General features: G+C 39.8%; 1 protein-coding gene and 1 pseudogene across 12 annotated transcripts; both read right to left on the bottom strand.

The window, feature by feature from the left end:
• Positions 1 to 26507: 26507 nt before the first annotated feature.
• LOC148775646 (prefoldin subunit 4-like) lies at positions 26508 to 34501 on the bottom strand (annotated as a pseudogene).
• A 393-nt stretch (positions 34502 to 34894) lies between these two features.
• Positions 34895 to 128757, bottom strand: EMSY (EMSY transcriptional repressor, BRCA2 interacting). Of its 12 annotated transcripts, none has more exons than XM_055423723.2 (22): positions 128624 to 128757; positions 126832 to 126940; positions 121275 to 121374; positions 119676 to 119750; positions 118300 to 118341; positions 113486 to 113661; positions 111737 to 111886; positions 109531 to 109790; positions 100436 to 100712; positions 95833 to 96087; positions 83639 to 83788; positions 80792 to 80962; positions 75101 to 75237; positions 72437 to 72610; positions 70335 to 70533; positions 62327 to 62491; positions 60463 to 60618; positions 59409 to 59450; positions 56732 to 56883; positions 53993 to 54556; positions 52539 to 53039; positions 34899 to 48525 (listed from the first exon to the last, which is right to left on the bottom strand). In XM_055423723.2, the coding sequence occupies exons 2-22, from the start codon at positions 126899 to 126901 to the stop codon at positions 48331 to 48333; spliced, it is 4011 nt and encodes a 1336-aa protein (XP_055279698.1). In that variant the 5' UTR covers positions 126902 to 126940; positions 128624 to 128757; the 3' UTR covers positions 34899 to 48330. The 12 variants fall into 12 exon arrangements, with proteins under 12 accessions (XP_088699322.1, XP_055279706.1, XP_055279705.1 ...); XM_055423722.2 differs by having other exon boundaries at positions 34900 to 48525; positions 111737 to 111889; positions 128624 to 128756; XM_088843196.1 differs by lacking the exon at positions 52539 to 53039 and having other exon boundaries at positions 34895 to 48525; positions 111737 to 111889.
• Positions 128758 to 144179: the final 15422 nt, after the last annotated feature.

The following is a 144179-nucleotide window of genomic DNA, read 5'->3' as shown; positions in this document are numbered from 1 at the left end:
GGGCCATCTCAGCTCAACTATCCTCTCAAATGATCTTGAATCCACTTCCATTGTCCTCAGACTCCGGGATGCAGTGTAAGAGAAACAGCAGGGGTGTCAGAGCCAGGCAGCCCCATCCTTGAGCAAGTCACTTCACCTCTGTGAGCCTCAATTTCCTCTTCTGAAAATGGGCCAGAAGGGCTGTATATTCGGCTACCTATAGCCCAAAGTCTAAAGGGAACTATAGTCCCACCACCTCCTTCCCAACCCCGGCCCTGTCTCCTCTTTCAGTCTGGTTGAGTGGAGGTTGAGGCCAAAAGCCATTTCCCTAACACTTTCCTGTCCTTAAACAACTACCACTTATGACAACCCAGGCACTGTGCCAGGGCCACACATTGACAATGTCATTTAATCCCAACAACCCCATAGGGCAGGTACAATGATTGTGCCCATTTCATCAACGAGAAAACTTAGATGTAGAGTAGAGGAGATTTGCCCAGACATTCAGCTGTCTCGATTCCCAGCTAGATCTCTCTGAATCCATAGTCTCGAGGATCATGTAGCCAGCCTCTCATCCTCTGAACCCTCCAGAGAGGAGAGAGGATTCCTTGGAGCTGATTCAGGGCCTGAGACAAGGAAGCCACATCTCTAGTGGCTGCAGGGAGGGAGAAAGTGATGCAGGGGAATTTCCCACACAGAGTCAAGGTTCTAAGCAGTCAGATTTTGGAGGAAGGGGCTGTGGGCTTTGTTGCCACACTCAGGTCCTTGGAGGGGTCAGAGCTGCCTGGGTGGCTGTGTGATGTGTGGGGAACTGGGGAGAAGTGAGTGAGGCCACCCTGAGTGGTTTCTGGAACCCAGGCACTGTCTGGGAAGCAAACATTCTTCAGTGGCTGAGGTTGAGTGGAATTCAATGGGAATTCCAAAGGCTGCCTTTCCGGGGAGCCACCAGGAAGATGCCCTGGAAGTGGCCTTTTCAACTTCTAGAGTGGCGTCACCCAATAAAATATAATGCAAGCCACATATGTAATTAAATTTCTTCAGTAGTCACACCGTGAAAGTAAAAAGAAACAAGTGAAGCTAATTTTAATAATACATTTTAGTTAACCTAATATATCCAAACTATTCATCATTTCAGCATGTAATTAATATAATTAAAGTAAAAATCATTCATGATATATTTACATCCTCTTTGCATATTGTCTTTGAAATTCTGTGTAAAATAATAATGATAATAATAAAACACAGCACATCTTGACTCAGACAAACCATTGCCTCAGACACTGAATAGCTGCATGTGGCTAGTGGCTATGAGGTAAAGAGCAGTTATAGAGCCCAGGGGATGGAGCCCACAGTTATAGAGCATCTGAGGATGCTAGTTTTCCAAGTAGGACTGAAGAGGGCCAACCACGGTGCCAGGTGCCATCCAGGTTGGAGACCCAGAGCTAACAATAAGGATTGGGTACTCTTGAGTCCTTTGGACAGCAAGGAGATCAAACCAGTCAATACTGAGGGAAATCAGTCCTGAATATTCATTGGAAGGGCTAGTGCTGAAACTGAAGCTCCAATATTTTGGCCACCTGATGGGAAGAACTGATTCACTGGAAAAGACCCTGATGCTGGGAAAGACTGAAGGCAAGAGGAGAAGGGGGCGGCAGAGGATGAGATGGTTGGATGGTATCACTGACTCAGTGGACATGAATTTGAGCAAACTCAGGGAGATAGTGAAGGACAGGGAAGCCTGGAATGCTGCAGTTTATGGAGTCACAAAGAGTCAGACACAACTTAGCGACTGAACAGCAATAATAGTGGTATATCATTTAATCTTCTCAGCAACCCTGGGAGTTTGCACTATTATCCCTGGGAGCTAGATGAGGAGGCCAGCTCGTAGAAGTCAAGTGACTTGCACAAGTTCACACAGCAGCATGTGGACTTGGTTGCCCTGCAGAACTGAGGGGCTGTTGGAGCCCACCCCACCCCAGGGGCACAGAAGAGTGAAAGAATACACCCCAGAATTGATGAACTCACTGATCTCTTCCCTGACTCACCAAGTAAGGGACAGGCACACAGGGAGAGCCCTTCGGTCACCCTTCCTTCATATGGACTTGGGGGAACCAGGAGGTGGGTGGGCAGCGACAGCTTTTTCTCCATCTTTTCCTGTCAAGCTTGTGATGTCAGACAAACTACCGCACAGTTGCACTCATCTCACATGCTAGAAAACTAATGCTCAAAATTTTCTAAGCAAGCCTTTAACAGCATGTGAACTGAGGACTTCCAGATATTCAAGCTGGATTTAGAAAATGAAGAGGAACCAGAGATCAAATTGCCAACATCTGCTGGATCATTGAAAAAGCAAGAGAGTTCCAGAAAGATGTCTACTTCTGTGTTATTAACTATGCCAAAGCCTTTGACTGTGTGGATCACAACAAACTGTGGAAAATCCTTAAAGAAATGGGAATACCAGACCACCTGACCTGCCTCCCGAGAAATCTGTATGCAGGTCAAGAAGAAACAGTTAGAATTGGCCATGGAACAACAGACTGCTTCCAAATTGGGAAAGGGTATGTCAAGGTTGTATATTGTCACCTTGCTTATTTAACTTATATGAAGAGTGTGTCATACAAAATGTCAGGCTGGATGAAGCATAAGCTGGAATCAAGATCACTGGGAGAAATAATCTCAGATATGCAGATTACACCACCCTTATGGCAGAAGGCAAAGAAGAACTAAAGAACTACAGAGCTTCTTGATGAAAGTGAAAGAGGAGAGTGAAAAAGTTAGCTTAAAACTCAACATTCATAAAACTAAGATCATCGCATTCAGTCCCATCACTTTATGGCAAATAGATGGGGAAACAGTGGAAACAGTGACAGACTTTAGTTTTTGGGCTCCAAAATCACTGCAGATGGTGACTACAACCATGAAATTAAATACTTTGCCAACAAAGGTCCGTCTAGTCAAAGCTATGGTTTTTCCAGTAGTCATGTATAGATGTGAGAGTTGGACTATAAAGAAAGCTGAGCACCAAAGAAATGATGCTTTTTAACTGTGGTGTTGAGGAAGACTCTTGAGAATCCCTTGGACTGCAAGAAGATCCAACCAGTCCATCCTAAAGGAAATCTGTCCTGAATATTCATTGGAAGGACTGATGCTGAAGCTGAAACTCCGATACTTCGGCCACCTGATGTGAAGAACTGACTCATTGGAAAAGACCCTGTTGCTGGGAAAGATTGAAAGCAGGATGAGAAGGAGACGACAGAGGATGAGATGGTTTGATGGCATCACCAGCTTGATGGACATGAGTTTGAGCAAGCTCCGGGAGTTGGTGATGGACAGGGAAGCCAGGCATGCTGCAGTCCATGCGGTCGCAGAGTCAGACATGACTAAACGACTGAACTGAACTGATCAGGAGGACATGGTTTTTCACCTTCTTTTCCCACTCTTCTATATACACATGTGCATGCTTATGCATGAACATAGTAGAGCAGGGGTTTCCATTCAATGTGAATAGAGGACTAGGTGGGCAGCTCCATTCCACAGATGGAGAAACTGAGACACACGGTGAGAAAATCATATAAGATCCCAAGTCCATTCACTGTCCTCCAGCCTCAAATACACAGCTTCTGTCTCCTGAGCATCCAGCCTGCTTTAAGTTTTGTTTGGGACCAGAGTGTGGAATCTGGTAAGTCTGACCTTCTCTCCCAGAGAGAGGTGTCTCTCTGGAGAGGCTGCAGCCTAGGTGGGCGCAATGGTGCCAGGAGTGTCACCTTCCTGGTGAGCCTTCAGCAAATACCTGTTCAAAACTCCAGTCCTCCATACTTCTTACACCCCTCCCCTGCCTCATTTTTCCCCATGGCCCTTAGACCACGCAGCCTACTGTTAACTTATATCTCACTTACCTTACTCACTGTCTGTTCCCCATGGTGGGTGGGGATAGACAGGAAGCTTGTGCTTGTTTGTATATCTGTTTGTTTCTCTGCTAGGCCCCTGTGCTTAGAACATTGCATGTCTCAGAGATGCATGGATGGATGCAATCCTCAGGAGCTGAGGGCTTGAGACTGGGGTGTGTCGGCGGTCAGCATGTAAGAGGTGGCAGAGAAATAACAACCAGTCGACAAGGTCCACCACACCCAGGTAACCTCCACAAAGTCACTTCACAATCTTGGTTTTGCTCATCTATAAAAAGGAGATGGGTTAGTTTTCTGGGGCTGCTGTAACAAAGTGCCAAAAACTGAGGGGCTTACCCAACAGAAATGTATTGTCTCCCAGTTCTGGAGGTTACAAGTCAAAGGTCAAGGTGTCGGCAGGGTTGGGTGCTTCTGAGGGGTGAGAGCAAGGATCTTGTTCTCGCCTCTCCCCTAGCTTCTGCTGCTTTGTTGGCAATTGGCACCATTCTGTGGCTTATAGAAGTATCACCCTAATCTCTGCCATTGTCGTCACATGGTATTTTCTCTGGGCAGGTCTCAGTTCAGTTCAGTTGTTCAGTCATGTCGAACTCTTTGCGACTCCATGGACTGCAGCACGCCAGGCCTCCCTGTCCATCACCAACTCCCAGAACTTACTCAAACTCATGCCCATTAAGTTGGTGATACCTTCCAAGCATCTCATTTTCTGCCGTCCCCTTCTCCTCCTGCCTTCTCCTCAATCTTTCCCAGCATCAGGGTCTTTTCCAATAAGTCAGTTCTTCACATCAGATGGCCAAAGTATTGGAGTTTCAGCTTCAGCATCAGTCCTTCCAATGAATACTCAGGACAAATTTCTTTTGGGATGGACTGGTTGGATCTTCTTGCAGTCCAAGGGATTCTCAAGAGTCTTTTCCAACACCACAGTTCGAAAGCATCATTTCTTTGGTGCTCAGCTTTCTTCATAGTCCAACTCTCACATCCATACATGACCACTGGAAAAACCATAGCTTTGACTAGATGGACCTTTGTTGGCAAAGTAATGTCTCTGCTTTTTAATATGCTATCTAGGTTGGTCATAACTTTTCTCCCAAGGAGCAATCATCTTTTAATTTCATGGCTGCAGTCACCATCTGCAGTGATTTTGGAGCCCAAAAACTAAAGTCTGTCACTGTTTACACAGTTTCCTCATCTATTTCTGATGAAGTGATAGGACTGGATGCCATGATCTGAGTTTTATGAATGTTGAGTTTTAAGCCAACTTTTCACTCTCCTCTTTCACTTTCATCTAGAGGCTCTTTAGTTCTTCACTTTCTGCCATAAGGGTGGTGTCATTTGCGTATCTAAGGTTATTGATATTTCTCTTGGCAATCTTGATTCCAGCTTGTGCTTCATCCAACCCAGTGTTTCTGGCAGGTCTGCTTCCAAATTTTCCCTTTATATAAGTCATGCTGGATTAGGGCCTGCCCTAATGACTTCGTTTTACCTTGAGTACCTCTGCAGTTTGCAGTCCCAGCCGCAGTGGCATCCAAAGGCATCAAAGGAGAACACAGAAGGAAAGAAATCCTGGCATTTTCTAAAATGTTCTCCCCTGGCTGATTCTGTATTTCTTCAATTAGAGTGCCTCCTGAATATACTGTTTATGCAAGCTTTCATTGGGAAAACAAAAGGGCTTGTTAGTGATACAGATTGCTTCTAATATTTTGCAATGGTGTAAGATGGCGGAGTAGAAGGACGTGCGCTCATCTTCTCCTACCAGAACTCCAAAACTACAACTCGCTGCTAAACAACTGTTGATTGAAGAATGTTGGATCCCACCAAAAAACAGATATCTCACATCCAAGGGCAAAGAAGAAGCCCCAGCAAGACAGTAGAAAGGGCAAAATCATGTTTGGAATCAAACCCCTTACCTGCCAGAGACGCTCAGAAGCATGCACACCAGCACCCATAGCCCACAGAGGCTGAGCCGCACTGTGTGTGAGCATCTCCGGCGAAGGGCCAGCTCAGCAGCGGCCTGCCGCAGGCGCAGGGGCTCTGGGCACAGCAGACCTGGGTACAGGATATGCCCTCTTGGAGGAGGTTGCCATTAACCCCACCATAGAGCCACCAAAATTTACACAGGACTGGGGAAACAGACTCTTGGAGGGCACAAACAAAACCTCATGTGCACCAGGACTCGGGAGAAAGGAGCAGTGACCCCACAAGAGACTGATTTGTCTGAGAGTGCCCAGGAGTGTCTGGTGGAGGCATGGGTTGGCGATGGCCTGCTGCAGGGTCGGGGGCATCAAGTGAGGCAGTGTGTGCCTGGGACCTTTGAAGGAGGTCGCCATTATCTTCACTACCTCCAGCATACTTTGGCCTCACGTCAAACAACAGGGAGGGAACACAGCCACGCCCATCAACAGGAATTGGATTAAAGATTTACTGAGCATGGCTCCACCCATCAGAACAAGACCCAGTTTCTCCCTCAGTCAGTCTCCCCCATCAGGAAGCTTCCATAAGCCTCTAATCCTTCTCCATCAGAGGGAAGTCGAATGAAAACCACAGTCACAGAAAACGAACCAAACTGACCACATGGATCACAGCCTTGTCCAACTCAATGAAACTATGAGCCATGCCGTGTAGGGCCACCCAAGGCAGATGGCTCATGGTGGCGAGTCTAACAAAATGTGGCCCACTGGAGAAGGGAATGGCAAACCGCTTTAGTATTCTTGCCTTAAGAACCCCATGAACAGCATGAAAAGGCAAAAAGATAGGACACTGAAAAATGAATTCCTCAGGTTGGTAGATGCCCAATATGCTACAGGAGATCAGTGGAGAAATAACTCCAAAAAGAACGACGAGATGGGGCCTAAGCAAAAACAACACCCAGTTGTGGATATGAATGGTGATGGAAGTAAAGTCCAATGCTATAAAGAGCCAGTATTGCATAGGAACCTGGAAAGCTGGGTCCATGAATCAAGGCAAATTAGAACTGGTCAAACAAAAGATGGCAAGAGTGAACATCGACATTTTAGGAATCAGTGAACTAAAATGGACTGGAATGGGTGAATTTAACTGAGATGACCATTTTATCTACTACTGTGGGCAGGAATCCCTTGAAAGAAATGGAGTAGCCATCATGGTCAACAAGAGAGTCCAAAATGCAGTACTTGGGATGCAATCTCAAAAACAACAGAATGATCTCTGTTCATTTCCAAGGCAAACAATTCAATATCTCAGTAATCCAAGGCTATGCCCTAACTGGTAATGCTGAAGAAGCTGAAGTTGAACAGTTCTATGAAGACCTACAAGGCCTTCTAGAACTAACACCCAAAAAAGATGTCCTTTTCATTATAGGGGACTGGAATACAAAAGTAGGCAGCCAAGAGATACCTGGAACAACAGGCAAATTTGGCCTTGGAGTGCAAAATGAAGCAGGTCAAAGGCTAGTAGAGTTTTCCCAAGAGAAAGCACCGATCATAGCAAACACCCTCTTCCAACAACACAAGAGAAGACTCTACACATGGACATCACCAGATGGTCAATACCGAAATCAGATTGATTATATTCTTTGCCGCCAAAGATGGAGAAGCTCTATCAATAAAAACAAGACCAGGAGCTGCCTGTAGCTCAGATCATGAACTCCTTATTGCCAAATTCAGACTTCAATTGAAGAAAGTAGGGAAAACCACTAGACCATTTCCATTCCATTCCGTCGCTCAGTCGAGGTATGACCTAAATCAAATCCCTTACAATTATACAGTGGAAATGACAAATAGATTCAAGGGATTAGATCTGATAGAGTGCCTGAAGTACTATGGACAGATGTTTGTGACATTGTACAAGAGGCAGTAATCAAGACCATTCCCAAGAAAAAGAGAGGCAAAATGGCAAAATGGTTGTCTGAGGAAGCCTTACAAATAGATGAGAAAAGAAGAGAAGCTAAAGGCAAAAGAGAAAGGGAAAGATATATCCATCTGAATTCAGAGTTCCAAAGAATAGCAAGGAGAGATAAGAAAGCCTTCCTCAGTGATCAATGCAAAGAAATAGAGGAAAATAATAGAATGGGAAAGACTAGAGGTCTCTACAAGCAAATTAGATACCAAGGGGACATTTCATGCAAAGATGGGCACAATGAAGGACAGAAATGGTGTGGACCTAACAGAAGCACAAGATGTTAAGAAGAGGTGGTAAGAATACACAGAAGGACCACACACAAAAAAGATCTTCATGACCCAGATAACCACGATGGTGTAATCACTCACCTAGAGACAAACATCCTGGAATTCAAAGTCAAGTGGGCCTTATGAAACATCTCTATGAACAAAGCTAGTGGAGGTGATGGAATTCCAGTTGAGCTATTTCAAATTCTGAAAAATGATGCTGTGAAAGTGCTGCACTCAATATGCCAGCAAATTTGGAAAACTCAGCAGTGGCCACAGGACTGGAGAAGATGTTTTCATTCCAATCCCAAAGAAAGGAAATGGCCAAGAATGTTCAAACTACCACACAATTACACTCATCTCACACACTACCAAAGTAATGCTAAAAATTCTCCAAGCTGGACTTCAACAGTATGTGAACCATGAACTTCCAGATGTTCAAGCTGGATCTAGAAAATACAGAGGAACCAGAGATCAAATTGCCAACATCCTTTGGATCACAGGAAAAGCAAGAGAGTTCCAGAAAAACATCTACTTCTGCTTTATTGACTATGCCAAAGCCTTTGATTGTGTGGATCACAACAAACTGTGGAAAATTCTTAAAGGGATGGAAATACCAGACCACCTGACCTGCCTCCTGAGAAATCTGTATGCAGGTCAAGGAGCAAAAGTTAGAACTGGACATGGAACAACAGACTGGTTCCAAATTGGGAAAGGAGTACATCAAGGCTATATATTGTCACCCTGCTTACTCTACACATGGACATCACCAGATGGGCAACACCGAAATCAGATTGATTATATTCTTTGCAGCCAAAGATGGAGAAGCTCTATACAGTTAGCAAAAACAAGACCAGGAGATGACTGTGGCTCAGATCATGAACTCCTAATTGCCAAATTCAGACTTAAATTGAAGAAAGTGGGGAAAACCACTAGACCATTCAGATATGACCTAAATCAAATCCCTTATGATTATACAGTGGAAGTGAAGAATAGATTTAAGGGACTAGATCTAATAGATAGAATGCCTGATGAACTCTGGACGGAGGTTCGTGACATTGTACAGGAGACAGGGATCAAGACCATCCCCATGGAAAAGAAATGCAAAAAAGCAAAATGGCTGTCTGAGGAGGCCTTACAAATAGTTGTGAAAAGAAGAGAAGCGAAAAGCAAAGGAGAAAAGGAAAGATACAAGCATCTGAATGCAGAGTTCCAAAGAATAGCAGGGAGAGATAAGAAAGCCTTCCTCAGAAATCAATGCAAAGAAATAGAGGAAAACAACACAACAGGAAAAACAAGACATCTCTTCAAGAAAACTAGCGATACCAAGGGAACATTTAATGCAAAGATGGGTTCGATAAAGGACAGAAATGGTATGGACCTAACAGAAGCAAAGGATATTAAGAAGAGGTGGCAAGAATGCACAGAAGAACTATACAAAAAAGATCTTCATGACCCAGATAATCATGATGGTATGATTGCTCACCTAGAGCCAGACATCCTGGAATGTGAAGTCAAGTGGACCTTAGGAAGCATCACTATGAACAAAGCTAGTGGAGGTGATGGAATTCCAGTTGAGCTATTTCAAATCCTGGAAGATGATGCTGTGAAAGTGCTTCACTCAATATGCCAGAAAATTTGGAAAACTCAGCAGTGGCCGCAGGACTGGAAAAGGTCAGTGTTCATTCCAATCCCAAAGAAAGGCAATGCCAAAGAATGCTCAAACTACCGCACAACTGCACTCATCTCACACGCTAGTAACGTCATGCTCAAAATTCTCCAAGCCAGGCTTCAGCAATATGTGAACCATGAACTCCCAGATGTTCAAGTAGGTTTTAGAAAAGGCAGAGGCACCAGAGATCAAATTGCCAACATCTGCTGGGTCATGGAGAAAGCAATAGAGTTCCAGAAAAACATCTATTTCTGCTTCATTGACTATGCCAAAGCCTTTGACTGTGTGGATCACAATAAACTGTGGAAAATTCTGAAAGAGATGGGAATACCAGACCACCTGACCTGCTTCTTGAGAAACCTGTATACAGGTCAGGAAGCAACAGTTAGAATGGGACATGGAACAACAAACTGGTTCCAAATAGGAAAAGGAGTACGTCACGGTTGTATATTGTCACCCTGCTTATTTAACTTATATGCAGAGTACATCACGAGGAACGCTGGGCTGGAAGAAGCACAAGCTGGAATCAAGATTGCTGGGAGAAATATCAATAACCTCAGATATGCAGATGACACTACCCTTATGGCAGAAAGTGAAGAGGAACTCAAAAGCCTCTTGATGAAAGTGAAAGAGGAGAGTGAAAAGGTTGGCTTGAAACTCAACATTCAGAAAACAAAGATCATGGCATCTGGTCCCATCACTTCATGGCAAATAGATGGGGAAACAGTGGAAACAGTGTCAGACTTTATTTTTTTGGGCTCCAAAATCACTGCGGATGCTGATTGCAGCCATGAAATTAAAAGACGCTTACTCCTTGGAAGGAAAGTTATGACCAACCTAGATAGCATATTAAAAAACAGAGACATTACTTTGCCAACAAAGGTCTGTCTAGTCAAGGCTATGGTTTTTCCCATGGTCATGTGTGGATGTGAGAGTTGGACTGTGAAGAAAGCTGATCGCCGAAGAATTGATGCTTTTGAACTGTGGTGCTGGAGAAGACTCTTGAGAGTCCCTTGGACTGCAAGGAGATCCAACCAGTCCATTCTAGAGGAGATCAATCCTGAGTGTTCACTGGAAGGGCTGATGTTAAAGCTGAAACTCCAATACTTTGGCCACCTCATGCGAAGAGTTGACTCACTTGAAAAGACCCTGATGCTGGGAGGGATTGGGGGCGGGAGGAGAAGGGGACAACAGAGGATGAGATGGCTGGATGGTATCACCAACTCGATGGACATGAGTTTGGGTAAACTCTGGGAGTTGGTGATGGACAGGGAGGCCTGGCGTACTGTGATTCATGGGATCGCAAAGAGTCGGACACAACTGAGTGACTGAACTAAACTGAACTGAGGCCCCACCCAATGATTCTGGTGTAATGGGTCTGGGGTGGGGCCCTGCTTTGCGATTTTTTTATAAGCTTCTAGGTGATACTGACATGCAGGTGGGGATGAGAGCCCAGGTACTGAATCTGTGGATCCGTGGCCCTCGCTGCCTCATCAGCAAACCCACGCTGGGTTGGCACAGCTTCCTGCTCTGGCGGAGCCTTGGGGCAGACAATGGAACAAAGTGGCTTTGTCCATGCCCACACCCTAGGGTGGAGCCTGTGTCCCTGGGCCTTCCCAGAGCTAGGAAGACAGTCCCAGGCCTGGGCTATGGGAGAAGTAGGGATTAAAAAGGTATGGCTTTCTCGCAGATTGCACCCAGGTACTCAGAAGCCTGTAGCAGGAAACGAGATGGAGCCTTCTGGGTGCCGTGGTTTTTAAGGTGAAACCTGGAGGTCAGAGTATGGAATCGTGCAAGAGGCAGAGGGGAGGGCAGGTCCCCAGAAGGATAGAGAGAAAGACCGTGTGAGGCAACAGGGAGTGGCATGGCATTCAAGTCCAGGCCCCACCACCTGCCAACAGCGTGATCCTTGGAGAGGGAGGAACTTTACTAAGCCTCAGCTTTCACATCTGTAAAATGGGGATTGTGGATATAATAACTAAATTGTGTGTGGGGGGGTGGGTGGTGCTATTGAGACTAAACACTAAAACTGGCCCAAATAGTTCTTTACCTCAGCTTCCATCCTATCCTCCGTCCATGAATTGAGTCCATCCGTCCGCTCAGCACTGCCCCACCCCCACTGGAACATGGGCCTGGGGTCCCACCGTCTACCCCGCTCGGGAGCGGGTCGCTTGCAGTGTCACACCTGACTTCTCCCCACAAGATCGAGGACCTGGAGGGCGGGGCCTGGGGCTTGCACTGTTGTGTCGCGGACCCAAATCTCATGCTCAACCAGCAGCAGGTCCCTTCTGAGAACCCTAGCTCAGTGAAGATAAGCATCTCTAAGGGTTCTCAAGAAGTACCTCGCAGAAGTGACAGCCCATACTGTGTGATGTCTGCCATACACTGTTCCAACAGGTGCTGGGAAGGTTTGGCTAAGGGACAGACGGACAGACATAGGAGCAGCATTTCCTGAGTGGGGCCACCCCACCATGGTCTCTGCTCACACGAGACCGTGTTCGCCGAGCAGCTGTGCTCTTTTGTTGCCACGCACAACCCCCTCTTTGGCTCCTCACAACCCCCTTCTGGGGCAGCTGCTTTACAGATAAGGAGATAGAGCTTGTAGGAGACAGGCACTTGCCCCAGCACGTCTGCACCGCAGGCCGCTCCCACCCCACCCTCTGCTGGGCACAGGGCGCCGGGAATACCATGCTGTCCCTGCAGGCCCAGCACTGTGCCACTCTGTCCGGGCCTGGCTCTGACCTCTCACCAGGCCAGGAGCCCGCACAGGCAGCCAGCACAGGGCCTGGCCCAGACAAGAGTTCATACAGTACACAAGTGAATGAACACGTGAATGAACGGATGGCTGAGAGAAAGCCAGCGCCTCTGTCCTCGGGCGGCCTGTGGTCTGGTGGACAAGCACGCAGATGCTCAGGGAGCAGAGAGCCCTTGGGAAGCACCGACTTCCCCTCTGCGTGCACAGGGAAGTGCTCAGCCAGCCTCCTGGCCCAGGCGAGGGGAGGCCTGAGGTTGATGACAGAGAAGACGTGGCTTTCGGTACCACAAGAAAGCGCCCTCTGTGCTCCCCTGTGTGCAAGGAGAAAGAGAAGCCCAGGAGGGGCAGCGATATGGCTGAGGCCACAGGTAGTCCACAGCAAGAGAATGTTTAGGTCTCCCGGCTCGCCATGCCAGCGTCCTCTCTTTCATGCCTCATTGCCGTGATGGTGCCACAATTATCGTACTAGTTACATGCAACCTCGGCCTTTAGGAAGTGCCCTTGAGCAGCCGGCCTGCGCCAACATGGGAAGAATACCAGCCACTCCCGGGTGCACCCCGCTTGACCCAGGAAGCCTGGCCCACACCCAGCTCCTTCGGTCTCACAGGCTGTGAGGCAGCCGTGCTTCCTGGTGTGTAAATGAGCAGCTGAGGCTCCGAGGCAGGGCGCTCGCTCTCCCGGGAGCACACAGCCAAAAACAAGAAAAAGACAGCCAAGAGTGTGGGGTGACGCAAAAGTCCTGGAGCTGGATGGTGGCGATGGTTGCACAACAACGTGTATTGTTGAATACCTCTGAGTTGTGGCTGAAGCGGGTTAAAATGGTAAACCGTATATTATGTGTATTTGACTGCAATTTGGAAACAAATGACCAAAAGCACCTAGGTACATTTGTGTACCTAGGACCATGGGGAACCACAACTGGGGGTCTTTCCCTTCTTCGGGGTGGGGAAATCTCACCTACTCAGAGCATTCTGGTATCCCAGGCTACGCTCTTCCTCTTTCCTCTTCAGCAATCCTTGTCTTGGTTTCCGCGCCGTGCCAGGGTCCTGGCTGGGTGCAAGTGACACACAGATGAGGCCCAACCCCCCTAGAACTCAGCAGGGAGGCCAATCCAAGACACGGAAGGCCCCAGTCAGGAGCAGAATGGAGACCACTGGGCATCTGCTGGCTTCCAGGCTGGGTTGGAAACAAAAGATGAGCCGATCAGGGTGGATAAGAGGTTCAACAATGCAGCGGTAGGTCTACCAATCAGCTGGCTCCAGAGTGGCAACTCTGCGAAAGGAGGTGAGGGCTGGAGTAAGGTCCCCAACCTCAGTGCAAGCAAGCCAAGGGGCCTGACTGAGCACGGGAACCTGCACACCTAGGTTGGAGCCTGTGGTAGGTCACTTCCACTCCAAGCCTCCATTTCCTCAGGGTGATATCCGCTCCACCTGAAGCTCGTGAGCGTTGTACTCATGTGCATACATTGCCCAGATCAAGACTAAATCTTTCTGCCCTCCACTGCCCCTCATCCTAAGACTCATCCCCTGTCTTAGCTTTGAGAGCCCCTGAGCAGAAGATAGCAAGGGGCTTTGAGCAGCTCTGGCCCCTGTCCCCTGTTCCAGGACTGATACAGCACCCCACCTCCCATGGCCCCAGCTTGGCCCCTCACAGGTGCCAGGGCCTGCCTGACATGCTTTCATTTCATCCTCTAGTGAAACAAGGGTTGTTAACATCTATGCTACAGAAAAGGAAACTGGGGCTCAGAGAGCGGCTTCCTCAGTGTGTCGAGGCTGCCTGACTCCTAAATCATGACCTTCTCACTGACTGTCTGTTTGGGTCACCAGCGGTGGATCCCAGCCCCCCAGGGTCATCACCCTCCATCCTTTTGTGACACTATATCCTGGGAGCTGGGCTCAGCCCTTCAGCTTGGCCTGCTATCCAGGTTTTTACCTGCGCAAGCTCCCCATAGCCTTCCTGCCCTGTTACCGTGTGGCTGTACCCACCAAGACCACCTTCGGATGCCCCAGCTCACCTGGATGTACTGGTGACTGGATGCTATGGGGTCCTCAACTCCCCGCTCTGGCGAGTGAGTCTCAGTGGAAGGAAAATTTCATCCATGTGATGTCAGATCCCAAGTAGATGGCACATACTCTGGACTCCAGAAATGTCTGAGTGAATCAGAAACAAAGGGCCCAGTGCAGTGTCCTTGGCACCTAGAATCAACACTGTGCAAGAGCACACCACCCCCAGAGCCCTGCCCCGGAGGAGCGACCAGAGTTTTGTCTGCAGCCGGGTTCCTCATGTGGGAGAAAAGTGGAGCAGGCTTGGAGGAAGGAGCAGGGGGCAATGGTGAAACCACAACGAGGGAGGATGGTTAGAAGAGGTGGCTTAGCAGGCTGTTACCCTGAAGAAGACTCCAGAGGGCCCTGACCATTCATTCACTCCACCGTTCAACACAGTTTCTGGAGTGGTCTCCCTAATGCCACACTGTGCTGGGGCAAAGAGATGACACCAACCCATCCCTGCCCTGAGGACCCCCCCCCAAAATCCCTCTCCACACTGCTGGACATGGAGTCTAGGCTGGGGCCGGGGAGCCCAGATCAAGTCATCTGGCTAACAGGCTACATGGATTGGGCAGGGGGTCCAGGGATGCCCTTCATTTGGATCAAGCAGCCGGTGGATGGTGAGAACCACAGAGATGGGGACTGTGGGGAAGGACATGCATGAGGCAAGAGATCTGTGTGGGACACGTGAAATTTGAGGTGCTGCTCAGACATCGAGGGGTCTTCCAAGAGAACCAGATAGATGGTCAGGAGGCCCATGGAGGGCTCCAGGCCCCGGGACAGAGCCTTGGGGACTGTCGGGGTAGAGCTGGCTCTGATGCCCCCTTGCAGCTGAGGGGTCGAGTGTGTGGGGAGGAGAGTTGACAGCAGTCCAGCCCGGGAGGAAGCCCCTCCCCCAGGAAAGCCCAGGCCACTTCCTCCCTCGCCTGGAGCGAGGTGGATAAGGGCCAGCCTCCAGCCTTGAGGCAGCAGGGCCTTCCTGCTCAGCAGTGCAGCATGTGAAGGAAATAACTTTATTAGCTCGTGGATGAAAAACAGGAAACGTATGCTGTGAGTCGGGCACCAGCAGAGTTTCACTCACATCTAGTTTCTAGGAAACAGTTATGTGGCCTCAGACTAGTGGGGTTTTCTCAGCCAGGTCTTTCTGGAAACGCCATGCTTTTCTCAGGAAAAACCATGTCCTGTAGGCCCCCCAGACAGGGGTAATAGTGAGACAAGACCTCACTTCCCTTCCCAGTCGCCTACCCCTAGAAGGCCTTGAAGACACCCGAGGGTGACAATGGCGGGTTTCCTGAATACCTACTGTGTGCTGTACAGTAGAAATAACTTGAATCACAATAGCAAAATGAAGATGGTTAAAGAAAGTTTAAAATAAAATTAGCTGTAAGAACACAGAAAATTCAAAGGATGAAACAAATACTAACCAAAAAGAAAAAAATCTGGTGTAGCCAAATGAATATCAGACTAAACAGATTTGAAGACAGAAACTTGATGAGAGATGAAGTAGGCCATCACAAAATAATTAATATTTCAATTAACCAGAAAGATATAAAAAACTGTTTAATTCATACACACATAAAAACAGCTTTAAAAAAGACATATACGGGGGAGATCTATCAGAACTTGTTCAGTTCAGTTCAGTTCAGTCGCTCAGTCGTGTCCGACTCTTTGCGACCCCATGAATCACAGCACGCCAGGCCTCCCTGTTCATCACCAACTCCTGGAGTTCACTCAAACTCATGTCCATCGAGTTGGTGATGCCATCCAGCCATCTCATTCTCTGTAGTCCCTGTCTCCTCTTAGATCACATTAAAAAAATCATCAGGAAGACTTTAGCGATCTGATGCTTGCATTTAGAATCCTGTATCCAATAACTGTACAATAAACCCAGTTTTAGAGAACATAGACCACCTTCGCCTACTAATAATATGCTAGGCTATAAAACAAGTATTAACAAACTCCAAAGAATCATACAAACCATGTTCTCTGACTAAAGTGTTCAACATTAGAAAAATCTATAAATGAATTGCTTTTAACAACAGATTAAAGGGAAAAATTAGAATTATTTTTAATAAATAATAGAAAAAATAAAAGTCAACATCCATTTGCAGTTAAATAAAACTCTTCACAATTAGTAATATAAACAAATTTTCTAAACCTGATATCTACCAAAAAAATCTATGGGAAGCATTTTACTAAATTCTAAAACAATAGAAGTTCTTCTTTTAAAAATAGGAATAAGATAAAGAAGAGTACTTACTGCCATTTCTATTAAACATTGCACTAGGAGTTCCAGAAAACAAAATAAGACAAAAGAGAAATAAAATTAAGGATCAAAAAGGAAGAAACAGAACTGTTATGATTTAATATGACTTTCTACCTAGAAAAGCGAAATAGTCTAGAGTCAAATTATTAGACTTAAGAGAGTTTAGCAATTTGTCTGATTAAAGTCAATACACAAAAGTCAATTGCACTTTTATAGACTACCATTTTTTTCCATTTTTTGTTAGAAAATACAGTTTAAAAGGAATATGATTTGTACTAATAAAAATGTGCAATATCTTGGAATAAATCTAACAAAAGATGTACAAGACTATTAATAAAACTTCATTGAAAGATGTTGCTGTTGCTGTTTAGTCACTAAGTCATGTCCTTTTGTAACCCCATGGACTGTAGCTCACCAGGCTCCTCTGCCCATGGAATTCTCCAGGCAACAATACTGGAGTTGGTTGCCATATCCTTCTCCAGGGGATTTTCCCAACCCAGGGATCAAACCCAAGTCTCTTAAATCTCCTGAATTGGTGGACAGGTTCTTTACCAAATAAACAGAGATGTATATCACATTAAACGGAAAGACTTGCTATCTTGAAGATGTCAGTTTTCTTCAAACTGACCTGTAGATTCAGTGCAATCCCAAACAAAATTCCCAGTGATCTTTTTCATTGGGAAAGAATTCAGTTTGCTTGTGATTTCTCCTGTTTAGTCATGATAAGATTCATATGGAAAAACAAACCAAGACAGGCTCCCACTGACCAAATATGGGACCATCTGAACTTCATAACAATAATGACAAATATATTGAAATACTTAAAAGTCACCAAGTTCATAACAATACTTGTTCATATCATAACAGACCTATCATGGTGATCAGTTTGAAATGCTGGATCACTGTGTTGTGTAACAGGACCTAATGTAGTGTTGTAGGTCAATTATATTTCAAAACTAAATAAATTCTTAGAAAAAGAGATCAGATTTGTGGTAACCGGAAATGGGAAATTGGGGGAGAAGGAATTGGATGAAGGTAGTCAAAATGTGCTCACTTCCACTTGTGGGATACGTAAGTACTAGGGATGAAATGTACAATGCAATAAATGAAATTAACACCACTGTATGTTATATATGAAAGTAGTTAGAGTAAATCTTGACTTCTCATGGCAAATTGCCTTCTGTTTCTTTAATTTAATTACATGTCTATATGACATGATGGGACACTCACTAAACTTATTATGATATCACTTTATGCTATATGTAAATCAAAACATGCTGAACACCTTAAACTTTAGAACAGCTATATGTCAATAAAACTGGAAGCAAAATGTCTTATTGATCAACTTTGGAGGGTACTAGAAAATAAACTTATTATTATGAAAGCTGACAAGTAAAGGGAAAGACATTTATCCTGACTTGCTATTGAAACTACCTCAAAGAAATGAACTCGTGTATTTGATGAAAAGGAAATTTTTTTATTTTGTTTGGAATGAAGGAATCCTTGCTAATAAGCAAAGAAAGAATAATAGAATTAGAATCTCACTGTTTTGCATTTCCTTAGAGAATGCCTGATCACAGGATAGAGGCAGGAAGAGTACAAGATGTGCCTGGAAGATCTTGTTGTGCCAGAAATTACGGAAGTATCCAAGAATGATAGGGACTTTTCAAAAGGATACATGACCCAGCTTGAAGGGACTGGTCAAGCTAGGGACAATTTGATCACAAAACTAAATACAGCCCAGTGATTAAAACAAAAACCATAAGTACACACTGATATAAACAAATGAATAAATTGAAATCTTGATGAGAAATGAGACATTTTCACAGTTTCAAAGTATGTATGAAATCACAAAAGAGAAAGGAGTAACTTCACCATGGAGAAGACTAGCAGATATCACCTCTATCTTCATCAGTAAAGCAACCGGTCAAAATCATATGCCATCTGAAGACGCAATGAGAAAACCACAGGGTCACTTCTGGGCTATTCCTGCTAACGATGCATAATCATGAGGAAATGTCAGACAAATTCCTACTGGTCTAGAAAATCACTCCCCAAATGTCAGAATCTTAAAAGTCAAAAGTTGAGGAACTTTTCCAGACTGAAGGAGGCTAAAGAGACATGACATCTAAATACAGCGAGTGTGTCTGAACTGGGTCCTCCGACTATACAAGACACTTCTGGGGCAACTGGCCACTTGAAGGAGGTCTGAGGAGTAATTGGTAGCAATGACTCCCTGTTAGCCTCCTGGTGTTGCTGGCTGTATTACAGAGGAGACAGTCTTCGTAGGAAATAGTACAGACTCAGGGGGTGATGGGAAACCAGGTACACAACTCACGCTCAAAAGGTTCAAGGGAAGGGAAGTTCTTTGTAATGTACTTGCCACTTTTCTGTGTTTGTGCTTGTTTCAAAATTTAAAAGAAAAACTTAAGAGACACAATCAAAAGCAATGTCTGGACCTTACTTTGAATTCTTATTCAAGCAAATATATATACATAAAAAGAAAAAATATATATAAATGAATATACATATTATCTATTATACTTTATATATATGCACATATGTATAATATATGTAAAAAGACAACCAGTAAAATTTGTTACATTGGTATTTGATTATATTAGAAAATCATTCATTTTTAAGGTGTGAAACTGTTTATCTTTTGCAAAGACTTGCTGAAGTATTTACAGGTGAAATTATATGAAGTTTGGTGTCTGTTTCATTAACTTGTGGTTGGGAGTCTAGATGGAGCACAGTTAGCCATGAATTGATAACTGTTGATGGTGGTCAGGGTTCATTCACTCCACTTTTACTTATGTGTGAAATGCCCTTAATTTCTTTTTAATTTCCAAAGAAAATGTAATAAAAAGCTCATGAGGTAAATATGGGGCAAAGCTGGGTGATTGTACACCATTTCTATTATGTTCTTTGCTCTATTTTTAAAGTATCTGTCTAATTCCCTTCTTGAAAACACTGTGTGTTGGTGACTCTAATCCCACAGGCACTGTGATCCAGGGTTAGTGGGAGTGTAAATAGCCACAATTCTTGGAAGGTGGTTTGTTTAGGGAAGTATAATTTTGTTTTAATTATTTATTTATATATTTTTTTACTGCCTTGGGTCTTAGTTGGGGTGCACAGGCTTATTTGTTCACAAGGCATGTGGGATCCTAGTTTCCCAACCAGGGATCGAACCTGCATCCTCTGCATTGGAAGGTGGATTCTTATCCACTGGACCACCAGGGAAGTCCCTAGAATTTTTTTTTTTTTAATGAGCTGTTGAAAGTATCATTGTACCTCAAGAAATTGATTGACTAGATTAGAGTACTTCTCTAAAATGGGATACACTGTGAACATTTTTTAAATGAGGCAGTTCTATTCTTTTTTTTCTTTGCCCAGCATTCTGATGACTATTTGGTTCAGGTCACTGACTGGGCAATCACAGTTGCAACAGCCCCAGCCATGGGGTCTTCCTCTTCCAGAGTCAGTGGGTTGTCAGTTTGATTTTTATGACATGAAAATATATTGAGCATATGTCTAAGCGAAAAAGTCAAATGGCTGAATAGTGTATGAAGAATGATTTCATATAGTGAAGTGCAAGTAGCTCAGTTGTGTCTGACTCTTTGCGACCCCACGCACTACACAGTTCATGGAATTCTCCAGGCCAGAATACTGGAATGGATAGCCTTTCCCTTCTCCAGGGATTTCATCATAATGTAGACATAAATACATTGTATGTATATTGCTATCTACACTTAAACATTTTTATGACTATATCCCAAACTTTGAAACTTTTACCATACAAGTTATACAAATTTTAAAGTAAATCGTTCAGATTAGTAGTGATACTAGTATTATTTTAAGAGAAATTTAATATAAATGGGCAGGGATAAGGATTTTTTAAATGACCTTTAATAAATACCAAAAACTTTAGTGAAGACGTTCCAGAAGAAGAAAGTGCAGATGGGGAAGTTTTGCTCTACCAGATATTAAACAAGAGCATGCTCAGTCGCTCAGTCATGTCTGACTCTTTGCGACCCCATGGACTGGAGCCTACAAGGCTCCTCTGTCCATGGAATTTTCCAGGCAAGAGTACTGGAGTGGGTTGCCGTTTCCTTCTCCAGAGGATCTTCCCAAGCCAGGGATCAAACCTGGGTCTCCTGCATTGCAGGCAGACACTTTACCGTCTAAGCCACCAGGGAAGCCCCTTAACTAGAAACCATGTTTGCAAAATACATAGAAAATTTATCAGTAGGCCTATCCTTTCTATTTTTTATATCTATATCTATATATATATGTTTATGACTTCCCAAAAAAGCAGTAAGAAAGAGACAACCGAATATTCCTATAGAAGGTCCATCTACTCCTCCACATATACACCTTATGATGTGACCCTCACTCCCTTGCAGCAGCCCCCACTGAAGACTCATTCTGACTGGGAGAAGTTTTGCCCTCATGGAGCTGAGACTTGAGCTCTTCTCTCCCACAAGTTCTAGTCTGCCCGCTGCCTAAGGAAGCCAAGGGGGACACCAGGTAGACCTCAGCTATAGGAGTCTGCCAAGGCAGCCATAACAAAGGACCACAAACTAGATGACTTAAAACAACAGAAAGGTATTATCTCTTCAGTTCTGGAGGCTAGAACTATAAAATCTAGGTGCTGGCAGTCATGCTCCCTCCAAAGTCCTCCAGAGGACGATCCTTCCTTGCCTCTTATAGTTTCCAGTAGTCTCAGGCATTCCTTGGTCTAGGGCAGCATAACTCCAATCTCTGCCTTTGTCTTCACATGACAATCTTTCCTCTTCTTATAAGGACACTAACCATAGTGGACTAGGGCCCACCCTACAACCTCTTCTTAACTTGACTACATCTGCCAAGATCTGATTTCCAAATAAGGTCACATTGGCAGGTATGAGGGTTATATCTTCAACAGATCTTTCGGGGGAACACAATTCAATCCATAACATAACACCAACATCATTTCTGTCTTCTTGATAAGGTCTTTGTGTCCCAGGACCTAGGGTTCCCACAGCCAGAGGGAGAAGAGGAGAGCTCTGTACATGAGTGCATCCAGGGTTCATTCAATCCACAGGCCAGTCTCTATGTGGGCCCCACAAGAGCCAGCAGGATGCAAAGGACAGTCTTAAAGCTGTGTAACATATGATTCAATCCTAGATCTATCATTCTCAAGTCATGAAACCTTGAGATTTCATGCCCATACTGAGCCTCAGTTTTTTCATCTGGAAAATGGGAAGTGGTAACACACAGCTCGAAGGCTTGTGAGGGTCAAATAGGATGACTCTGTGGGAGTTTCTGGCACGTATCAGGCGCTTGGTTGACTCTCAGTAAATGTTAGTGTTCTCCCTCCCAGGTTCCAAGAGCTCCTCAAGGAGAGAGGAAGACCTGCCCTGCCACCCAGTAGCCTGTAAGCCCCTCAAGGGCAGAGTCGTGTCTCTGAAGTCTTCCAGTAGTGTCATCATGTCTGGGACGAGCGACCCCTGGGAAAGGGCAGTCTGACACCAAGAGAAAGCCAGTCACCACTGGGAAAGTCGTGGGAGTCGCCACACTCATGTCACAAAGCAAAGTCTTGACCCTGAAGAAAGGAACTAAGAGGGCTGAAACCCGACTCCTCAGTGGGCGGCCAGGCCTGTTCTCGATCCCTTTCCCCCTCTTTGGAGTCTGGCCCCATTGAGATTTGGGAATGTTTATTTTCTTTGGTGGGAAAACAGAGTAGGATAAAATATTTCCTTGCGTCTGGAGAGCTATTTTGAGCCGGGCCAGCCTGGTGATGCTCCTGGTGATGGACGCTGGCTGACCCGGGCTGGGCCCCAGCCTTCCGGTCTCTCTCCCTCCCAGGCCCCAGAGTCCTGGCAGCAACATAGCCTGTGGGAGCCTGGGTTCCAACTCCTGCCCAGTGACTCATCCCAGGGGGGTCTCGGGGAAGCCTTTGGCCGTCCTTGGACCTTGTCTCCCAAAGGGGAGACTGAGGTCTGTGCTGCCCCCTCCTGGGGATTCTGACAGGGAACTTGGGCTGTGGACACGAACGTGCCATAGAGATACTCGGGATGTAGACAAACAACCACTTCACAGCCTGTGCAGTTCAAGATCCCAGGGCGGGAAAGGACCTCCTCGGAGGATCCACGTGTAGCAGTGCCCCCTCCACACATCTCCACTCAGTGGCCACACTGTCCTTCTGGAGACCCAGTCTGATCTGGCCCCACATCTGCCTAATCCTTACCAGCTCCACTGCTCATAGAGAGAAGTTCCACTCCATCTGTGATCAACAGGCCCCACCAGCGCTGGATGCCCCTCCTCTGCCTGTTCCAGCCTCCTCTTTCTTTGTGCTCTGAAACCAGGCTGGCCTCGATCCACTCTTCAAACTGCTGACAAGTCACTCAGGAGTTTCACAGGCTTCATTTTTTTTCCATCCTCACCATGACCTTCAGGCAAGTGCCTTCCAGGGCCAAGGGTTGGGAGGAAGAGATGTTTGTGAATATGCTTGCCACACAATAGGACCTTAATAAATGTTGGGTTTCTTCCTTCCTTCTTAACACACACCCTGTTTTTTAAAAAAAAAAAACGACCCCAATGGCATCACATAAATCTTACTGCAGAAGCTGCTGCTGTTGGGCGGGTGCTGAGGCAGGAAAGCCCAGGTGGCCCCACTCCAGAGACAAGACCAGGCCTCGGGAAGAGGGGCTCCTGGGCGTCTGCTTTCTAAGGGTTCCCAGCCTTCCCCGTGGAGCTGGAAAGCTGTGTAACAAGCTCCTCACGTCCTCAACAGAGACGGGGCTCTGGCTCCTATGAAAGGCTGGAGGAGGGTCTTTATGAGGCAAGTCCCAGCTGGAGGAAGGATCAACTTGAGATTTCTTGCTTCTGAAGGTGAAGCAGGAGTGGATGGAGGGAGGAGCCTCAGAGAAGAGAGGAAGTGCTCCCTGGGCGGAGTGTCAGGAACCTCTGGACAGCCTGGGGGTGGAGGATTGCTGGGGTAAAGGGAAGGAGACATCCCAGAGCCCCAGACACTTACCAAAGGCCAGACTGGAAGCCGTTAGGGCTCCTTCAGGCTCTTGTTCTTAAAAAGTGGTCCAAGGGCTTTTTTTGGAGAAACCTCTGTATCTTGGGAGCAAAATGGAGAAAGAAGTGAATGTGCAGGTTGAAGCGCAAAAGAAGAAAGATGAGGCAGAGGTCCAAGTAAACTTGTACACCATGGAAGCCACAGAAGCAGAGACAATGAAAGCCAGAGGCCAGGGATGCTGGTACAAATTGTTTGGCTGTATGGCTACCATCTAGAACTTGTCTCAATGGAATATCTATCTGGAACATCTACGGCCACTCTGATTGCCTCGACCACCTTTGAGAGACCCACCATGCTTCAAAGCAGTTCCTTTTGGTCCTTTGCCCTGGACTTGTGATATTATAGACTAGTTCTCTTGTAAGTTGTGGCTGAATGTAACGTATACAGTAAATCATCTCTTTTGCTGTCTTAGCTAAAGAAAAAGAAAAGTAGTCTGAGGGCCAGCAGCATCAGCAGACTCTGGAAGTTTGTTAGAAATGACATCTCTGAGGCCCTGCCCCAGACCTGCTGAATCAGAATCTGCCTATTAACAAGATCCCAGCGATTCACCAGCACACGCAAGTCTAAGAAGAGCTCTTGATGGTGATGTCCCCAAGTTATAATAAAGGATGGCCTTGAGAGGAGAAATCCCGTCCCGGTTTCTCACATTAAGTCACTGACAGCCTAAGCCTGGAGCCCGGCCCTCCTGGCCGCGTCCCAGGTCCTCGGACTAGCCCTGCTTCATCCCAGCCCCCCACGCAGGAAGTTATCCTTTCTACCTGAGTGTGTTCAGGACAGAAAGGACTGAGGCTAGGGAGCAGAGCTTTGGCCGGAGAAACAGGGGCCTGGAGGCTGAGCCTGGCTCTGTTAACAGCTCCAGGTGTCACCTGCGCTCTTCGGGCCTCGGTTTCCCCTGTGGTTCTCTGAGACAGGCTGGAGTAGGCAAGAAAATCGGGTGGTACAGTCAATCACATTCATTTCCTTACAGCTGCCTGGTGAGGCAGGCAGGTCAGGAAGTATTCTAGGGCTTCCCTGGTGGCTCCGTGATAACGAATCCGCCTGCTAGTTCAGGAGACCGGAGATTGATCCCCAGTCTGGGAGAACCACACAGGCTGCAAAACAACAGCCCATGCATTGCAACTACTGAGCCTGTGCTCTAGAGCCCTCCTGCCACAACTTGAAGCCCAAGTGCCCTGGATCTTGTGCTCAGCAAAAAGAGAAGCCACGACAATGAGAAGCCTGCTCACCACAGCTAGAGAGGAGCCCCTGCTCACCACAACTAGAGAAAAGCCTCAGCAGCCACGAAGACCCAGCATGGCCAAAAACAAACAAATAAATAAAATGGATTAAAAAAAAAAGGAAATATCATCCCTATTCTACAGATGGGGAAACTGAGGCCTGTTAGGCAGTGGCTTCTCCGAGGCTGCCAGCCCTGGCTGCTTTGTGCTGTTCTGCCCAGCCCAGCAACCCTGAAATGTGCCCCTTGGACCCAGCCTTCCTCTCTAATGGTTCTTTCAGCTCCTGTCAGTTATCAGGGCCCCTGGCTCGGCTGACAGCCAGCGTGTCTGCTGCTGATACTCGGATGCCCACATTCCTGGGCTGTGACGGGGAGCGCACCCAGAGCCCAGGCTGGGGGCACCCGGAGGGGTTCCACTTGGCTGCAAGCTCTAGGGCCTGGCTGTCTGGAGAGTGTCAGGATGCAAAGAGCTTTCTCTCCTTCTCACTGAGGAGGCAGGGGGTGACGTCTCTAGAGGCTGATATGACAGGAGCTGGAGAGGGTACAGGTTCAGCTGGGCCCTGAGGCAAGGCCTGGCCCTGCGGACACCGAGGGGGCGGGGGGAGGGGGGACCGGAAGTGTGAGGGGGCAGGGATGAGCTAGGGTCAGCGGCCGATCAAAGGAGAGCCATCTGAGCAGCAAGACAAAGACATCAGGCTAGAAAGTCGGACCTAGCTGGATTTATGTCCATGCTCTGACATCTCTTAGTTCTGTGACTAGGGGCAAGGCATCCATCACCTCCGACCCTCAGTTTCTTCATCCTTAAAGTCCTTAACACAGCCTGTACGTCCATAGCAAGCAGGCAGTGGAGTCCTGCTGAAGCCAAAGACACTCAGGGTTCAGTGTCAGATTAGCATTGCATTTAAGAAGTAAACCTAGCAGATAAAGCCAGCAGAATAATTCATCCTCCTCTTTTTAAAGAAGTCGTTTGAATTTAAACTTTATTCAAGTTTAATATAGAGAGCAAACTAGTGTTTGCCAGTGGGGAGAGGGAAGCAGAAGGTGTAGGATTAAGAGGTACAACTATTATGTATAAAATAAGCAAATAAACTGGGCTGCCCTGGTGTCTCGGTGGTAAAGAATCCGCCTGCAATGCAGGGGACACAGGAGACCCAAGTTCAATCCCTGGGTCGGGAAGATTCCCTGGAGGAGGGCATGGCAACCCACTCCAATATACTTGCCTGGAGAATCCCCATGGGCAGAGGAGCCTAGTGGGCTATAGTCCTTACGGTCGCAAAGAGTGGGCTTCCCTGGTGACTCAGACGGTAAAGCGTCTGCCTGCAATGTGGGAAACCTGGGTTCGATCCCTGGGTCGGGAAGATCCCCTGGAGAAGGAAACAGCAACCCACTCCAGTACTCTTGCCTGGAAAGTTCCATGGACAGAGGAGCCTTGTAAGCTCCAGTCCACGGGGTCGCAAAGAGTCAGACACGATTGAGCGACTTCACTTCAAGGCTTATGTTGCTGTCAAATCTTGATTATAACTCAACTTTCGAGTCTAACACCCACTGAGTTGATCTCAGTTTGGATTCTAAGGCATCAGTTTCTTCTAGGAAAGTTTTCTTTGCTTCTTCTGAAACTTCTTGCGCTCATTCCTGAGAATGGCTAATGAAAACATCACCGACTTTTAAATCATCTTGATGTCATTATGCAATCATCATCTGCAAGCATGATGCCCTGACAAGCTTCTTCCAAATTTCCAAGTTGTTTCCTTCTTGATTCATGGACCTAACATTCCAGGTTCCTATGCAATATTGCTCTTTACAGCATCGGACTTTGCTTCTACCACCAGTCACATCCACAACTGGGTATTTGTTTCTCTTTGGCTCCATCCCTTCATTCTTTCTGGAGTTATTTCTCCACTGATCTCCAGTAGCATACTGGGCAACTACTAACCTGGGGAATTCCTCATTCAGTATCCTATCATTTTGCCTTTTGATACTGTTCATGGGGTTCTCAAGGCAAGTATACTGAAGTGGTTTGCCATTCCCTTCTCCAGTGGACCACATTCTGTCAGACCTCTCCACCATGACCCGTCCATCTTGGGTGGCCCCACACGGCATGGCTTAGTTTCATTGAGTGAGACAGGGCTGTGGTCCATATGATCAGATCAACTAGTTGTTTGTGATTATGATTTCAGTGTGTCTGTCCTCTAATGCCCCCTCACAATACCTACCGTCTTATTTGGGTTTCTCTTACCTTGGTCGTGGAGTATCTCTTCACAGCTGCTCCAGCAAAGTGCAGCCGCTGTACCTTACCTTGGACGAGGGGTAGCTCCTCAAGGCCACCCCTCCTGACCTTGAACATGGAGTAGCTACTCTCGGCCACTGGCTCTGGCGGCGCAGACACGAGAGACGCTGGCTCCTTTACTCCTAATTCTTCCTTCAGCTCTGGGATTCCAACTGTATTCTGTGCAAATGTGTCTTTTGTTTACCTTCAAAAGTAACACTGACATATTCTACAGCCACCTTCCTCACAGCGGCTGCTGTCTTAGTGGAGTCTTAGAACAATTCATTCTTTGCTTGATTCTGTTGAAAAGAAAAATGAATCTAAATACACTCCATGCAATGCTCTGAGAATCCACTTTCTCCTCCTGTCACTTCTATCCTCTTCTTAGTTTGGCTCCTCTCACCTCAAATGCCCTGAAAAATTTCTCCAACCCCAAGCTATTCAGTTCTTTCTCATTTTCCCTCCCCTCAACCCCAGGACTTTACTATGTGGATCAACTTGGCCTCTTGCCCAGCAACAGGGAAAATAAAGGGGAAAACAGCAGGGTCCCTCATAGGATTCCCTTGGGCACGGGAGATTCTGTGTAGTGATCCCTTTTCCATCCAGATTACTACTATGATTTAAAGCTGTGACAGGACAAAAAAGATTAACATATGAGCATTCAAGAGCTTGTCCTAACAACTCCTACCCACTAACAAGACTACATTTTCCCTTTCAGTTCTGCCCGTCCTTACCCTGTAAGGAGGGTCTTGTGATGCCAGATAGGACCTTTTCCTTTGGGAATGGAGAATAGGGTTGGAGAGTAAGCACAGAGGAACTGGATCACAGGGCAGCAGGGAGGGGAGCAGGACTTAGGCAAAAGAAGTTAAACTTTTTTACTTTCGGAGACTTCCTTGGTAATCCCTGGTTGGGGAACTAAGGTTCAAAGTATCGAGGGGCAACTAAACCCATATGCAAAACTAGAGAAACCAGTATAACACAACTACTGAACCTGTGCACTCTAGAGCCCGCACAATGCAACACTAAGAGCTCTAGAGCCTGTGCTCTAATTCAAATACAGAGGTTTTCTGTTCATCAAAAGGCATCATGAAGTGAAAAGCAAGCCATAAAGTAAGTAAAAACATGTGCAATGCCTTACACCAGAAAAGAAAAATTACACCCATAATATATAAAGAAGTTCTAGGAAATAATGAGAAAAAGATAAAAATCAATTGAAAAAAATGAGCAAAAAAACTTGAACAAACACTTCATAAAGAGAAAAGTCAAATGGCCAATAAACATATGAAATAAACTCAACCTTAAAAATATGATTACACTCAAAATAATTTGTCATTAAAGAAATACAAATGAAAGCAATAATGACATTCTATTACACACTTAATAGTGAGAATAAAGTCCAAGAACCTGACAATACCAAATGCTGATGAGTATGTGAAGGAATAAGAGCTCTCTTTCATGGCTGGTGGGAATGCAAAATGGTGTAGCTACTTTGGCAGTTTCTTTTAAGCTAAATATAGGCTTACCATACAACCCAGCAATCACACTCCTGGGTATTACTTAAGTGAATTGAAAATTTAAGTAAATACAAAATCCTTTACATGAATGTTTATGTATAGTAGCTTTATTCATAAATGCTCCAATCGGAAACAACCAAGACGGCCTTCAATAGATGAATAAATAAACTGAGCGTAACATCAGGGTTCTCTAGGGAAAACAGTATACACATACTGAGCTTGGGAAAACATGAACATATACAAAAATATTTCTAGCATAGCAAAAAACTAGAAGCCACCCCCCTTCGGTTGACTGGAAAATAAACTGCGGTATGTTCAGTCAATGGAGTCCTATACAACAGTAATAATGAACAGCCATATCTTTCATCATAGAAATAGCTTAGAAACATAGTGTTGAGTAAAAGAAGCAAATCATAGAAGATATAGTCAGTATAACTTCATTTATATAAAGTTCAAAAACTGAAAAGTACATTATTTAATCATGCACAAGTAGATGTCAAAATATTTTTAAAAATTTTTTAAAAAGCAAGGGCATAACTATAATAAAAATCAGGAAAGTGGAACTTCCCTGGTGGTCCAGTGGTTAAGAATCCACCTGCCAATGCAGGGGACATGGGTTTGATCCCTGGTCTAGGAGGATCCCATATATCACAAGTCAACTAAGCCCCTGCATCATATCTACTGGGCTCATAACTAAAAAGGCCACATGCTACAGCTACTGAAGTCCACATACCTAAAGCCTATGCTCTGCAACAAGAGAAGCCACTGCAATCAGAGGCCCGTGAACCTCAGCTAGAGAGTAGCCTCCATTTGCTGCAACAAGAGAAAGCCTACACACAGCAACAAAGACCCAACACAGCTAAATAAATAAACAAAATTAAAAAAAAATCAGGACAGTGGTTTTGTCTTGAGAAGAGGAATGTGACAAGAATCACACAGACTTGCAGAGTGACTGGCAAGTTCTCATTTCTTAACTTGGGTGGCAACTACATGAACGTTTGTATTTAGTCGCTCAGTCGTGTCCAACTCTTTGCAACCCCATGAACCAGGCTCCCATGTCCATGGAATTCTCCAGCCAAGAATACTGGAGGGGGTTGCCATTTCCTTCTCCAGCAGATCTTCCCAAACCAAGTACTGAACCTGGATCTCCTGCATTGCAGACAGATTCTTTACCATCTGAGCTACCAGGGAAGCTTTATAATTATTCTTTAAACTGTATAAAAATGCTATATACTCTCCTGTATATATTATATATTTCTAATTTTAAAAATTGTTAAAAGTTTAGAAACATCTATTCCTACTGCCTTAGCTTCTTTCTAGCGCTAGCACTTGAGCCTGCTAACCTACAGAGAGCAGTCAGCCTGCCCCCTTGGTGTCACTTAGGAATGACCTTCATCCACTCCTTCTGCCCTTCATGCCTCGCTCCCTAGTGCCATTATTTCTACCAGCAGTGGGTATTTCTGGTGATTTTCTTTGATCTGGGTAATTCTTACTCAGTTAACAACCATGAGCCAGGCACTGTTCTAAAAACTGTAGATATAGCGGAGAACAAGACAAGAAACCTATTCCTCGAAGAATTCACATTCTAGTGCAGGTAGACACACATGTCATGAAACAAAGAAGGTTGTTTAAGGAACAAAGTTGCATGAAATAGATAAAATAAGGTAACATGGAATCAGAAGTAGGCTTTTGGCAGGACAATGTGGGAAGGCCTTTCAGAGAAGATGATACTTGAGATGAAACATGGTTGATGATAAGGAAGCGGTTCTGTAGAAAAGACTTCAAGATCAAAGTAACAGCAAGTGCAAAGGTCCTGAGACAGGAATGCGTTTGCTATGTCCAGGAACAGAGAGAAGCCCACTGTGGCTGGAGCACAAGAATGAAGAGAAGGAGGAGATGAGCTGGATAGGGTCAGTTGCACCAGGGTTAGGGTTGTGAAGTCATCCTAAGAGCAGTGAGAAGCCATCAAGCATTTGTCTGACACTTAACCCAAGAATTAGTTACAGAATTTAGAACAACTTTTTAAATAACAGCTTAATTGAAATATAATTCACAAGCCACAAAATTAACCCTTTTAAAGTGAAAATTCAATTTTTTAATTCACAGAGTTGGACAATCTTCTCCACAAACAATTTTACAACATTTACATCATACTTTTTAAAAAGACAAAAACTCCCTACCCAAAACCCAAAGCCCTAGGCAACCATGGATCTACATTCTGTATGAATTTGCCTACTCTGTATACTTCATATGCATGGAATTATACAGTATATGGTGGAGAAGGAAATGGCAACCCAGTCCAGTATTCCTGCCTGGAGAATCCCATGGACAGAGGAGCCCAGCAGGCTACAGTCCATGGGGTCGCAAAGAGTCGGATATGACTGACTAAACACCAACAACAATACAGTATATGGTGCTTTGTGATTAGTTTCTTTCACTTAGCATAATGTTTGTGCTTTGGGCACCCCCATTTTTCAGTGTAAACGCTTTCTTTCTTTATCTGTTTTCTATTAATAAGAAAGGGATGTTGAAGTCTCTGAACGTAATTGTGAATCTGTTTATTTTTCCTTGCAATTCTAGCAGCTTTTTTCCTCTAATACACTTTGAAATTCTTTATTACATGCATATGCTTTTAGAATTACGTGCTTTTGATGAGTTTATCTCTTTCTTGGGGCTTTCCTGGTAGCTCAGTGGTAAAGGATCTGCCAGCCAATGCAGGAGACATGAGAGACAGAGGTTTGACCCCTGGGTCAGGAAGATCCCCTGGAGGAGGGCATGGCAACCCACTCCAATATTCTTGCCTGGAGAATCCCATGGACAGAGAAGCCTGGTAGGCTGCAGTCCATAGGGTCGCGAAGAGCCAGACATGACTGAGCATGCATGTGGCACCACCTTCTTATTAGGAAATGGTATTCTTTATTTCTGATGATATTCTTTGCTCTGAAATCTACTTTATCTGACACATAGAGCCATTCCAACTCTTTTTGTACTATTGATAGTATGTATATATATTTTCAATCCATTTACTTTTTAACTAACTTTTAAAAAATTGTATTTATTTATTCATTGGCTGTATCGAGTCGTCATTGCTACGGGCAGACTTTCTCTAGCGTGGCGAGTGGGAACTACTCTCTAGATGTAGAGCATGGACTTCTTATTTTGGTGGCTTCTCTTGCTGTAGAGCACGGGCTCTAGAACATGAGTTCAGTAGTTGTGGTACAAGACTTACTCATCCTGCTGCATGTGGTATCGTCTCAGACTAGGGATCGAACCCATGTCCTGAGCATTGGCAGGCAGCTTCTTAACCACTGGACCAACAGGGAAGTCCCTCCATTTACTTTTTAAAGTTGAAGTATTGTTGAGTTACAATATTATATTAGTTTTGGGTGTACAACATAATGATTGAATATTTTTATAGGTTATACGCCACTTAAAATTATTACAAGATATTGTCTATATTCCATGTTCTATACAATGCATGTGTGTGTTTAGTCGCTCAGTCATGTCTGATTCTTTTTCTCTATAATTTTGCGTTATTTTATACATAGCAGCTTGTACCTCAGTCCACTTACTGAGTCTCAAGACAATGTATTTAACCCCAACCATATAAAAAATCTGGGCTTCTCAGATGTACTAGTGGTAAAGAACCCACCCACCAGTGCAGGAGACATAAGAGATGCAGGTTCGATCCTGAGGTCAGAAGGATCCCCTGGAGAAAGGAATGACAACCCACTCCAGTATTCTTGCCTGGAGAATCCCATGAACAGAGGAGCCTGGTGGGCTACAGTCCATAGGGTCACACAGAGTCAGACACGACTGATGCAACTTAGCACACACTCACATAAATAATCACATTAAATGTAAATTATCTACTCTCAACTAAAAGGCAAAAATACACATAGACTGCTTAAAATTTTCTCAGTCAACTGATGCTCTTGTTCATTTTAAGATGTTTTCTTCTTACTCTCTTTCATTGGGGATAATTTCTATTATTGTCATTAAGCACCATAATCTTTCTTCTGAAATGCCTAATCTGCTGTTAATCCTACTCAACATATATCTCAGATATTACAATTTTCACCTCTAAAAGTTTCATTTGTGTCTTTATATCTTCAATGTCTCCATTTAATATTTCAATACATATATGTAGTGATAATGACATTTTAAAATGTTCTCCTCTGTTAGTTTTTACATCTGGGGTAAGCCTGTGTCATATTTTTTTCACTGTAAGTTGTATTTTCCTGCTTATTTGCATTTCTGATCATCTTTATTCGATGCAAGTAATGGTGACTATTACCTTGTTGAATGCTAGATGTTTATTTCTATAAAGATTCTTGAATTTTGTTCTAGGATGCACTTAAATGGGTTTGAAACAGTTTGATCTTCTTGGGGTATTTCTTTTAAGATGTGTTAGGCAGGACGAAAACGGCAGTTTGTCCAGGACGTGTGATTCCCCACGACTGAGGCAAAACTCTTCTGGGCACTCTGCCTGCAGCCTTGTGAAATAAGTAGCTTTCCAGTCTGACTGGTGGGAAGCAACTCTATTCCTGGCCCTGTGTGAGTGACAGCTACTACTTCCTCTAATCCTTCCAGGTGGATCTTTGATAGTGTTGTCACACACATGAACCAATCAGCACTCAATAAAAGAAGCAGGAGGATATCATCCAGGTCCCTGGGAGATGGTGTGACCTTACTAAGGAACTGGAATGCTCTCTCCATTATGACTAGAGGGAAGGCAGGCATGTGGGCCCATATGTAAGTAGGTCATTAGAAATAGTGGTTGGAAGAAGCCTCTTAATTTGGGTTCCCCCAGCAGAGCACAAGATAAGGAGTCACCACGTGTAAGTCATTCATTCAGGAGGGGGCCCCAGGAAACATTATTACAGGAGTCAGGGAGTAAGGCAGGGAGGGGAAGGCAGCAAATAAAGGCAACATTACCAAGCCAGTTACCACTGTGGGTAACGGGTTTAACATGCAGAAGGTGCTCTTAAGTTATCCCAAATTGAGAGGTGAGAGAGCTGGGTTATTTTTTCATTCCCACTCCCATCAGTCCCTGGTTAACTGGAGGGCCATAAATTTCCCAGCATTTCGGCACCTGCATGGGGCAGAGGCAGGTCCCTGTGCCAGAGAAAGCCCCTGGGTGGGCAGAGAGGCTGATGCCAGCAGGAGGAGTCCGGCCAGCCGGCCCTGAAGTGAAAAGGCTTTAAAGGAGCGATGCGTGGGGTGCCAACAGCATCTCAGTATACGCTGCAGAGGGGCACTGCCACTTCCAAGTTCAGGGTTTAGTCTATACAATACGAGGTGAGGTCATCGTCTGAGGGGGAGATTTGAGGGGAGAGAAAATGTCACTCACAGTCGGGGTGTCCTAAGTGAGATTGCACGGGCCTGTGTGCTCCAGATGGTAAGCCTTTGATTTTAATACAAGCACACACATGCGTGTACACACAACCATCTTCCCCAGTGCATCCCGACTGTGCTGAGTCCACAGGGCTGTGGAAAGCACATGGTGCAGATGTGGTGTGGGCAGCAAGAACCCAGAAGAGCATGAAATGTGGAGCCATGAGCCCTGGTTCTGCCTTTTGTGAGCTGTGAGATGTCAGGAACTGGTTTCCCAGTTGGGAAAATGGGGCTAACTTACCTCCCAGGACTACTGTGAGAATGAAGGGAATCGGCATGAGAGTACTCTGTGAACTTGGAGCACTATGTGCACGCCGCCAGAGGCCATCAGGTACTTGTAAGATGCCCTGGAGAAACTCACTGAAGATAAGCTTCCCAAGAAAACCCACACAAGCAAACCTCCGGTAGGTCAACAAAACTCTTGATACTGAAAGTGTGGTCTGTGGTCCAGCAGCCTTGGCCTCACCCGAGAGCTTGTTTCAAATGCAGAACTCAGATGCCAGCCCAGAACTGAGTCCAAATCTACTGACTCAGAAACTGCATTTTAAAAATCCTCACAGAGTTCAAATCCACAAAGCAGCAGGAGATTCACTGGTCCTGTGCTCAGGTCAGAGCCTGCCTCTGCCCTCCCCTGCCCCCACTGCCACTTACCCCTCTGACTCCTGCGGCAGTTTGGTTGCCTCCAGGTTAGATTTGGGGTTCTAGTCTGGATCTGCTCTGGGGAGAGACTGAGCCTGACTTATGCCTCCTCTCACTCCTTTAGCAAGGCTGTGTACTCTCATTGCGGAGCTGGAAAATCATCATGACTATGTTCATAATGAAGATTGTGAAGAAACAAGAGATGGCAGGATCATGTTCAGGATGGTATGATAATATATTTCTGAAATTTACCTTCTAAAGAGGTTAAAATTAACAAAATAACTACAACAACAACAACAATGTCCTGTTGCTTAATTTATTTGAACTGTGGCAATCCGGAAAAGTCGTCAGTATGAAATGACTCATTCCCTGAGGGTTCTGAATAAGATTCTAAAATCACCACCCATGGTTTTCCTGCACTTTGAAGTGACAGAACAAATGACAGCCGAGGAGGGCAGTGTGCTTAGAGTCCAGAGAGGCTGATACACAAATATCTCACAACAATAACATCCTCATCCAAAAACAGCCTGCAATAAGGATGTTGTTTCTGGGATTTGCTTGTGCATTTTAATGTTAATAAGCATTTGCGCACCTGGGAGCAAACCCCAGGACCAGAATGGTCTGAATTTTTTTTACACAATCAACAAATCTGTTGATGCCTCATCCATGCCAGATCCTATACCAGGGACATGAAGAGGAATTCAATTCTTAGAGCAAAACTTTCACGGAGCAAAAATTGGAAGCCATAATGAAAATTCAGAAGAGTTATAAAGGAGACAGATTCAACAGTAATGGGGGAAGAATTTGGGAAAGTATCTCTGGAAGTGACCTTGGGGATGGTCACTTAAGAGGTGAGAGAGCCTTAAGAAGGCATTTTGGTCAATAATCAGGGGTAAGTAAAGTGTAGTAGGAAGGAATACAAGGCCCAGCAGGCAAAAGCGCTTGTCAGGTTTTTCCAGCTGATTAACAATCTAATGCTATGGAGAAAAACTGAAGATAAACAGCCTTTTAGATTGTTTAAAAAAACATGGATAACTCCATGAGACCCTGACAGAATGCATTGTTGACCTCTGGGTGTGTAATAGCTTCCAGGGGCCTGCTCTGAGCTCACTGCTCCCTAGTCACCCCACACCCCAATTTCCCACCATCTTTGGGTTATCTACCTATTCCATTCTCCTAGTTTCTTGCCCATGGAAGATATCTACCCTCCTTCCAGGATCAGCTCTGGGGTTGCTAATGAATGAAACCATAAATTAGAAGAAAAGGAATCGATCTATTCTGGTTTGGGACAGCCTGAGACTGAAGTACTTTTAGGAAATTCAGTTGGGGACGCATCAAGGCAGTGGGTTTTGGCTCTGGGAAGAGATATTATAGATATGGATTTGAGACTCAGCAGAAAACTGAAGCAAATGTTATCTCCCCACCTACCCTCCTGTTCCTGCAATTACTTCTCCTGTGTTGTAATGGGTGAACCCAACACCTCCACAAATCCCTTCTCCTCCCACTAGTAAAGAACAGTAGATGAGCAATTCTCCTCTCTCCTGCATTATAAACTTTCTTCTGTCCATTGGATCAATCCCATCAGGAATCCCGTTTTCTTAGGTTACCAACAAAAAACAACAAACCTCTTGACCTCACTTGCCTTTCTAGCAATTGCTCCTCTTTATAGCAACTCATTATCTTTATTCTCAGTTTTGTTTCCTCCTCACATTCTTCTCTAGCTTTTGTCCCTAACTCCACCACAATTGCTTGTCCCAAAGTCACCAATGACCTCACATGACTAGCTCTGTGAGCTCTCATTTTGACTTAGCAGCTTTAGCTGTTTCCTAGATACTACCACCTCAGTCTCCAGCTTCACCTCCCATCCTTTTGGTCATTTCTTGTCTCCTTTTCTGGTTCTGCCTCATCTTCCTGACCCCTATGTGCTGGACTGCCCAGGGATCAGCCCTTGTACCTCTTTTTTTCCCCCTACCTATTGACAGGTACCTTGAATTTAATTTATGCTAAACTGAACCCTTGATACCCTCTTTCAAAATTTGATCTTCCCAAAGTCTTTCCTACTTCAGTTAACGGCTATTCTACTCTTTCAAACTGCTCAGGACAAAATCTTGATGGTGATGGCAGATAAATGGTAGTCAACTCCAAGCTCCCATGGTCCCACAGAAACATTGAAAAATAAGCAGAAACCATCAGAACTAATTTGTCAGACTCTGGAATATAGTCAAAAGTTTACAGCAATAACCAAATGATGAATCAAGCAAATGGCAACTTGAAAAGTATAGGATGGTTAATAAGGGGCTGGGCATGGGGCACAGAAATAGGAGTTACTACATAACAGGTAACGAATTTCAGCTGGGGATGAGGAAAAAGTTCTGGAGACAGTGGTAGTGGTTGTACAACAATCTGAATGTACATAATGCCAATGAATTGTGTACTTAAAATGGTAAATTTTGTTCTGTATATTTTACCAGAATTTTAAAAAATGAGATAGAAAAAAAAACAGGAAAGTTTTATGGCATTTTACTAGCCTTCATCCCACTCTCTCCCTGACTTGGCTTAAAGATATCAAGTTACCAGTATAGGGGCCTGGTCCCTGGTTCTGGGAGGACAAGCAAACCGTAATTGCAAATTATTGTGTACATCTGTTCTAAGCTGCCTCAGGGCTATTTGAAGGACCAAAGCAAGGCACTCATTGCAGACATTGCTTGAAAACATGGTATGGCTGAAAGACAACCTACATACACCTGAAGAACAAGATTTGGTTGAAACATCACCCATCAATAAATCACCTAAGGACTGGGAAGAAAGACTAGGGAGTCATCTGTTTTTGTTTTTTTGAAATTAGGGCATTCAAAAGCACCTGTATATTAGGAGAAAGTTAGAAAACCACTTACATACTTAGGAAAAGGAGACCTCAAGCTTCACATTAGGATGGTCTCTAAGTTCAGTGGAAGTCTGGTTAAGTGTTGAAGGGCCACAGCACAAAGTCAGTCTGCAAATATAAGGAGGTGTATGTATATCTGCTTTGGAGAAGGCAATGGCAACCCACTACAGTACTCCTGCCTGGAAAATCCCATGGACGGAGGAGCCTGGTAGGCTGCAGTCCATGGGGTCGCTGAGTCGGACACGACTGAGCGACTTCACTTTCATTTTTCACTTTCATGAATTGGAGAAGGAAATGGCAACCCACTCCAGTGTTCTTGCCTGGAGAATGCCAGGGACAGGGGAGTCTGGTGGGCTGCCGTCTATGGGGTCGCACAGAGTCAGACACAACTGAAGCGACTTAGCAGCAGCAGCAGCAGCATGTATACCTGCTTAGCTCCTAGGGTTCAAGGAAATTTCTGTCAAAACACTAGTTGAATACATGCTGAGGAATAGAGATTTCAGTAGCCACACATGAAAAAGAAAACAGTTTCTGGGGCAGAGGGGAAGAAGTTAGGAGAAGTCACTAGACAAGTGAACCACTATAGCCTTTAACAATCAAAATAAAAAACAAAAAATGCCAAACCAAACAAAAATCCTTCAAATCCCAGGGGAAAGTGAAAATCTGATGTCTATAGAGTTGCCATATCTTAATATTCAGAGGTTCACTTTTCAACAAAAAAATCAAAGTCTATAAATAAAGAGTAAAGTACAATCCATTCAGCAGTACAAAATCAATTAACTGAAAGTCACCCAGAAAACTCAGACATTAGACTTACTGCACAAAGCCTTTAAAATAACTGTCTTAAATATGTTCAAACAGCTAAAGAATAACATGGACAAAGAAATAAAGGAAAGTGCTGTCTAAACAAAGGAGAATATCAATAAATTATAAAAAGGAACCAAACAAAAATTCTGGAGATGAAATATATAATTATTAAAATGAAAACATCATGGAAACATTCCTAAAAAATTAAAAATAAAACTATCATATGGTACAGCGATTCCATTACTGGGTATATATCCAAAAGAAATAGAGTATCTCTAAAAGGTATTTGTACTCCATGTTCATTGCAGCGTTATTCTCAATAGCCATTTGTTCATCAACAAATGAATGGATAAAGAAAGTGTGTATGTGTTGTATACATATACAGTCCAGTTCAGTTCAGTCGCTCAGTCGTGTCCGACTGCAACCCCATGAACCTCAGCACACCAGGCCTCCCTGTCCATCACCAACTCCTGGAGTCTACCCAAACCTATGTCCATTGAGTCGGTGATGACAGCCAACCATCTCATCCTCTGTTGTCCCCTTCTCCTCCTGCCTTTGATCTTTCCCAGCATCAGGGTCTTTTTCAAATGAGTCAGTTCTTCGCATCAGGTGGCCAAAATATTGGAGTTTCAGCTTCAACATCAGTCCTTTCAATGAACACCCAGGATTGATCTCCTTTAGGATGGACTGGCTGGATCTCCTTGCAGTCCAAGGGACTCAAGAGTCTTCTCCAACACCATAGATCAAAAGCATCAATTCTTCGGCACTCAGCTTTCTTTATAGTCCAACTCTCACATTCACACATGACTACTGGAAAAAACCATAGCCTTGACTAGACGGACCTTTGCTGACAAAGTAATGTCTCTGCTTTTTAATATGCTGTCTAGGTTGGTCATAACTTTCCTTCCAAGGAGTAAGTGTCTCTTAATTTCATGGCTACAGTCACCATCTGCAGTGATTTTGGAGCCCCAAAAAATAAAGTCAGCCACTGTCCCCACTGTTTCCCCATCTATTTGCCATGAAGTGATGGGACCAGATGCCATGATCTTAGTTTTCTGAATGTTGAGCTTCAAGCCAACTGGTTCACTCTCCTCTTTCACTTTCATCGAGGCTTTTGAGTTCCTCTTCACTTTCTGCCATAAGGGTAGTGTCATCTGCATATCTGAGGTTATTGATGTTTCTCCCAGCAATCTTGATTCCAGCTTGTGCTTCTTCCAGCCCCAGCGTTCCTCGTGATGTACTCTGCATATAAGTTAAATAAGCAGGGTGACAATATACAGCCTTGACGTACTCCTTTCTAACTGTTGCTTCCTGACCTGCATACATGTTTCTCAAGAGACAGGTCAGGTGGTCTGGTATTCCCATCTCTTTCAGAATTTTCCACAGTTTATTGTGATCCACACAAAGGCTTTGACATAATCAATAAAGCAGAAATAGATGTTTTTCTGGAACTCTCTTGTATACATATACAATGGCATATTATTCAGCTTTTAAAAATAAACTCATTTTCAACAAAATCTATGAATCTGGAAGATGTTAAGTGAAATAAGCAAGGCACAGAAAGACAACTATTGCATGATCTCACATATATGTGGAATCTAAAAAGTAGAACTCACAAAAGCAGAGAGTAGAATGGTGGTTGCCAGGGGCTGGGAAAATAGGGGACATGCTGGTAAGTTCTTAAAAAACTCCACTGGAAGGGTTCAACAGAAAATTTGAAAATGCGGAAGATGGAATCAGTGAATTTGAAGATAAAACAACTGATATTATCCAGTCTGAGGAGCAGAAAGAGAAAAGAATGAAGAAAAATGAATAGAGTCTAAAAGACCTATGGAACACCAGCAAGCAGATCAATATATGCATTACGGAAGTCCTAGAAGAAGAAAGAGAGGAAAGGCCAGAACAAATATTTGAACAGAAAACAACTGAAAATTTCCCAAGTTTGATGATGAAGACATGAATCTATATATTCAAGTTCAGTGAACTTCAAGTAGAATAAACTTACGACCCACATTAAGACACATCATAATCAAACTCTCAAAACACAAAGAAACAATTTTAGAAAGAAGCAAGAGGGCAGCAACTTATCATGTACAAGGGCTCTACAATAAGATTAATAGCCAATCTTTCACCAGAAGCTATGGAGTCTAGAAGGAAGTGGGATGACATATTTAAAAGTGCTAAAAGAAAAACTCAATCAAGAATTCAATATCTGGCAAAACTTTCAAAAATAAGGGAGAAATTAAGACATTTCCAAACAAAAGCTGAGGGACTTAATTACCAATAGATCTTCCCTAAAAGAAATGCTAAAATCCTTCAGGTTGAAACAAAAGGCCAGTGGATAGTAACTTGAAGATACATGAAGAAATAAAGATACCCAATAACTACATAGGCAAATGAATATAAAGGCAGAGTTTTGTATGCTATCAAAATTATCAATTCAAATTAGACTGCTGTAATTTAAAGATATTCCATGTAATTCCAATGGTAACTACAAAGGAAATATCTAAATATCTAAAAAATATACACAAAATTGAGAAAGGAGTCAAAATATTTCACTGCAAATAATCAACTGAACACAAATGAAGACTGTAATGGAGGAAATGGAGGATAAAAAGGGTATAAGACATTTGGAAAACAAATACCAAATGGCAGAAGTAAATCCTTCCTTCTTAATAATCACATGAATGTAAATGGATTTAACTCTCCTTTTAAAAAGACTGGCAGACTAAATTTAAAAATATCCAATCTGCTATCCACAAGACTCACTTTAGATCTAAAGGTAAAATAGGATGTAAGTGAAATATATATTCCATGCAAACAGTAGCCAAAAGAGAGCTAAGGTGACTATACTACCATCAGAAAAAACAGATTTTAAGTAAAAACTGTTAAGAGACAAAGAGGCACAATATACAATGATAAAAGGATTGATTCATCAAGCCGCTGCTGCTGCTAAGTCACATCAGTCGTGTCCGACTCTGTGCGACCCCACAGATGGCAGCCCACCAAGGCTCCTCCATCCCTGGGATTCTCCAGGCAAGAATACTGGAGTGGGTTGCCATGTCCTTCTCCAATGCATGAAAGTGAAAAGTGAAAATGAAGTAGCTCAGCTGTGTTCAACTCTTTGCAACCCCATGGACTGCAGCCTACCAGGCACCTCCATCCATGCAAAACAATTATAAGGATATATGCACCTAACAGAGCTCCAGGATATATGAGGCAAATATTAATAAAAACTGAAGGGAGAAATTGCTCCACAATAATAGAGACTTGTGGAGACTTCAGTTCACCACTTTCATCAATCATGGATAGAATATCTATGGTAGAATGAAGGAAAAAATAAAAGAAGTAAAACTGGGACTTCCCTGGTGGTCTAGTGGCTAAGAATTTGCCTGCCAATACAGGGGATATGGGTTTGATCCCTTGTCTGGGAAGAGCACACATGTCATGGGGCAACTAAGCCTGTGTACCACAACTACTGAGCCTGTGCTATAGAGCCGAAGAGTCACAACTACTGAGCCTGTGTGCCCTAGAGTCTGTGCTCCACAAGAGAAGCCACCACAATGAGAAACTCACATGTCACTACTAGAGTCGCCCCCACTCCCTGCATCTAGAGAAAGTCTGTGTGAAGCAACAAAGATGCAGTGCAGCCAAAACTAAATAAAAATTTAAAAAATAAGTAAAACTGAAAATTCACAAAATACATGGAAATTAAACCACATTTTAAAATAACCAATGGTTGAAGAAATCACAAGAGAAACTAGAAAATGCCTGAGATGAATGTAAAAAAAAAAATCCCAACATACTAAAATGCATGGAGTAAATTTATAGCTGTAAATGCCTACATTAAAAATGAAGGTCTCAAAATCAATAACCTAACTTTATATCTTGGGGAACTAGAAAAAGAAGAAAAGCTAAGACCAAAGCTAGCAAAAGAAAGCAAATAATAAAGAACAGAATGGAGATAAACAGAGAATAGAAAAACAATAGAATCAATGAAGTCAAGTCATTTATTGGAAGAGATCAACGAAATTGGCAACACTTTAAGTTTGAGCACACTCTGGGAGTTGGTGATGGACAGGGAAGCCTGGCGTGCTGAAGCCCATGGGGTCACAAAGAGTCGGAAATGACTGAGCAACTGAGCTGAACTGAACCAAGTACTGACCCCCTCCCCAAAAGATGTCTATAAGGAAGATTCACATGCAATACAAACAGTTCACAGTAGGTAACTAATGATAAATGATTAGTAAACCCATGTTTCTCCCAAAATGCTAGAGGAATCTAGCAGTGGTGTGGGATGAGTTCTCCTTGAAGAGATCTGGGCAGTCTTAGTGAAGGAGGTGAAATTTATGCTGGGCTTTGAGGAATGAGTGAGACTTTCTAACAAAGCATAAATTGTGTGTGCGGTGGGGTACACAGGCAACAGACCAGGGTAGTGAAATGAATTATGAATCTAGAAACCTAAGCTGAAGCTATGGCTAAAAACCTTGAATACCAGATTCCACAGTACTGGGGAACCATTGTAGATGTTACAGAAAAAGGACATAAAGAGATGAGACTGGCGTCAAAAAAGAAATGTTAAATGCTTTTCTGTTCCAATGAACCAACGTAACTCCAAATATTTTGTAAAAGTATTAATTCATTTTACTGGCTCTAACAGCTTAAAACTTTTTAAAGACTTCTCATTGTTCTTATAAAAAATATTCAAACTTTTATTACAACCTGTAAGATCCATACGGTTTTGTCTCTACTTTCCACTCCCACTGTACTCACAGCCCTTGCCCTCCAAACTGCTGCCACACTGGCCTAAAAGTCCCCTCCCACCACAAGGCTTTTGTATCTGCTGTCCATCTACCGGACAGCTGCTGCCCTCCTCTTTGCCTAGCTCAGTCCTCTTCCTTCAGATTACAGGTTAAACAATCTTTCCTGAAGGAAAACTCCCGAATCTCCCCATTTATATGCTATCATGGCACTTTCTGTCACAGCATTTAACACTGAATAGACCCAGGTGTGATCTTTAATGAACATTATCTCCTTTGCTATGCTGAAGCTCCATGAGGACAAGGGCTTCTCCCACAGCTGACAACTGTGTCCCTGATGTCTATGCAAAGGAAGTATACAGTAACTATTGATATTTTTTGGCAGAGAAAGAAAAAGTCAGAAAGAACCACTTTGGAGGAATTTTGCTCACCTATCAGGTTTCCCTGGTGGCTCAGAGGTTAAAGCATCTGCCTCCAATGCAGGAGACCCGGGTTCGATCCCTGGGTCGGGAAGATTCCCTGGAGAAGGAAATGGTAACCCACTCCAGTATTCTTGCCTGGAGAATCCCATGGACGGAGAAGCCTGGTAGTAGGCTACAGTCCATGGGGTCGCAAAGAGTCGGACGTGACTGAACGGAACGGATCAGGTTTTTTAAAAAAGTAGGAATTATCATTCATTCCATCTTCTGCTGTTTTAAGCCCCTTAGAGCTTGTCCAAACTCACATGGCTTGTCAGGAATCAAATTCAGGCTTTTCTTTAAAAGAAAAAAAAAAAAGCAAGCACGTTTTCAGGTACACTGCATACGTAAGTAAAGACGAGAGAAAAAGGGAAGAGTGGGCCTTCTCACAAGTACAAATGTAGTGTTTCTTATATGCAGGTCATCAAACCTCACTTACATAAACGCTTATAAACCTGCAAGCAGAGGCAAAAGACTGTTTTTCACTGTCCTTTCTTGGAAAGCCCTTGCCCATATGGTGCTTTTTCACTCTGCTTCCTCTTATCAGGAGTTTGTCACACATAATTAAACTGAGATGAGCACCTCTGAGTGAAGGCATGTTAGGCTGGTGTAATGATCATCTTAAAGACCAACGCCAAGTTGCTCTGACCTTCCAAAGATCAGTCCTGTGTCTGGTGGCACAAACATACTCTTCTATAAAAGTAGCAACTCATGGCTCAGCATGATGCCTACTAGCATTTAACCTGTGAGGTTTGGTACATCACCTGTCTCTGAGCCCTCAGTTTTTTAAGTGGTAGTGGCACAAATACTAGACTTAAAAAACAGATCACCAAACTTAGACTTACAAATAGAGCACAACTGTGCCTGACATTTTCACATAAACAATGTCATTTAATCCTCACAATAATTCTACGGGATCAGAATCATGGAAAATGTGACCTCCTCAAGTTCATATGACGAATAAACAGAGGAGCCTGGAGCTCAAAACCTAACCACTATTTCCTCTGCTCCGTCCCAGGTGCGACTGAAGTCTCCCAGCACGGCAGTGTACTGAAATGCATTTAAAAGCACTTTCAACTATCAAGCTCTACGCATTTTTAAGGATGTTAAGTAATTTGCTACATTAGAGATCAAGAACCTGATTAAGATTTTAAGGGTGATGAATTAATTTCCAGAAAACAACTTACTTTTAAGAGTAGTGATATTACTGTACTTCAAAAGTTCTCAATTTAAATAATAAAACAGAAAATAATTCAATTAAGAAATAGGCAAAGAACATTTCTCCACAGATGTATGAATGGCCAATAAACACATGAAAAAAATGCTCATCATTAGCCGTCAAGAAACTATGTATCAGGACCCTTTATATGTTAGCATAACTACAATTAAAATTACAGCCAGTGTTGGCCAAGACACAGAGAAATTGGAGCTCTCCGACACTGCTGGCAAGAATATAAAATGTGCCGTCACTGTAGAAAAGAGTTTGGCAGTTCTTCAAACTGTTAAAGATACTTACCACATGATCCAGACATTGCACTCCTAGATATTTACCCAAGAGAATTGAAAACTTATGTAAAACCTGTACACAAATGTTCATAATAGCATCATTCATAAGAGCCTCAAAGTAGAAACAACCCAAATGCCCATCAACTGATGGATGGACGAAATGTGGTATATCCACACAGTGGACTATTATCGAGCCATAAAAAGGAACGGAGCACTGATACACGCTACAACATGAATGAACCTTGAAAACACTACATTAAGTGAAAGAGGACAGTCATAAAAGACCACAGACTATATGATTCCATTTATATGAAATGTCCAGAACAGATAAATCCATAGGGACAGAAATGCTTAGAGGATACCTAGGGCCAGGGTGGTGGTGGTTTCAGGCATACAAGGTTTCTTTGGGGGGTTATACAAATGCTCTAAAATTGACTGTAGTGATGACTGCCCAACTCTAAATATACTAAAAAACCACTGAACTGTAATGCTTTAAATGGGTGAATGGTATGACATGAAGTAATCTCAGTAAAACTGCTCATTTTTTTTTAAGTTCTGTAATTTCACCATAAACTGCAACTGCTAGTCTGAAGCATTTATCAAAGTTTCCTTTAAACCAAACGGATTTTTCTTATCACTGCTTATAACAGTTGTTAGGGTTTTATTAATTTTGTAGCATTTGCATTGTAATCTTGGAATATCTTTCACATGGATGATGTAAACTTACATTTATGAACTTAAACAGATGAAATAGTTAAAAGATCTAATGCTAAGATTTTCAGTAAAAGGATGCCTAGAGATCCATGAATGGCTTTACCATCCACCCACTAAATTAAGAAACCTAAGAGCCACTCCTGTTTCTTCTTTCCTTAAGCCTTCATATCCATTTCATCAGCCAGTAACCCTGCTTGTCAACTCTATAAGGGAAGGATTTTCTGTTTATTCACTATGGTACATACCTGGTGCTAGCCTAGCATCTAGCACACGGAAGATGTTTAGTTAATATTTGTCAAATAAATTGAAATTCATGCTGTCCTTGAGATTAACAGTTTTTAAAAGAAAAAAAAATTAAATCCTTCATTTGATAATTTGTTAAAATATATACTAATTTTTAAAAATGTCGACTATGGAAATTTCATTTGCCATTTTAATTGCTGAAACATATTATGGCTAAATTCTCAAAGAGAATGCTATGGTGCCGGAATATGCAGAAGTAGAACATAATGATTTTATTCAAGTTTGCTGTTACCTGATCCATGAATATTTAAAGGATATTTTATTTTATAAAAACTTATATCTGTAAGTAATGGACTCACCGTTAACAGAGGGCTTAACCTGGAACATGCAGATAGATAGAGGCCCATGAACCCCTAAAAACTGCAAAACCTAACACGTATATTGGCATGTGAGAGTTTTCACTCTTTTTGGTGAGAGTTCAAAGTGTCATCAGATTTTCAAAGAAGTCTATGACCCAAAAGGTTAAAAAAATTATTTAACTAGAAACAGTCACAAAGTCTTTTAAACAGGAATTTGTACAATAAAATAATACCCAACAGCTCCATCTATGGGTATAAGTCTTTACCATGTAGCAGAAATAATGACAACTACAAGAAATCAGTGCATCTGTGAATGCCTGTGTTTAAATCTTCAGTGTCACTCTAGTGGGAATTTATTAACTATAGGATCACAGTTTTTTTTTCCCCCCAGATATAGATGTAAAAATTAGGAGACCATTGATGAATTCTACTTTACAGTACTTCAGCACCAAAAAAATTGGGCAGTTATGCTGATATATGTATATACAGTTCAACATTTGTCAGTCTTAAAATGCTTATTTATAGTGAAATCTATATAAAACCGTTAAAAACTTTTCTATTTACATTTTTTTAAAAAATGAAAAGTATAGTTTCCTTTGCCACAACTTGTCAAAACTGACTCTTACCCGTTCCCACCCTCTTACCCTTCACTCTACTTGTGACAAACAGTGATCACAAGACCCAAACATATTGCTTAAACAAATCATGTCCTAAAAAGGTAGAATGCTTAAAAACATTACATTTAGAACTGTAAATGAACTTTTTATACATTTCAAAGGGGGTTAAACAAAGGTATGTAAAAGTTATTTTCAAAGTCTCAGTCCAACATGAATGTGCAATTTCAGTGTTCAGATAGCATCATATGAATAATTTGTTTTTCTGAACATAACTGAACATTTCCTTTGGACTAGAAAATATTTCTTTTCCTCTGTTTCACAATGAAACATTTTCTCATAAGTATTCTTAAAGGAGAAGGGCGGGGGGGTGGGAGGTGGAAAGGGTAGACAATCCTGGCTTACAGGAAATTTGTCAGAAGGAATATGGCCTGCTTTGAAATGTTTACATTTAAATAAATAGAAAGCAAGTGTGCTGCCTAGAGCACAAAGGAACGACAACACAATAAATTAGAATACAACTGGTGAGAATGTACAAACCACCCAAAAAAGCACTTCCCACTGGTTAGGGACCTGATCTCCACCATCTAACAAGGATTCTTTAATGCCAGTATCAAAGAACTAGATATTTTATAAAATACGAACTGAGGAGATGTAAAATGTTAACCAATTCAGCACTTGCAGGGATTTGCAAAAACATACAAGATTAAAAAAAACCAACAACTTCCTGACACACTGTTTCAAAATACAAACTATTCACATTCTCCTTTTTTGATGGTGTTTGCTCAGTAGAAACCAGCTGAGGAACATTCACAGGAAAAGTCTCTTTCCACTGCAAGACAAACTTTTCCATTAGCCATGGTCCAACAGAGAAAGAATATCAGGTCTTATGTCACTGTAGATGTGCATCTTTTTTCTTTTTCTAAAAAAAAGTACATTTCCCTGTGAGTTTTATCTTGTTTTAAAATGCTACTCCTGCAGCAATTCTTGTTGAAACACTGCTGTTTCAGGGTCCACAGTCTAAGCATGGGCAAAGTGCTCTCTTTAGACATCAAAATACAAGGGCTTCCCTGGACACTTGGTAACCAAGTAGGTTTTAAAGTGCACTCCTGTGTCCAAAACACTAGGATCGCTCAGCAGAACTCTGAGAGGGGCTGGGTTCAGTTCCATCCTCTGTGCTACTGTCTATGTCCTGCTCCATGGCCGTCTCATCATCATCCAACTGCTGACTGGTGAAATTGTTCAGTTCAAGGAGCCCGCTGGGCTCTACGACCACGTTGGAGCTGGAGTGGCAAGGAATAGCATACTGGGGAATGGCCTGGAAGAGAAGACAGAGGAGAGAAGCTTCATGATTAAAAAAATAAAAGTAAAAGAAGGATATCCTCAACAATAACAAGGAAGGGAACAAGGTAACTGACATTAACTGGACAACTTTACTGGATGCCAGGCACTCTGCTAGATGCTTAACACTATCCCATTTTACCAATGAGGAAACTAAGACAGTAGGCGACTTAATCAAGGTCACACAGTTGGTCAGGGTTAATGCCAGAATGCCAGCATTCAAACCCAAGTCCTCTACAATGCAGAGTGATCGCTCCACCCCTTGATGGTGCCTCTTCTAACAAAGGAGGCTGAAGTCCATGCTTAATTCAAGAAACAGACTCTGAGGATATTTTCATTTGGTCATTAAGCAAAATTTAAATGTAAATGCATCAGATTTTGCTTCTGCAAGATGATTAATCCACTGATACCATAATATTTTTAAGCCCTTTGGTAGTTCAAAGGTGAACTTATTTGTTTGGGTCACATAGTAACAATCTTATTGAAAATAAGGCTAGAGAGGACAGTCTTTTAAACAAAAAAAGTACCAAAAGTTAAACACATGTTAGGCCATATTGCCTTGTCAGAAACTTTTTTCCTCAACTTTATTATATACCTTCTTAAAAGGTTTATTAGTTCATATCATACCCCTACTTAAACTTCTACAATTGTTTCCTATTGTTCTTGCTATAAATCAAAAACCTTACTATGTCTCCAGCCTTATGCCAAACTCACTTGTACCATAGGGTGTGTGTACTAGTTCTTCCCCTCTTCCTGGAATGTCCTTCCTCCAAAGCTTTACGTGGCTGGTTCCATTCTTATCATCTGCATCTTAGCTCAAATGCTTCAAGTAAGAGGCTTTGGGAAGCCTTCCTTTTATGAAAGGAAACCAGAGTACTGGGTTGATCCCACCCCTAACCCCTATTATGTTCTGTACATTTTCTTTATTGATTTATCATCTGTATTCTTCTCATCCTTAGAATGTAAGATCCAAGACAGTATGAACCAGAGCACAGATCCTGACTATCTTTTTCATTGCTAGATACTCAGAACTTTGAACAGGGTCTGGCACACACTGAAACTGAAAGTCACTCAGTGGTGTCTGACTCTTTGCGACCCCAGGGACTATACAGTCCATGGAATTCTCTGGGCCAGAATACCAGAGTGGGTAGCCTTTCCCTTCTGGAGGGGATCTTCCCAACCCAGGGATTGAACTCAGGTCTCCTGCATTGCCAACGGATTCTTAACTTTCCCAAACATAAAGAACCCAGGAGCAAAGTTGAATATTAGCATTTTGACAATACACCTAACCAAAACAACCTTCTACTGAGGGGAGATGAAAATTTAGTTTTAATACTATCAAGAAAATAGTGTAAGATGCCTAGGCATTGATTCTAAAGTGGTAAAGTTTTTTGTCTTCCCTCACCCTCCTGCCCTTGTTCCATACAGCTGATCACTGTGAAAAAGTCTCTGGTGCGGTCAGAATTTTAGTTCAGCTCTAGCTGTCACTTGCTGTGGACCTCTGAAGAAGTCACTTCCCTTCTTAAGCTTTAGTTTAATTTTGTGTAAAATAAGAGAATTAGAAAAGATATGCTTTAAATATCCCTACAGATCTAAATTCTATGAATTCCATATATATATATATAGACTCCTTCAAAACAGAAGATAAATTCATCTTGTTTACTCCTCTATCCTTACACCTAGCACAGTGCCTGGAACACAGAGGTCAAATAATCCATGTGGAATGAATGAATGAATGAATAAAAGAAATATGGATTATCTGTCTACAAGGTACTTAATATTAAACATGCTGAATTTTTACAGAACATTTTTTAAGAAATCAAGGAACTTCTGCAGACTTCCTTCGCTCAAGTCAGTAGGTATTTTACTGAATGAGTAAAAATCAATACTTTGGGTCAAAGCTAAGCATAACTAGTGAGACCTGAAAATAAATGTTCTAACAATCTATTAGTGATGATTATAACAACAGGAGCTATCCTTACTGAGTATTACTCTATACAGGACACTTAACCAGATACTTACTCAATCCTCAAAACAACTCTTTGTGCTGTTTTGTTTCCCCTTCATCACAGGGACAGAGGTGAACTGTTGCTCAAAGCCACAATGTAGGTAAGGATTAAAGGTGGGATTCAAATCTAGATATTTCTGACTCCAAAAGCTTGGTCTTTAATGCTGCTCTTCCCTCTGACACAGTGACACATCAACCCAGCATATAGTAAATGCTAAAAATTAGCTTAGTATTCTTACAGAGAACCTACTCATTAGCTATCATCTTTGATACATGAAGCAAATTACATTTTCACCCCTGTTCATGAAGTATAGAAAATAATTTCCACATAAGCTATTCAAAATGATTTTCAATTTAGTAAGTATACGAACTTAAAGAACTTAAACTCCCAGGGGCCACAGTAAATTCTAGCAAAAATAGGAATAGCTATCATATATTGGGCAATCACTACAAGCCAGGTACTGTGCTAGGTGCTTCATCTCAATTTTATATAATCCTTATGTCAATCACGTAAAGTAGGTATTCCTTATTCCCATTTTACTGATGAGGAAACTAAGGCACGGTGAGGTTAAGTAGTCTTGCCCAAAGTCACACAGTGAATAGCAAAGCCACGAAACCTCCTTTTCCACCAAACCCTACCTCTTCAGTGGAAAAGGGCATGGCAACCAACTCCAGTATTCTTGCCTGGAGAATCCCATGGAAAGAGGAGACTGGTGCAGACCATAGGGTCGCAAAGAGTCGGACACAACTGAAGCGACTTAGCACACATGCAACCTCTTCAGGGGGAAAAAACACGTAACAAATCCATTTGGTCAACGATTATTTAGTTCACTGTTTTGACAGGAACCAAATGCTTGAATAATTCAATGGCCAGATCTATTTGCGTTTAAGCATTTCTCCTATACTAAGATAAATCCTATCTGGGTTAATATTGGTCAATTTGCATTCTTTCATGGCTTGGGATCACAGGAAAGGCAAAATTTACTACAGAATCATCTAAGTCACACAATATAGTACAATAAATACTACCATCCATAGTAAACACTAGATTATCCACATTTCAATAAATCCAAATTCTCAATTAACTAAAATGTGCTGCTCTGATACCTTCCAAGCAAAAAATGACAAATGTCAAGGAAAAAACCTGAAACCTTTCAAGGAGAGAGGGAAATAAAACACAACTTCTTTTTTTTTTTTTAAAACACAACTTCTAAAAGCTAGTTTCTGGACCCAGTAACTCTTCATTCTGGATTATATATGATAACAGATGGAGTTTTAGAATGAAGGGAATGTGAGGCATAGGAAAATCTACTGTCAATGAATAATCCATCATGTTCACTAGCCTGTACTTACCAAGGCAGGAGAGTAACCATAATAAGATTTTTCAATAATAATGATTGAAATAAAAAGCAAAGCTTTACGGTTAATCCCAAGTTAGTTATAAAATAAAATTACTAAGAAACATTCTCTTACAACATGGTTCTCTAGACATTTCAGTTAATTAAGGTTTTATAGTGCTGAAAACCATAAATTTGGATCAAGATCAAGAACTGTGTTTCTACAAGGGTCTCTGAAATTAACTTGAAATAGGAGTACAATCCCGTTATATCCCAGGAGTACAAACTACTTATACTCTGGGCAAAGACTGAGAAGCCCAAAATTTGACCTGGAAAGTTGCTGATCTTGTAGGTTGACTGCTGAGTCAACACTGGCAAGTGTGGCTTGCATCTATGAATCAAGTGGCCACAGGGGCTCAGAGCCCTTGACTGTCTCTAAGGTGTACTGTTGTGACAATATCTATCAATTTTCTAGGACTCTGTTTCAGAAAATAATTATAAACTTGTATATCTGTAATAGGTAATAAACCAAATTTGATAATCTCTTTGCCATTTTGGCTTGACTCTTCCTGTGACATCCCAAAACACACCAAACCCACAACCCTCAAGACACCCAAGATTTCTTGTGTTCCTTCTGATTCTTACCTGGATGATAATTTCTGCTGGGCTCTCTTCAGCTTTCTTTTGGCCTACATTCTGAATACGCATGAACTGGCCTGTCGCAGGCACTCCTGGTGCATCGATTTTCCTTGTCGTTAGGGGAGGGCCAACAGCAGATGGACTTGAACAGGACTCTCTACATTTCTGTTGCTGGGGAGTGGAATTCGCCATCCCTGCCACCACCACATGGGTGGAGGGTAATGATCCTGCTTCACCAGTGAGCAGACTAGTGGCCAGAGCCTTCTTTGGGGGATCCACTACCAAACGCTCTACATTTGTATCAATCTGAGCTTCCATCAAAGACATTTTCAAAATGTCTGACACTGCTGTCTTCTCAGAGGCCTGAATGGGAGATATGCTTGTAACTGGTGATGTCAACTTAGGCACAGAACTGCCACCAGTTATCTTTGTAACTGTGGGAGGCTGGCGCCCCTCAAAAGTTATCTTTGTAACAGAGGATCCTTGGGTTATAATTGGCTGCTCCACCTGAAAACAAATTGGGGTTGTGTGTGTTACAGCTACATATCTTTGAGAAAACCTATCAAACACCCCAGACAATAAAGGCAAAAGAAACATTTGTGCTGTATACTAGGAAGATATTTTGAAGCTCGGTGTTTCAATAAGAGGGCTGATGGGAAAGTATCTGGTTACCTTTAAGAAACCTAGCAAAAGAGGAGGGGTCAAAAGAACCTTTGTCCAGCCAGCCAAGGTTCACAGCAGTAAAGGAAAAAAGTCACAGCAGCCTTGTTTTCCTTGGGATTTACATCCCCACACAGTACACCTTAAACCCATCTCAAATCATTTCATATAATCTTCAGCTTTTTAGAATAAAAGTAGGGTTTTTTCAATCTTTTGCTTCAAAATACGTCTATACAAACATATTCTATATATATATGTATTTATAATACACACATATACACATATATCACTCCAAAGCCACTAATTTTCCCTATTTTTCTTTTCAATATTCACAGATAATTCCTCTGAAATCTAGAAGATAAATTTATTAACCAAATAGTGGTGGTGTAAACTACAAAGGAAGATGGTCAATGAAGCTCCTTAAAAGACTGTAGTTTACTTATTAGTATTATTGCCACAGAAATAAGAGTTTACAGGCATGGAAATAAATACTTTATGCCTAAAAAGTAAAAATAATTTAGGTATATCTATGCATTGTTGATCAATGCTGAAGTTATTTCATTAAAAACTGCCTGGAAATTCAAGTTCTGAGTGCTATGCTTTTTTTCTTCCTATATTAATGCGTACATTTCTTCCCTAATGTCAACCTTCTGATGGAGTAAAGTAATACCAGCGTAATGAGGCTTTTGAGTTTCCTCTTGCCAGGAGAATGCACCGCTAATCACGATAGGGTCATGATGTTTTCATTTTTTTCCGTGAACAGAGAAGTTTAACTTTGCATGCTATCAATATTCCGTTACCTGGCTTGCCGGCTGTTTCTCTGAAGAGGCTGGGAGCGGCATTTGGCTCTGGGGGGTTTGGGGTTGCACGTAGATTTTTGGTTGGTTCGGAGCCTGCTGCAGTTTAGGGAGCTGCTGCGTGGTTTTCACTGCAAGCACCTGTACTACAGTCTGTGGGGGCTGTGCCATTAAGGTAGGAAGCTGCCTGTCTTTGGCCACCATGGCATGCTGTGTGTGCTGTACATCTGGCTTGGGCTGTGCTTGTTCTTGCTGGAGAGGGGTGAGTTTTTGATGCCTGATGGAAAGCTGGGGCATTTGCGGGAGTTTGTGCTGGAGCTGGTCTGCCTGCAGGTGGATGGTCTGCTTCTGTTTAGTCTGGAAGCACTGCAGAGTTTTCACTTGCAGCTGAGTCTGTTCCAGCTGTGGCTGGCTAAGTTTCTGCGGTTTAGCTGACTGTGACTGAGTCAGGGCAGATCGATAAAACAGACCTGTCTGAGGGTCTAAAGTGTCCATCTCTTCAACCTCGCCCTCCTCAGTTCCAAGTTCCTCGCTGTGTTTGGTAAAAGCAGTGTGACTGCTTAATGCCTAAGTAAAAAAGGCACAAAGTAAGAATGAAATAAGAAAAACACCTATATTGCTACATTTTCCTCAAATTGGAAAAGACTTGATTATGCAAATCATTCAAAATTTTCAGAAGGGAGAACCTATGAAGACCAAAAAACTCTCAAGGTCTCTAAAAGGCAGCCTTAGATTGAGACTCTTAAAATTTTAACTCTTAGACATCAAGTACTGCAAAAACTGGCAAATGTACTGCAGTAAGAAAAGTCTCAGAGGGCCCAGAACTTAAAAGGTAAGAAAAATAAGGATGCTCTGCAAGCACAGCACAAGATGGGAAAAGAAAAGGGTCTCTGGCTCAGGTCACAGTTCCAGAGCTGTTCATCTGTCTAAAGGAAGAACGCAGCAACCCAGAAGTGAGGTACCTAGAGAAAATCCAAGGTTCAGAGAAGCCCACTTGTGCTGTGCACCCATTCAGCACAGTCCAGAAGATAGGCACTGTCTGAGGGCTGTGCCCATCCCAGTCTCCGCAGAGGGCCTCTCTGCTAAGGGTGGAGACGGGTGGCCAGGGCTACCAAGGTCTGAGTGATCTGCCCTCTGCCCCAGCCCTCCTTGCCCAGGTTTCATGCCCACCAGGCGACAACGGCTCTCAGACACCTGGTTCCCTCCCAGGAGGGTAGGAAACTGTGGCAGCAATAAGAGCACTCCTGTCAGGAGAAACAGAGATGGCCTGATATCAGTTATAATAGTGTTGGGAGGCAGCAGCGATCTTGATTGACACGGTTAAACCCAGCTGTCCGACCTCCCTGGGTGTCTTGAGAAAAGTCAATGTCAGGACAGCCAGATGAGGGCCAGACTCCAGGCTGAGAGCTGACACCCAGCAAAATCTCTAGCCATCTGGTTTCCCTCAGTGACAGAAGATCCATCCCAATCCCATCCTTCCCACTGCTTTGTCAAATGCTACACATCTACTTAAACTTTAAAACTTTGAGATTCAATCGAAACTCTCCCCTATCTCATAATGACCTTACACATACAGGTTTTTAATTCAACAATTTCTTCATGACTTTCCAGTAGTTTGCCTGTAATTAGGGTCAACTGCTACCAGTTCAGTAATGACAATTTACGTGGCTACTAACGATAAGTCATGCTTTAATCTGATATTTATGATATCACTTTATAATAGAGGCAGGAGTCTTTAGATTTAAATCCTGGTTCTGCCACCCAGAATAGGTTATTCAATCTCTATGGGCATGAGTTTCCTCATTTGTAAGAGGGATGATACAATCACCTTGCAGGCTCATAGCAAGAATTAAATAAATTAAAGCTCAAAGCACAGTATCTGGCACAAAATTTATAGATCAACATATTTTTTACCTTTTCCCCATTACCCTTGGTACCACATTTTCTGTTTTATATTAATTCATTTTCCTTCCTGTTGAGTCTCTTCCTCAAGTGGTCACATTCAGTAAAAGAAGTCAAACAATATTTACCTAGTTATTTTTAGTGTTCCCATAAGGATTCATTATGAAAGCAAAAAGTAAAACAAATGAAAAACTCAGCATCAAACAGTTTAAAGAAGCCAACTTCTATTTGAAAATCTTGCCTCAGTGATAAACCCTTCCATAACAAGAAAATATATAGAAACAGTGATCAATTCTGATGTCATAGATTCATCTAGATAGCTTTACCCTTTTGAAATGTTAAGAGTTCACAGAAGATCCAAGAATACTATTTCTATTTTGTAATTACTTTCTGGTGTTAAGACTCTCAGTTTATTTCCTTTACTCACCCCTCACAGATGAAAGAACTACACTACTGCTGCTGCCAAGTCATGTCAGTCATGTCCGACTCTGTGCGACCCCATAGACGGCAGCCCACCAGGCTCCCCCGTCCCTGGGATTCTCCAGGCAAGAACACTGGAGTGGGTTGCCATTTCCTTCTCCAATGCATGAAAGTGAAACGTGAAAGTGAAGTCGCTCAGTCGTGTCCGACTCTTCGTGACCCCCTGGACTGCAGCCCACCAGGCTCCTCCACCCATGGGATTTTCCAGGCAAGAGTACTGAAGTGGGGTGCCATTGCCTCCTCTGAAGAACTACACTAACACTCTTTAACTCAGTTATGTCCCCTCTTATTAGCAGATGAAGCTGAACCTTATCTCAGGAAGGGAGCAACTACAGAAGCTGAAGGAAAAGGAGATACAACCTGCTGCATTATGTGGGTGATCGCTCCCGGGGAAGACGCTGGGATGGACTTCACCACCACGGAGGTCTGAGTTGCAGTCTGTGACTGAGCCACATGCTGGAGGAGGGTCCGCTGAGGCTGGGAGGGCTGTTGGGGCTGGGAGCGGTGGCTGACTGAAAATAGAGGAGGTGATGATATTTCTCCAGAAATCACCACAGCATCTGTAACCAGTAGTCATTTTAAACAACTGTCTGTGAGATTGCATCACAGAGAGAAAGTGTGGTACTAGGAGGCAGAAGACCAGAGTCTGCCCATTTATGAGCTGTGTAACTCTGAGAAAGTCACTTATCTTCTCTGAGACTCTGTGTCCTCATCTGTAAAATGGGAATAACAGAGCTATTATAAGGATGAGATGAGAAATGTATGTGGAAGCACTGTGAAAACTATTATCACAAAGGAGGAACAAATCCCTTAAAGCTATATCCTCCTGTGAGTTGTACTTTCTCCAGTGACCTTTACACCATTAAGGTAACAAAACAACAATCAATTTCTGCAATCAAATCCTAGACTAATATTTTTAAGGATAGGGAGACAGTACAAGTTTTTAACCTCTTGATCCCAGTTCTAAATGTAATACAAAAACCAGAAGCATTCACTCCTTTAGATACAAAAGACAGTCTCTCATATCTTAAAGATTCAGGAGGTCAAGGTGATACTGCAGAAAGAGAACTGGATCAACAGTCACAACTGGATTCTGTCCCACTCTGCCACCCATCAGCTATGTGAACCTGAAGCGGTCACTTAAACTCTATGTTATCAATCTCTAAAGTTCGGAGGTTTTATTTTGTCTATTTTTGTTTTTTATTCGGATAAAATTTCATTTCTTAGAAGAGGACCAAATGAAGTAATGAATTGAAAATGGTCCTTAGATTGTTAAGTACCAAAATATAAAGTTAACAAAATAACAGAAAAATTAGTGTTCTTTCATCTTCTCAAATTCAGCTCATCCCAAACAAATGAGTAAGAGTACAGTTCAGGAAATAATTCCACCTCTTAGTCTCTTGCTGGAAGGTCCCATGGAGTAAACTATACATTTAAACTACACACCTATGTTGATGCCAAACTATCACTTTTTATCAGCCTCAATTTCAACTTTTTAAACAGTATAAATACTCAACACTTCTTACTCCACAGAGCTTTAAAAATGTTTATAGTCACTGGAAACCAACTTTCTGAATCAGAAACAGATAAAAATAAATCTGTAAAATTAGCTAAGGATTTTGAGAATATCAAAACCTCTTGATAATCCGTGGTTCTAATTCTCATCTATTTTGATCTACAATTTCAAGTAGTAGTGGTTAAATATTTAGAAAAGTCATAGTCAAATGCCCAAGGATAAGATGATCACTACAAAATCATGTAAAAGTGCCATTGTGAGTACAGAACTTTAAAAATATCCAGTGAAATACAAATAAACTTCATTTTTATAACATATTTTATCTATATTCAAAAATGCTATTTTTCTCTTTTTTTGAACATTTTTATAATATTTATTTATTTGGCTGCACTGGGTCCCTGTACTACATGCAGGATCCCTGATCCTCATTACAGCATGACGGATTTTTAGTTGCAGCATGTGGGATCTAGTTCCCTGACCAAGAATTAAACGCAGGCCTCCTACATTGGAAGCTCAGAGTGTCTGCCACTGGACCACCAAGAAAGTCCCACAAATGTGGTTTTTCTATTGTTGCTATATATATGCCTACATGTGATATGAGGTTACAGGCAGCACCACTAGTACTCTTTTATAAATGCACTATAGTATCTTACTGCATTTGACAATAAGCCTTATATATTCATTTTAAATTGTATGAGTTAATAAAATCTTTCATATGTGCTCAATGAAACTGGAAAAAAGGGAGTCATGGTTTGTATTAAAATAACAAATACTGAAATCATTTACAGTATAACTGAGTAAGAGAAAAAACAAATCATATTAATAATATTAAAACTAAGCAAGCAAATCAATGAAGCTTTTTACTGATAGAAGCATCATCAGAAATGAATGACATTTGAAAAATAATAATTTCTGATGAAATTATCAGATTATATGGAACATTTTTACTGCCCACACTAATCTTCATAATTATTACATTTATTAAGAAATGAAGTGGATTTCGTAGATGATCAACTGAAACCATTTAAGAATAATCCTCATGATACTATAAATTCAAGATACTAAAATCTCTTCATAGTAATTCCCCAGAGTGCAGGTAAGTTAAAGAAAAATAACATCCACTGCAGAATAATACAAGAGGGTCAGGAAGTTGGCTTTGAAGTAAAAAAAAAAAAAAAACACTCAGTGAGCTGATGGTGTGATGGGAGAAGATTATAGAAGGGAGGTCACAGAGTAGATATTTGGAAAACAGCTGAAGTGACCTTTAACTGGGTCATGTGAACACCATAAAACAGTCACTGATTTCTTTAAACAACTCTTATTTTTCCAATGTCAAACTGCTCATTTCTGAGAAAGAATCCCACTACTCTGCAAAAGGAAAGTCTCTCTCCCTTTTACTGAGTAGAGCTTACCTTTCCTCTACCAGATCAGAGTAGAGCGCATCCATTAAGTGGTTTGCCCCTAAAACAATCATCTTTTACCTTCAGTTACTTTTACTACAAATGGATGCACACCACTTACCTAGAAGGGGAAAAGCAACCTCTGTCCCCTCATCAGTGCGTTCTGAAAGGATAAGTAAGGGAAGATATCATAGATCTTTTTATCTATTTACCATTTGATAATCTAGTCTATCCCCAGAGGTTATTATTGATTTTCCCAACATACTGTCCTCTGCTTTTTGCTAAGTATCTTTAAAGAAAGATGATAGATAGCTTTACATAATTTTTAATTGGATTTTCCCTTTTGGCAATTTTAATCCATTAGTCTTAACAATATCTCCTAAAATTATGCCAAAAAATTCGTTTTCCACTTTGGTATTTACATCCTTCAAATATTTGCAACTTTATGTTCTCTTATGCTTAAGAAAACAGAAGACAGATATTCTTTATATACTGCCTCATAAGTCATCTCTCCTAAGCCCTAACTATTCATGTGACTACTCTCTGAGCTCCTCCAAATCTCAAAGTAATAGAGTGCCCAAAACAGAAAGCAGTATTCCAGGTGTGGTCTCAGCAGAATATGAAAGAATCTATTATCCTTCCTGCTCTACTTCTCTACATATGTCATCCAAAAACATCATCAGTGTTTCGCTGCCAGACCACATAAAAACCTAACGTGCTTTCCATCACAACTCTTTTAACTATTTACAAGGATTTAAAATTTTCCCCATTTTTTTCTTTACATTAAAAAGGGGGAGGAGGGTTGGATTTTATACATTCTTTCTCCCTTGACCCACCTCCCCTTCCCCAAAACTAAAAAACCCAAATGTATATAGTATTTATTCCCCTATAAAAGATATTCTATCCTCTCACTACCAATGCTGCCTGATGTTCACAGACATTCTTTAAGGCCAAATACAGTTTTATATTACTTGCAAACTTTGTGAAATCTATCAATTTTCTCCCTCTAATCATTAAAGACAGGGTAAATCCCAGAGACAATGTGAATCTGCTCTCAGAGAAAACTGCAAGAGATTGAGAAATATAAAAAATATATTTTCCCCCAAACAATCATCCCATGAAATCCAGAAAGGTAGCACTCCTACCTTAATACTACTTTTTAAAAGGACACCTACCAGTAGTGATGTATTCAGCAACTAGTTCTGACTCTACCACCGCAATTGATGGACTTTCAGGAGAATGTCTCTTTTCCTGGGTCATCTGAATAGGCACTGCCATTTGACTCAGGTCAATAGTGGGTTGTCTTGGTTTAGATTCCAATTTTTCCTTCACTGTATAAAAAAGTCAGGGGAAAAATTAACTTTATTACAAACAAGTACTAAAATCAGAGTTGTCCATGGAAAAATGAACAAGACCTCTGGGGTGCCACATGGGCAGTGACTAAGAAGATAGGAAGTTGAAAACAAAAGAGCAGACTACTGTATGGCTACAGAGTGCACAACTTGTACAACCATACTCAGTAGCATAGCAAGAACTCATATGTGATCAGACTAAAATCTCCCCCCTATTAACACTAGGCCAAACAACTGGATCCGTTTCCCTTGTACATACTCTCTTTAGAACATTTCCTTTACCCTTAGTCAAGGCAGTACCTGGTATTCTTGAGTTCACCAACCTGAAAACAAAGGGTGAGTAAGCAGTGCATAGCATTATTTGTTCCAGGACACAACTGCCCAGAAAAGCACAACACAGTGACCAGTTTAATTTGATCTATTAAAAATTCAAGATAAATCCCAAAGAAATGTTACATTTTTATGACTCTTGAAGAATAAAAATATTCATTGTTTGGAAAATATGGTTTCTCTGTTCCTGCAAAAATGTCTATGGAATGGTCTGGAATCAAGAATGGTTTCCATGGATAGAATAACTTTCTAAATTATCACTTTTTCTACAAAATTATTTGGTTTCCACCCTCTATAAGGCATTAACGGAAATAGTTGAGTATGTCAAAGACAAGGAGCTAAGGAAATGCCTAAAGCCAAAAATAACACCAATAAAAAAATCAAAGACTTAAAATAAATGCTAGTATTCTTTGGGTAGTGTAGAGTGGATGTTACAACAAACAGTAACCAGTAATTAAGTCCAGTAAGCAGTCATTCAGATTATTCTCACCAAGCATAAAATGTGATAAAATCAAGATAACCATTTAAAGAAAGTAAAACAAAACCAAAGGAATACAAAAGTCACCCCACAAGTAGAGAGGACACTGAACTGGGAATCAAAAGACATGGAATCTCACTCTGTCACTAGCCAACTGGATAACCTCTCTAGGTCTCAGTATGTTTATCCATAATGAAATGGCTGGACGAGATCATCACTAAGGTCCCCTAAGAACTCTGACAATATCTGATCTATTATAATAGAAAAGTCAGTATAACTAACACAGTTTTCCCTAGAGTTTATAGAAGATATTTAGTAACTGGAAATACTGATTGGATCTTGCTAAATGAGAACAGCTTTGCATGGAAGCTCAGGTTATTAAATTATACAAAGAAGTATGAAGATAACAAATTAGAATGTTAGCAAGGCCCTTAATGTTTTATGACCACAAAACTGCTCTATCAATATCAAGCAGGATGGCAGGGGCCCTCCAATTTGCCTTCTACTATTCTTGAATAGACTTGGCAAATATACTGCATTTATCTTTGCGCTTAGAAATCGATAGACCTACTCCTTTCTGGTGACAAAAGGCAACAGGATTGTCCACTTTAAGCAGTAGAGAGAGAAGAAAAGAACAGTGCTATTTTTTCTTCTTTCTTCTGATAGAAATGATAGACTACAGTCTATCTATCCTTCAGTACTCCTGTGAACATCTTAATGAACTGACAAGTAAACAGACTAAACCAATGATTATAGACAAGTCCAGAGGGGGGAAATGTGCTCAAATAATAACAAAGAAAATATAACAGTAGTAGTACTTTAGCACAACCCATCTCTAGAGAAAACATGCTTCATTCAGCTGAGCATGTGAATTCATACCTGTTGTCTGTTGGAGTTCTAACAGAGCTTTGATTGTTGAAGTAGCTGATTGTGATTCACTGGATACATCCTGATAAATTATGGTGGGGCTAGTCTCCATTGCAATCTCATGTTCTGACCAATCCTGACGCCGGGAAGCAATTACATGAACTACAGGCTGGGAATCTGTTTTATATTAGTTAAAAAAAAAAAACCCTATAAACAAAGTTTCTCTTAAAAAAAAAAAAAAAACAATTTGTTCTTTTTAAAAAATCTTTGTTTTACTACAAACTTCATGCTTTATCTCCCCAAAAAGACTGTAAGCTCCCAGAGGGCACAACGTCTTTCGTGTCTGTATTCACTTATTCACTCATTCCTTGATTCAACAGACTGGGCACCTATGTGCCAGTCTAAATTTGGCACTGAGGATATAAAGGAGCTCACAGAATAATCAAAGGATGCTCAAGAAGCACACAATCTGGTTGGAGAGACAGACATGTAAAGAGACAAATTACAATTCAATGTTATAACTGCTATAATAAATAGGTGTGCATTTCTGTAGGTGGGTGCATGTCGATGTACCATAAGAACGAAATGTGGTATGAGTCTTATTTTCCCCAATGCACCTAAAAATGTGTTCTGTTTTACAACCTGAGCATTCAGTCAACACTTATTGGAGTTACTGAAAGGAAATCCTGTCCACTGACACGAATAATGGATAAATGATCTAGAAGCAGCATGATATAATAGGACATGTGTAACATTCAGAATTCAAAGTCTTAGGTTACAGTCCCAGCTCTATCAATTACCAGCAAGTTGATTCTTTAGGTCTTAGTATCATTATTTCTAAAATGGCAACACTAAAATTACCTCTCTACCCCACAGGATTTCTGAGGATATAATGAAATAATATATGTAAAAGAGCTTTATAAACTATGAAGGACAATAGAAATGCTTTATTTTTGTTGTTGTTGTTCTGGTTGTGGCCTGAAAATGTCTCAATTCTAAGCCTTTTTGTTAGTTTCAAAATAAATTATAGCCCTAATTAACTCAAGGTTTATTATATTCATGCTATATAAGTATGCATGTAAATATCAGATGCATCAAACAACAAATTATTTGAGATTTTTAATCTACAGAAGAAGTAGATGGAATAAGTAGTATAAGTGTAGTATACTATACTATTGTTAAGTTCCTAAATTCCTTGGTCCAAGATACCACATAGAAATTACATAGGCTATAAAAGCATGACGCCTACTCCCAAGTTTAAATTCTAATGGAGGAGACATAAAATGTGTGTGTGTGTGTGTCGCTGTGTTTTCTGGGATAAAGGCAAATGATGAGGGCAATTATATAGCAGAAAGAAAAAGACTACTATGAGTTGGAATAGTCAGTGAAAGTATCACAGAAAATAATTCATTCAGCCCACCAAGAATAAGTACAACTTAAGTTCACCCTTCTATGAATTTTATATTTTTGAAAACCACAAAGTTGTTCAAAAAGATTGAAGCAGCAGGAATGACTCTTCAAAAACAAAAACAAAAAATCCTATCTTCCCCAAAAAACAAAACCAATATACAAAATATCTGGAATTTTTATTTACCATAAAAACAAAACTGTACTTCCGCTCCCTACTTTATCCTCTAAACTCTAGGTAGACTATATGCCATACCAGGGATGTACAATTTCCATTAAACTTTCAAAAAAAATCTAGATGATTGAAGAATAACATCATGGAGTAAGATCAAATGCCATGTGAGGCCTACAGCACTTTTTCTTTACTAACAGCATATATAAAAAATTAAACTTAAAGAGAACTGATTACATTAGGGAATCATTTTATTTTATATAAACTTAGTTCTCAATTTTAAGACTCTCTCATGATGATATAAGTACCCCTTGGTTAGGTGAAAGGACCTATAGGCAAAGAATGACTTTGCAACCCAACTCTGTAAAAAACACATATTAAATACCCAGAAGAAAGCAAAAACTGTATTGGTAGAGAGATAAGGTAAAACAAGATTGGAAAAAGAAAACACATTTCTACAAGGAGCACCTAATCAGACACATCACCCCACATAACATCATCCTATAGGGACTGCGGAGACTGGTTTTTCTCTTTTTGCCCAAACACAAAAAGTGCAGCTGACCATACGAAGCATCAGTGCAGCAACCACAACGGCTGTGACACAGAATGAGTGTGAACCTAAACGTGAAAAACATTCCTCGAGTTGTTTTCCTCTCTACTTTTGGCTCACGCTTAGACTAGATAAATCTACTGCCTACCAAATCTGATGCTGAGATCAGAGTGCAATGACTGAGACAGCAGGAGCCTGATCCAACAGTTCCATCTGATCATGCAGTGTGCATCCATCCAGACTTCCCTACCTCTCTTGGGGATGGTGGCCTACTGACCCTCAGACATCTTTCCCCACAGATCATTTAACAAATATTTACTGGACATATACTACATGTTTTGTACTAGAGATATACACTATACTGGTATATCCAAAGGCAGATTCAGGCATCTCTATGGAAGAATGTCTTTCTGTTTCTTATGTGTTTATTATAAAAAGCTTCTATCACATTTGCATAGAATTGTAAGACCTCTCAGGCTTCCCTGGTAGCTCAGGTGGTAAAGAATCCACCTGCAATGCAGGTGACCTGGGTTTGATCCCTGGGTTGGAAAGATCCCCTGGAGAAGGGAACGGCTACCCATTCCAGTATTCTAGTCTGGAGAATTCCATGGGGTCGCAAAGAGTCAGACACGACTGAGCTACTTTCAACTTTCACATGAGACCTCTCAGCTAGAAAAAATAAAATCTAAAAGTATGTTTAATACTATCATCAATCCTATGTTAAAATCTTCAAAATATCACCACCAGTCCAGGAATCTACCACAAGAAAACTCACTGTTTTCCAAGGCAGTTTCCTTCCATCTTTGCACAGTTATGACAATTATCATCTTCCCTTCTCTATGATAAATGTCCTGTCTCCACCTATCAGTCTTCATAAAAATGATTCCCAGATGCTGCACGCATCTAATCCATCTATTCTATACTAAACCCAAGATGTCTGTATCTTTTCCATGATGTAATAGGTATCTTCCCTCTGAAATACTGTCATAAAAAACAAGGCCTTCACAGTATTTAACTGCTTACACAGCTTTTCCCCAAATATTTCTTAAAGAACATTAGTTCTTTAAAATGTTTTGCAAAAGAAGGGTTCCACGCTCAAAAAAGTTGGGGGACATTTTATATTATATACTCCACTCTTCATCTTTTCCAATATATATCACCACATAATGACTCTGAAAAGTTCTACAGTAAGTATTGGTATATTTTGCTTAACCTTCATTCATTCCTTACCCTCACCATGACCTGCTGAGATCATGAAGCTTCTGGAAAAATCATACTAGAAACCAAGTTACTTAAAACAATGTCTTTATAGGATGCATTTTCGTATTTGCCTCATACATGTTCCATCTTAAATCACTATCCTTGGTTTTGTCTCCTTTTTCTCTTCCATTTTACTTCACATAATCTTGTATTCTACCTAGTCTACTTAAAACCTTTTTTGGAAATAAAGTTTTTCTTTTAATGTTTTTTTCTTTCTTTAAAAAATATATGGAACCCAATAAGCCCAATAACCCTGTTCCCAAGTGAAAAAGGGAAAAAAAGAAGATCCAAATAGGAAGGAAAGCTGAGGACTTGTGGAAGGCATGTGGCCCAATTTTCATTTAGCGACCTAGGCAAGTATGACCCTGAACTATTAGTGCTGGTCATCTAGCTGTCCATCAGTAAGTAAAAATACTTCAGGTGTATAGAACTTAAAAGGCCCACCCACTAGGTTAGGAGAAACCCCAGAAAGGAAAAAAAGTTTTGGACTCAGGCAACAAAAATGAATTTATAAGGCTGAAGCTTAACCCTGTGCCACAATTGCTGTTACAGCTGCTGTTTTGTTTGTTCTTTCAGAGAAACTTTTACTGAGTGTCTACTTAGGGCTAGCTAACCTCTTCATTAAATACTGAATATACAGAGATGAGTATGATGCTTGCCTCTGAGAAGTTAGTAGCCTAGTAGAAAAGAAAATAATTATAATTAAACAAACAAAAAAAAGTACAAAATAAAATGATCAATGATAAACTAGCTGGTAGTACAAAGCAATTCTGGAAGCCTAGTACCAAAGGAGTAATGAACCCTCCCAGGGTGATTAAGGAAAGTGCCATAACAAGGTGAAGATGAAGGTCTCTATTCTAGCCTGTGAGGAGACAGTTCAGAAATAATGTATAAGGCCTAAACTGCTTCTCCTTTCAGGCAGGGAATGGTGGGGAAAGTTTAGAAACCACAAGTAGTATCAAGGAATCCTTTGGCATAAAAAGACATCTTTATTCTAAGACTTGTATAAAGGAAGTCACTAGAAAAAGGATATGAAGTCAAGAAAAGTCGATCTATTCTTACAGTAGAATGCCAACTATCAACTAGATAACAAATAATAGACTTCAGAAAATTATCACTGGATGCTAAAACTAGTAGATAAAGATGAGGGATATGATATTTATATAGTTTCAAACCATCTTCCCATATATTACCATTAATCTCAAAGGGAAATATGGTAATTTCATAACGCAAAAAAAAAAGGGAAGGCATTAACCAAGATATCAACATTAACATCATCAATATTGGGACAAACTGATATCAGTGCCTTCTGATAAGAGAAAGCTAAGGATACACCACATCTGTGGAATTCATGCTGAATCAAATGATAAACATCAGACAATGCAACTAAACATAATGCATAATACTGATGTGGACTGTGGACTGGTGGTGGGGGCAGGTGGTTGTAGTGGCAAAACTACAAAGATCACGACTGGACAGTTGATGATATCTGAATGGATTGTAGATTACAGAACTAAAACTTCAAATTGTGATTTTGATAACTGTATTTTAGTTATGAAGAGACTAACCCTTAAGAAATATAAGCCAAAAATTATAAGTATTTAGAGATAAAGGGCATGACATCTACAACTTATTCTCAAATGGTTAAAAAATTCAAAAATTATAAACACACGGGCAGCACAGAAAGAGAATCAACAACAAAGTAAATAGGGCAAAGTATAAATGAGTGGTGAATCTAGTAAAAGACTATACACAGAAGTTCTTTTTATTCCTGCAACTTTTTATAAATTTGAAATTACATTAGAAGTACTAAACAGAGGTGGGCAAAAAACTACAAAAACAATATAAAGAAAAAAAATGGACTGTTACATAGTGCTTATGTTCCCAGTAGGTATGAAAACCAAACTTGTGTCTTAAGACTTAGCAAAACCTTTATCCCTTTCTCTTATAACACAGCATATATATTCCTAGACCCTTGTCTTTGGAGAATGTACTAAGAAACTACACAGTGAAATGGGGAGAGGAGTAAATGAAGATTATAAAAATTGGCTTTAGGGACCTCCCTGGTGGTCCAGTAGTTAAGAAACCACCTTGCAAGGCAGGGGACATGGGTTTGATCTCTGGTCGGGGAACTATGATCCTACGTGCTGTGGAGCAACTAAACCTACACGTCACAACTATTAAGCCCACACGCTCTGGAGCCTGTGTGCCACAACTAGAAGAGTTGTGCAGCACAACGAATATTCTGCATGACACAATTAAGACCTAGCACAGCCAAATAAAAAGCAAATAAATAAATATTTTTTAAAACTGGCTTTATAGTTAACTATATTAGATATTCCTCTTTGGTGATTTTTTTCTGTATTAAAAAATATTTTAAAAATAAGTAATATGCAATGAAAGATAAATAACAAAAGTAAAAATAAATGATGCCACATATAATAACAGATCAAAGAGCAAGAAATTTACACTCAATCACTTCCAAAAATAGTCAAACTTTTGTCCCTTTCTTAGAATGAAAACTAAAGGCACCCTAATGAAATGGCACGTTAGGGAAGTAATGACTGGCTTATAGCTCCCTTAAGAAAAAAGCAGCAATTTCAAAGGTAACCTGAGATTGTGTATATATAATTTACTGTTCAGGTGCCCATTTCAGCACCAATTCATAACCTAAACATTTTACCTGCCTTTTATGAAAGTATTTCTCAAAGGAAAAAACAGCTGGAATTATTCAAATAAGTACAGACTTAAAAATAAAAGAGGAAAAAAGAATCTTATTATTAGTTTAAGAATAGAATCTATACACATCAAATCAGTAAGTCTAAAAGAAATAAGAGTAAATATCACCCCACTGTAACCAGACATAAACTGATTCATAACCAATATAGAATGATAAATTAAACCTTAGTAAATTGATTCAGAAAATATTACTATTACTGATAATATGCTGAAGAAAATTATCCATTTTCTAAAATGAGAGCCATACTGTTTACTAAAATCAATATTTTAATTTATTTTTTTTATTAGTGAGTTTCCAAAGACCATTTCAAATGCTAACTTCTTCATGAAGCTTTCTCATAAAGCTTGCTGCTGCTGCTGCTAAGTCACTTCAGTCGTGTCCGACTCTGTGTGACCCCATAGACAGCAGCCCACCAGGCTCCCCCGTCCCTGGGATTCTCCAGGCAAGAACACTGGAGTGGGTTGCCATTTCCTTCTCCAATGTGTGAAAGTGAAAAGTGAAAGTGAAGTCGCTCAGTCGTGTCCGACTCCTAGCGACCCCATGGACTGCAGCCTACCAGGCTCCTCCGTCCATGGGATTTCCCAGGCAAGAGTACTGGAGTGGCTTGCCATTGCCTTCTCCGCTCTAAAGCTTACTACATAGTATAAATTTAAAAATAAATGTTCAAATTGAATTAATGGAATAATTAGCAATATGAACCATTAGTAAGACTCATCTGGGATGATTTCACTGAAGAGTTAAAATAATAATGCCTGTACAATATGAAGAAACTGTATTGAAAAAGTGAAGGTGCTAAGAAACCATTCCAGAGAGAATAAGGTGGATGTGAGGAGAGGAAACAGAATGAGTGAGGAATGATCCAGGAAAGATAAACAGTTCTGTTTTGATGTATCAGAGCTTATAAGCACAGGCATAAATACACTACCTGGGCGGTTAAGGTAACTGACACACACACGGGTACTAGATTTGTTGTTATTGTTCAGTTGCTCAGTCATGTCCAACTCTTTGCAACTCCATGAACTGCAGCATGCCAGGCCTCCCTGTCCTTCACTATCTCCCTGAGTTTGCTCAAACTCATGTCCATTTAGTCAGTGATGCCATCCAACCATCTCATCCTCTGTCGCCCCCCTTCTCCTCTTGTCCTCAATCTTTTCCAGCATCAGGGTCTAGATTTGTACAAAGTCTCAATATGATCAATATGGGTGGTTAAGGTAACTGACAGACACAGGTACTAGATTTGTAGAAAATCTCAAAGCTTATGATCATTGAGTTTATTTCAAGTGACTCCCTAGAACAACATAATTACAATAGCAATAACTATAACTAGTTTCCCTACTATGGAGCCTGGCTTCATATCACCTTCCTTATAATTAGGACAACCACACAATTATCTAAACTGGAACACCTATGAGAGTGACAGAGAATGCTGTTATTATTCTAGAACAGAAATAAACTAAGACTTATTCCATGCAAACTGCGATATATGAACACCCACATACAGCCCACTTATAGGCCCATCTCTGGCCACCATGATCCTTTCTCAAGGTTCAGCAAAAATCGTTTCAAATGTTACACTCACTTTCTTGCACACTTCTTCTACTGACTCAAAGCAAACAAAAGGAATCACAGCTCTATCCAGTTTGATAATAGCTATCTGTCAAAATCATCATCTAGTTTATGAATTATTTGATGAACATATGCCAGGCAAGAAAGAATAGTAAGCCTTACCAAAAACAAAACGTCTGCTCACATCAAACAAAAGACAGTAAAATCCAAAGAACTGACAAGTCAAAGTATACGTGTTTGTTTGAGATCCTTAGATTCAACTATTTTAGAACTAGGGCATTATCTCAGCAATAATTATATAAATCAGAAGTAAAATGGGTCTTACCTTGGGAACTTTGGGAGGACTCTGTAGAAGAGGAACTACTATCTGTATAACTCTGTGGTTCTTCCTTTCCTTCTTGAATAGATGAATTACCAGCCTCTGCCACCCTGGATGCTTGTTGTAATGTTTCTGTGACCAGTTGCCTTGTTTGTTCACTAACAACTGTGGCCTGAAACGTCACTGGTTTGGGTTTAATAAGAACCTAGAAGACAAGTGGAAATACAACCAGTATAAATTTTTGAGCATTTAAAATATGTTTAACTTCTAGATCATAATAAAACAAATATTTTCCTGATATGGAAAACAGTACTCTGTCCATTTATTATACTTTGGGCACAGCACTAATCATCACAGACAAATTCAATCTATGAATCAATTATACCAGGCCACATATATATTTCATGCTACAACAGCTACAATCCTGACAAGAGCCTTTGCCCTGTTTTTTCTTGCCTATAATGACTTCAGGAATCATTTTACAATCTGCAGTTATATAGCAGAAGGATAGCCACAAGCTAAGGACAGCAGAACAGAAAGACACAAGGAGCCTAGATTCTCAGGGGAAGTATGTGTGTGTGTGTGATAGAATTTAAGTATTTATGTATACTATACATAGTCAGCATAAGCAGAAAGATTTCCTCAGATCTCCCAGGAGAATTTTTGAGTCACAATAACAGTCCAGGATTTCCTTCCTCTAAATATTTATCAACATAATAAAAATAAAACGCTAATTTGTTTAAGCCACTGTTCTTCAGGTTTCTTTTTAGCAACCAAATGAAATTCCTAATTAACACACTTGCACACAGTAATCTTGCTTAGGACCTAAGTCATCTTTTAAGAAATCTCCAAAGGAACACTAATTTAGACAACTTGGTGTGCGTGCATGCTCAGTCATTTCTGACTCTTTGCGACCCTATGGACTGTGGCCCACCAGGCTCCTCTCTCCATGGGAATCTCCAGGCAACAATACTGGAGTGGGTTGCCATTCCCTCCTCCAGGGGATCTTCCCTACTCAGGGATTGAACCTGCGTCTCCTGCATCTCCTGCAATGCAGGCAGATTCTTTACTGCTGAGCCGCAATTTAGACAACTACTATATAGTCAATAAGGAAGACGTGACAGATCAACTCTTGGCAAAGGTCAAAACCACAGACAGTAGAACAAGTGAAATGGGAAAAAAGTTTCACACTGAACCATTCAATTCAAAGTGTGGACTCCAGGAGTTAACTTCAATGGGGTACATGGAATGAAAATGTTACTTCACCACAATTCATTTATAAGAATCTAAATCTTTCAGACTCTATTAAGTCACCCATTTCCAAAAATCTAAGAATGAAAACATGGGTTATGACAAAGATAATGGAGCAAATGTAACTATTACCACTGAAATTTAAAGCAATTTGACCTTATTAGAAAATCACAAAACTAATGGTTTTGATATATAAATTATTTGGCTATAATATTGAGGGAACTGACTCTAAAGGCAAACTATTAGTTTATAAATTATTATCGTTTACAAAAATTCTAAAATAGCATTTTCCAACCAAAGCTGACATCATTTCCTTTGATATTCTCAAAAAAGTACCTGCAAAATAAACAGTAGGTCAGCAACACAAGATTAAATCCTGAGCCTCAATTTCCCAGGTAAATTTCTAGAAAAGCTCCCTTATCATTGAAAAATGAACAGATCTCTACTTTCTCTGTTATTTAGATTTCAAGGAAATAAAATTTATAAGTAAATATCTCAAGTGCTTTCAAAGGTCATAAAAGCTTATACAAAAATATTCTTTGACAGATTATAAATAACTACCATCCTCTGTCAACCATCTACTTCTCAAATAACAACATACACCTTCAGCAAATTTTACTCCAAGGGATTCTATTCTCTAACTTTTCCTCCTGACATGACACAAATATTTAATTTTTTTTTAAGTACTGAAAAGAGAAACACAGGTTTTGAAAACAGATGGTTATAAACATCCAATCATAACTTCTAATAATCTGGTTCTTTAAATGTTACTCATCTTTTTGTTCAGATTTCTACCTTGGAATTTTAGGAATTTGAAATATACCGGAGTCAAGAAAAATCACCATATCTTAGCGTACCTGTGTTTTCCCTTGCTGCCCATAAACAATTTTTGTTGGGATGATTTTAGCTGCTGGTTGAACTGTGGAACCTATACCTTTTGGCTGAGTTACAATCATTTTGGTGATGGGTCTTGTAGCAGTGATAATAGCTGGCTTTGCTCCTGTTGGCACCGTCTGAATAGTCTTTTCTCCCTAAATTAAAGTCAGTAAATACATGAGATTTACATACATTTAAACGGGAAAAAAAGTCCTTTTATTGAAAAATCATAGAAAAGTTTTACCAGGATGACGGGGAAAGGGTTGCAAATTGTGCAACAAAATATAAGCTTCCAGGTGATCAAAAATGTTAGACCTAGTTGAAATGATCTTAGAAGTCATCTGACCAACCTTCTGTTCAAAGAAGGTAGTAAATATTTCTTGGTGAGTCAATTTAAAAAATTACCTTATTTAAGAATACTTAGTATTCTGTCATTCACAGAATATATACACTAAAAGAGTCAAAAATTATACAGTATATACTAAAATGTTATCTCTAGGTGTTGGAACTACAGGTAGTGCTCCTTCAATATTCATCTTTATGTGACAGTTTATATGAAATAAACATATGTGTAATAAAAAAACTACTGTCCATTCTACCAATAGCTAAATGTTCACATACAAAATAAACTAAGTTTCCCAAATACGAAGTTATAAGGCTATACAGCAAAATGTCTATGTGAAATGGTATGGGCAAGAAATCTAATCAGCAACAATATTAACATTTTTTCTGATGTTTCACTGGAAAATACAAAGAAAAAACTTAGGACATTTCCCACATTAGCATGTTACTAATATCACTTTAGTCTATTAACTAGATAGTTTAAGCCCATTAACTTTGCACCATTTTCTACATTTTCATCTGCTTTATTCTTAAGTACTATTTTCTGATCATTTATGGAATCAATACTTGAGCTTAACAAATTAAATTCAAATACAGTCATTTTACTAAAGTACTAAAATTTTAAAAATTAAAATCCATAAAATTAAAAAGGAAAATATCCAAAATATTTTCACCTTATCAGTTTTTCTTTTCAGTCACCATCACCTCAGTGTGTGGCCACTGAAATTCAGCAGCCAGTAAAAACAAAACACCTAGGTGAACTGGCAAAAAGGTAATTACTCTGTGAATTTAGGTTAAATGATTACAAACTTCAAAAGTTTACATATCTGCTGCAATAATCTAAGGAAAACATGGAGTGTCTGCCAACCATGTGATTACTTATTTTAATACAGAACACACCCTTCACGGCAGCATCTCTGGAAAGAGCTGTATAATCATTTGCCAAGTGCTGCTAGTTTGCAAGTGGGTGTGCCCTTCTATTAAGAAGCTCAATGGGCCCTATCCAAGTATAATTATAAAGACCCATTCAAAACAAACTTTGAAAAAGCTCTTCTGGTTGTGTGTGTGTGTATACATGCACAGGGGTGTGTGTGAGTACAGGTGTGTGTGTGTGTGGTGTGTGTGTCTGTACATGCACAGGTAGGCAAGTTACGAGTATAGGTGCATGTACGTATGTGGTGAAGAAGATGGTCTTATACCCTGCTTGTTTGACTATCATTTCTTGCTTCAAACTTTTTGCTATTAGATATATATGGCAGCTAGTACTCACATATACTAAGTTTAGGTCTATATGACCACAGGACCTAGAGTACATGGTACCCTTCTCTTTTAATATCAAGTTCCATGAAATTACAAACCATGTAATTTCTGAAAATCTATAGTCTAATTCTGGCTTTATTTTTGGCTTACTATGTGAACTGAGGCTAGGAACAATCTACGCTTTCCTACATGATGAAAAAATCACGTAGACACCCATCAGCACTGTAAAGACTATGATGCCAAGGAAGCCACTAAAGATCAACTACAATGAAGTATAGTATTCTTTTTTCTAGCAAAGTAGAGATACTACCAAACCTCTATAGTTAAGTACAAAGAGTAATAACAGTAAGAAAAAACAATTTATTGAGGACTTATGTGCCAGGTACCGTTTTAAGCACTTTTAAAACAGTTACCAGTTAGTTACTCATTACTCAACAAACTCACTGGTAGAGATCATCATCCCCAATGGACAAATGAGGAAATTATGGATGAGAGAAGCTGAATAAGTTAGCCAAACACCTACGATACTCAGAGACAAAGCCTAGGTTTGGCTAACTTCAAATCTCTTAACCTCGTAACAACTGCCTTCAGAACTATAAATGCATCTCTAATTTACTTGATTTTTTGCCCCACTAGCTCAAAGAAGTAAAAATGAAAGTAACAAATCTTTATCATTAATTTAGTCTTAGCAGCAAATATTTCTCTTTGCCTAGCCTACATCCAATACTAGACTGGTATCTACTGGTCATAAGCAGAAATAAAACTGTCCACTGACAGAGTTCCCTCTGAGTTAAGCTGGTAGAATCTTCCATCTGAACCAAGTTAGGATTGAAATCATGGTCATAAGCAACGTAGCTATGAGCAACATGTTTTAGAAATTACTATAAAAAATGGCATCAGTAGGTGGTGTTTTTTACATCACAGTAGGAGTATATCAAGCCATTCTAGCCATTGAGGGTTCTAAAGTCCTTAGACAACATTTATATAGCTGGTCTTTAAAATCCTTAGTGGACCTGCCGAGTCTAGTTCAAGGTCTTACTTACTCCAGCATTTAGCAACGTTGTGACAACGTTTTTGCCAGGGAGGCCTTGAATGGTCGTTCCTTTTCCTGTAGTCTTTTGCACAACAATCACATTGGGCTTGGAAGTCATGGGGATTGTAGTGATTTTGGTAGTCGTTCCTTAGAGAAGGGGGGAGAAAAGGAAGCCTGAGTTAAGGACTAGTGATATTTGGTTATTTCTATTTATGTTGTACACAATTAAATACATGTAGTCAGTGTCACCCCAGATGATGTCAAAGCTGTCATGAGGATGATAATGAAGGCCTTGGAATAATAAATTACAAGTTGTCCTAGAATGAAAGAATATTAAGAATCAATTCTTACCGCATTCATCTTTTTGGAATCTGAAGACCTACATACCAAGCTCAGAATCTAAATATATCACTATCTGCTTCCCTACTGATATTCTTCTGACTAGTTAACTGAAACAAATTATTTCATGACAAACATTTCTCCCAAACTCAATAGTATTACCTGTGTGACTAGGACAGGAAAACGCTTCAAAAAAAGAACATAAAAAAGGATAAATGTATATCAAAATTCTCATATAACACTAGACTGTAGAGAAAATTTATGAAAAAGAAATGTCATTTATTTTTATGTGAACAAAAAAGAAAAGAAACACTAGTCCCAGACCAAGTCAGATGAAACGTGTACTCTTATAATTTGCAACACTCTGAAAAGTCTGAGGATGAAACCCTAATTTATATACTTAAATATATAAATTTATATGTTCAATCATTAAGATCTATATAGTAGATCTATATCTACCGATCCAAACATATTAGTATCTTACCCTCTCAGGCACATCCTTCCACAATCTGTTTGTCTTCTATCAAATTTATCTTCCTACCATATTCATGCCCTATATTCCTCTAATTGTTCAAATTGGAAATCCTGGTGCAAATCTTGATTCTTGCCTTGTCTTCACTCTGCATCCTCCAACAAAATGAAGCCCCTTAGCGCCAACCGTATTTTCTTATACCACTGACTCCTCAGTGTTTAGCACACACCGTATTGCAATTACTCAAGTTATCATTCAATGAGTATATGAATGAACTAAATTTGTCATAACAAATGTCTTCTTTCAAAATGTTATCAATGTCAGCTCAACAGGCCCACATCTCTCTTGCTTTCCCATATCTTCTCCCTATTTCAAGTTTCTCTGTCATGCAAATAGCTCTGATGTATCCTGCCATAGCAAACATTCTTAAAAAAAACAAACACCTCATTTCATCATGCCACAAACCAACAACATGTGAAACTGGTCAAAAACCTTCCAAATCCCCACTGTATTTAGTTTCAACTTCCCTTCCTAGGTTTCAAAATCCTTTATAATTTGATCTTATTTGTTCCCACTGCACAATGTACACCATAAACTCTATAGTTTAACGAGTAATTTCTTTTATTATGGCTTCCTATTATCTACCACATAAAGACCAAACTCTTCAGCTTAGCCCTCCAGGTTCCATCAGACTTTAATTTTCAGGATTATCCAATTTATATCTCTTCTTCAGTGTGCTGATTTCCACATCAGTCCTTGAGCATACTAGACCCAACGCGCCCTTTGTACCTATAATTTCCTCTGGCTACGCAACAGGCAAATCATATTTTTCTTCTACAGGCTTGCATATCATTTATCAAATGACTAAGCACAGAATGGATACACATTAAATACATGACTGATTAATATACTCTTGAGAAGAAAAATTAAAATGTTATTCTTTTCTACTGGGAAACCTTAGCTTTCTCTACTAGTTTCAGAAATAAGATTGATAAGAATAAGAATGTTCTAGTTATGTGTCAATTTTTGGCAACCTTGTTACAATATAACACACTTGCCATCATTTAATGGCTCACTAGTCAGAGGTAACATGCTCAGATTGCATAAAAAAGCACTTCTGTCCATGGGCCAGTTTCACAAATATTTTTTCCTTTATCTGTGGTCTGTGAATAGTAAGCTGTTAAAAGCCACAAAAACCAAGCTGCCTATTATTTACTTATATCAACTTTAACTCTTATTAACTCCAATTCCTCATATGTAATTGACTATGATGCCTTCTCTGACAATGCTCCCTCATCAAATATTTGGTTAATAAAAAAGTGTTTTTAGAAAGTAAGCATTAAGAAGGAAATGAAAACCAAGCTTTAACTTTATAGCAAGTATAAGGGTCACATTTTTGACAAAACTTACTTAACAAATGAATTATCTTTATAACTATGAAAACATCAAATCCTCTCTATTACAGGTATGTCAATTTGTGAGACAGCTGCAAACCAAGTTCACTAGCTTAACAAAATGGGACGCGGGGTGTTAGAAAACTGAAGAAAAAGGCACAACATAAGGAAAAGCAAGTACAGCATTATATTAAGATAGAATATGATTTACAACCAGAACTATCAAATTATAAAAATTTAAAATTCTAATAGTGTATTTTTGTATCTCAGGTGATATCTATTATATTGAAGTAAGAAGTATTACTCATTTAAAAGTCTTCCTCTATACTTTCACAGTATTCAGCCTATAGTTATCATGTTACAAGAGAAAGTATAAAGTTCACTTGTTTAGCATTCTGTAGGGCACAGAATGTCCCTTGTGTACATCACTGTGTATCACAGTGCCCAACCCCACATCTAGCTCACAGCATATTAGAAACTCACCTAGACATACAGTCTTTACTTATAAAGAGTCAAAATACAATAGGTGCAATACAACTGTGAATCACATTTGGATCATAGGCTATGACACTGACGCATTCCAGAGATTCCTATTCAAAAATAAGATGCCTGTAAAACTTTGAGCATCATGGAATGTAGGCTTAAAGAACACAAATTAATTGGCCTAGATTTTATTATTCACTGATTCTTGAATCACTCTGGCAATTTTGGTTTTGGAGGTAATTTTTTATATGTTACTCTGCTCAAAGAATGAGCAAATGAATGAATGAATAAATATATACAAACACTAGCCCCTTGCCTGGACACTGTACTAAACACAAGCGGAATCAAAATCAAGTCCTGCCATTGTCACAGGTTTTCATAATGTCCTTAGATTCAAGATAATGAGTTTACCTCTAAAGGATCCATCTTCTGCATAAAACAGACATGATTTTTCAACCAACTTTCAACAAAGCTCACCAACAGACTTACATATCTGATAATTCTATATATATATATATATATACATATAAGTAAATATTTGACTGCATAAATGAAATAACTGCAAAACAGTCATGCCTTCAACTTAACTGGTTATTCTAATAAAAATAAAAACTTGATCTTTCTAGAAAGTACTTTGGAAGCATGAATTTGCCTTCCAGGATATTATACAAAAAAATAAGAATTTCATATAATAATTTATGTATAATAATATTCTTCATAGGATTATCAATGAGAAAAAAATTAAGTAACCTAAAACATTCAGCAATGAATAAACAGCTAAATTATGGTGCATTATAGGAGAGAATATTGTATAGTCATTAATCTGGGGTGTGAGGTATCAAAATACATTTAATGGAATGAGAAAATGATATTATTATATGAAAAAAGATTAAAACTGATTATATAGATCTAAATTTAATTTTTAAAATATACATATATGCACAAAAACATTTATACAGAAATCTAAATAGAAAAAGGAATAAACAGAAATATACACAAATTATTTCCCTAGATGGCAAAAATGATAGGTTTTTAGCTTTCTTTGTATACCTTTCTGTATTTTCCAAATTCCCCACAACAAACATAAAAGTATTGTTTTTTTAAAAAGCCTTCTATTCTTAAAGCCAGATGTATGAGTGTATTTTAAGAAAAGCATTTCTTTTTTGTTGTGGGGGTAGTGAGGGCATTGACTCTAGCATCTGATCATGGATGAAGGTAGAAAACTGTCTAAATTCATTCAACCTGGCTTATTGGTTTACTGTGAAACAACAGGGATTGAAAATTAAATAAACTGACCAATAATTCCAGTATCATGGAACAAGAATAGAATAAGAAACACTGACACGTAACATAAGGATTAAAGTACTCAGAAATGAGAGAAGTTCTTTACAATGAAAGTGTCAAATAGTGAAGTAGAGGTAGAGGCAAAATGAGCTCCATGCAATGAATAAAGCTATTTCAACTGTGAGTCCATTATATCCTACAGTGCTGAAAAAGTTTAAGAACTCTTCCTCTGTATAACTATACACTTGAAATATCAACTAACCACCAGTTACTTTTTATTTTAGAACAAAGATAGATGATATGTTTACAAGTGTAGGGTATATACCTCACTGCCTCTTTGCTTCTAGGAAAATGTGCTTGTGTATACTGCTCTAACCTCACACAAAGCAGATAAATCATAAATAAGGTTTGAAAACAAGAGGCTTCATGACATTCCTTCAAGCTATATGGTATTAAGAAATTATACCTAAGTAAAGAAATACCCTATGGTCATAAAAAAGTTATACACTAATAAAAAACATGATTACTTTTTGAAAAATGTTTAAGTTGTGCTCTATACTATTTAAAGATATTGTCAGGTAATAAATTACAATCTGAGTTTTAACTGTGTTATTTAAAATATCCTCTTAAAAGCTGGAGTATGATGATTCTTTCCCTACTGGTTTCACCCTCCTTAGTTTGGCAAACATCAAAGTTTCTCACTTACACTTAAAAAGTAGAGCCAAAATTAGCAGCTTTAAATATAGAGCTTTATGCCAATACCACAACCTGCCTTGTTTTTTTTCACTCCTTGAGTTATCAGCAACATCATATTACTGCCAGGAACTTCAATTCTTTCACTTTAAACTGTCAGAACAATTCACTGGGGGCATACAAAATACGGCTAGTCTACAAAAATGGTAGACAGTAAAGGTCCACAGGGCTTGCCTGGCCAGAGATTATTCACATCGTTTTAATTAAAAAATAATAATCAATGAAAATAGATACCATGTTAACATTCTACTTCAGGGTACACAACTCAAATACTGCAGGAATAAATGAGCCATTAAAAACCAGGTAAGGTTCTAAAATATCAATAAATATTAGCTTTCATTATCTGAGTTAAATATTTTTAAAAAGTAAATAGCCAATATAAATGGTGAAAAGCAAAATAAAAATATCTAAGTATTTTTACTTTTAATAAGCTAAAGTGACATTAGCAATTCCAACTACGAGATTATGATCCCACAAACATATGTAGACAAATAAATACTAGTTAGTAATTGAGACTATGATCCCACAAACATATTTAGACAAATAAATACTAGTTCTTTCACTGTCTAGTTTATGTGGCTTTGGACAGGTCAAGTTCATCTCTTGAAATGTAAAACACATCTAAACCTATAAACTGGACATGATACCAACTATTTCAGAGTTTTGAAGTAGAAATGAATTGACAGATGGGACAATATTTTGTAAATGAAACATCTCTATGCAAATGTAAACTATAATCCTTCCATTCTGATTAAAAGCAACTAAATGTTCTATTTTAAAACTCTCAAAAGCTTAACATGTAAAGATTTTATACTGGAACTAAAAAACTATATACTTAATCACTAGACACAAGGGCTAAAAGCAAAGTTCTGGATTTCTAAGCAGAAAACTGAGATCAAACAGCATCCTTTGACAGTGAAATGTTTTTTTCTCTTATTGGTCACCTATACCTTTAACATATTTCAGATATACCTACCAGAAACTATATTACTGCTAATTATCTTGCCCCCCAAGGTAGCTAATGATTTGGGTACTACTGTAATAATGCTACCACTGGTAGTTTTCACGTAGGTTGCAGCTCCAGGGGTTGCAGCCATCCGACCTATAGATGGGCTCACTGTTGGCCGAGTATAGGTTGCCTGTGTGCCTATAAGAAGGGAAAAGCCAAGAAAAAAACTTGTCATCACTTTTAGAAGAATGACAATTTATACAGTTTAACTGTAATTCAATGTAATCTACATTGCTTTAACTTGAAAATGGAATTTCAAGGTGTCAAGCCATTAAGTAACAATTTACAGCCAGTTTCAATGCACATAGCAAGAACTACAGCCAACTCAATTTGAATTAACTTTACACATAAAATTTTGTGATGTGTTGCATCAAATTACTAACCCCAAGAAAAAGTATAACTAACTCTGTTCTCTTCTTCCACTACCCTTCTTCCACTAGCTTGGTGCCAAAAGAAACTTAAATTTAATCATCTTTCCTGCCAGAGCATTTTAGATATTTCTGTTATAGATTTCAGGTCTCTGCATCTGTTTTATGCTGTCTCAGTGCCAAATCCAATGTCAGCACTCAGCAAATAAGGCAGTATATTGTTTGCCTAAAATTTTATAAACTTTTACTGTTTTGTACTCTATTTATTACCCTCTAAATACATTTCCATCATTAAAGAGTTATTCCATCATTTTACTAGAGATCAAAGTTGTAGCTGCCAAGAGTTGCCAAGTTGCCAGGAATATTTTTTTACCGAGAACATTCACTATTTACATATTTCCTCAACTTTAACTGACCTGTTAGAATATTTTTCTTCATATCTCTCAAAAAGATTTTATATTCTTCCCCACTATTTTTAGGACTTTTTCCTTCCCCCAAACAGGAACTAAAAATTAAACAGATTAGCTTATTGTAGTGTCTCACATATCTGGTAACTCAGAAACACTATTCCTAAGTTTCTAAAACTGTTCCCAAGAACAATTAATTTTGGGGAGAAAGAAGATAATTCAGGTAACACCTTCTTCAACTGAAAACATTTTTTTCATAATTAGGTTCAGAAGTCACTGTAATAATCATTTTCAAAACCCCCCTAAAATTGGATTTATCCAGTATTTACCATTTTAAAATAAAATCACTACCCAAAAAAAGGATGAAGCAGAGGAACATTAAGTAGAATTAGTTTAAATTGATTACAAACATACATCTAAATCAGAAAAATAAATCTAGTACAAAATAAATATGCTATGAAGATACATAGCTTGAATTTATTATTACCGGAAAATATTTCAACTTTAGCTTTTGTTTTAAAATTTGCAGAAACACTTATTCTAATATAGATACATAAGCATACACTATTTTTCACTACCTTTCCCTAACATGAGGAATCATATCTTTGAACAAAATGGAGAAAAGTTTTGGGTAAAGAATAATAAGATTCAATAAAAGAAAAACTGTTTTTAAAGCACAGGCTTTGCAAGAAGATTAAGCATTGTAGAATGGCAGTTGTAAGGGACTGAAAGAAGGTGAGAATGGAGAGTTATTGTTTAATGGGCAGTTTCAGTTTGGGAAGACAAAAAAAGTTTTGGAGCTAGATGGTTGTAATGGCTGCAAAACAACATTAATGTACTTAATGCCAATGAACTGTACACTTAAAAATGGTGAAAATGATAAATTTCATGTTACCTATATTTTATCACAACCTTTTAAAAAAAAGTTTTGGGAGTCAAACAGACCTGGGTTCAAATTCTAGTCCTGTCTTTTATAGACTGTGTGGCCATGTGATGCTGCTTAACGTTAAGTCTCTGTTATGTTTCTGAAAATGGAGACATTAAGCTTAAGGGAGATTAAGGGTAATGTTTATACACACTTTTACATAATGGCCAATAGGTGATAGCTTATAAACCTGAGAAAGGAATCACTTTACACTGTTCAGATTCTACCATCTAAATTTGTTGTTGTTCGGTTGTTAAGTCATGTCCGACTCTTTGCGACCCCATGGACTACAGTACGCCAGGTTTCCCTGTCCTTCACTATCTCCTGGAGTTTGCTCAAACTCATGTCCATTGAGTCAGTGATGCCATCCAACAATCTCATCTCATCATCTAAATCTGGCCCTCTTCAAAGAGTCTGGTAAGAGTTACACAAATCTAAAATAACAGAATGGATAATACTAATTCTAACATTAATTTATAGTAATGGCTAGTAAAGCACTCTCCTGGGAACTTAACATACCAGATTTAGTAAAGGTATTATGATCACATTGAAACAGACAATGGAAAAGACTGAGAGGAATTAAACTGGTCAAAGTCACAAAGGATGGGCCATAGTCTGGATGCTCTCCTAACTGGGTAAAATGGCATCCAATGCTTCTCTCAGTCAGACTAACACTTACCATGCAATAATGTAACAAAGACTCTCAGCCTCATCAGGGTGAGATTCTCGGGCTGGGACTGTGTTTTCATTCACTCAACAAATCCTGACTGAACACCTACTTACAGATCAGCTCTACATACATGTGGTAAATAAAACAGACACAGTCCCTTGTCCTCATGGACCTCACGAGCTAATAAAGTGATTAACATCAAACAAATTGACAAAAAAGTACCTAAGTAATTAGAAATTGTAGCATGTGTTACAAAGGAAAAGAAGAGGACCATGACAACAGCAGAGAGCTAATTCAAGTTGGGAGGAGGGAAGAGTCAAGAGAGGCCTCTTTGAAGAATTGTTTCCTGAATTTCTATATACCTAATGTCAAGCAAATTACTGGGTCAGAGAAATCACTCAGTGAGTATGATGAATGAATGGACTGATGCTCAAGATAACTTACCAGTAGGAGTGGTTACCAGTTTAGTTGTCATAATTGCACCATTACTGCTAACCACCATAATAGGGGAATTGCTACTGGTAGGCAGAGTTGCTGTCACTGGTTTGGGTAAGATTTTACTTGGTTGAACTTGTTGTGTGATGATTTTAACACCTTTGAAAGAAGAAAGATAAATCTCAATACAAATTATTTTTTAATAACGTGCTTTATATCAACCCAAGAGGGCAGCAGTTATACACATTTACTGAGTCTTGACTAAAAAGAAACTTTCTTTCATACAGATGAATTATACTCTTTTAACTTTTATCCCACAAACTCCTATCTTTCCAAATTTCTTTGATTCAGGAATATAATTAAAATACTACAAAAACTATTTAACAAGTTCTTAATGAAAAATGATTTTTGTCTATGATTACATCATATGAGAGCTTTCAAACCAAATTAGCCATTGATCTTAACTTTCACAGACAATCTGTGTTCTAAGCAAATACTTGGGATGAAAGGACTAGGATAAGAAGACAAAAACTTAACATAGCTTTTATATATTCTCTACTCTATCAAAGATTTTTCTAACCTCTTAAGATTACAAAAAGCAAGAACATTTTCTTTTTGAACCTTTTATTTTTAAACTGACTTATTTTGAAGTATTTAAATAGCTCACTTTGTCAAAAGTAAAGAATATGCTGTTATTGAACCTACATAAAATACACATGTGGACAAGAATTTGAAAACAATATATAAAAATAAAATTAAAATATTAGGGTGGTGATGTTATATTTTTTATACATTTTTAAAATTTATTTAAATGTTACTGTTACATTGACTTTCCAAATTTCAAATGTCCATTTAAAAGAAATCTCTCATGCTAACAACAAATTTAAGTCCTAACAGCTGTTAACTAAGGAAGGAAAATTTTGGTAACACTTTTTCCCCACTAAACTTCACTGAAATAATTCATGGAATAGAATATATTTCAATAGACAACTAAAATTTTTATTACTTTTTTGGATGGTGATTTAGGTTAAGATATGAGGGAGCAAACAAATATAATAGCCTTAAATAATTATAAAATACTTATACCCAACAAAAAAGTTAAAATAATAACATCTAGGCATAATTAGTCAAGTTACTTAATGATCTTTATGACTCAGCTTTCCATTCATAAAATAAAGATAATATTAGTATATATACCTTCTAGGATTGTTGTGAAGATTAATTATGGGGAAATTGTGAATTGCCTAATACATAGCAAGGATTCAATAGAAAAAAAAGTATTACTACTGTATAAACAAACTCTGATTATAATAAATCATAAACTATAAAGCTGTAGGGGAAAAATGATTTCTAGAATTATCTTATTAATGAGTTATAACAATGCTTAAGGTACATAAAGAAGATAACTCCCATGCTTCTAAAACCATTCCTCTCATTGTTGCAGTAAACAGGAAAAAAGAGGAATTAAGTTTTTTCTTTCCCTTTCCTGAGAACAAAGAAGATAAAGAGAACAGTGAGCAGGCCTGATCATTCCTACTTTTTACTTTAACTGTTCCTAATCTGTTGTTGTTCAGTCACTCAGTCGTGTCCGACTATTTGTGACCCCGTTGACTGCAGCATGCCAGGCTTCCCTGTACTTCACTATTTCCTGGAGTTTGCGCAAACTCATGTCCACTGAGTCAGTGATGCCATACAACCATCTCATCCTCTGTCAGCCCCTTCTTTTCTTGCCCTCAATCTTTCCCAGCATCAAGGTCTTTACCAATAAGTCTACTTTTTGCATCAGGTGGCCAAAGGATTGGCGTTTTAGCATCAGTCCTTCCAATGAATATTCAGGGTTGATTTCCTTTAGGATTGATTGGTTTGATCTCCTTGCTGTCCAAGGGACTCTCAAGAGTCTTCTCCAGCACCACAATTCAAAAGCATCAATCCTAATCTCTAGTCTGTAACTAAGGTTGCTTTTCTGCCCCCTAACTTGACATGAGCTACATTTTGCACCTATTATCCTTTGACTGTGTGAATTACATCCTGAAGCTGGTGCTCACCTTTATAGCACTCGCTTCATAGACCACTCCTCATAGTTTTTCTCTTTTTGCACTACAGAAAGAAGGCCACAGGGCTACCAAACTGCCAGATTCAATTACTGGGTTACCTGATGCCACCCTATCATTGTTTTTTGAAACAATGCAAGAGGAAGAATACAAGATCCCTACACCTTTGTTCCTCATCATTGACTCCTGACTGCAAGCCCTCATCTTATATAAGCTCCTAGACTCCTCACGGAAGTGGAGGCTCAGTTCTTGAGGTACGAGGCTGTTGTGTCGCCCTCTGCTGCTGCTGCTACTAAGTCGCTTCAGTTGTGTCCGACTCTGTGACCCAATAGACGGTAGCCCACCAGGTTCCTCCACCCCTGGGATTCTCCAGGTAAGAACACTGAAGTGGGTTGCCACTTCCTTCTCCAATGCATGAAAGTGAAAAGTGAAAGTGAAATCGCTCAGTTGTGTTCGTCTCTTAGCGACCCCATGGACTGCAGCCTATCATGCTCCTCCACCCTCTGCTGGCTGAGGATTAAAGCCACTTTTCTAATTCCTCCAAGTTCTGTCTTCGTATTTTTTTATTCGGCTTCAGAGGGCAGAGAAAGGCAAGATTTTGGCCCTAACATCACTAAAACAAAACAAACTGTGTGGTGTGCTCAACTGCTCAGTTATGTCCAACATTTTGTGACCACGTGGACTGTAGCCAACCAGGTTCCTCTCTGCATGGGGTTTTTCAGGCAAGAATACTAGAGTCGGTTGCTATTTTCTCCTCCAGGGGATCTTCCCAACCCAGGAATGGAACCTGCATCATCTGTGTCTCCTATACTGGCAGGCAGATTCTTTACCATAGAGCCACCCGGGAATCAAACTGTGTGGTTCGGTTCAGTTTAGTTCAGTCACTCAGTCGTATCCGACTCTTTGTGACCCCATGAACTGCAGCATGCCAGGCCTCCCTGTCCATCACTAACTCCTGGAGTCTACCCAAACTCATGTCCATCGAGTCGGTGATGCCATCCAGCCATCTCATCCTTTGTCATCCCCTTCTCCTCCTGCCTTCAATCTTTCCCAGCATCAGGGTCTTTTCAAATGAGTCAGCTCTTCACATCAGGTGGCCAAAGTATTGGAGTTTCAGCTTCAACATCACTCCTTCCAATGAACACCCAGGACTGATCTCCTTTAGGATGGACTGCTTGGATCTCCTTGCAGTCCAAGGTACTCTCAAGAGTCTTCTCCAACACCATAATTCAAAAGCATTAATTCTTTGGTGCTCAACTTTCTTTATAGTCCAACTCTCACATCCATATGTGACCACTGGAAAAACCATAGCCTTGACTAGACGGACCTTTGTTGGCAAAGTAATGTCTCTGCTTTGCAATATGCTGTCTAGGTTGGTCATAGATTTCCTTCCAAGAAGTATGCGTCTTTTAATTTCATGGCTCCCATTAATTTTGGAGCCCAGAAAAATAAAGTCAGCCACTGTTTCCCCATCTATTTGACATGAAGTGATGTGACCGGATGCCATGATCTTCGTTTTCTGAATGTTGAGCTTCAAGCCAACATTTTCACTCTCCTCTTCGTGTGGTAATGGATGTTAATTAAACTTATTGGGGTCATTTCATAATGCATGCATATATCAATCATTATGTTATACATCTCAAACTAATAATGTTATATGTCAATTATACTTCAATTTAAAATAAGCAAATGACAAAAACCATTCCAGAGATTGATTTCTGACAAGAAAGCATGAGGAGCTCTGCTGACAATGAAACTGGTGAAAATGATTTTTAAAAAATAAATAAATAAAACCAACCAATGAAAGGCTCTGGAAACAGTTCCAAGACCAAACAAAAAACATCTATTCAAGAATACATTTGGTAAGATAGGAGAGATCTATAATATTTAAACTAAGACCTGTTCCTCCTCATCCCTCCCTACAGGTAAAGCAAGGACTCCTCTCCAGACTCCCACAGTCAAGGGCACAGGGTTTCCCCCTTCTCCAGCTCCTAGATGGAGGGCTTTCTTCTGAGGAGTAGAAGGACTTCAGCTTATCTCATCCTGCTCCCTGGTACCTGCTGCTAAGTCACAGGCCACTGCAGTCAAGAGGTGGCTACTCCCTTCTGCCCAGCCCCCAATCCATGGCTCTGTCTTGGGCAAAAAGCCTCTGAGAACATTGGGCTTGTGACCACTCCCACTCTGGCTTATAAGACAGTGGCTCCACCACCAGGGAAAGCAAGCCAAGAGGATCTGAGGCTGGTTGCCCACTCTCCCACACTTGACTTCACCAAGTGCTCTCGGCTCATAGAACAGGGGTATCACTCAGAGAAAAGCCTGCCATGACCCTATCCCCAGAGTTTCAGAGCTGCCTGAGGATAAAAACAGGTCTTAAAACAGATAGCTCCCTAGCCTTTTCCCAGAGAAACTGAACTCATCTGTAACAGAGCATGGAGAAGTTCAAACCTAAGGGTGCTCTCAAAAACAATGGAGGATGTGACGAAAAAGACTAGAGATCTCTTCAAGAAAATTAGATACCAAGGGAACATTTCATGCAAAGATGGACAGATATGGTATGGACCTAACAGAAGCAGAAGATATTAAGAAGAGATGGAAAGAATACACTGAAGAACTATACAAAACAGTGTCTTAATGACTCAGATAACCAGGATGATGTGATCACTCACCTAGAGTCAGACATCCTGGAGTGTGAAGTCAAATAGGCCTTAGGAAGTACCATATGAAAAAGCTAGTAGAGGTGATGGAACTCCAGCTGAGCTATTTCAAATCCTAAAAGTTAATGCTGTGAAAGTGCTTCACTCAATATGCCAGAAAATTTGGAAAATTCAGCAGTGGCCACAGGACTGGAAAAGGTCAGTTTTTATTCCAATTCCAAAGAAGGGCAATGCCAAAGAATGTTCAAACTGCCACACAACTGCACTCATTTCACATGTTAGCAAGGTAATGCTCAAAATCTTCCAAGCTAGGCTTCAATAGTACATGAACCAAGAACTCCCAGATGTACAAACTGGATTTAGAAAAGGCAGAGGAACCAGAGATCAAACTGCCAATATCCACTGGATCATAGAAAAAGCAAGGGAATTCCAGCAAAACACCTACTTCTGCTTCATTGACTATGCTAAAGCCTATGACTGTGTCAATCACAACAAACTGGAAAATTCTGAAAGAGATGGGAATACCAGACTACCTTACCTGCCTCCTGAGAAACCTGTATACAGGTCAAGAAGCAACAGTTAGAACCAGACATGGAACAACAGACTTGTTCCCAATTGGGAAAAGAATACGTCAAGGCTGTATACTGTCACCCTGCTTATTTAACTTACATGCAGAGTATATCACGCTAAATGTGGGGCTGGATGAAGCTCAAGTTGGAATCAAGAAAAATATCAATAACCTCAGATATGCAGATAACACCACCCTTATGGCAGAAAGTGAAGAAGAACTAAAGAGCCTCTTGATGAAAGTGAGGAGAGTGAAAAACCTGGCTTAAAACTTAACATTCAGAAAATTAAGATCATGGCATCCAGTCCCATCACTTTATGGTAAATAGATAAGGAAACAATGGAAACAGTGACAGACTATTTTCTTGGGCTTCAAAATCACTGCGGACAGTGACTATAGTCATAAAATTAAAAGACGCTTGCTCCTTGGAAGAAAAGCTTTGATAAACCTAGATAGTGTGTTAAAAAGAAGAGCCATTACCTCACCAACAAAGGTCCGCCCAGTCAAAGCTATGGTTTTCCCAGTAGTCATTTATGAATGTGAGAGTTGGACCATAAAGGCTGGGTGCCACAGAATTGACACTTTTGAACTGTGGTGCTGAAGAAGATTCTTGGGAGTCCCTTGGATTGCAAGGAGATCAAATCAGTCAACCCTAAAGGAAATCAACACTGAATATTCACTGGAAGGACTGATACTAAAGCTGAAGTTCCAATCCTTTGGTCACGTGATGTGAAGAGTCAACTCATTGGAAAAGACCTTGATGCTGGGAAAGATTGAGGGGAAGGAGAAGAGGGTTGTTAGGAGAAGCATATTGACTGAAATCACCCACCCTGGCCAAGCACCACAGTAATCATCTGTTTGAGTAATTTATGACGGGAGGTCTGTGCAAGGAGCATGGAACTAATAAGCCACCACTAATCAGAAGTTTGGGAAAGGTCAAAAGGAGACACCATGTGTCCAACTACCTCCCAGTATCCTTGCTGGCATCCATCTTGGCTGAGCAATTCTTGGCACCACCAGGAAGGACTCTGAGTCAGAATGATTGGTCAAAGACAACCAGGAAGCTAACCCCACCACTATAAAGCCAGAGACTGCAAGTCACATGGCAAAGCACATCTCCTGGGTTCCCTTAGCCTACTGCCCTCCACCAAGCAACCTCTTTCCCAATAAAATCTCTTGCTTTGTCAGCTCCTTGGACAATTCATTTCCAAGTGTTAGACAAGAGCCCACTCTCGGGCCCTGGAAGGGGTTTCTCAATCCTGCAACAGGGCAACAGAGGATGAGATGGTTTGAGGATATCATCAACACAATCGACATGAGTTTCAACAAACTCCGGGAGATAGTGAAGAACAGGGAAGCCTGGCATGCTGCAGTCCATGGGGTCGCAGAGTCAGACTCCTCTTAGCAACTGAAAAACAGTGGAGAAGTTCAAGCCTAAGGGTATCTCAAAACAGTGGAAGATGTGATGAAAGGCAATTTTATAAGTAGAATCATGGATTTGATTAAGATAGACTATAGGCCAGATAGTTTGTAGAAGAGAGCCAAATAGTAAGGAAGCTAAGAGGAACCCTTCTGTGGTCAGAACAAATATCAAAAATAGACCTTTGAAATTATTCCTTCAAAGAAGCCGCAATTTGCAACAGTTTGTAGAGCAACTTATACTCCAGAGCATTGTTGGATACAATAGAGAAATCAGTTAGTGAAGTTTAACAACTAGATGTGGTAAGGAAAAAAGAAGAGCGAGCCATACGAATACCACTGTCACCTCAGAATGACTGGGCATACCTGCAGCTGTACCTCCCTAAGGAACAATAGTGCAGGCTTATGCTGATTGCAGCCATGAAATTAAAAGACGCTTACTCCTTGGAAGGAAAGTTATGACCAACCTTGATAATATATTAAAAAGCAGAGACATTACTTTGCCAACAAAGGTCCGTCTAGTCAAGGCTATGGTTTTTCCCGTGGTCATGTATGGATGTGAGAGTTGGACTGTGAAGAAAGCTGATCGCCGAAGAATTGATGCTTTTGAACTGTGGTGCTGGAGAAGACTCTTGAGAGTTCCTTGTACCGCAAGGAGATCCAACCAGTCCATTCTAAGGGAGATCGATCCTGGGTGTTCATTGGAAGGACTGATGCTAAAGCTGAGACTGCAATACTTTGGCCACCTCATGCGACGAGTTGACTCACTGGAAAAGACTCTGATGCTGGGAAGGGTTGGGGGCGGGAGGAGAAGGGGACGACCGAGGATGAGATGTCTGGATGGCATCACCGACTCTGTGGACTTGAGTCTGAGCGAGCTCCGGGAGTTGGTGATGGACAGGGAGGCCTGGCGTGCTGTGATTCATGGGGTCGCGGAGAGTCGGACACGACTGAGTGACTGAACTGAACTGAACTTCAACAAAATAATTGATCCTGCCACTAAACAACAAATAACCATGCAAATAACAGTAACAAATCACAAATGAGGGTAGAGGAAGACCTGTACCCAGTTACAACATACAATGTCTATTATCTATATATTCAATCTAAAATATCAATGTAAATGTCTAAAATGTCCAGTTTTCAACAAAAACATCAGGAGACATGCAAAAAAACAGGAAAATATGACCCACACAGGGGAAAAAAGCAGTCAACAGAAACTGTTGAGAGCAACCACGTGTCAGATTTAACAACAACAACAAAAAGGCTTCAAAACAGCCATTACACATATGTTCACAGAACTAGAGGAAAGCATGATTACAGAAGTAAAAGAAGGTATGCTAACAAAGTTGCATCAAATAAAGAATATTAATTAAGCAATAAAAATTACAAAAAAGAATCAAATGGAAAATGTAGAGCTGAAAATATAGTAATTGAAATAAAAAATTCACTAGAAGGGCTTAAGAGTAGATTTGAACTGGCAGAAAAATGAATTAACAAATTTAAAGATAGATCAGTTACAGATTATGCAAGCCGAAGAACAGAAAGAAAAAAGAATGAAAAAAATGAACATAAATGTGAAACACCATTAAGTGCACAACACATATGTAACTACAAAAAGGAAGGAACAGAGAGAAAAGGGAACATTCAAAGAAATAATGGCTGAAAATGTCCCAAACTTATTGAAAAGCAGTAACTTACACATCCAGGAAGCTGGACAAACATTAAAGAAGATAAATACCAAGAAATCCACAAACAGGCAAACCATACTTAGAATGTTGAAAGTCAAAGACATGGAGGAAATCCTGAAAGCATCAAGAGAACAACAATTTTCCATTTACAAGGGAACTGCATCAAGGTTCGAAACTGACTTTTCAGTGGAAACAATCGAGGTCAGGAGGCAGTAGAAATATGTGTTCAAAGTGTCAAAGAAAATCGGTCAACCAAGAATCTGATATTCAGCAAAGCTGTCTTTCAAATATTGCAGATGAAATAGTCTTTATCAAATAAATTAAAAATGAAGTGAATTTGTTGCTACCTGACCACTTTACAACAGACACTGAAAGAAGTTCTATGAATAGAAAGAACTAGAAACAAAACAATAATATTCACTCTTGCCAGTTATATTCAAAATTTTACCATTCCAGTCAGGGAAATCAGGCAAGAATAAGAAATACAAGGCATCCTGATTATAACAGAAGAAACTATCTCTATTTGCACATGACTTGGTATTTCATATAGAAAATCCTAAGGAATTCACTAAAAACTATTAGGACTAAAAGTGAGTTTAGCTAAGTTGCAGATGTAAAATCAATAGATTCAGTTGCATTTCTATACTAATCCAAATAACTAGAAAAATAAAATACTTAAAAATAAAGTAACAAAAGTGTAAAGTTAATACACTGAAAACCATTCATTTCAACAGTGTTGAAAGAAATTAAAGCTCTAAACAAACACAGAAACATCCCATGTTCATGGATCAGAAGATTTAACATTATAAAGATGGTAATATTCCTCAGCTGATCTATAGATACAAAGCAAACCCATGAGATTTTCAGCTTTCTCCTTTGTAGAAATTGACAAGCTGATTTCAAAATTCATACAGAACTGCAAGGGACTCAGAACAGCCAAAACATCTTTTAAAAAATAACAGAACAGTAATATTTATACTTCCTGATTTCAAAACTTAATATAAACCAATGGTAATCAAATCAGCACAGAGACAGACATATAATGGAATACAATTGAGAATCCCAAAATAAAGTCATACATGTTTTCAGTGGATTTTCCACAAGGGTACTGAGACCATTGAATGGAGGGGGAACAGTCTTTTTGAAAAAATGTTATTGGGATAATCAAAGCTCAATATGCAAAGAATGAAGTGGGATCCTTACTTCACACCATTACAAAATTAATCAAAACAGATCAAAGATCTAAACTTAAGAGGTAAAATTATCAATCTCTTAGGAAAAACATAAGGATAATCTTCATAACCTAGGATCTGGCAGAAGATTCTTAAATAAGATACCAAAAGGACAAGCAACACAAGAAATCAACTGTACGTCATTAAAATTAAAGACGCTTGTGCTTCAAAGGACATCATCAAGAAAATGAAAAAACGATCCACGGAATGGGAGGAAATGTTGGCAGTTCATGTATCTGGTAAAGACTTAATATCTAAAATATGTAGAGCAAAAAAAAGCCTTTCAGTTCAATAATAAAAAGACAAAGAACTCAATCTAAAAATGGCAAAGGATATAAATAGACATTTCTCCAAGGTAGACACAAAAAGGGCCAATAACCACATGAAAAGACGCTCAACACTATTAGTCATCAGAGAAACACAAATCAAAATGACGAAATATCACTTGACACAAACTACAGTTGCTAGAATCCAAAAATCAGAGACAAACAAGTGATATCAATGGACAAGTGGATAAACAGAATGTGGAAATATTATTTGGCCATAAGAAGGAGTGAAATACTAATACATGCTATTTCATAAATGAACCTTGAAATCATTGTGAAGTAAGAAAAGCCAGTCACAAAAGATCACACATTAAATGACTGCATTCACATAAAAACCCAGAATATAGAAATCTAGAGACAGAAAGTAGATTAGTGGTTGCTTAAGGCTAAGAGGTTGTCATGGTGGGACTTCTTTTGAAAGTGATGAAAATATTCTAAAAATCAACTGTGGTGATGGTTGCACATATCTGTGAATATACTGAGTGAGTGAAAGCTGCTCAGTCATGTCCAACTCTTTGTGACCCCATGGCTGTAGCCCATCAGGCTCCTCTGTCCATGGAATTCTCCAGGCAAGAATACTGGAGTGGGTAGCCATTCCATTCTCCAAGGAATCTTTCTGACCCAGCGACTGAACCCAGGTCTCCTACACTGTAGGCAGATTCTTTACCATCTGAGCCACCAAGGAAGTGAATATACTGCTGCTGCTGCTGCTGAGTCACTTCAGTCGTGTCCGACTCTGTGTGACCCCATAGATGGAAGCCCACCAGGCTCCCCCGTCCCTGGGATTCTCCAGGCAAGAACACTGGAGTGGGTTGCCATTTCCTTCTCCAGTGTGTGAAAGGGAAAAGTGAAAGTAAAGTCGCTCAGTTGTGTCCGACCCCTAGCGACCCCACGGACTGCAGCCTACCAGGCTCCTCCATCCATGGGATTTTCTAGGCAAGAGTACTGGAGTGGCTTGCCATTGCCTTCTCTGAGTGAATATACTACCTACCATTAAATAGTACTCTAAATGGATTGAATGGTAGGTGAATTCTCTTTCAATAAAGCTCTTTTTTAAAAAAAATTCCAGAGCATTTTGAAAAGGAAAACTTTACAATTCTTTCTTGAAAGCACATATACCATTGAAACTAAAGCCTGACAGAGACTGCAGGCAAAAAGAAAACAAGAGATCAATTTCCCTATGACTACTGATACATTATACCATCCATACCTCATACTAGCTGTGAGGCAGTGGCCAAATGGTACAAACTTACAGTCAAAAAGTACCAACTTAGAGTTAAAAGATATGTAAGTGCTGGGGATGTAATGTACACCATGATGACTACAGCTAACAATACTGCACTGGATATTTGCAAGTTGCTGAGAGTAAATCTTAAAAGTTCTCATCACAAGAAAAAACACTGCAACTATGTGCGGTGACGATGCTAACTTACTGTGGTAATCACTTTGTAATGTATGCATATATCATCAAGTCATTATGCGACATATAAAACTAATACAATGTTATATCAATTACACCTTAAAAAATAATAAAGTGTTCCTACAAAAAAGTAAACAAAAAATTGAAACTATCAGGATCTCCCAAAGTCCTATTCTACCCTGAAATAAAATATAGATTCAATGGATGAAAAAAAATCCATTTTCTTTTCTTAAAGATACTAAGTATATTAAGAGGTTTTTAATCTCCTTAAATCTAAGACTCTATCCTATCTGCCTTTCTATTCAATACCTTTATGATTCAGTAACTTACAGTTATTGCCTCCTACCCCTGAGTTCCCACTGTGCTAGAGATGATTTCAATAAACTGTTAAACCACATTCTTCACTGAGTGTCTTTTAATCTTAGTACCTCTGCCTAGCACCTAGCAACTAATGCCAAATTCACAACATGACCTCTAACACAAGACTCCCCAGACTAATTTTTCCACTGCTCACTCTCACTTCTCATAACCCCAGTGGGCTCCAGAGTATAGTTCTAAAATCTGGGTTTGTTTCCTCCGCTTCCTTTCTCTCTCCTGAAAGTTCACTGAAGAAAACCTCTTCCTGCTGTGCAAACTGCTTTTTCATTCTTCTCTATTCCCAAGCATTAGTTCTCTCTATATAAATATCCCCAAAAGGAGGGCCTCAAAATATACTTTGGAATTAAAACTCTAGTGCTTAAGGAGCCTATATGTGGAAGTAAATCCATATATATTATTACAATCTTCAGAGAACTGGTGAATGGGGAAGAATTACCATCTCCTGTAAACATTTTTCCATTTACCTGACTCCTGTTTGATTTGAATGGTAGGCTTGATACCAGGTGGCAAAGGAGATTGCTGAGGCTGTTGCTGATGAGATACTGGAGAAGGCTGGGCCACCTGTTGCTGTGTCTGTTGCTGCACTTGATGTAATTGCTGCTTAGGAGACTGCTGATGCTGTTTAGGAAACTGTGCAAGAATCTGAGTTGGGGCACCCACTAAGCTTTTGGGAGAAGGAAGTCTGGTTGATGCCATTTTGATTGCTGATGTAGATACACCTATAGAAAAGTAAGGAAAAGAACATTTAAAAGTAAAGCATAATTAATGCTACTTCTGGTTATTATAGTAGATAATAGTTTAAAACTAGGCAAATCAATAAAAACAATGATTATTCAACACATGGTGTCAGATATAATGTATGTAGTATTTTACATATCTGATATCTAGTCCTCAAACTTTGTAAGAGAGGCATCATTGCTCCAATACTTAAAAAACTAACTCACTTTCCCGTGGTGAAGAGTCAAAACAAAAGAAACATCAGCCAGCATATTTTCAGACATCTCTCAATAGGTTTTTCTCTTAGAAAATACAGATTTTCAATGTGAATAAAGGAACAAAAGCAAACTAAGTTTGGTTTTGTTTTTTGCAAACTAAGTTTTGAATACAGTTTTTTAAACATTGCTTTTCAGGTTTTTATGAGTCAATTTAAAAATGGCATTAGACAAAATAGTTCACACTGAAACATTCACCTTTTGAATTATTTAGCATGGCAAAGCAGCTTTTCTGTATCTCGTTTCCAATAAAGTAAATATCAGTTGTTTCTTGAGAACTGGGTCATTAAATAATCATGTAGAAAGGTACAAGTGGGCATACTATTTAATATATCCATAGCAAAAAATTCTCGTGATATGAGGTTTTAAGAAAATTTTCAGTGCAATGCTAATTATTAGCAAGCATGCACAGGAAGCAAGTACCAACAATTTTCACTACAGATGTTATGAGTTTGAGAAAAATTATTCCCTCTCCCAGATTTTTCAGCAGTAATCTTACAATTCATCAATAACACAATAGGACTATTATCTGTTAGGAAGAGAAACTGATAAATTAATAGCCTAATTATAAAGATCTAATTATCAAACAGGCTATTTCATACCTTCCTCCCCCACAACCCTATTATGACATTTATATTGCATTACAGAAAAAAAATTTAAATATCACATTTGTATGGAAAATGTTTCTGGAGAATAATAAAAACGAAGAAGAAATCTTAAGACACTCTGACTCAGTTTTCCTGTATGTTGAGTTTACCCTGCACTATAATTCTCTAAGGGTTGTTTACGGATCAGGTAAAACCACAGATTGAGGAGTACTTTGAGAGAAGACAAAAGAAAGATACCGTTAGAATCAGCTGGAGGGCTTACTCATCTCATTTACACATTATTCTTCCACCTCACTCACCTCCATCCCTCCCTGACTGCTAGGATTTTGGTGAAATGTATCTGCTATATTGCTTAGTTTTACTAAACTGGATTATCTCTGGAGCCCCTTTCAAGTGCCAACGTTTTAAAACTTAATGAATATAAAGTGTTATTCAAGTAAAAGACAGTATTTTTAAACTATCTGAAAACTTTAACCTTTATATTGCATTAATGAACTCTAGTATTAACTGAGGTAAACTGTGCAGATGAGTAACTTCCTAACTAACCTATGTTCTCTACATCCTTTTCTATAGGACCACATTTGAATTGACAGGGTTGAGGAATTTCATAAGAGGATTTCATGAAACAGAAATAGAAAATGGGAATTGCATTCAGGGCCAGACTAAAAAAATAAATATGGCAAAGAGAACAGGAGTATTAGTGGATACAATAAAATAGGAAGTACCATGTTACTTAGGTTGAAGTGCAATCAAGGAGGAAAATAAAAGCAGAAGACTGTCACAATATTGGGTAAGGTAATTAATCAAGTCAATAAAACATTATTAGAAGAATGAGACAAAATAAATTTCTCTCACCAAAGTAAGAGAAAAGACAATGGCAACAGGATTTATCTGACAAAAAATAAAAAGGAGAAAAATAATAGTAATCAACCTGAGTAATAAATAATAGTCCATCCTTCGGTTAAAAAAGAACAAGAGTCAGATGAATTTAAGAGATAAGATAAAAAAGGTTATTTATGACTTATAATCTGATAAATACTGTATGAAAACTAGAGGGGATAAAAGGGAAGAATCATGTTGTGATACATACTGAAGTATTTATCACTGAAATTATGATATTTAGGATTTGCTTCAAAACATTCTGGGTCAGGGATATGTAGAGGAAAATAGCAGGTATAGATGAAACAACACTGATCATGTGTTGTTCATCTGAAGCTGGGTAATGGGCACATGGGCATTCATTTACTATTCTATTTATGTGCATGGAATTTTCCATAATAAAAAAGAAAATTTCAGTTATCCTATTTCATAGATGACCAATTCAGTATAAACATTCTAATTGGTAGAAATTAGGACTTCTTATATTCCAAATATATAGTTCCTCTCCATACACATGAGCCAACCATACACAATTCCCCTACATTCTACTTTTAGAGCCAATCAGATATTACTTAAATGGCAGAAAGCAAAGAGAAACTAAAGAGCCTCTTAATGAAGGTGAAAGTGAAAAAGCTGGCTTAAAACTCAACATTCAGAAAACTAAGATCATGGCATTTGATTCCACCACTTCATGGCAAATAGATGGGGAAGCAGTGGAAACAGTGACAGACTATTTTTCTGGGCTCCAAAATCACTTCAGACGGTGACTGCAGATGCTTGCTCCTTGGAAGAAAAGCTATGACAAGCCTAGACAGCATATTAAAAAGCAGAAACTTGATTGACAAAAGTCCACATAGTCAAAGCTATGATTTTTTTCAGTAGTCATGTATGGATGTGAGAGCTGGACCATAAAGAAGGCTGAGTGCCAAAGAATTGATGCTTTCTAATTGTGGTGCTGGAGAACACTCTTGAGAGTCCCTTGGACTGCAAGGAGATCAAACTAGTCAATCCTAACGGAAATCAACCCTGAATATTCATTGGAAGGACTGATGGTGAAGTTGAAGCTCCAATCCTTGTCCACGTGATTCGAAGAGCCAACTCATCGGAAAAGACCCTGATGTTGGAAAAGACTGAGGGCAACAGAAGCAGGTAACAGAGAATAAGATGGCTGGACAGCATCACTGACTCAACGGACATGAGCTTGAGCAAACTCCAGGAGACAGTGAAGGACAGGGAAGCCTGGTGTGCTGCAGTCCATGGGGTCACAAACAGAGACGACTTAGCGACTAAACAACAACTACACTTATTAACATGGAGTCCTCCATCAGGTCTTATTATTACTAAGACTCTTCCCCCTCCACCACCAGCTGCCCCTGGAAGAATAACCAGAAACAGATACATCAGCTCTAAAACAGTTTGCCTTTAGTCCCCAAAAGAAGCAAACACAGAATGCCATAGTGCCCCAGGTACCTACAAAGAAGCTACTGAAGAAGCCCTGCACTCAGAATCACAATTGCAGTTTATATATTACCACTTCTACTAACATTTACCTTTTTCTAAGAAAATGTCTTAATTTCTTAGCACTTATATCTAAATTAAATATCTCAAAAAAAAAAAAAACCCTCAAAATAATCATATAGTTTCCTTGGAGTATCTACATTTGGATAGTTTATTTTTCTATCTCTCATGCTCTATTGAATTCCACTGAATTTAGGAGAAATCTCTGAGATGTCTTGTCTAGTTCCCCTATGACGACTTAGGGCTCAAAGATATACAGGATGCTAAGAAACAAAGGAGAAAATAGGGAAGTCAAAGTTACAGGTGCCCAAGAGATTCAGAAATTACCTGGAGAAAATTAAGAATGAAAAATGGAAGCATAGAATATTCATTTGCCTAAAGCTATTTCAATAATAACGAAGAGAAATACCAGTCAAACCAGTCAATCCTAAAGGAAATCAACCCTGAATATTCACTGGAAAAACTGATGCTGAAGCTGAAACTCCAATACCTGTGCCACCTGATGCAAAGAGCCAACTCACTGGAAAAGACCCTAATGCTGGGAAAGATTGAAGATGGGAAGAGAAGGGGATGACAGAGGACAAGATGGTTGGATAGCAACAAGGACTCAACAGACATGAATTTGAGCAAACTCTGGGAGATGATGAAGGACAGGGAAGCCTGACATGCTGCAGTCCACGGGGTCGCAAAGAGTCAGACACAACTAGGCAACTGAACAAAAACAAGAGAAATACCCCTCTTTTCTTAAATAACAATTTCACAAAGGGGAAATCTGTGTGTTTTGTGGGGGGCATTAAATCAGAAGCTTGGGATGAACACTACTATATAAAAAATAGATAATCAACAAGCACCTACTATACAGCACAGGGAACCCTACTCAATATTCTGTGATAATCTATAAGAGAAAAGAAACTGAAAAAGAATGAATCTATGTATAACTGAATCACTTTGCTGTACACCTGAAACTAACACACTGTAAATCAATTATACTCCAATAAAATTAAAATATTATGAAAGAAGATTCCATACACTACAGCAGGGACAGAATTTGGTGATGAATTACCACTTACCTTGTGCTACTGTTGACATGACCACAGACGGTGTGGAAGAAACCACAGCTGTTACTGCAACTGTATTAGGAATAGGTGATGGTGTAGAACTGCTGCTGCCACTGCTGCCACTACTGGCCAGAGAGGACTGTGAAGCAGTGATAACCACTGGTGGCTTCTGGGTTGTGGAAGCAATGACTGATGTTGGTACAAGCTTAGTGACTGCTGCATAGTTATGGGATTTGGAGAGAATGTTGGGCACGAAGGTTGAACTTGGTGATGTGGTCACTATAATAACCTAAGGAAGGTAAAATAAGTTATTTTCATGTACCTATCATACTACTAATGTATCTAGACTCACAGTCATATACAATTTAAAAACAGCCTATGAAACACAATGAAGCAATTCAAGAAAAAGAAATTTACAACTAAAAATATATGAAAGCTTTCCTTTACTAGTGATCACCAAAATGTATTTAAAAGAAACAACTTTTACCAACCAAACATTTTAAAAGACAACATTCAATGCTGTACAAGATGCAGCATTTCAATATGCTCAGGGAGTATAAACTGGTATAATTTTTCTAGAAAATAATTTGGATAGTCATTCATGTATAAATATTTGTTGAGCATCTACTATGTGCCAGGCATGGTTCTAGAGGCTGAGGCTAGTGGAATGAACAAAACAGAAAAATTTCTAATTGCCATTAAACTACAGTCCAGTAAGGGGAGAAAAACAGTAAACAAATAGAAAAGTAAATATATGTTGAGATAAATGGAAGACACAATAAAGCAGGGTAGAAAACAAAAGAAAAAGGGGGTGGTATACAGTTTTTTATAAAATGTTCAACGAAGATCTCTCTGACAAGGTGGTAACCAAGCAGAAACTAGAAATAGGGGTTGAATCACACTGCTATCTAGAGGAAGAGCATCCAATGGAACAGGGAACACCAAGTACTAAGCTCCTGAGGGAGAAACAAGCTTGGTATGTTCAAGAAACCTCAAGGACCTAATCAAATGGATTGGAATTTATAAGACAGAGAGCAGTAGCAGACAGACTTAGTAAAATAATGGGAGACTAGATGATGTAAGATCACATTGATATGTATACCCTTGATATGATATGATGAAAATGGCATTTTATCTCTGTGGTCTTCCTTCTAAAAACCCATAACCATAATCTAATCATAAGAAAAACATGAGATAAATTGAAGAAGGGGGACATACTACAAAATATCTGACTAATCCTCAAAACTGTCAAGGTCCTCAAACACAAGGAAAGTATGAAAAACTTTCACAACCAAGACGAGTCTAAGAAGACATGACAAGAAAATGTAATGTGCTAGCCTGGAACAGAAAAAGACAATAGGTAAAAACTAAAGAAATCTAATAAACCATTGACTTTATTAATATTAACGCATCAATATTGGTTTATTAATTGGAGCAAATGTACCATATTAACACAAAATGTTAAGAACAGGGGAGACTGAATGCAGAGTATATGAGAACTCTCTGTACTGTTTTCTCAATTTTCCTATAAATCCAAATCTGTTCTAAAAAATAAAGTACTTTTAAAAAAGCATTACTCAATTTGCTAGGAGAAAAGTACAGCTAGGCAGAGACAGGAGAAACAGGGAGACAAATTAGGAGGCTCCTGAAAACCAAGCAGAGAAGATGGTGCTCAAAATGTCTCTAGTAGAACTGACGAAAAGTGAACAAATTCTGAATATATTTAAAGGTAAAACCAACTGGATTTGCTCACAGACACAGAAAATGGAGGAAAAAAGAGGCAGGATAGAGACTTCAAGATTAACGACTAGGACTTGAAAAATGTAGATGACAGAGGAGAAAGCATTTCCGAAAGAGGGAACAGGACGGCGCAAAAGATCAAAGGTAGGAATTAGTCTGATGTATTTAAAAACAGAAAAGAGAGCCAGTGCAGCAAAAGCATACCGGGCAAGGAAGGGTTACAAAAGTAAGCAGAGGTCAGATCAAATTTGCAAACCAAAGTAAAGAATCTAAATTTTATACTAAGTATAATGGGAAGCCAAGGGAAAATTTTAAGTAAAGAAAAACAAAACCTGATTTATAGTTTAAAATATCATTCTAGTTGCGAGGTGATGAGAGGTAAGAGTGGAAGCAGTGAGACTAGTAAAGAAGTCACTGCAGTAGACTAAGCAAGAAATGGTAGCGGCTGCTTGGACTGGGGTATTAGTAGTCAAAGAGAAGTGATCAGACTCAGATTATTTTAAGACACAGAGTCAACAGGACTTGCTGATGTATGGAAATGGCAGAGCTGAGGAAAAGAAGAGAATCAAGATTAGCTCCTAGAGCTAATACACACTGGTTTATTGAAATCTCCCAATAATCTTACCACAGAGATTACTATTATTATCCCCATTTTACAGTTGAGAACACAAAACCATTTATAAATCTGTAGTATCAGCTTTATTCTGGGCAAGTATAATGGTAGTTTAGTGATACCCCAAACAATACTGAGTGAATTTTTCCTCTTTAACCAGAATTACTTTTTACCTATCTAGGACAGAAAATTGTTTTGAAAAACCCAAAGAATTTAAGGGAGAAATTCTCTTTTTTAATTTTTATATCAGTCCTAAAGAATGTCTGAAATTAAATCAGTCAGTCAAACTTACTGATGTCTGTACTCAGTACTGACATCTCAAAGAAGCTTTGACGTCATATCATGATTATTATATATTCCAGTGTTAGAGAATTCTAAGTAGTGTTCATTACTTTAAGAAGTTTGTTGATTATCTGAGGAGTCAAGAGAGACATACAAGTCTTGACCAGCGTACATCTATATAGACTCAGTCAGCAAACATCTACATAGCACTATAACATACAGCCAGCAGCCATCATATAAACTGAGAAGCAGAACAATATGGAAAAAAGACCGGAAGTTAAGAGTCAAATGAACATGAGAACTCTGAGTAGAGAATCTCTGCTACTAACAAATGGTAGGGCCCCGGATATGTGAAAATCTCTATGTTCCAATTTTCATCTATAAAATAGGGATAATAATACTTACCTTACAAATCATTATAAGGATTAAGTGAGATAATGATGTGAAGCATCTAACATAGTGCTAGGCACATAGCAGGTGGTCAATATTTGGCAGTTTACAAATGGTACTTAATAGTATCTTATTATTACTACTTAATAAATGTTAGAAGGATATCAGTAAAGCTGTTATAGATCAAATCAATCTGGAAATTAATTTTTTAATATATCAAATTAATGTGGAAGTTTATTTTAATGTACTCTATTTTTGCTTCATTAAAAAATTTTATATATCTTTTTCTAAAATTCTGATATCCCTGAGAATCCGAAGAGCTCACAGTTACTACCAACTAGCCAAGCCAATTAATAGTAGTAATAGCAATGGTAGGTTTCATATTTGCCAATTCTGAACTAATAGCAGTACCTTCCTAGAGCACAGTTTTTAGAGGGACTCTGCAGCACAGATGAGGATTCACCAAGGCTTGGCAGGAAAGTATGCCACGCTTAACAGGCAGCATCTGTCATGGGTAGGGAAGGGGAAGCATTCACACTTGGGTCAAATATTTTTAATTTTAGAACTAGAGTATACATGTAGACTTCTAACATTAAGACAGTAACATTTCAGCAAAATAAATATAGAATCTTTGAAAGCCATCTTTTAGATTATAGGTATAAATGATAAAATATATTTTGAGATTTCAGTCTGCAAGATAATTTCTGATCTGAAAAGGGGTTATCCAAAATTAGAGATCCACCTTGAAGAAAATTTACTTGTACTTCAGTTACGTGTTACAATAAGGGAAACAAAGGGATTTTGAAACCAAGAGAACCAAACAGTGTTTATTCAGGCCATAATTCAAATTACTGACCTTCTATCACTCACAAAAACTCCTTAAGAGTGCTGGGACTTGCACCCTAAGGATAAAATGAAAAATATCAATCAAGCATGTGAAAGCATAAAGCTATATTCTGTTGCTTTGTTTACATAAGTGCTGTACCAATGTTATACTTAAAATGAAGGCACCACATTAACACAGGTGGAAATTTGTCTACCCTGAAAATACATGACCTATTTGAATTTGAATCAAGTCCACAAATTCATAAATAATTATACTTAATGTAAAGTAATTCCTAAGTTGACTTTCATAGGATTTATGAGAAATCCAAGGTGAATAGAATAATGGTAACAGCTTTACAGAGATTTCAAAAAAATCCAATTATCCAGCAAAAGGAAAACAAAAAACATACCAAAAATCCAGTGTATTTTATTTGTTAGTCCTACCCACATTCAGCTTCTCCAAGAAATAACAAAATTAATGGCACTGAATACACATGAAGTAAAAGAGTATAGTTTGGAACCTAAAACAAAATACATACTAGATATTTAGTAAATATTTGTGGAATGAATAAGTCTTAATTTTATTTTTTTTTGGCTGTGCTGGGTCTTCATTGCTGGGCAGGCTTTCTCAAGGTATGGCAAGTTGGGGCTACTCTAGCTGCAGTGCATGGGCTTCTCATTGCAATGGCTTCTCTTGTGGAACATAGGCTCCAGGGCACGCAGGCTTCAGCTGGTGTGGCATGTGGACTCAGTAGTTAGGACTCCCGGGCTCTAGAGCACAGGTTCAGTAGTTGCAGTAAATGGGCTTAGTTGCTAAATGGCATGTGGGCTCTTCTGGGAGCAGGACCTGAACCCATGTCTCCTGCACTGGCAGGTGGATTCTTTACCGCTGAGCCACCAAGAAAGCCAATTTAATTTGTTTTACATGTTTATTCAACACAGTAGGACAAATCTAAGGTTCTAAACCTGGAATATTATGGGATGACTCATGCATGACTTTGGAGATAAATATGTCCTCTTATGAGCATTACAAGTCTGACAACCTCAACTATCCATTTTCAATTGACAATTTAGAAGAAAAGGAAAAATTAAAATTAAAAAGTTCACCAAATTTCACTTATAGGTTAGCCCCCATCTATTATAAGAATTTTTATATAGGTTTACTAAGAAGACTGGAAAGTTAATTTAAATGTCAGGTGACATTTACTGAGTATTCATCGTATGTACTATGTTAAGCACTTTCCACGAATCATCTCAATTAATTAAGTAGTAAGCACTATTATTATCTTTGTTTTTAAAAGAAACTGAGGCTCAAGAGAGATTGAGAGCAACTGCTAGAACCATATATACTTATTCATTCAACAAATATTAGTTAACACCTACTGCATGTCAGGCAGTGTTCTAAACACTAGGAAATAGTAATGAATAAGACCAAGTCTCTACCTTCAGTAATTTATACTGTATGGGAGAAACAGAAAATAAATAAGCAACATAACGTCAACTAGTTATAAGTATAATGAATAAAGGTATAATAAGACAGCGTAAGGAAATAAAAGGACACAGACTGGGGGTGGGTGCTCTTTTGGCTCTAACTTAGCTACATTATTTCTCAAATATCAGAGGAGCAGAAGAGAAGAGGGAGGCGAGAAGAGAATTACTGATAAAACGGATCCAGCAAAGAAGGTAGTAAAAATTTACAGAAGTAGATTTAAATATTCTTGGAGTATAGCAGGCTAAAGACACCTAATATACAGCTAGCCCAGAAAACAATAATTAAAATGTATAAAAATTGATATTCAGAAAGATTATCTTGGAGCCATCAAATACAAATACAAAAATTATGCTCAGTGTAACATTTAAGAAGTTAGCAAAAATAGTCAATTTCTATATATTAAGGGGGAGGCTTAGTGAAATAAATTCATTATTTTGGAACAGTTCATTTCCAATAGTGTAAATAAATTTTTTTTTAAGTTCACTGACTTGATTTATAGGTTTATCTCTTCCAGTAAAATATTTTTATATAAGTCTACCAAAAAAGATTAGAAAGTTAATGTTAGGTAACACTTCTTTCCATTAAAACACCAGCAAGGGAAGGGACCTAACATTTTTTGAGTACATATATTTTGTGTACTTTAAAATACCCACTCTCATTTAATCCTCATGATAACCTCATAAAATAGGCATTATCCTCATCTCACAGATGGATAAACACAGATTTAGAAAGGCTAATTTATCTCAGGTCATACTGGAAGAGCTGGGGTTCTCACCCAGGCCTCTTTGCCTATAAAAATCCTTACCTGATTTTTAATACTAAACTATAATGCCTCATCCTAAGACTGAAGATAGAATTATATTCCACAGATCAACTCATTATCATTTCTAGTTTATCAAGAAAATTTAAATTTAAAATTATATATTATATAATGACATCTTTCCAAGAAACTCAAGGAGCTTCTTTAAATGAAAGTTATCATGGATCTGAAGATTTAAAAGTAGGAAAGACAAACTATTGAAAACAAGAATTCACCTCTACTCCTTCCCCCGAATCCCTCTAAAACAGTAAGAAGAGGCACATAAACCCAAAAGGTTAAAATGGAAAGGAGACAACAGCTACCAAGTTTTTGAAAAGTGGAAAACAGAGAAGTAATAACCAATCAAGCATACTTAAAAAACTGAACATCTAAGACCAGCAAGCAGAGAAACAAAATATAAGACAGCTTTCAGAGAATCCCAGAAAGACTCAGGAACTTGAGAGTACCAGATGCTTCTGAGGTGGGGCTAACAGAGGGATTAAAAAAATGGAAATCAGTTGAAAACCTGTTTAAGCGGCATTAAGATCCCCAGCTATCCTCCCCTATCTTAAAGGAAGACTAAAAACGTATTCTCTTGAAGGAGAGATTGAATCCAGGGAAATTTGATGATACAAGGCTGAGGAGAGTAAGTGCTATGCTGAAAACAGAGGGATTTAGTAAAGTCTATGTACTGAATGATTAGACTATCCAGCCCTCTCCCTCCCTTTGTTCCCAAAATATTGGCAAACTGGCTTACTACTGTAGGTGAAGACTACAGGATTCTTCTCTAAAGAATCTGTCCAGTCCATGAAAAAGCCTTAATGAGAATGACAACTGGCAGAGTTTGTAAAGTGGTACTGAGTGTTTATCAACAGAACAGCTCAGCTAAGTCAACCCACAATGAAAGTCACCAGCCAGTTATGTCCCATCCAACTCACAAAGCTTTCATCAGCTTTTTAGTGCCCATTTCCATATATAGATGTGGCCAACATTTAAGGAAACTTAAAGACAGAGATCAAAACAAATAGGTAAAAGAAATTTACAAGTAAGAGAGAAAATATGAAAGAAAAAAATTTTTTTAATTATCGTATCATTAGAAAAGAGAACATAGTGTCCATGAAAGAGCAAGATACTATTAAAAAAAAAAAAAAGAACTTTCAGAGAGCAAGAAAATTACTAGAGATTTTTAACAGAAAAACCAAAATGAAAAATTCCAGACAAGTAATGAAGGATAAAGTTAAAAAATACAGAAAATAATACTTACAGAGCATTTACTATGTGCTAGGCTCTATCCTACACGTTTACATGTATTATCTCATTTATTTACACCCTAAAACCCTATAAAAATAGATATATTATTCTCACTATTTTACAACAGAAAAACTTACGTCTAGAGTTTAGTATTCCCAAAGTCACATAGCTAGTAAGTAGCAAAAAATGGGATTCAAAATTCAGGAAGTCTACTTCTAAAATCCAGGCTTTTAACTACTTTACTACAGTAGAAAAAGCAAACAAATGGAAATTGGGGATGAGAAATATTGAAATTAAAGGATCAATCTAAGCATTCAATATCCAGAATAAGAGGTGATCTAAAAAAAGACAAGAGAAAAATCAGAGAAATAATTCAAGAAATTTTCCAGAACTGAAGAATAGGAGTGACTAGAATAACAGGGGCCACTGAGTATACAACTCAATGGATAAAATAAAGACCCACAACCACGGAAAATTACCTTGAAGTTTCAGAACTCTGACAGTTACTAAGAGCTTTCCAAGAGAAAATGAGGGTTTGGAATTTTAATGGCATTACTGGACTTCTCAAAAGCAATACTGTAAGCCAACAGCCAGTGAAGCAGCATCTTTGAAATTCTCAAGGAAAATGACCTCCCACCTAGAATACTTATCTTGCTAAACTGACATCAAGACAGTAGCAGGGTAGAACAAAGAAATTTTCAGTCTACCATGTAAGGTCTCAAAGACGTCCCAGGTGGCGCAGTGGTAAAGAATCCACCTGCAATGCAGGAGATGTGGGAGACATGGGTTTGATCCCTGGGTCAGAAGATCCTCTGGAGGAGGAACCCACTCCAGTAGGCTGGCCTGGACAATCCCATGGACAGAATGGCCTGGAGGGCTACAGTCCACAGGGTTGCAAAGAGTCGGACACAACTTGAGCATATGTACACGCGTGTGCACGTGTGCGTGCACACACACAAACACACACACACACGAGGTTTTAACAACTCTACTTTCCACCTCATCCATATACCAAGAAGCTACTGGAGGATATCCTTCAGCAAATTTGTAAATAAACCAAGAAAGGGGAAGATCAGAATGACAGTGAAGGGAGATCTTAGACACAGCAGTGTGTAACAAGCCAAGGGTACCATCAGTTTCCAGATTAGTGTCGGAAGTAGAGGGTTCTAATAACAAAACTGACCAAATACTGATGACTTGAACATACTGAGAGAAGAGTTTAGAAATGAATTAATGATAGCTTTCAAGAATTAAAAAATAAGATGATAGCAATTATTCACTTAATCATATCCTTCCTTTCTTCTATGAAACACCTAACTCTGACAACTTCATTACTCTGGCAACATAAATACTGAGTTCCTAAAGGTAAAGTTATCCAAATAGAGGCTGAAAGAACCCTCTATATTTTAATTTTTTTCCCAAATAGAACCATAAAAGTGAAATAAATGGAAGTCTTAGAAGATCTGCTAGCTATGTCATATCAGGCAAGTCACGTGGCATCTCTGAGCCTCATCGACAAAAACATATACAAAAAGTGAAATAATAGTATCTAACCCAAAGCTTTATATGTAGAATTAAAGAAAGAGATGTGAACATTCCCACCATAATGCCAAGCACATAGTAAGCACTCAGTTCATGTTTGTTAAATCTGAATCACATTGACTGAAAGAGATTAAAACAGCACCTGGCAGACAGAGATTCCTTCTACCACATACCTTCTGTGTTGTTGAGTTTGTCGTCTGTGTTGACGGTTTGGTGAAGGTTATTTTCACAGGAGACATGTGGGGTGGTAAGGAGTTGGCAATGCTCTGCATGATGTTGCTCATCTTAGGACTGCCACTCACAGGCACAGTGATCGTCTTTGAGACAGGAACAACAGCCTTTGGAACTTCCTTAAGGACAACAGGGGAGGAGCTAGAAGAGTTTGTTCGCCTTCGTTTTCTGGGTTTTTCATCTTCATCTGAACAGCTAACACCTGTAAGGCAATAACAACACTGTTAAATTTTATAGCGATCTAACCTTGTATTTTATACTTCATTTTAAAATCATCGCATCATCAATCATCCTTGACCTCTCCCTTTGCCTCATGCCCAATCAGACAGTTCTATCAATCCTCCCTTAGGGGAGCTATCTCTGAATGTCTTCCCGACTTTCTTTAACCCTACACCCATGTCAGGCCTCCTTATTTCCTGCCTGTATTTCAGCGACAACCTCCTAAAAGGTGTACATGCTTCTAATTTCTCCACTTCCATTCTACCTTTCAACCTACTACAAGTTATAAAAATCTCACATCTAATCACGCCAGTGCCCTGCCTCAAATCTTTTAGGTTTACCTCCCTACAAGATAAGGCACAAAAATCATTACTGTCTCATTCAAGGTCCCATATCTTTCTAAGAACACAAAACTCTATTCCACCCACCCTATAATCCTTGCAAACTGACATGCTCACCATTCCCCAAAGCCAACTTATCACATACATCACATACTCTATTCATGTGGAATCTCTATATACTCTGGTTCTTTGGGGAACACCACATATCATCAATGACCTCTTCATCATCCAGCAATCATCATCCTGTAAGCTATTTCCTCAGTGAAGCCTTCCCTGACTCCAAGCAAAGCTAATCCATGTCTCCTCTGAGCTTAGAAAGCACTTCATACATTCTTTTCGGTATCACTTATCCCGTGGCAATGTGACAGTTAGTGTGCACATCTCCTGTTATTAAAGGGCTCTCAAAGGGTAACAACTCAGTCTTATTGGTTTGTTTCCCTGGTACAGTGCCTTGCATATATGAAGTTAGGAGAATGAATGATTATATCTCAAACTAATGTTGCCTATGTGATTTCCGAGAATAAAGCAATAAATTTTCAGTTACTTCAAGCTATATACTATGTGAAATACTTTATTCATGTTTGGGATTCACTTTCAACATTTAAAAAACAATTAAAAAATAGACCTCTACAGTTATTTTAAAAGACCATTTTGGCTAAATTCACAGAAATCAGGTATAAATAATACTCCCAAAGTTTAAAATTTTTCTTTATGTACTAAGGCCTCAATTGTCTATACTTAAGAAAAAAATCAAATGAAAAGCATAAAATTTTGCAATATACATAGGAAATCTTTATAAAGCATACATTTACAAAAGCACACAGCAAGACTCACGGAATTGGTGATAAAACATAACTCCTTATACCTTCAAGTTTTAGACTCTAACCAAGACTGACAATGACCTAAAATTATTTCTGTCTAAAACAGCAAAGTCCACCTCTAAAAGTTACAAAGAAATTAAGTTTATAACTATACTGAGAAAAATGAAAGTCAAATAGTAATGATCTCGAGTTAACACTAAAAGCAAATCAATACTGACATAACAGACACTGAAAGCAAAAAATGAACTGGACATCAAAGTGCTTCACAGGATAGAATCAAAGGGTTAACAACTGCAAATAAACCTCAAAAAATTACAGTTAACTAGAAATATGAAAGACAGATGCTCTAGAATGCTTCACTGAAATTTAACAATTAGATGATATGTTGCATAATTTTTAAAAACACTACAAAGACTACAATTATAGGAATAAACACTAAATAAATGACATAAGCACATTCCCTTAGTTTCTATTCACATTTGTATTCCATGAAAATCAGAACAAGTGAATACTTAAGAGGATAGCACTGTTTAAGGCAGATTCCCCACAGAAAACACAAAAAGAATAATGAGTCAACCCCCAGAAATTATTAAAAAGCAATATATACCTAGTCACATGTAAAGAAAGGAATTCTTTACAATGTTCAAAAACTAACCACTGCTAATAGCCAGTGGGCCAATGAATTAATCAGGAAGGCAGTTCTAATTAGAGCCTATGCTGCAGCTTTTAGTCAAGATGGCCCTGATAACACTGAGAATATCACTTACTTTTGACATAAACAGTACTTCCACTTGGCAAGACAACTACATTGGAGGCAGGACTGGCAGGTCTTGGAGACTTAACCGTTGCTATGCTGCCACTTGGAACAGGGGTAGAGGTTGGGGTTGACGTGGTACTTGTGTAGGAATAGCAAACCACTACTGAAGGAACGATAAAAAAGTCTGCTGTTAACTTTCACCAAAACTGTCCACGCATACACAAAGATAATTTTTTTTTACCGCAGGCCAATTTTAACATTTTCACATAACCAGAAGTTAGCAGCCAATACTAGGGATTAGGGCCACAGGTTAAAAAAATTAATAACCTTTCCTGAAAATCATCACTTAACTAGGTTTTCCCCAAATATTTAGTAGCTGTCTACACATGGCATTGACAACAGAGAAGAGCACAGTTACAAAGAAATCAAGTTCAAAACTGAAAAAAATGAAAATCATTATTTATTCATGGCAGGAGTTGGACAAAAAGCATATATTTATATTCTTTTCTAATACTAATAGCAGTATCAATGATGGAGTGATGGATCATTTTTCCCTAACCACAGAAATTTCCAACTTAGCTCCTAGAGAGAACCAAGGTAAGTTTCTCTTATAAACAACTCACTAGTCACCTGCCATCTAAACAGTGCAATAATAACTAAGGTAATGACAACATGCTATTTTAACTGCTTGAATAACAGCAACAAGCAGGAATGAGTACCATGGATTATGCTAAATTCTTCCCATATATTATCACTAATCTCACAACACCACATCCTTATTTTAAGGATGAGGAACCCAAGGCTCACAGAAGCTAAAAGACTGGGTGGAGGTCACAAAGCAAGGAAATGACAAATGAGGGCTCAAACCTAGATTAGAACTATCAAAAATTCTATATTCTTTCCACTGAATCAGAGAGGTGGTAAACAGAAAAGATAAAAGACAGCAGAGAAGAAAGATACCTCTCCTGCAACAAAGAAAAGAGGAATTCAATGAAGGCCAAGTTTGCACACTGATAACTGTCTCTCTCTAAATATAGCTTCCTTATGTGTAAAATAGAGTCCGGCGTGTATGAAAGGAATGTCTCATTCTGTTCCACAATCCATACATAGTCCAAAAAAGATAATTCCCCAAAATAATCTGACAACTGCATTATTTTCAGGCTCATTTACATGTAACACCAAACTAAACTACTGAAGTCAATTCAAACATGCACTCTCAAATTCAGTATTACTCTTAGACCTTAGGAGACTCCAAGGAATTTTAAAGCATGTGTCAATGACTAGATTAAATAACAATAAGAAAGCCTTCTCCATCGGCATGTAACCCCTAACAGATTAAACACACTGACTGGAATAGAGAAGCAGCATATACCATTGATTCCAGAAGACAAAAACAGAACTTCATTTTCTAAAGTATCAGTTCAGCATCTTTCTCCGGCAGCTATTATAAATGACTTCTATTGCCTTATTAATTTTCTGTGTCACCCATTAAGGCCTTTTATCCACTTCTAACAAGACAGGTTCCTATCAAAAAATTCATTCCAAGGCTTTTTGCAATTTTGTGATTAATTCACACTTTGAACAAAAGGGATATTTAATTTTGGCTGAGACTAAAAACTTGGCAGTTTCTAGTTTCAGAACAAGAGTTATTCACTACGTTTCACAGCATTTAAATACTGGAACAAAAACAGATGAAAAATAAGACAACTTTTCTTGGAAGAAAAGTCATCTCTACACACTGAAATATTTCTTTACTCACCTTCCTTGCTTCCTGTTTCTGCAGGCACTGGAAGAGATGCATTGTGCTGAACAGCTGCATTGGCAACAGCATTAGCTGTTACAGTGAAGGCAGTTTGGGGAACCAGCCGGGGCATCAGGGGTACCAATCGACGACCTTCAATGGACCATTCTGAGGAGCTATTAGGTCCAGACATACTAAACAAAAAAGAAAATGCTGCTACAAGAGTTCTCGATAGCTAAAACTGAATCAAATACATATATTCAAATATAACTTTTTAAATTATAAAACAGTACCCTGAGTGAACAGGAGAGGCTTTATTTTAAGCAAGATCAAAACTATGAATAAAAATCAGAATTTAAGGAATCTGACATACACTTTGGTTTTCACACATTTTATTCCATAATCTGAATCTTATAATGAACATCTCTGAAACTGTGAAAAACTGTCCCATGCCTTGTAAATAAACATCAACATTATTTTCATTAGTTTAAATCTGGTTGGTATTGAAGATGAAAACTAGCAATTCTACCAACTTTTAGACCTTAATGTTGTAATTAGGCTAAAAAGGTAAAAATTACTCAATTTCAAAAATCAGACTTTGCTTAATAATTAAGGATGAAATTCAATGAATTTTTGCAAAATTATCCTAACTGCCTGCATGGCCAGAGGTTCTAAGGCTTTCAAACAAGGGAAACTGAGGCAGTAAACGAGGGAGACTAGGTACCAGGACGTGTGAAGCTGGACATATTACTGCAGGTGTCACTGACAATGTGTTACATTATTATTCTTTCTACTAAAAATAAATAGCCTAGATCTGAGGACACTGGAAGAAATCTGCCACTATTTTAATTTTACTTATTTATATCATTCTTCACTCTTAGAAATGTTTGAGGCAACTGAACTCTATTCCTTAGCAGACACTATTCTCAGTTTTACTCTAAACTTGTTGAGCAAATTTTATCCTAGGAGTCCAAACAGAGGTTGAAGCATGAAAAGACAGTTTTTTGCTTCCCTTTGCTTGGCTTCAATAAAGGCAGCAGTCTAACTAATGGTGACTGTCAAGGTTTAAAATTCACCCAGAATCAATCAATCGATTTTTTCACTAAGTTGGAAATACTTCTGCACCTTTTTCAAAACCAAAGATTCTACAACCCAACCTAGAGTTTAAGATTCTGTATGTCCAATGATTCTTGATAGAGTACACAAAAGCCCTTGTTAGTGGATAGTGGAATAATGATGATGGTGATGATGATAGTTAACATCAATTAGCACTTAGTAAATGTGACATAGTAAAGTCATGCTCAAAATTCTCCAAGCCAGGATTCAGCAATATGTGAACCGTGAACTCCCAGATGTTCAAGCAGGTTTTAGAAAAGGCAGAGGCACCAGAGATCAAATTGCCAACATCCGCTGGATCATGGAGAAAGCAAGAGAGTTCCAGAAAAACATCTATTTCTGCTTTATTGACTATGCCAAAGCCTTTGACTGTGTCGATCACAATAAACTGTGGAAAATTCTGAAAGAGATGGGAATACCAGACCACCTGACCTGCCCCTTGAGAAACCTGTATGCAGGTCAGGAAGCAACAGTCAGAACTGTACATGGAACAACAGACTGGTTCCAAATAGGAAAAGGAGTACGGCTATACATTGTCACCCTGCTTATTCAACTTATATGCAGAGTACATCACGAGGAACGCTGGACTGGAAGAAGCACAGGCTGGAATCAAGATTGCTGGGAGAAATATCAATAACCTCAGACATGCAGATGATACCACCCTTATGGCAGAAAGTGAAGAGGAACTCAAAAGCCTCTTGATGAAAGTGAAAGAGGAGAGTGAAAAGGTTGGCTTGAAGCTCAACATTCAGAAAACAAAGATCATGGCATCTGGTCCCATCACTTCATGGGAAATAGATGGGAAAACAGTGGAGACAGTGTCAGACTTTATTTTTTTGGGCTCCAAAATCACTGCAGATGCTGACTGAAGCCATGAAATTAAAAGACGCTTACTCCTTGGAAGGAAAGTTATGACCAACCTAGATAGCATATTAAAAAGCAGAGACATTACTTTGCCAAACAAGGTCCGTCTAGTCAAGGCTGTGGTTTTTCCCGTAGTCATGTATGGATGTGAGAGTTGGACTATGAAGAAGGCTGATCGCCAAAGAATTGATGCTTTTGAACTGTGGTGCTGGAGAAGACTCTTGAGAGTCCCTTGGACTGCAAGGAGATCCAACCAATCCATTCTAGAGGAGATCAATCCTGGGTGTTCATTGGAGGGACTGATGCTAAAGCTGAAACTGCAATACTCTGGCCACCTCATGCGACGAGTAGACTCACTGGAAAAGACTCTGATGCTGGGAAAGGTTGGGGGCGGGAGGAGAAGGGGACGACAGAGAATGAGATGGCTGGATGGCATCACCGACTCGATGGACATGAGTTTGAGTGAACTCCGGGAGTTGGTGATGGACAGGGAGGCCTGGCGTGCTGTGATTCATGGGGTCGCAGAGTCGGAGACGACTGAGCGACTGAACTGAACTGAAATGTTACTCTAAATATTTTGCCTGTGTTAACTCATATAATTCTTTCAATCCATGAAATTGGTAATATTATCATCTCCATTTTATAGATGGGAAAATTGAGTTACCAAGAGGTTAAATAACTTGCTTAGGATCACACAGTTACTAAACAGCTCCTTTAACAAGCATACATCATGCTATTGAAATGAACTGCCACATCACAAGTTAGAAGGTATAAAAGTTTTCAAATGTGTTTCATGTCTAACTTTTGCCTTTGATTTATACTAACTAGACACTGTTGTCTAATCTACAAACTTTCAGTGAATGAAACAAACTACAACTTGAGAAGAATTTACATTCAGTTAAGAAAAGAATTTCTAGGAGTTGATGAATACAACTGAGTTATTGTGGGAAATCTGCAAATTCCCTATGGTTTAACACAGGCCTACCTAAGACACAGGAAAGAGGGATTCCTAAGACCCCGATATCCCTCACAAATCTGTTGTCACGTAATCTCCAAATTGATGCTAGTTTTGAAACAGAGAATGGTACAAACAAGAGAGACAGAAAAGGGCTATTACTGATTGTCAAAGGGAAAAAATTCTAAAAGCTATTCAGTATTTTCTTGACTTACTCCTATTTTGCTACCATTTTACTAGAATGTCACTAAGAAATTTGCTTGATGAAAGTTTACCACACAAATAAAATGATGTCTACACTTACCTGGTACACTGTTAAATAATGGCAGAAATTATGGAAGATTAATAATTTAAACACACGAGTATATATGCTATTGAAAAAACAGAATCTGCAGTGCAAAAAACACAACTGCAACTTTTAAAAAGATCTATAAATCTTCCAAATTTCTACTCATGCAAACGTGCTCAAATTTTTTGAGTGAAAAATTACTCATCATGTTAGAATTAGATTAAAAATTCCTATCTGCTTATTAATGAGGGTGTAAATATGCATTAGTTGCACAAATCTTCTAAAAAGAATTTTATAGGTTTCTGTAAACATCTTATTCCATGGATTCCCTGGGATTCCTAAGTTTCAGAGAACATCTCTTTATTTATACTAAATATAGCAAGAGGGGGTGGAAACCTTGCTCCAAGCCCCTTTTCTGAGAAGTCTGACACTAGTAGAACTACCTTGGCCCTTGCATCCTTTGGTGGTGTGCATGGCACCAGCACGAAATCCTCACAGAGAGGCTCACACAGTATCCATGAATGTCTAGCTGATGGGGAAGGAGTTAAGAGATCAGTCATTCTGGATAGCTACTTTCTTTAGATACAATGCTGCCAAGAGTGGCCCAATTAAAAACTGTGAGGCCTCGTAACATTCCAGGCTTTAATACTATAATATTCTGACATGTTTCAAAACTGAATTAGAGTATCAAATAATAAAAACATGTTATGGTTCAGGCAAGGCTTTTCTTTGATCCCAGACCCTCGACTCCTTTTGTTTCCACCTCCTTTGTGCTCAAACTTCTTGGCTTTCTTTTCACCTTTCAAACATTCCTTCTGGCCTAAGCTGCTGTTTTGAGTGGGGGAGGGAAGGGAGAGGAGAAAGGGAATGCAGTCAGTTCAGATGCATTCCTCCTTGGCTCAAGTTACTTTTTTCAGGCTCAGAGTATGAAACCCTCCTATAGATAATCTTTAGAACTAGGTTCTGTTGCTACAGAGGGCAAAGAAGACGGACAGAATGAGGGATCTATGTCTTCTTCAGCATTATCCACTCATTGCCCCTTGGGCTCCACAAGTAAATACAACATCTGGTCAAACTAAAACCACAATATAAAATATTAAAACAGGAGTAAGGAAAGGCCTGAGAAGCTTAAAATTATACACTGAAGTAAACGTTTTTCAAAAAATTAAATTCATGTATTAAAGAAATCAGAAAAGGAGAGAAAAAAAGAGGAAACAGGTAGGTAGAAGCCAACTCTCAATTATCCATGCTAATAGAGAGAGGAGGGAAAGGGAGAGGTCAAACAGATTAAAGAAACTCACATATTAACCAAAATACTTTGGCAATTACTTAAAATTTCTTCCATCAAGCCTTTTCCAGAACAACTAGCAAGTAGTAAAATGACTAATTAAAATTTTCACCTCCTCTCCCTTCCCACCCTCTGACTACTTTCAAGCAGCAAAATAGCTAAAGGGTGGGCAGTATTAGGAAGGGGAGGAGGAGAAGAGAAGGAAAAGCAAGGGGCTCGGTTAATTCGTAAATGAAGTATGTGCCCCTGAATAATTGAGAGCTTCAATTTTGAAATAAATACAAGAAAAAGCCTGAAATAATAATAACCTATTTGCATACCTGTAACTTGGTCTTTCACCCAAATATAAGGATAAATTCATTCTTTAAAGGGGAAAAAAGGAAAAGGAGACTAAATAAATGTTATCTTTAAGTATGAAACTGATGCATCAACTTATAACTAATTGCCCACAATATTGCTCCAATGTTTTTAAGGTACTAATTTTGTCTCTAAGTGCCTCTGAATGCAAACCGCTATTCACTACTTCATTATCTAGCACATAAGTTTCCTATTACCAGTTCTCAAATTAGAATCTAGGCTCAGTTACTATTTTTAAGAGTATCCCAATTTAAAAGTTTAGAGAAATTTAAAAGAAGGAGCACATTAATATTTAAATGTTTCAGCCACGTTGGCCTAACAATACTTAATGTCACTAGAGGAAAATTTCCAAATTTCTACAGTGTGTAGATATCTACCACTGAAAAATCTCCAAATTCAAACTGCTTATCTTTCAAACTATGCAGTTAAAAAGGTAGCACCCCATTTTATCATCAAGTAAAATGAGGAACAGAGAAGTAGAACATGAAGCTAATGGATCTTCGGGGTCAATACTAGTACTGCCAATTGGGTTAAAAGCACTATTTATTACAGAATGGAAATGTACCAAAATTTTTCTTTTAGCTTTACTTCATATTAAGACAAAAATAAAAAGCAAATGAATTATTCTATAACATACCTTATTTTATCAAATGTTCCTACCATCTTGCATTAACATTTAAAGGATAATTTCTGCTCTTTTCTATTTTTCAGGAGGCACTCTCTCCATACATACTCCGTTAATGATCAGTCCCTATCTTCCACCACCCTCCACCCCATCTATCAAATAGTTATAATGATCTGAAAGCAATTTGATAAAAATCCTTTATAATTTTATTTTGTTGACTTTTCAAAGTAAATCAAAATACACTGTATTCATATTTCTTAAAACCAGGCTATACGTTACAATCTTTTTTCTGAATCTCAAAATACATGAAATATTAGTCAAAAAATTTATAATGCCTATTTATAAAACAATATGTATACATATCAAATACTGTTACAAAGAACCTCTAAGGGGGTGTCAAATTTGGGGAGCACGCTACTTTGTTATTAAACTTGTTTCAAATAAAGGAATCACCTACAAAACTGTGGAGGCCTTTGGGTACACAGAGATTACATTGTAACAGAATTTGACCTGAGTACTTACAGCTTGCCTAACTAAATGCAAAACATAACCAATAGAATAAACAGTTAACACAGCTATGGTTAGGATCCCTGAGTACAGAGATATTACTATCAAGATAAAAGACTCAGGAATCTCTACACAATGGGAAGACTGTTTCAAAACTATGGTATACTACGTCATGAAAAATCAGGGGTGGTATGACTAATGGCTTACTTATGTGCAATTGTTGTTAACCGTTCATCGTTTACTGCTCTCCGAACTTCAGCACGGTGGCGTTCTGTTGAGATGCTATGAAAAAAAATAGCCATTATAGAACTCTGCCAAGCAGGCAGCTCTTCTCTATACTTTTATTAATGTTTAAGTCAACATTTTGTTTGTGGAGGAGGAGGGGAATTGATGTGTAAAAAAGATAAAAACAAGGGTCTAATATACATATCTTCAAATGCTTTAATTAAAGTCACAGAAAAAGCTTCAGACTGATTCTGTGTAATTGTAGAGAGAATTACAATTGTAGAGAGAATTTGTAACTAAATTCCAATTACAAATTATAAATTTGTACAAATTATACAAATTACAAATCACAGAAAGACAAATTCAGTTTGATATGAAGTCATTAACGTCCAAAACTCAGAAATGTCAGACCATAGTCAAGATTAGTAGAGGCTCCTGTTATCTAAAAATGCAAACCACTGAATGACCTCTAATCACGGTTACTGAGATTTTGGCCCTCAAAAGAAAGTCCTTTCTAAAGCTTAAGAGTTTAAAATTTGATGTTCAGTGAATATAATAAAGAAATGAAAGTGACAAGATAATGTTTCATATGCTATGAAACTTGACACCAGGATATTACTCCTTTATTACTCAACACTGAAGCTATGTGTCTTCTGCATTATATCACATCACCACTATGGTAAAAATGTGCTTCTGTTGATCTTGATTAAATATATGTAAAATTAAATCTAAACAACTAAAAAAAAAAGGCTATACCCATTCCATTCATAAATACTCAATAAAATGAATACCACCCTTGAAACTGTAATCTTTATTGCTAAGCTAAATCTATACCATTGATTAAAATATTTAAGGGGCTTAAAAGCAGAATTTACGAGGCAATATAAACAACAAACAAAAAATATAAATTGTTAAGTATGGAGGCATTAAGACAGGATTTAATAACATATCTACTTTACTGTTACTTGAACGTAAGGGGAAAAAAATCTCTTCCCTATTTTCACTTTAAAAATAGGAAAAAATGGTCTTAAATGTAGAAAGGAAATTTCAGTTAAAACATAACTGAATTTTCTGAGAAAGCTCAAGATGTTTAGAATGGATCAAGGCAAAGTATCAAAGAACCCCTTTCACCAGATTTTTTTTAATGAAGTCCCACACTAGTGGGAAGCTGAAGGGAGCAACTGTCCCTAATGCTAAGACTATATAATCACTACCCATTTCTATAAACTAAAGACAACAACTTCCTAGTGTCTTCTTCCTCCCCCTAACAAATGCCACTTGGCCACTCTAGATCTTCATATCCAGTCACTCCCAGCTCTTCCTTCCTTTACCCAGGTTAAAAATATTTTCCTTTTCCAACTGGCCCAAAGCTAAAATAACCTGCCTTAAACCTTTTCTGATTAGATTACAGAATAAATGGTAAATTACAAAATTTTCTGTAACAAAGCACACAACTGGGATGGGATCTCTAAGTACCAACAACTTGAACACCTCTGTCTTCAGCCTGAGAGTGAAAAGTACCAAAATACCTCAAAATGAAATTTCTAGAGTCATGTCTCACAAACTTTTATGATAATTTACCTAAGAACTTTTGAGAGTTCTCCAAGAAGATCTTTCTTTTCCTTGGTGAGATCTCCCTGTGCCCGAAGTGCACTGATAACTCCAGCATATGCCTCCAATTCTAGAAGAAGAAAATTATTTTATCAAAATAGACCATCAATATTTTAATACTATGGCTATATACAGTGAAACTTCAGGGCAGGAAACCTAAAAATCAATGTGCAAATATTTCATTAATGTCCTCTCAAAAATTTTATCTGCTAACATACGTTAAATGTGGCTTTTATAATCTTATTTTCTTTTTACTGCCTCACAGAAGTCATGTGTGTAAAAGTTTAGGAAGAAAAGTCTAAATATTTTGCTTTACATATCATCACTGAAGAACATTCAACTCGGATGCTACCAACAACTGGGAATAGGTTCCCAGTGGTATAATAAGGCTGACAAGAGAAGTTCTTAGTATTACTGATAGGTAGCTTTACTGACGGAGAAGGCAATGGCAAGCCACTCCAGTACTCTTGCCTAGAAAATCCCATGGATGGAGGAGCCTGGAAGGCTGCGATCCGTGAGGTCGCTAAGGGTCGGACACGACTAAGCGACTTAACTTCCACTTTTCACTTTCACACATTGGAGAAGGAAATGGCAACCCACTCCAGTGTTCTTGCCTGGAGAATCCCAGGGACGGGGGAGCCTGGTGGGCTTCCGTCTCTGGGGTCACACAGAGTCGGACACGACTGAAGTGACTTAGCAGCAGCAGCAGCTTTACTGATAAAATTTTGAAATAATTCCTTAAGCGTGCCTAAGAATTCAACCTATATTCCATCTGTGAGTAGCGTGCAACTGAAAAACTACTGGATCAAGAGTCAAAAGACCAGATTCTGGCTCTAGCACTGACATTAGTTGTGTGACCCTGAGTAAGTCCTTTCTCATCTCTGAACCTAGTTTCTTTACCTAGTGTCCTAGAAGACACTTTGAAGGTACCTTGAAGAAACCACCAACAAATTGAAACCACCAGCAAAATGACTAAGGCAGATCAGCAAACATGAATTTTTGCTCTTACAGAAATCAGGACATAATACACTGAAACCTAATTCCAGACAGTTTCATTTCACTAACTTTCCATAGCAATAACCATTATTTAATGAAACTGTTGTCCCTAGTAGTGGTTAAACTATAAAATCAAAAAGCCCTCAATGGCTCCCAATGAACCATGCCTGCTTCTCAGTGTACTTCCTCATGTACTACCTTTCTATAGTACCTCCAACAATGACTCTGGACTTGGCATGTGACTTGCTTTGGCCAATGGAACATCACATACATGATGCAAACAGCAGCCTTGTAGGGCCTTGTTCTCTTGGAACCTTAAGATCACCAAGCTGTGAAGAAGCACAGGATGAAAGGTCACATGGAGAGAGCAGCCCAGCCATCTTAGCTGAGCCCAACTAACCAGCTAAGCTTCCAGCTGAACAGAGCCATGTGAGCAAGCTCAGGCAAGATGAGCTACCCATAGAATCATGAGAAATAATAAAATAGTTGTTTCAAACCATAAACACTATGAGACAAGTAGACCTGAACAAAACAAAATGATGGGAAATAAGTATCCAGACTACAGTTATCTTCTTAATAGATCCAACTTACTATCAGTATCTGCCAATACCTTACATATAATAGATACTGAATGCTAGCCAAATAACTAAGGCATGCATAGCTGCATTCAAGATACTATAATAAGAATAAAATAGTAGCCTCATTCAGTTCGTATTATCCACAATTCTGTCCAAAACAAAAAAGAATTTATGTGGAAGAGTGAGTTGACCACATTAAATAGACATGTCTTGTCCAACTGAATTATTCCATGTGTAAACATCCTACATGTTCAATCTACACTGGACATTAGGTTAGATGTTTCATGTGGTCCTTCTAGAAGGACAAACTCTGTTTCCCTGGAAATACTTTGTTCCAAAAAACATATTTCAGCTTTTATCAGAACCCAAAGTAGAGCTCAGAAAGACACTGGGGACAACTTAAGAAATCACTATACTCTAAATGTTTATGCCTCATTTATCGAGTACTTTAGTCAACAAATCAGTATTGAGTCTCATTATATATACACGAGATAGTATGCTAAACCCTGCCTTAAGAAGTTAACTCTAGAATAAAGTTACAGTGAAACAAGTCATCACACAATTCTGATACAGTTTACAATACAGTGGTAAAGGCACAGACAAAAAACATCATCTAGTCTAGAAGCATAAGCTTTACTCAAACAGAACTGTGCTCTAGGCAGGCACGGGGAAATGCAAATGTGCAAAAAGAACAGAGAGTAAATGAGCATATAATGTTTCATAAAGACGTTAAACTTCCAGTAACAGACATTATTTTGAGAGTTTTATACTAGGAAAAGTAAAAGTATGTCTGTACTTGGCTAGTCACTAATCTAAACCTAACTACTAACTGAACACTACTACTACTGCAAGGTACCAAGGCAAATCTTCATATAAACAAAACAAGGTCCCTATCCTCAAAGTGATTAAAATCCAACAAGGATAAAAATAGAAAAAGAATTTGCGGCCAGACTAAGAAAAGCCACTATTTCCAGTCTAAAAAGTTTTTGATAGGACTCAGTGATTGATTAAATGTGGAAGGAACGGCAGAAGGAAAATAACCAGGTTTTTCAGTTTCCAAGATATTTAGGAGAATCACAATACCATAAAAAGAAATGGAGAGGTCAGAGAGAAGTGATTTGAGGAAAAGGTTCATTTTGGCCTGTGAAATTTATGGTGATCAAAATTTCACTATTTCACAGCATTTTTTAGAGAAAAGACAAAGATTTTTGACATCTCAAGTCTCATTCCAAGTCTAACTAAAAAGTCATGGATAGAAAAGGTAGCGACCGCACGCAAAACTGTATAACTCAGAACACAGTTCTCACAGGTACACAATCCAAGGCACACTTTCCCTTCATTCAATGAGAAATTCACTCACTGTAAAGAACATCTGCTAGCTTCCCAACCTCATTCACATATGTGGATTTCCATTTTGATGAGAATCCTAAGATTCTGACAAATATCAAGCTCAGTTGAATTTCTGGTATTATTTTTGATACCATTCTATTACAGTGTTAACTTCAATGACACTTAAGTATAATGAAATAATTAGCACATGAAAAACCACAGAAAACAAAAGATCTGCTGAACTATTTTAATAAAGCCTCAACCCATTCCATTTAAACAAACCTTCCATTCAATATGAATATTGTATTCCATAAAGCTCATATTAGAGTTACATAGAGATAGAAATTCTCTATCCCAATTTCTATGTGGGCTTCTCTGGTGGCTCAAACAGTAACGAATCTGCCTGCAAGGCAGGAGACCCACGTTTGATCCCTGAGTCGGGAAGATCCCCTAGAGAAGGAAATGGCAACCCACTTCAGTATTCTTGCCTGGAGAATCCCAAGGAATGATGAGCCTGGTGGGCTACAAAACTGAGCAACTAACACTTTCACAAGCAAAATATAAATGTTTAGCATCTTATGTTAAAATAATTTATCTTTTAAAATCTTATGTTAAAATAATTTATCTTTTAAAATCTTTTAAAAGCTAATCCTTAAAATATTTTAAGCTAATTCTTAAACACAGTACCTTCTCTAAACTCTGGACCTAGAGTGAGTGTCTGAAAGCAATTCAAAGGTTTCACTGTTATGATAATGAGCCAGTGGGTGAGGAGGAAGTCATTCTGCAAATCACTATCAAAGCTCACCACCCAAAAGAAGGATCACTGAAGATGACATTACCCTATAGGAAGGCTGTTCTCTTCAGTACAGAAGCAGCTCTTCAGCAACATTACCTATACAGCTGACTAAAAATAAGGATAAATTTAAGACTTAAAGCTTACAATTTTTATATTTAAACATAATCTCTTGATTCGAGGTCCCAAAAGCCCAGAAACTAAAGCAACTGACTGCAGTTGTGATCTATACAGATCACAATAACTCTGTAACTATTTCAGCCTTGAAATAAAGACAAATCCAACTTTATAACTGGTAGCTAGCAAGTGAGACCAACTGCCTATCAGTGTATAGAAAACCTTGAATGGGTAGTAAAAATTTACCTTATAAAGTTAAATTTAAAAAAATAAAGGAATAATTGACCAAAAAAAACCAAGGTACTAAAGCACAATGCTAAGAAATAGTTAAAAATATAGAAATCTTCATGGTAGCCCCTAAGGGAAAATAAAAAGGGCAAAAGTTATTAGCAGCTAAGGCCAGAATAGCTATGATTCAGATTTATCCACAGGAATTTCCAACAAAGATTTCTTGTGAAGAAAAGACTCAACTGCAAATAAATAAATGTCTGAAAGCAACTGCTTTAAAATGCTATATACTCAGATGTTGGACACTGTGATAGGCCCTTTTTGTATACACTTAACCCACAAACTTATGAGGCAGGTATTATTACCCTTCATTTACAAAAGTATCAATAGATTTAGGAAGATTAAACAACTTGTTTTTGGATGTCAGTAATTAGTAACAGGACCAAGATCCTAAATCTATGTGAATTCAAAGTCCACACTTTCCCCTTCAAAATCACAGATGTCTAAATAATTGCTATCTTCTGCCAAAACATTTACTGTTCTTTACCAAATTATTTTTTTCATTTATTGAGTCCTTACTATGTGCTGGTCTGAGACTACAGTGGTAAATAAGACAAAAATGTCCTCCTTGAATCTTAGAGTCTAAGGCTACATTTCTCAACCAAGGATTCTCATTTGAATCACAGAAAACAGAAAAAGATTTGAGTAACTCTTTTTTTCTCAATTGTCCCAAAGATAATACATAACACACGACTCTAGATGCAGGAAGAAAAGCTGGTTCATTACATACAATAAAGGTCTTAGCAATAGGGCTTAATTCTCTCCCTAAATGCTGTTTGAGAAAAACTGCCCTAAAGGAAAAGAAGCAGTAAATAATTCATTACAAGCATAAATGGTGTTTTATTACTGATAGTAAAATATAATTTGGGAAAGTCAGCATAGCTTACATTAACTCAGAGTTCAGAAACAGTATGGCTCCAGTCCATGGGGTCGCAAAGAGTCAGATACAAATGAGCGACTGAGCACACACGCACACACATGTAATTCACACACACTCATGAAGCCTAAAAGTATGTTAAAGTGAGAATGGAATCCTATTCCCTGGGTTGAAATTCTGACCCCATGACTTACTAAAAAATTAGTTTGTGTTCTAAGCTTCAGTTTTGTCATCTGTAAAATGGGGACATAAAAGGAAAAATACCTATCTGGTTTGAGTGACAATTAAATGAGATGTTGACTGTAAAGGACTCAGTACAGTAGCCCTGAAGAATTCTTAGCTGCTATTACTATTACTATGATTCACGCATCTACTGTGTACAAAGCACTATGCTAGGCACTACAGAAATAACAGAGTAAAACAAGACCTATGTATCTCTAAAGGATTTCTAACAGCATGAAATATGACATCCATGCAAACAGTCATGACCCAAATAGAAAGCAAAAAGCATCGCAGAGAGGCACAAACTATCAAAAATGAAAATCATACCCAATTTTCGAAGAATCCTTTTGCATTCATCCCTGCTGAGATCCAAAAGTGTTGGCCACACAACAGGCATTGCTGCTTCTTTTTGGTAGCCCCAAAGAGCTTGTCTTCCCTACCAAAGCAAAAACCAAAACGTCAAATTACAAAAGGCCATTACAAAAGTACATTCAAAAGCCCACTCACCTGGATATCCACACGATAAGAAGCAAAACCAGTAAAAGTATATCAAAATCCTATTTCACCTCCACACTTTACAACTTCTGACAAATGAAGAACTTAACCATTTGGGAGCTTACTATTCCAGCCTATCACATGGAAAGAACACAGGTTTCAGACACCTATATGTTTTAATTAGATCTTACAACTTAGTGACTGTGTGATCCTGGGTAAACAGGTCTACTTGAACATGTGTTACTATAAAGTAGAGGTTTTATCACCCAGTTAGGAGGATTGAATAACAGTGTATGTGAAGTTCTTATCCTAGTGGTAAGCACATTATTTAATAAATAGGTGCCACTACCTATGTAATCTTGGGCAATTAATTCACTTGACTTCTGCCAGGTTTCTCACTATGAATTACATGAGATACAGTATGTAAAGATCCTAAGATGCTAAGTGGGTAAATGGAACTGTCTCCTCATCTTAACAATGAAAGATGAATTTACACCCCGAAGTCTTTACAAAAGCGTTTACCAAAAGTTTAGATGTCAGAAACTTCGCACTGGTAATCCCGTGGTCTAGAAAAAGACAACGGTGCTGGGCCCTTGGACAATACCTGCTTAGCCCACAGCAGATCTGCTGTAAATATCTGTTAAACAAATGAGTGATTGAGAAGAATAACTAGGATGAATGAATGAATGTAAGAATGAGAGAGCTCAGTGTCTAGACTAGGAGTCAGGCATCGATCCGTAATAACTGCTATCTCTTTTCCAAGAGCTAGGGCTGCTAACTCCAGCTCCACGCCTGGAGTTGAACCCCCTCCCCCTACTTCCCATAGTCCTTTCAGCTAAGAACCAACCCAGAGCAAGGAGAACTGGACTGCGCGCCCCAGTCGGCAGAATGACATAAAGAAAAGGGGTGGGAAAGAGGAAGAAGGGGCAGAGCCAAAGGAATCCGCTCCCTCCACAAGCCAGTCCCCGCCTCCCGACAGGATCTTGGAGGTGGCCGGCGACCGCCGGAATCAAGCACCACGTCACGGCATCCCGATGCGTCCCCGCCAGAGGACCTTACTGCGGGGCCGCATCGCACTGGAAACCTGGGTAGAGGTTGCCGGAGCCCGCTCCGGGCAACGCAATCCTGTCTAATCCTCCCCCCACTCAAGTGTCAAGGAGGCGAGCCCGCCCCGCCCCCTCCCCAAACACGCACTCTCTCGCAGCACCACAACAAGAGTAGCCCGCCTACCCTCCTCACCCGTGCCGCTCAGCGCCCACCCCAATGTCAAGCCCGCGACCCAAGCTCTGTAAGGACCAGTAGCCGGAGCCAAGGGCTCTGGTAGGCATCAGCGCCTCGCTCCCTCCTTAGCGGAGAGGACAACGGAGAGAAAGAGCAGACGCTCGGACAGCCAGGTAGACGACCAAGACTCACCGGCAGGCCCCCAGGAGCTGGACCCCCGCAATTCCAGCACCAGGCCTGCCAGTTCCCCTAAGCCCACCTCGGGGAGCCCCACGATCCCGTTAGGAGACAACGGAGGATGGGGCTGGGCGCCCCAAGCCAGGCTCCAAATGCTTGGCCCGGCGGCCCTTCAGACTGGCTATCCTGCCAGCTCTTCCCAGCACTCTGTCTGGGAGTCACCCACCTGCCCGGCCTTTCTGCGCTCATCTAAAAGGCTCCTCCGCCAAGACTAGGGGACACCAGGAATTGGGTTTGTTTGCGGTGCCTCTGAACGGGCAAGATGGCGACAGGTATCAGGGCGCAGGCGCAGCCGCGCGTTGCAAGTCGGGAGGTGTAGTTCCCCTTTCCCGCCTTTCGAAGAACGGACACCAGAAGATCTCCATTCTTCTGTCCCTCTTTTCCTCCACGTTTTGAAAGCAAAGGAGAGACATCGCGAAGGTTGCTGGGAATTGTGGTCTGAACTCAAACTCCCTCCTCTTTCGCTCTCAGTGGGCACGCGCAAAGAAGGCTGGGATTGTAGTTTCTTCCATACCCTCCTCTCCCGGCTTCGCGCGCCTCTCCTCGGTTCTCTCAGCCAATGGGCTGGCTCTCCGCTACGTGTTCCGCTACGTGTGGCGTCACACGTAGTGGCCAAGATGGCGTCGGTAGCTGGAGCAGAGGGTTCCCTGCGACCTTTATTCTAGGCGGGGTTAGGAACGGTTGGAAAGTTTGTTCATCCCTGAAGCGCCTTTGAGGATTAGGCTCGGATTCCTCAAGAGTATTGGGAGTAATTATCACGGCCTCCAGACCCGCCAGATGCAACTCGAGAAGAAAGCATCCACGCTGCCAGACCTGACACAGTGGAAACCGCAGTTGGGCGTACCCGAACTTGGGGTTGCGGAGCTGCAAGTAGAGAAGGGGGGCACGAGCGTTCTCGACTTCAGGTTTCTCCGCCTGTGAAGTGGGAATGATAGTGCCATTTCTGTCAAAGGCAAGAAGGAGAAGGGGTTTATTTGAGGCCCAGCGACTTGGTAGGTTCACCCTTTAGCCTTTGTTCTTAATCACAGAACAATTGTGTGAAAAGGATATTGTTGCCCCTATTTAATGGATGAGAAAAAGGGCCCAATATATAGTTAATTGCGGCCGTAAGATCGAAGCCAGTACCTGTTATTGTTGAAAAGCTATCAAATTTTGTGATATCCCTCTCTTTCAAATTTTTTTCTTTGGGAAACGACTGCTCTGGTAAAAATGTTCAAGTGGAAAGGAGTTTTTAATCTGCTTTATGATATTAACAAAGCTTTCTTATAAATGTTAGGTTAATTTTACACAATTGGGATGTGATACGCAACGTACAGAAAAGTTCTTGGATCTCCATTGTAGGTTAGGTAGAAAAAATAAATAACAACATGTGTGTACTGTTTGCCCATTAGCGAAGAATCCTCTTTGAGGCCCAGGAAAAATTTATAGTGTTGGAACCCAAGTCTGTCCCTTGAGAAAGTCAGGAAGTGGGACAAATAGTCTCCCACCACCTCATCCTTAATTTTCCAACGCATTCTTTTCCATCTGTTTCCTACTAAAGTATCACCTGTTTTCTGACCAATTTCTTAACTCTTGGAAAGATGATAAATGAAACTTTGATAGAAGATTTTGAATATTCTTTGATTTGAGTCTCATAGCATTTTAGTGACCCAAGTCTAATTAAGATTACCCCTACTATGAAAAAGAAAAACACAGATCAAGAACTCACCCTGTTCCACAAAGCTAGGAATTGAAGGGAGCTAGGTTTTCCCCCAGGTCTTCCGACTTCCAAGTGTCTAACTCTACAACATATGTCAAGATGACAGGTAATGGAATAGAAATGGAAAGATAAGCTGCTTATAAAACCAAGTCTGACCATAATTAGTGTATGAGTCAAGAATTATTATAGCTTATCCTATCCTTGTGCTTGATAGGTGCCAATACTGTTCTAAGCTTTTAAAATATTCATTCCATTCTTAAAACTTTTATGAGGTAGATACTGTTTATCTCTAATTACAAATGAGGAAACAGGCATAGGAAGGAAGTTAGCTTGTCTAAAGTTACACATAAATAAATGGTGGGACTTGCCTGGCAGTGCAGCAGTTAGGATTCCGCTTCCACTGCAGGGGGAATGGATTCAGTCCCTGGTCAGGGAACCAATTCCCATGTTGCAGTGACTCAGCCAGAAAAATAATAAGTAAATGGTAAAGCCAGGATTTAAACCTAAGTACCTTGGCTCCAGAGTCTGCCCTGGGCTGCTGCTGCTGCTGCTAAGTTGCTTCAGTCGTGTCTGACTCTGCGCAACCCCATAGACGGCAGCCCACCAGGCTCCCCCATCCCTGGGATTCTCCAGGCAAGAACACTGGAGTGGGTTGCCATTTCCCTCTCCAGTGCATGTAAGTGAAGTCGCTCAGTCGTGTCCGACTCTTAGCAACCCTATGGACTGCAGCCTACCAACTTCAGTGTTCAGTGAACCACCTAAGTATCTTATTCAAATACAGATTTTGATTGAGTAGATCTCAGTAGGGACTAAGATCCTGTATTTCTAACAAGCTCTCAAGTGATGATGTTCTGTCATCAACTACTACCTCTAATCTACCACACATCCTCCCTTTGCTCAGAACATATTTGTCTTTTGCAGCAAGGAGCTGCCTTACCCACGATGCCTCTCACTGCTCCATATCCCCAAATATTCCTAACATTAAATTTTCTTTAATGATCAGACTCAAACTTTACTCTCAAGAAAATTATCCTGTCCCTACCTTTCCCTGTCAGATAAGAGAGGCATTTTTTGTCTCTGCTCCTACACCACTTATTGTAGTAAGTTCTTATTACAGAACTCAGAATGTTGTGTTACGGTCATTTGTATGAAAATCTTTCTGACAGAGAGTGAGCTCTTTAAGGAGAGGCACAAGAGTTCACTCTTCTGCCTAGCACATAATAATAGCTAATATTTATCTAGGGCTTTCTCTTACAGATGCAGTTACATATCTAGTAAACATATTTAATCTCCATGGTAGCCTTATGAGATATATTATTACCCCTGCTTTATAGATGAAGAGACTAAGGCACAGAGATACCAAGTAGTTTGCCCAAGGTAATAAGCTGCTGCTGCTGTGTAGCTTCAATTGTGTCCGACTCTGTGCAACCCCACAGACGTCAGCCCACCAGGCTCCCCCATCCCTGGGATTCTCCAGGCAAGAACACTGGAGTGGGTTGCCATTTCCGTCTCCAGTGCATGAAAGTGAAAAATGAAAGTGAAGTCGCTCAGTCGTGTCCAACCCTTAGCGACCCCATGGACTGCAGCGTACCAGGCCCCCCCATCCATGGGATTTTCCAGGCAAGAGTACTGGAGTGGGGTACCATAAGTAGCAAAGCCATGATTTCAAGTGAAGTCACTTTAACTCCAGGAAATGTGTGATAAATAAAGTGAGAATCACTCTCCTCTACCTCTGGTCTGCAGAAATGTAGTACAATACCTATTTCAAACTTTATTCCTCTATTGACAAAACAGATTAAGTATGTTTCTTGGGACAAACTTCAAGATGCATGCCATCTATCATTCTAATTTTGCAGTTCTATATTGGAGGTGGTAGATTTCACTATTACGAAAATATCTGTTAAGCTCCTATGACATTGTACAGGTAGGAAAATTGAAATGGATAAGACCTTAAAGATTCATTTTCTAAATTAAAAAAAGTCGGGGGTCTAAAGAAGTGAGTTAACCAGAGTCATATAGGAATTTCATGGCAGGAGACTGGAAACCAGCCCTTTCCACTTCATCACACTGCCTTTAGATTCTTAACATCAAAAAGTTGTATTACCACACTGGTATAGCCAGAGTGTGTGCTAAAAGGGGATAACAAGACCAAAATTAAAAAAAAAAAATGTAGAATATCAAATAGATCAAAAATAAGTGGATTTGGGGGACAGAAAAGAGAAGGGAAGTAAACTGGAGATAACTGACAATTATACATATCCAGGCTCAGTGAAGGATCAGAAGTGCTTTGAGCAGTCTGGAACAGGTTCAAAAATGATTGACAGATCTGGCCTTTGCTTTGTCAACTGCCTCCATTCCTCTCTCCTGCTAACCAGTCGGTTCTGTAGTCTCTGCTTCCTAAGTAGCTGACCTCATTGTTTTAGTTGGCTGATGGTGATGCCTCATCACCTGTGTGGAATAGACCTTTTTACCAACCCTCTTTCTCCAAAGCAACTTCTGTATTCCTTGCCGCTACATCCGCCATATAGTCACTACAGTCAGGGTGAGTTTTGTGAATTTCAAACACATCAGTCACCTACATAAAACTTGGGAAGCTCCCACATGCCAACGGGCTCCCCTGGTGGCTCAGATGGTAAAAGGATCTGCCTATAATACAGGAGACCCAGGTTTGATTCCTGGGTCGGGAAGGTAACACTGGAGAAGGGAATGGCAACCCACTCCAGAGTTCTTGCCTGGAGAATCCCATGGATGGAGGAGCCTGGTGGGCTACAGTTCATGTGGTTGCAAAGAGTTGGACACAACTAAGCATGCACAGATGCTCACGATAAAATTGTAGGGCTTCCCTGGTGGCTCAGTGGTAAAGTATCTACTTGCCAGTGTGTGAAACACAGTGTCACTTCCCTGATCCAGGATGATTCCACAAGCTGAGGAGCAACTACTGAACGTGTGCTATAGAGCCTGGGAATCACAACTATTGACGCCCGCATGCCCTAGAGTCTGTGCTCCACAAGAGGAAATACTGCAAAGAGAAGCCCACACAGCTTCAGCCAAAAATAAAAATAAATATTTTTTAAAAAAGAATAAAGTTTTAGCTTTTTTATGAGCAAACCCATGCTGAACTAAAGAAACATCCTTACTCATCTAACCTGTTCCTAGAATACTGCTGTCACCTTTTAATCTTGTCTAAAATCTAATGTTTTCCTGTTGAAACTCTTTCAAATAGAGTTCTTCCTTCTCCCCACATCTTCAGTATCCTGAACCAGAAATAAAGGCCGACTTTCTTCTAATCTGTCACTACCATCTGTATTAAAACCAACTACTTTTGTATTAAGGCTTTTCCCATCAAGCCATTCACACTCCATTCCACCCTCATTTTGTAACTCTACGGATGAAAGACGCTTAAGGAGATGTTTAATAATCTGCTGATACCTGCTTAGGTTACCCCATTGCTTGGCCCAAGTACTCCCCAGAAAGGTAATACAAACCTTTCCCCAGCATTGCCATCCTGCACTTTGTTCTCCAGAACTGTTCCACTTTTGAAATCACTAAGCAAGGTATTCCACAATCAAAACTCATTCATTGCAGATTTCTTACTCCTTTACCCTCACCAAGCCTGCTCTTCAACTTCGGTGAAATCTGTACCTCACAGTCTCCCAGTTCCAAGTCTGTTCCCTCCTCTGATTTTGCTTTCTACTCTGGACTCCAAGATAATTTATTTCGAGCTCGGTCTCATCAGAGCTTTCAAGTCCATTCGACCGTCTCTATCCTTCCACATAGACCCTAAAGGAGTCCTCAACCTTGGATCAGTTTCATCCCTGCATCCCTCCCCATGTTGATTGATCTGTTAGTTAAATATTAGTGTATAATACATTATCCCAAACCTTAGTGACTTAATAAGATTTTTTTAAATTTTCAACACAGTTTTTGCAGTTTCTGTGGGTGGCTTAGGAGGGTGGTTCTGGTTTTGGAGCTCTGAGAGGTTGCAGTCATCTGAAGGCTGACTAGGGCTGGAGGATCAGCTTCCAAGGTAGGGCACTCACATGGTTGGCAAACTAATGATGAAGAGTTCTGTTTCTCACTACAGGGACTCTTATAAGGCTGCTTGAGCATCCTTATGACATTGTAGCTGGATACTCCCAGAGCAAGTGATCTAAGCAACATAGAAGCTGCGGTATTATGATGTGCCTGCATATGTGTATACAGAAAGATGGTTTATATTTGTGTATATGACACATACATACCATGAAAGGGACTTGGTACAAAACAGTAAATCTAGAACAGCTTGATGAAACTAAGTTGAAATAATATTCAGTTCAGTTCAGTTCAGTCGCTCAGTCGTGTCCGACTCTCCACGACCCCATGAATCACAGCACGCCAGGCCTCCCTGTCCATCACCAACTCCCGGAGTACACTCAAACTCATGTCCACAGAGTCGGTGATGCCATCCAGCCATCTCATTCTCTGTCGTCCCCTTCTCCTCCCGCCCCCAACCTTTCCCAGCATCAGAGTCTTTTCCAGTGAGTCAACTCGTCGCATGAGGTGGCCAAAGTATTGCAGTTTCAGCTTTAGCATCAGTCCCTCCAATGAACATCCAGGACTGATCTCCTTTAGAATGGACTGGTTGGATCTCCTTGCAGTCCAAGGGACTCTCAAGAGTCTTCTCCAACACCACAGTTCAAAAGCATCGATTCTTCGGCGATCAGCTTTCTTCACAGTCCAACTCTCACATCTATACATGACCATGGGAAAAACCATTGCCTTGACTAGACGGACCTTGTTTGGCAAAGTAATGTCTCTGCTTTTTAATATACTATCAAGGTTGGTCATAACTTTCCTTCCAAGGAGCAAGCGTCTTTTAATTTCATGGCTGCAATCAGCATCCGCAGTGATTTTGGAGCCCAAAAAAATAATATTAGGTAGCATTTTGTTCATTCACTAAGTTGTGTGCAACTCTGCAACCCCGTGGACTGCGGCACTCCCGGCTTCCCTGTCCTTTACTATCCTGGAGTTTGCTCAAATTCATGTTCTTTGAATCAGTGATGCCATCTAACCAGCTCATCTTCTGCCGCCCTCTTCTTTTGTCTTCAGTCTTTTCCAGCATCAGGATCTTTTCCAGTGAGTCGGCTCTTCGCATCAAGTGGCCAAAGTATTGGAGCTTCAGCATCGGTCCTTCTGATAAATATGCAGGGTTGATTTCCTTTAGGTGGTTTGGGTCCCATTATAGAAAGAGCACCTGGGAGTGTATTACCTCATTAAATCTCAAAATTCCCCTAACGTAGTATTTATTGTTCCATTTTACAGTGGCCTAAAGAGAAAAAATTGTCCAAAGTCGGATATCACCAGAAGACTCTCCTTAAGAACACACAGACACTACAGACTCTTAGTTATCTGTGGTTGCATAACAAACCTTTGTTTTGGCTTGAACAATTTTGCTCCTGAATCTCCAAGTTTGGGTAGGGTTTAGTGGGGATAACTATCTCTACTCCTCAGGGCATGAGCTGGGGCAACCTGATGTCTTAAGAGCTGGAAGCATATGAGTGCTCATTCATTCATATGATTAGCAATTGATGTTGGTTGTTGCCTGGAATCTTGGCTGGAATTATTCTTGGGAACACCTGTATGTGGCATCTCCATGTGGCCTGGGCATCCTTACAACATGTGACCAAATTTGAAAGACAAGTGACTGAAGAGAAGGAAACTCATTTTTATGGTCAAGCAATGGAAGTTTGAGCCCTTTTTCTGCCATACTCTTGACTGAAGCAGTCAAGCCCACCTCAATTCAAGGGGAAAGTGGGAAATAGATTCCATTGCTTAATGGAAGAGTGGTAGAGTCCTGAAAGAACATGTAGGGCCAGAAATGATGCTGTGCCTATTTTTGGAAATTGTCCACAACAATTAATATCCCTCTCAAGTGCAAAACATACTCATTCCTTCCCATTATGACAGCAGACCTGGGTTGCTCAGAGATGAGGAGGTTGCAATCATACTATGAAATTCCATTTATATAAAGATCAAAAGCCATCAGATACAATCTATAGTTTTAGAAGTGTGAAAAGTAAACACCTTGAAGAGAGCAAATACTTGAATGGAGCATGTAGGAACGTGCTAGTGTGCTATCAATGTTCTATATCTTGATCTAAGTAGGGACTATATGAATAGATATGCACATGTAAAAGTTTACCATTTGAAGCAGTCGATTAAGATTTGGGTTTTGGTGAGATTGTCTGCTTTTCTGAAAACCCATCTTCAATTTCTAGTAGGTATCTAGCCTTACATTACTAATTTGGATAAAAGCAGTCATTGTGTTTGTTGGGAAAGTGATGTTCTTAAAAAAAATGTTAAAAGCTTAACATCATGGCCCTTTAAGTCCTTCCCTTTCACATCCTTGCACATCTTTCTTTGTAAGCATCCTAGTGAATAAATGCAAAGGAAGCCCAGATTTGGCTAAATTTAGCAGGCCACCGTTTACTTCTTTTGAGTATCAATTTATTCTTTGAATGAATGTCAGGCCCTGAAGTTATGAAGATGAGTATTATAACCATTATCCTCCTGGATCTCATTGTTGAGTGGGGAAGGTAGACATATGCAGATAGCTCTATTTACCATAGGAGAACGCGATAACAGAATGTCCACGATGACATTGTGGCATTTAATGAGTGCTATAGGATCAAGGAGAAAAGGATTATTTCCATCACAGAAGGCTCCTTAGCAGAGGTAGCGTTTGAGCTGGGCTTCACAAAGTAGCAGGATTTTACCAGACAGAAAAGTAAGAAGAGGGTATCAAGGGTGTCACAGCAGAGAAAATAGGAGAAGCAAAGGCATGGAAGCATAGGACACAGAAGTGAAATGAGGGATATTGGATTCCCAGTCAGTGGTCCTCAACCGAGAGTACCTGTCAGAACAGCTTGGGAAGCTCTTATCAAATTTCAGAAGGCTGTGATGTACACTCTTGGCTAAAAACCTTAGACGGCCTCTGAGATTTTGTCTGTACCCTAAATAATCACCACACCACCTCACAAGAGAGCACCAGACCTAAAAACACAAGTTACTGCCATTTAATCCCTGTTGGAGCCCAAGTAACAAGAGTACTGTCTGTGCTCTGCATGGTGATTTGACGCTGATAAATGACCTGGTCATCAGAAAGCCAAAGGGAATTGCAAATGAAAATAGAAATAAAGACATAATCTCACACATTAAGTTTTCCCTAGTTCATTTTTGAAATAAAAAAATTAGGTTCACCCAAATGCTAAGGTGCCTCAGGTGAGGAGCTGATGATAATTAGTAATTATCTGAGATGAGATCCAAGATATTTCATAAAGATGGAAATAATAACCCTGTCGGAAATGGAAATCAGCTACATGGGGTAAGAGGGAGGGGACTATAAATCCAAACATAATATTCAACTTGTCTTCACCTCAGAGAGTTTCCAGCTGTTTATGACGTTCTGCGGTGATTTGCCAGAGATGAAATGCATTTTTTAAAACTCTGCTCCAGCCAGCAGAACGAAAGCCTCGGAGCCATATTCTCTTTCAAAAAGTGTTGAGCACTTGTGAAGTCTGCAGAGAAATAGTCGAAAGTGTCTGCTTGCTTGTAAGTTTCAGTGAAAGTTTTTTTTCCTTGTAACCCTAGGATTGATTATTTTCTAAGCGAGCTAGTGGAAGACCAGATCAGGTCTCTCATGGCTGGAGAGGGCACTTGCTGAGATGCTGCAGGCTTTAAACTTATCACGTCAAGGCCAGCAGTTCAAATCCAATCCTTGCTAAAGGCAGAGGTAATAAAGGAACATGTGCTTATGGAGAGCCTGGGGAATATGTGTGGTGAGAAATGATTGTTGGAAGGAAATGCTCACATACATATGCACGGGAGCACGCGCTCCACATACACAGACACATCCTACCTGAAATGTACAAGGCAATCTGCTGATAGTTATCTCACCAGAGGTCTCATTAGATTAGAGACCCCTCGAGAGCAAGGACTGAGGATTTTGACTTCTAAATTCCCAGCACTATTGAGTCAATTACTGAAAGGCATGTTGAATCCAAAAGGACAGTTGTATGCGCATGTGGCAATGTCTTTCCACAGTCACCCCAGACTGCCTAAGGTTTGCCAAGCAGGCCTCACACCTACCTTAATGCTCTGCCCTGGGGCTGTTCTCTTTCCACTCTTTCTCTGCCTGGAATGCTTTCTCCCCCATGCCTTCAATGCAGCCCCTTGCCTTTTGAAACCTATCAAAAACCTTCTTATTCTTTACTGTCCATCTCAATTGTCTTTTGAAAATCATTCTCCAAGCAGATGGAAGCAGGGCATGTTCTTGGAAATCAAAAAGATTTGGGTTTGAATTCAGTCCTACCTCTTTTAAGTTCTTGAATGAGTTACCTCAGTTCTTTGTGCCTCTGTTTCTGCCACGTGGGTTTGGGGGAAGATTTAATGTTATATATATGGCACCTAGGTCGGTGACCAGCACAGGATAGATTATCAGTAACTGTTAGCTCTCTGAAACCCAGTTCAGTGCTTTAAAAATGTTAGGTCCTCTTTTGCTGTCTTGTATACAGGGTAAAAAAATAAATAAAATAAAAATGTTAGGTCCCTCTGTCAGTCATTCTTTAGTGTTTCCATTAGCTTTCTTCCCTCACCCCCACCCCCTCACCAGAGTCCCTCATCAAGTGTAATTGCTCCCTCCTCTGTTGGTAGTACTTTGTTTATGCCTATTTTCTAGCACTTAGTATAAACTAACTTATGCTATAACTCATCATGTTTCCCTTCCTCTTTGGCCGAAAATGCCTCAAGGGCAGTATCTCCAGCAGCTACATAAGGGACTAGCCTAGGACAGACATTCCATAAATGGTTATATAATTGAAACAACATTTAACCCAGCTTTCCAGGAGGCAAAGTGAGCATGTAATGTGTCTTCTCTCAACCAGTGCTGAATGGTCTAAGTAGCAAGAAGGAAATTCCCCTGCAATTAAGTGGTTCAGAGTTGATTGCTGTCCATGCAACCCAAGTGAGCAGAGCCCCTCCACTTCCAGATGTCTTTGTTTCTCTCACTTCCAATTCAGCCCCTGCCAGAGGAGCATTCCCATAAGGGTAACTCGATACATGGGGTGTTTCTGGTTTTTTTTTTTTTTCTGATCTGATTAGAGTGTGAAATACTTTCTTCAGAGAAAGTGCACAAGAGTGAGGTTTTCCTCTGTTTTTGCAAGGGATAGACAGTGAGGAAGAAAGAGGAAAATTGAAGCCAGAGAAAAATATATTGTACCCCAGGCTGCTGCTGCTGCTAAGTCACTTCAGTCGTGTCCGACTCTGTGTGACCCCAGAGACGGAAGCCCACCAGGCTCCCCCGTCCCTGGGATTCTCCAGACAAGAACACTGGAGTGGGTTGCCATTTCCTTCTCCAATGTGTGAAAGTGAAGTCGCTCAGTCGTGTCCGACCCTTAGCGACCCCACGGACTGCAGCCTACCAGGCTCCTCCATCCACAGGAAATGAACATATATAGCCAATGAAACAGATGCTGTCCTGAGTCAGAACCTGAACCATAAAGGACTCCATACCTTTGCATTTATCCTAGGAAAATAACTAACTAGAAGCAAAAGCAAAAAAAAATTAAAAATTAAAAAAAAATCTCTTCCCCAGAAGCTATTCTTTGAAATGGTATCTATACTAATGAACTGGAAGCACCCTAAAAATTCAACCCAATTCAACAAATATTTACTGAATTGCTAACTGCAGAGACATTGGAGTTACGGAGATAATGATGAAAATAGACATTCAATCTCAGTCTGTTCTTCTGTCTACTCAATTATTTTCATCTTTGGGGAAAGCATAGTATTTCAGTAAGTGTTCAACTAAGAAAGCAGATCTACTCTGAATTATGGGATAAGGGGTTTATCGTAGGAATTGGAACTTATACAACATGGGAGGAGTTGGGGCAGTGGAGTTCTAAAAGTGGACTAGTGGAGTCACCAACAGATCCAATCCTAGAAGTCACCAATCCTAGAAGAAGCTAAGCACACCCAGCTACAGAATGGGACTGTGATGGGAGAGCTGATGGAGATGTCTCGGGGGAAGTCTGTGGGTGCACAGCCAAATGTCTGGTGGTGGACTTGCAGTTACGATTGGCCGGGAGAGTTAGCCATGGGAAGACCAGTGTGTGGAGTGGAGGAGAATGAAGACAAGCTAAAACCTGCTGGCACCTCCGTGTCTGCTTTCAGACCCACAACTTCAGAGAGCTGCACCTGCTGATTCACTTCTGCTTCCCAAATCTTAGGCAACTATCCTTTTTTTAACCAAGTTTAACCTAGACTCATCCAGTTGCAGCTTAACCAAGCAGACACACATAAATTTCTTCCATCATCATTTCTGTCTTCTCCCAGTTTTCTACAATGGAAAAAGAATAGCTTTTTAGGTCTAACAATGGCAAGCCACTCCAGTACTCTTGCCTGGAAAATCCCATGGATGGAGGAGCCTGGTAGGCTGCAGTCCATGGGGTCGCTATGAGTCAGACATGACTGAGCGACTTCACTTTCCCTTTTCACTTTCACACATTGGAGAAGGAAATGGCAACCCACTCCAGTGTTCTTGCCTGGAGAATCCCAGGGACGGGGGAGCCTGATGGGCTTCCGTCTATGGGGTCACACAGAGTCGGACACGACTGAGGTGACTTGGCAGCAGCAGGGCCTGAGTTCTAATGCTCCCTAGTTGTATGTCCTCAGGCAAATTACATTTTTCTGGATCTTAATGGATCAAGAGCCCTTGCTCTGTGCTGCCAGAGCATTCTGTGCTGCTCTCTGTTGTAGCATTTATTCCATTTTCTTGTCATTATCTATTTATGCATCTATTTCCTCCACCAGATCACAAGCTCCAGCTCAGGGGTGATATCTGATTCCACTATGTAGTCACGGTACCGAACAGCCTGGCACAGATTAGATGCTCAACAGATGCTTGCTGAGAATGAATCATTGAAATGGAGAAGAGAAACTCAGACCATCAGGCTAATGGTGGAGGCCACCACAAAGATGTTAAGGCAACGAGACGCTTCTCTGCCCCATTACGTTCTCAGCACCCTGTAAAAACAGGCTCCAGACACGATTTCCATCCACAGCATCTATCTTAAACCATTCCAGCTCCCAACCTATTTTAATCATCCTAATTCCTGGCTTCTGGGCTTGTCTTCTCTTTATCACCTATAATCACCTCCTGGACCTATTACTTGAAATGTTCAGGCTTTTGTCTTGTCTGAATATTTATCTTCTCCTCTGTATAGTAGAAAGTATTTCTATTGGGTTGGCCAAAAAGTTCATTAAACCCAAACGAACTTTTTGGCCAACCCAATACTTTCTTGGCATACTTCTCACCGTCCTACCCTAGGTTCTCATGGCAGAGACTATAAAAGTTCCTACCCTCAGGGATTTCTCAGGTGTTTGAACAAAAGACAAGGAAACCAGCAATTCCAGGACAGTGTGGTAGGAGGTCTAGTTGAATGTGCGGGGTACTGTGGGGCAGAGAAAGAATGAAGAGCACCTGACCTTACAAAGAGAAAGGCAGCTGTTAGAAGGATGGGTAGTTTGATCTGGGTCTTGAGAAATTGTAAGAGATTCTCAGGCAGAGAAAGGGAGGACAAGCATTGCGAGAGATCAAGGTCTGGGCAGGCGTGACAGCTGGCTTGCTGTGGTGGGAAGAGCATAGAGACATAGTTGGGAAGTGGAGGGAAATGAGCCAACGTTTTAAAATTGGGAGATTTTACGTAAAATTCTGGATCTGCAGCTTCTGTTGAAAATTCAGAAGATCTAGCCGTTACCACACTCCCATTCTCACATGCGCCAAGTGTTGTTTGTCCTTCTTAAACGCCAAAGGTGTTTCATAACTTGCTAGTCTCTACCACACCCTTCATCATCACACTTGCGCTCATGCTTTTCTTTAAGGGAACAAATATTTCTTAGCACCCATGTCTGTGTGAAAAGTGGGGAAATGGAGGTTAGATCATAAGGGCCGTGGCAATAATAAAAAAAAACAGGAATACCGTGTTTCTTTGTGGACGTGAAAAATGTGTATCTGTTGGAGAAATGCAACTTTCTCTTAAACCCAGGCTCCTCACTCATTTATGTTGCCTTGCGGGGGTTTGCTATATAAAGAGCGATGACTTCATGGGGCCGCCTTACTTTTCGTAAAATCTTGCAATGTTCACAGGCCATCAAGAAGGAATGTGCCGGGAGTGCTGGTCTTAAAGAAGGTGTAGGAGACATGTGCAAGTCTGGCCAGAGCTTGTCGAAGAGAAGCCAACACTGACTCTCACAGCCTCGAGTAGGTGATGAATCAAGTAGAAAGAAATTGAGAGGGCTCAGAAAAGAGCTTGTCCATGGCCCCAAAGGCAGCTAATAACGGGAGTTTTCTGCAGCTGGTGACAGCGTGGAGGAAATGCAGTGCAACCCCTGGGCTTCCAGAACCAGGGCCAGAAGACCAGGCTGCTCCCAGTAATCATGCAGAACTGGCCCAGCTTCTCAGGAAGAGGGTTACTGGATCCTTCAGAAACCCCCCAGTCCTCACATCCTGGGACTGATGACCCTGCACTTCCAAGTGCTGTCTAAGGCCTCCAGCCTTCCCAGAGCCTGGAACTCCTGCTCTGAGCTCCTTGCAGCTGGCTAAGAGGCTGCCTCAAGCTCCTTTGGGGCCTCCTGTCTTCAGTGATAATTCTCTGCAGCTTGACTCTGGCAGTCTTACCTCCTCTCTCCATGTAACTGATCCTGGTCCTCTGGCTCTGTCAGCACCTCTGCTGTGTGCAGGGTGACATGTGTGAGCCTTGAGCTGGGTGGGAACATTCAGAGTGAGGTGTGAGTTTCTTCCTAGGTCACTGAAGCTGTTTTTCCGTGGTATGCAAGACACTTTGGCTCTGCTAATCAGAAAGTAGTGCCTTCATTAGGTGGTAAGGGAGAAGGGGGTCCCTTAAATCTTCAGACTGGTCTCCCCATCCCCATCTTTTCCTACATCAATTCTGCTTATACCTGCTGAAATAACATACACTAAATCACAATGCTGAGCATGTTGTGTTTCTGATCAAAAGCCTTCACTGGCTACTCATTTCCTATCAAATTCAAATCATTTTCCCTGGCATGTTGAAACTATCTCAGAATGATCCTAAAATGCTTTTTTAGGTTTCTTGGTACCTCTCAGGTAATCCTAGACTCTTCAGAAAAGGAATGGAACCTTAAACTGTTATTTTGTCTAATCTTGCATTTGATGTTAGGAATTCCCTTCCTGGCACCCCCGATTCGCTACCAGGGGATGATGCAAAGTAATTTCTTACTGGGGCAGTCAGAAAGTGGTTAGGTCCATCCAGGCAGAACTAAATACCTGGGACAAGAGAGGAATTTTATATGCAAATCATTAGTGTTCATCCAGTTGTCTCTCGGGGGCCAGGCAATCACTTAGAACAGATGTCCTCAAGCCATAGTGGCAGGGAAATCTCAGTCTGCTGGTCACGGGGACTCATACTCACAGGTCTGGGTCCCTTTCAATTGCAACCATGCTGCCTGCATCCTGCGACTGCCCTTCCTCTTCCTGAAGGCGGAACATCATATCATAAGTACAAGCCATCATGGATTCAAGTTTCTGAGAACTTCATCCCAGAAATTGGGAAGCAATGAAATCTGAAGGAATAATCATGGTCCTGGAGCCAACCAGACAAGGTTGGGCTTTAATTGTCTCACGTAAGTATGATGTGGTTAAGAACTTTGGCTCTGGGACTTTCCTGGTGGTTCAGTAGTTAAGAATCTGCCTGCCAATGCCAGGGACTCAGGTTTGATCCCTGGCCTGGGACGATCCCAATGCCTTGGGGCACCTAAGCCCATGCGCTACAACTAACTGAGCCCACACACCCTACAGCCTGAACTCTACAACAAGAGGAACCACCATAATGAGAAGCCCACACGCCACAGTGAAGAGTAGCTCCCGCTCGCCATAACTAGAGAAGGCCCATGAGCAGCAGAAGACCCAGGACAGCCAAAAATAAACAAATAATTAGAACTCTGG

This window comes from Moschus berezovskii, chromosome 14, assembly GCF_049115385.1.
Source record: "Moschus berezovskii isolate FMDL1 chromosome 14, NW_MosBer_1.0, whole genome shotgun sequence".
NCBI lineage: Eukaryota > Metazoa > Chordata > Mammalia > Artiodactyla > Moschidae > Moschus > Moschus berezovskii.
The sequence above is the reverse complement of the archived record's forward strand: the minus strand, read 5'-3'. Positions and strand labels throughout refer to the sequence as shown.

What these genes read in the sequence shown, in the direction of transcription:
- EMSY (XM_055423722.2), bottom strand. Translation starts at nt 126,901, where the DNA reads ATGCCTGTTGTGTGGCCAACACTTTTGGATCTCAGCAGGGATGAATGC. An exon ending in TCAAATCAAACAGGAGTCAG is followed by an intron (nt 83,789 to 95,832) that starts GTAAATGGAAAA and finishes CTTCTTTCAAAG; the next exon opens with GTGTTAAAATCATCACACAA. An exon ending in AGAAACAGCCGGCAAGCCAG is followed by an intron (nt 53,040 to 53,992) that starts GTAACGGAATAT and finishes ATTTGTTTTCAG; the next exon opens with GTGGAGCAGCCAATTATAAC.